At 53.7% G+C, this 141530-nt stretch overlaps 1 protein-coding gene and 1 long non-coding RNA gene across 5 annotated transcripts; one reads left to right on the top strand and one right to left on the bottom strand.

The window, feature by feature from the left end:
* Positions 1–24651: 24651 nt before the first annotated feature.
* Positions 24652–53337, bottom strand: LOC144335114 (uncharacterized). The gene is made up of 3 exons (XR_013405561.1): positions 52721–53337; positions 27379–27513; positions 24652–25238 (listed from the first exon to the last, which is right to left on the bottom strand). It is a non-coding gene; the product is annotated as an uncharacterized LOC144335114 (long non-coding RNA).
* Positions 53338–53401: 64 nt separating this feature from the next.
* On the top strand, positions 53402–140365 carry LMX1B (LIM homeobox transcription factor 1 beta). Of its 4 annotated transcripts, XR_003723137.2 has the most exons (9): positions 53402–53866; positions 54642–54828; positions 130805–131037; positions 132927–133108; positions 133309–133386; positions 133533–133599; positions 135574–135738; positions 136030–137721; positions 137823–140365. XR_003723137.2 is itself a non-coding variant. In XM_028834832.2 (8 exons), exons 1-8 carry the CDS (start codon positions 53728–53730, stop codon positions 136185–136187), a joined length of 1209 nt encoding a protein of 402 aa, XP_028690665.1. In that variant the 5' UTR covers positions 53402–53727; the 3' UTR covers positions 136188–140365. The 4 variants fall into 4 exon arrangements, 3 of the variants coding, with proteins under 3 accessions (XP_028690665.1, XP_077824093.1, XP_001097412.2); XM_028834832.2 differs by having other exon boundaries at positions 136030–140365; XM_077967967.1 differs by having other exon boundaries at positions 133533–133632; positions 135574–135717; positions 136030–140365.
* The last annotated feature ends 1165 nt before the right edge of the window (positions 140366–141530 follow it).

Below are 141530 nucleotides of genomic sequence, written 5' to 3'. Positions count from 1 at the left end.
AACTGTGGAGATAGGCAAAAGCTCAATGGTTGCCAAGGATTGGGGATGGGGGTAGGAAAGGAAAGGATTAATAGATGGAGCACGGGGGCTTTTAGGGAAGTGAAACAATTCTTTTTGATACTATCGTGATGGATACATTACGGGGCTTTTAGGGAAGTGAAACAATTCTTTATGATACTATCGTGATGGATACATGTCATTATATACTTGTCAAAACCCATAGAATTGCAACACAGAGTGAATTCTAATGTGAACTATGGACTTTAGTTAATAATGTATCAACATGGGCTTATCAAGTGTAACAAATATGCAGCACTAATGCAATATGTTAATTAATAAAAGGGAAGCAAAGCATATGGGAACTCTCTGTGTTTTCCATTCAATTTTTCTGTAAACCTAAAATTGCTCTAAAAAATTAAGTCAATTAATTTTTAAAAATACACACTAGCAACAACAACAAAAACTAGCAACAAACACACATCACAAGGCCGGATGCAGTGGCTCACACCTGCAATCCCAGCACTTTGGGAGGCCGAGGCAGGCAGATCACCTGAGGTCGGGAGTTCGAGACAAGCCTGACCAACATGGAGAAACCCCATCTCTACTGGAAATACAAAATTAGCCGGGCATGGTGGCTCACGCCTACAATCCCAGCCACTCTGGAGGCTGAGGCAGGAGAATTGCTTGAATCTGGGAGGCAGAGGTTGCCATGAGCCGAGATCATGCCATTGCACTCTAGCCTGGACAAAAGCAAAACTCTACCTAAAAAAAAAAAAAAAAAAAAAAAAAATCACAGGGCAGAAATGAGATTAGGGGCTTGACACTCAAATACTTCATCAGTGACACACATTGATTTGACTCATAATGACTAGAAAATAAATATTTTAAACACTTAACAGCAAATTTAAAAAAAAAACCTGAAATGACCAATGTTGGTGTGACAACGAACACAAGGTGTACATATTCATTGCTGCTCATCTTTTAGAGTAATATGATGCACCTAATAAGGGATCTGAATGGGTGTGGTTCACATGCATGGTGAATGGAGTTAGCTATAGTAGCAATTGAAGGGGAGTATGTGTTGTGTATATTCCTACAACTTAGTTCAGCTGGATGAAATATTCCTAGTGTTTCTTGCAGACAAAATCATGCATAAGAAAATGGGAAATTTGAGTAATGCTCAAATTTTCCCAAATGAATAAATTAATTAATTGTGCCAGAGCAAATTTGGTTTTCAAAGCAAGCATTATCTCACAACCGACTGTAGTATTAAAAGGCTTATTAAAACAACAGCCTTTGATTTCTTTCATCAATGTCTTAGAGTTTTCAGTGTGCAGGTCTTTCACCTCCTTGGTTAAACTTATTCCTAAGCAGTTTCTTTTTTTGCTCTCTATTATAAATGGAATTGACTCTTGATTTCTTTTCAGATAGTTTGTGGTTAGTATCTAGAAATGCTACTGATTCTTGTGCATTGATTTTGTACCCTGCAACTTTGTTTATTTGTTCTAACAGTTTAAAAAATTGTATGCGTATAGAGAGAAGGGCTGCCCTCATGTCCAGCGGACTGTGGGCTCCCATATCAGAGAAGCATCATCTGCTGAGCACGACTCTCCCAGGCCAAACCACCCTTGGGACGTGAGGTGAGTTCCTGCGTCCTGTCTCCTCCCCTGTGTGACCCAGACATGCTGCCTACTCCATCTTTAAAGCGGGGAGAACAGGCAGGGTGGCCAGAGGCTTGTGAAATAACAGACGGGAAAGGGTTGTGTAAACCGCAAAGTGTGGTGCACACACAGCCCCAGTTGTCACTACCATTGATTGAGCACCTCCGAGTCCCCAGCACTGTGCTAAGCATTTTTCGTGCATTTTCTCCTTCTCACCCTCGCAACCTTGAAAGTGACCAGCTCGTCCCAATTTGCCTGGAACTTTCCAAGTGTTAGCACTGAAAATCCCATACCCTGGGAAATCCCTTAGTTCCGGGCAAACCTGTAAAGTGATAATATTTTCTCCATTTTTCATTTGAGGAACTGAGGCTCAGAGTTTCCCTTGTCCAGGGTCCCACAGCAGAGAAAGGGCCCAGGTGTGTGGGCTCCAGAGCTGCCATCTAGCTAAGGCACCTGGCTGGTTCCTGTGGACAGTGGGAGCCACAGAAGGTTCAGGGCAGTGGCAGGCTCATGTCCAGGAGGTTACTCCCCACCCCGGGCAGCCCTGTATTATCTAGTCATTGAGGTATCAGCCAGCAATGCACTGCAGAGAAAGACAATCTGAATGAACAGAAGAATCTGCCAGGGACCTTCCCTTCTTTGCTTAGGTTTCCACTTTGCAGATGCAAATGCTTCAATTAAGTTCAATGTGGGCTCTGGGCCCAAGAGCTCAGGCCCCATTTGCTTCCAAGTGGCCTGTAGACCTCGTCCCCAGAACCCCTGGTGGGTGTGCTCACAGTTTTAGAGGACTGAGGGTCCCTGGCAGAGCAGGAAGGGACCACATGCATTCTTGGGAATCTGGGCCATGGGGTAGGAATACTCATACTCGGGGCCAGACAGGTTGGGGCAAAGCTCAGTCTGAAGCTTCTGTTGTCAGCCACAGTCCATTGAATGCTCAGTAAGCAAGCCTGTAGAATGCTCTGAATGCTCACTGTGGCTCGGTTAGGAAAGGCCTTCTCATACCCATTTCACAGATAGGTAAGCTAAGGCTGAGTATGACTTGCCCCAGGTCACCCAGTGGGAAGTACCTGAGCTAGATCAGACCAGGGACCCTACAGCCTTGAAGCCCCACTGTTGGCCTCTATACCCTGCTGCCTGCAGACTTGTGGTGTGACCTGGGCTTGTCTGCCCTATGCATCTTGGCAGCTTATCAGGAAGATGGGAATAAGAGTCTATACCTCCCAGCCGGGCGCGGTGGCTCACGCCTGTAATCCCAGCACTTTGGGAGGCCAAGGTGGGTGGATCACGAGGTCAGGAAATTGAGACCATCGTGGTGAACACGGTGAAACCCCGTCTCTACTGAAAATACAAAAAAATTAGCCGGGCGTGGTGGCGGGCGCCTGTAGTCCCAGCTTCTAGGGAGGCTGAGGCTGGAGAATGGCGTTAACCCAGGAGGCGGCGGAGCTTGCAGTGAGCAGACATCGCCCCCACTGCACTCCAGCCTGGGCGACAGAATGAGACTCCGTGTCAAAAAAAAAAAAAAAAAAGTCTATACCTCCCAATGGGTTGAAAGGAGTCCAGAGATACTGTTTATAAAGCATTCAGGAGCGACCAGGCTCATGGCAATGAAAAGGATTGGTAAGTCGTTCTCATTAATACCCTATGAAGGTGATCTTCATATTCAAGTTCATGATCGTCGCTACGTTTTTGCTGCTGCTATGCCTGCAATGTCTGGGAGCAAGAGGAGCTATTGAGTACTTATGATGTGTCAGGTTCTTTACGAGCATTAACTCACTAGTTCTCACTGCGCCTGAGACAGGCACCATTACCAGCCTCAGTATGCAGGTGTGGACACCGAGACCCAGAGAAGGCGCTCGCCATGATCACTTAGCTACTAAATGGTAAGGTTGGGACTTGAAACCACACAGTCTGGGGCTATACGGGGAGACTGATTCCATGAAATGGAGGCCCCCGGGGGCAGCTGGGACCCCTGGGACTCCTGGCTTTGGTGGGAGGCAGGGAGCTGGGGAGCTCTTGGTGTCCTGAGGCACCATGGACGCCCCAATTGACCCACTCTTAGCTCCCCTTGGCATTTCGATCTGTTTTCTCTGTAAAGTAGGACGTGAAGCATCCAAGGAAAGCAGGGTGCAGGGGTGGAGGACGGGTGGGGGCCGGGGTGGGAGACAGCCACGTTAGCCGAGTGGTCAGGACAGCCTTGCTGAAGGCTGACACTGAAACCAAGCCCTGCAGCGTGCAAGGGAGCTAGACTTGTGAGGAGTTGGCTGGGTGTTCCAGGCAGACAGTGTACCTTGCCCCCAAGCCTGTTTCCCTCTCTGTACAGAGGCAAGGAAAGTGGAATTGTCCCTGCCCTCAGGGAGGTCACAGGCTAAAGCGAGGCAGAATCCAGGCAGCTGTGACTCAGGCAAAAGCCAGTGACACACTTGGCTGGGCAAGCTCAGAGGAGGTGGCATTGCCTTTTCTGGGAAGGTCTGGGAGGGTCAGGAAGGCTGCCTGGAGGAGGAGACCTGGGAACCCAGCCTCAGGGAGCAGCAGGGGTTGGCTGGGGACCCTGGGAAGCCTGAGAGCTGGGACAGGGCCCTCCTAGGATGATAGCCTATGTCTCCAGTGCAGGGAAGGAAGGACCAACAGGTCTAGGGTACAGGGTGTGGGGCACGCAACAGGCAGCAGGCAGGGTCCTAACCCATGGCTCTGAACTTTTACCCTGGATGGGTAAGGAAGAACTGGAGCCGGATAACAGGGCAGGATGGAGGCGATGGCCAGCAGGTCGGGGAGAGTAGGGAAGGGCCACAGATGGGAAGCAGGTGAGGGGGTGGGAGGCTGGAGACAGATGAGGCCTGGACAGGGAGGAAACAGAGAACAAGATGAGAGATAAGATTTCAAAGGCATCAGACAGTGGCATGGCAGCCGCAGAGCAGGGAGCAGCAGCCAGGGCGGGGGAAGGGCAGGACTGAGGGACTTGGGGAGGGACCAGGGACAGCTCCAGGTCAGGCCTCCCCAGAGCCCAACTTGCTGTATCCCCAGGCACTGTCCCGCTGTATCTGTAGTGCTATCTTGTCACCAGCCACTGTCCAGCCATGTCCCCAGCCACAACCCCCTGTGCCCTGACCCTGTCTGGTTGAAACTCATGCCCGCTGTTTAGGGGAATGCCTAGTACTGTGCCCTGGGTCCCGGGCCACTGTTTGGCTGATCCCAACCTCTCCCCGTCTGTGTCCCACAGTACTGGTCAGCCTGCCCTTGCCCAGGGACAGTGCTCTTGGTTCCCATGCACAGCATCCCTGTGCAGTGGGAGGGGAAGTCCAGGCGCACCTAGTTGGGCAGGCTGTGGTGTGGGGGCTCGCTCCAGCCCCTACATTTCAGCAGCAAATAAAACTCGAAGGGAGTGGCCCCGGAGAAATCCATGCCCAGTGGAGTCCCAGGGAGTATTTAGAGGCCCCCTCTAGCTGGAGGTCTGGACGTCACTCCCAGCCCACCCAGCCTCCTGTGCATGCCTTATCATAGATGGCCTGCAGGTGGCTCTGGGGACACAGGGACATTCAGAGCCTGCCGAGGCCCCTGACCTGCAGACATCAGCCCAAGCCCCCCCACCCCCACCTGCACTGCAGATGCTGGCCCCAGGCGGCCGGGTGGACCCCCAGCTCCACCGCCTACTGCAGAGCCCTTGACAAGATATTCGGGTCTCAGGGGCTCAAGTGTCAAGTTAATGGTGGTGCCTGCATCCCATGGGTTGATGTTAAGAATGATGATGGCATGGCCCACAGTTGGACCTCATTCGATTGGCATATGCCCACCCCCCAACCCCGCCATCTCCACAGCTCTACTGGGAATAATGGAGTCTGAAGGACCCAACTAGGGGGTAAGACCAGTGGCATCAGGAACCCGGGGAGGTCTCTGCCCTATGGCCTGAGTTGAAAAACAAGGGTCCAAGCAGCTCTCTTTCTCCCCACGAGCCAATTTGCAGCTGACCAGGGCTGAGTCCTTAGGGAAATGGGCACCAACCAGCGCGAGGTCCAGAGCCAGGGCCACTCGGGACTTTGGGTAACCGTGGCGATCATGATGCAGGAAGTGTGCTCAGTGCATGGAATGGGTTGAGACTTAAATCTTCGCCAGGGAATCCAATGTAGCCATGAGTTTTGTTTCTGCAGCAAGTACAACTCATGCCCAAGAGAATGGATGCCAAGCTGCATGTGCAGCCGCATGCAGGCGTTCACTGAGCACTTCCATGCCTTGCCATGCACCCGGCACTGTTCCAGCAACACAGCAGTGAACAACACAGACCAATGTCCCTGCCCTCGCGGAACTCATGTTCCAGTAAAGTGGGGGATGGAGACAGGCAGTGCACAACATTAATAAGCAGTAGGTTAGATGGTGCTAGGTACTCCAGAGAAAAACAGAGCAGGAAAGGAGGGTAGGGAATGCTGGGGTGGGAATCACTAAGAGGTTATAAATAGGGTGGCCAAAGGGAAGTGCCGCCACACAGACATCTGGGGGAGGAGGTTTCCAGGTAGCGGGCACAGCAAGTTTAAAGGCCCTGAGGATAGCACCTGCACAACACATCCAGGAAAGGAGACACTAGAGCAGAGCAAGCTCAGAGACCAGGGCAGGTCAGGTCACACGGGGCTTTGCAAATGGTCATGAGGCTGGAACTTCTACTCTCAGTGCACTGGTTGAGCAGAAGTAGGATGTGTGTTGACTTGAACTCTAAGAGACAGAAGCAGTGAAGCCAGTCATGAGCCATTGCTGTCTCTTCAGACAGAATGTGATGGCAATTCGGACCAGGGTAGAAGGGAAGTGGTCAGGGTGCAGGGCATGCTCTGCAGCTGGAGGTCCTTTAAGAGTCTTGGGGCCCATCAGGCCAGTATGGGTGGTCTGCCTGCGGCCTCCGACATCAGGGCCAATGGATCAGCATCCAGAATCTGGAGGCAGCTGGGCCAGGACGTGAATCTAGTCCCTCTACTTCCCAGCGGGCAACCGGGACAACCCATCTCTGAAACATCTCTAGGATAAAAATCTATGTTCCGTGATATGGGACTGGGAGGGCTTAATCCTCCTTTCTGTGCATTAGAGCACTTTATTTTGGTTAATGTCTATTGGGTATATATTATCTGCCAGTCGTTCTGCCAAACACTTTACATACATTATCTTATGTCATTCTTACCCTAACTTTAACCTTACCCTTGGTCATTTAAATATTAATCTGCATAAAACAGACCCCTGGCCGTGAGGTGCACACTGAGGATGTGTGTGTGGCCCCTCCCTCCATGAGGGTACCAGGACCCACTGAAAGTCATGGGGTGTGGAATATCACTCAACAGGAAAGCCAATCCCAAAAGATCACATGCTATATGATTGCACTTATATGACACACTTTTGAAATGACAGCATTTTATTTTATTTTATTTTATTTATTTTATTTATTTTGAGAGAGGGTCTCCCTCTGTCACTCAGGTTGGAGCACAGTGGCGTGATCTTGGCTCACTGCAACCTCTGCCTCCCAGTTTCAAGCAATTCTCCCACCTCAGCCTCCTGAGGTTGGGACTACAGCCATGCACCACCCCACCCAGCTAATTTATTTGTATTTTTTGGTAGAGACGGGGACGGGGTTTCACCATGTTGGCCAGGCTGGTCTTAAACTCCTGACCTCAAGTGATCCACCTGCCTCAGCCTCCCAAAGTGCTGGGATTACAGGCGTGAGCCACTGCACCTGGCCAGAAATGACAACATTTTAGAAAATAATAGGTTGGTGGTTTCCAGACGTCAGAAGTGGCAGGGTGGGCATACAGGAGGAAGGTGGGTGTAGCTACAAAAAAGACATGAGGGATCCTTGTGGTGATGGAACTGTTCTGAATCTTAACTGTGGTGGATACATGAACCTACACATGAGACACACAGAACTCTCAGTCTCTGTCTCTCTCTCTCTCTCTCTCTCTCACACACACACCCACACACACACGAATGAGTACAAGTAAAATAGGGTAATCTGAATAAACCCTGTGGCTTGTATCAAGTCAGTTGCCTGGTGGTGATACTGTACCATAGTTTGCAGGATGTTACCATTGGAGTGAAGCTGGGTAAAGGGCTGTATTAGTCAGTGTTTCCAGAGAAACAAAACCAATAGGATCTCCATATATAAATATACAGAAAGATTCATTATGAGGGATTGGCACACACAGTTTGGAGGCTGAGAAGTCCCACGTCTATCATCTGCAAGCTGGAGGACCAGGAAAGCTGGTGGTGTGGTTCCAGTCCAAGCTGGAAGACTCGAGAACCAAGGGACTAATGGTGTAAGCCCCAACCCAAGTCCAAAGGCTCAGGCATGAGGAGCATCCTTGTCCAAAGGCAAGAGGAGATGAATGTCCCTGCTCCAGAAGAGAGAGCAAATCCTGTCTTCCTCTGCTGTTTTGTTCTATTCAATCCCTCAGCAGACTGCGTGGTCCCCTCCCACATGGGTGAGAGTGACGTCCTTTCAAATGCTATTCCTTCTCAGAAACTCCCTCACAGAAACACCCAGAAATAATGTTTTGCCAGCTACCTGGGCATCCCTTAGCCCAGTCAAGCTGACGCACAAAATTAACCATCTTAAGTCCACCCCTTGTCAACAAGGCATCCATAGACATCTTCCGAAGCCATACTTAATCTCTAAATAAAGACAATAATAAGGTCATGGTTCCACTGAACATGACATAGCTGTCCTGTGCACAACGAAAATGCTCTAATCCCTTCCTTCCCCAGAAAAGGAGATAAAGTCCTTGAGTGGTGTTTGCTCCTCTCCTGATATCCTGTAACTTCCATAGTATGATGTGAAATTAACAACACTTGAATAGTGATACAAAGCCAATAAATCTTATGTTACATGATAAGGGAATAAGAGAGGAAAGAAAACAAGGACTTTTGCTTAATATATGCATAAAAACACAAATGTATTCATAACCAAAGAAGGAGGAAATCCTCATGACAATTACAGTTCTCAATTCTCTAACTGGTCACGTGGTTAAACTGGCATTAATAACTACCATCTTCTGCTGGGCACGGTGGCTCATGTCTGTAATCCCAGCACTTTAGGAGGCCGAGGCGGGCGGATCACCTGAGGTCAGGAGTTCAAGACTAGCCTGACCAAAGTGGTAAAACCCCATCTCTACTAAAAATACAAAAATTACCCAAGCATGGTGGCACATGCCTGTAATCCCAGCTACTCGGGAGGCTGAGGCAGGAGAATTGCTTGAACCCAGGAGGTGCAGGTTGCGGTGAACCAAGATCATGCCATTGCACTCCAGCCTGGGCAACAAGAGTGAAATTTCGTCTCAGAAAACTACCATCTTCTACTACCTGTTCCGTACAACCTTTGCCTTCAGAAAGCATCTCAGCTGGTCATGGTTTTTTAGCTGGTGGGGTGACCCAAACCTTCATTTCTGAAGGGTCTGGGCCATTCATAGTCCAATAGATTGGGCTATTGTCATTTTCCATTGACCTTAATCACAGGACATGGTAATACTAAGAGATGTCCTAAGGGGTCTCCTGCATTCCAGACATACTCTTCTCTACCTCCATTGTGGAGCATCAGCCCAATGTCCCCTTGGTGATCTGGATCAATCACCCCAGCCAACACCATAGCTAGCTCCCTTCTTTCTCTGTTGACCCAGAGGCATAAGGAGCCCAAAGCAGTTGGGTGGCATCTTAACTTCCAGTTCAATGGGACAGTTGTGTTTCCCAGTGGAAGTGCTCCTCCCTCTGGAATTAAGACCTTTAGGCCAACAGAGCATAAAGCCCTGGGAAAAGGAAACAAAGTTTTGCTGATGAGTCACTTGTAATGGTGCCACTCCCACTTCCACTCCTTGATTCTTGGAACTAGAAATGCTAGCTATGGGAGAATAGGACCATATATTAGGCACGGGTTCAGAACATATCCAGCCTTCTGGAGAATCTTGCCCCAGCCCTGCAAGCTATCGCCATCTAGCTGGTGCTGTAACTGAGTCTTCAAAAGGCCATTCCACTGTCCATCAAACCAGCTGCTTCAGGACAGTGGGGATCATAGTAAGACCAGTGAATTCCATGAGCAGGGGCCCATTGCACTTCTACCAGTTCCTTGGTAGAGGCAATGCTGTGTGGAAGACCATGACAGTGGATAAGGCACTCTGTTAAGTCCATGGATGGTAGTTTTGGCAGAAGCATTGCCTGCAGGAAAGGCAAATCTATATCCAGAGTAAATGTCTGCCTCAGTAAAGACAGAACACTGTCCCTTCCACAATAGAAGCTGTCCAATGTAATCAACCTGCCACCAAGTAGCTGGCTGTTCACCCTGGGGAATGGTGTCATCTCAGGGGCTCAGTGTTAGTCTCTGCTGCTGACAGATTGAGCACTTAGAGGTGGCCATACCAGATCAGTCTTGGTGAGCGGAAATCCATGTTTCTGAGCCCATGCATAACTTCCATCACTGCCACCATGGCCACTTTGTTCATGAGCCCATTGGATGATGACAGGGATGGCTGGGGACAGACGCTGACTGGTATCCACAGAACAGGTCATCCTATCCACTTGACCTCCTCTGCTGAGGTCACCCTGTGGTGAGCGTTCACATGGGACACAAATACCGTCACACTTTTTTCCCATTTAGAGGTCTATCCACATATCTCTTCCCCAAATTTGTCACCAATGTCCCAATTGTGTTTCTTCCGAGTCCCTGATGATCCAATCAAACCACTGGCTACAGCCCACGAATTGGTTTACGATCGCACATCTGTCCATTTCTCTGTCCAAGCAAAGTGCACTACTGGTGCACTGCCTGAAGTTCTGCCCACTGAGAAGATTTTCCTTGACCACTGTCCTTTAGGGATGTCCCAGAGAGGGGCTGTAGTGTTGCAGCTGCCTACTTTCCCGTGATACCTGCATGTTGTGCAGAACCAGCTATGAACTAGGCCAGGGTCTCCTGCTTCTCTATCAACTGATCACAAGAAGTCCCCATGAGCCACAGGTGCAGGTTGGTAGAGAGAAGACAGAATGGCAGGAGCGGGAACCAAGGGCATTTGGGCCACTTCTTCATGTAACTTATTTGTGCCTTGAGGGCCTGCCTGGGTCTGACTGTGTATATACCACTTTCATTTGATGATGAGGCACTGCTGTGCATACCCAACTTTATGACTTGGTGCCCTAGTTCATGAAGGGCAGCTCAGGGGTCGCATAACTTGGTGGACCCTGGTCAAATGTCTAGGGACCACCCAAAGCTTAGTTTCTACTAAGGCCCAGTACCAGGCCAAGAGCTATCTCTCAAAAAAAGAGCCATTGTCTGCACATAATGGCAAGGCCTTACTCTAAAATCCTAAAGGCCTGTGGAGCAAATCACCCATGGGGCCCTGCCGAAGGCTCCAAACAGCATCCCTGCCATTCATTGACACCTGGAGCACCATTGGATCTGCCGAGTTGTATGGGCCAAGTGGCAGAGCAGCTTGCACAGCAGCCTGGACCTGTTGCAGAGCCTTCTCCTGTTCTGGTCCCCACTCAAACTAGCAGCTTTTGGGACACTCAGTAAACGGGCTGGAGCAAAACATCCAAATGAGGAATATGTTGCCTTCAAAATCTCAAAAGGCCCACTAGGCATTATGCCTCTTTCTTGGTTGTAGGAGGGGCCAGTTCCAACAACTTTTTGCCTGAGAAGAAATATCTCAACAGGTCCCACACCACTGGACCCCTAGAAATTGCACTGAGGTAGAAGGCCCCCAAATTTTAGTAATATTTATTTCCCAGCCTTGACACTCTAACAATAAGTCTAGAGTAGTTACTACTTCTTGCTCGCTAGGTCCAATCAGCCTAATGTCATCAACGTATGGACCAGTGTGTCTTGTGGAACGGAAAAGTGATGGAGATCCCTGTGAGCTCATTATAACCTAGAGCCGGACAGTTGGTAGACCCCTGAGACAGGATAGTGAAGGTATATTGCTGGCCTCACCAGCTGAAGACAAACTGCTTCTGGTGGGCCTTGTGGACAGGGATGGAGAAAAAAACATTTTCCAGATCAATAGCTACATACCAGGTGCCAAGGGATGTGTTAATTTGCTCAAGAAATGAAACGACATCTGGTACAGCAGCTGCAATCGGAGTTGCCACTTAGTTAAGCTTACAATAATCCACTGTCATTCTCCAGGATCCATCTGTCTTCTGCACATGCCAAATAAAAGAGTTGAAAGGGGATGAGTGGGAATTGCCACCCTTGCATCTTTTAAGTCCTTGATGGTGGCACTAACATCTGCAATCCCTTCAGAAATACAGTATTGCTTTTCATTTACCATTTTTGTAGGTACAGCAGTTCCAATGGCTTCCACTTGACCTTTCCCACCACAATGGCCCTCAACTTCACAGGTCAGGAAACCACTGTAGGCATTCTGCCAGCTGCTAGTATGTCTATTTCAATTATGCATCTGGAACTGGGAAAATAGTCACAGGGTGGATTTGGGGACCCACTTGTAAGACAGAACTGAACTAAAGCTCTATTGCTTGCCTGACCTCCATAAGCCTCTGCTCTAACTGGAGGGCCACAGTGACATGTGAGGTCTCCTGGTGCCAGTGTCAGTTCAGAGCCAGAATCCAGCAGTCCCTGAAAATCTGATTATTTCCTTTGTTCCAATGCACAGTTACTCTGGTAAAAAGGCTGTAGGTCCCTTTGGGAAAGGCTAGGAGAGAGGTTAACAGTATAAATTTGGGGTAGAGTACCAGGGTCCTTCCCCAAAGGGACTCAGCCTCCCTTATTCAGGTTGTTCTGAGTATATAAACTGGCTGAGTGTATAAATTTGGGAATTGATCAAGGAGTCGTGACCCACTGTATTTATGATGTAAGACTTTTGTTCACTTGACCCAGAACTTTTCTTCTTATACGAATCTAGTAAGAATTTAGTGGGTTTCCTATCCATTTCATTTATAGGACACCATGATGAACAAGCCAATGTCATAGGACTGTGCAGTCAGACTATTCTGATAGTTGCTTTGACTCTGCTGCCCATCACAGTAGCCACGCCCACCTCGCCTTTGGCAGTTGAGTGCTGCCACTCAGCCCCTGCCACCCCAGGATCCAGTTGCTCCCACTGCATTAGGTTTTCCAGTTGAGTGGCTGTAGTTCCCACTGTAAGGTGTGGCCTGCAAAGAAGAGTGATTGCAGAATCCTTCAAAGACACTGGGGCTCCCCTCACAAATATATTTCTCCAATGGCTGGTGAAAGTTATTGTCTTTGTCTGTTTCCGCTGCTATAACAAAATACTAGAGAGTAGCGTAGTTTGTAAAGAATAGAAACTTATTTCACATGGCTCTAGAGGCTGGGAAGTCCAAGAGCAAGGTGCTGGAAAGATTGGTGTCTGGTGAGGGCTGCTTTCTGCTTTCAAGATGGTGCCCCTTGTTGGAGAGGAGGAATGCTGGTCCTGACGTGGTGGAAGTGAGAAGGGCAAGACGAACCTAAGCTAGTTCCCCCAGCCCTTTGATAAGGCACTAATCCATTCATGACGACAGAGCCTTCATGGCTTAATCACTTCCCAAGAGACCCCAATTCTTAATACCACCATAATGGATATTAAGTTTCAATATAAATTTTGGAGAGGACATAAACATTCAAACCATAACAGGTATATCCTAGATTCTCCCAGTGTAGATAAGCAGGTCTTAAATGACAAATACACTCCAGCATTCCCATCTCCCTACAACTCTGAATTTCTTTTTTTGTTGTTTTGTTTCGTTTCTGAGACACAGACTTGCTCCATTGCCCAGGCTGGAGTGCAGTGGCACAGTCTCAGCTCACTGAAACCTCTGCCTCTCGGGTTCAAGTGATTCTCCTGCCTCAGCCTCCCGAGTAGCTGGGATTACAAGCACATGCCACCACGCCCAGCTAATTTTTGGTTTTTTTTTAGTAGAGATGGGGTTTCACCATGTTGGCCAAGCTGGTCTCAACCTCCTGGCCTCAGGTGATCTTCCTGCCTTGGCCTTCCAAAGTGCTGGGATTACAGGCGTGAGTCACCGTACCCGGCCTAGACTCTGGATTTCATCCTCTACATTAAGCCAAAGAAGGTCAAGCATTTCCAGTTCACTCACAGTGGGTCATCTTTTGGTCCACGTTTCAGTTAACTAACCAAACAAACTGTAAGAGCCCTTTCTGACTCCCTAAGCTGCCACATTAAATGCAGAATCTCTGCTTTAGTGAGCCCATGTCAACAAATGCTGCCTGATCCAACTTTATGTTCCTTTCATCATTATCCCATACCCTTGATATCCATCCTCATACATGTTCTCCAGATTTCGACTTTTTAAAATTAGAAAACTCAAGTAGTTCTTCTGGAATGCAGCATACTTCATACTTGAATCTAGTTACAGGTCTAGAAGCAAAGAGGGGTAGTGGGGATGGCACTGTCTTGCATAGCAACTGCCTGAGGAGGCCATTATCATTTCCTCCAGCAATGCAGGGTGAATCCCCTCAGACAGAGATGGAGCAGCCAACACCAATGTGGCTGGAGAGGTTGATACTACTGGGGATGAGGATGCCACTGTCCCTAGAGGTGGGGAGGCCACTATTGCTAGGAGTGGGAAGCCAACTTCACTGGGGGTAGAGAGGTCAATTTGGAGATAGGGAGAATTCTTCCACTGGCAAAGAAGATTTGAGAATTTTAGAGGCTCAATGTCCCCAGGTTCACCAGAGTCTTCCCACATGTCCCCATCCCAACACAAGATCCCATTCTTTCCCAACCAATGCCCTTGCTTTAACAGTAAACTCCCTTCAAGGCTGGGAGTTCTATTGTGCTGTAATTCAATTACAGGATAAGGTTCTGCATTTGATTTTCAGCAACTTCACCAGGAGGATGGGCCAGTTGTTCTGACCTCCCAAAGTGCTGGCATTACAAGTGTGAGCCACTGCAGTTGGCCAATTTATACATATATATATACAAGGATTTTTTTTTTTTTTGAGACAGAGTTTCTCTCTTGTTGCCCAGGCTGGAGTGCAGTGGCACGATCTTGGCTCACTGCAACCTCCACCTCCCGGGTTCAAGCGATTCTTCTGCTTCAGCCTCCTGAATAGCTGGGATTATAGGCACCTACCACCATGTCCAGCTACTTTTTTGTGTTTTTAGTAGAGGCAGGGTTTCATCATGTTGGCGAGGCTGGTCTCAAACTCCTGACCTCAGGTGATCCACCTACCTCAGCCTCCCAAAGTGCTGGGATTACAGGCGTGATCTACCACACCCAGCCAATAATATATTTTATTAAAATGAATCTCACCTGTTTATTTCTGAATGTGGCTCCAAGAAATTCAAAATTACATGTACTTTCTATATTTCTGTTGGACAGCACTGCTCTAGAGTAACCACAATCATCTATAATCATCAACAAATCATTACGATCCCAACCGGAATGCACCCCTGGTCTTTGATTTCCTAAGGGCCACCTCCTGTTGGCTCTGACTCTGCAGAATCCAGAGTTGGTTCTCTGTGGGCATCTGAAACCTGCTAAGCTCACATGGCTTGGTCCCAGGTCACCCCAAAGGTTGAGAAATGACCAGTTGATCAGACATGGTGGCCTGTAATCCTAGCACTTTGAGAGGCTGAGGGAAGAGAATTACTTGGGCCCAGGAGTTTGAGACCAGCCTGAGCAACATGGTAAAACCCCACATTCACTAAAAATTAAAAATGAGCTGGGTGTGGTAGCATGCACCTGTAGTCCCAGCTACTCAGAAGGCTGAGGCAGGAGGATTGCTTGAGCCCAGAGGGTCGAGGCTGCAGTGAGCCATGATCATGCCACTGTATTCCAGCCTGGGCAATAGAGCAAGACTCCGTCTCAAAAGAAGAAAAAGAAAGAAAGAAAAGAAAAAAGAAAAGACCAATAGCTGGGTGTGGCAGCTCGTGCCTGTAATCCCAGCTACTCAGAAGGCTGAGGAAGGAGAACTGCTTGAGACCAGGAATTTGAGACTACCCGGGGCAATATAGCAAGACCCTATCTCTAAAAAAAGAAAAAAAAACTAAATAAATGTTTTAAAAGAAATGATGGATAAAAGCCATAACCACAATGTTCTTTCTGGAAGATTTCCTCATAGGTGGCTCAGAGGGTCAGGCACAAGGCTCCTTCACTCTCATCTTGGGTCCCAGCCCAAATGGCGCCTTGTCAGTGAGCTGTTTTGGACACTCTTGAGCACTCTGGATGCCAACAAGATCTTCCACCTGTTCCGGTCTTTGTCTCTGTTGTGGCATGTGGTTCTGCATAGGATCCAGCCAGCTCCATGCAGAGGACACAGGACAGTGCCTCCGTCGAGTGGGGCCCACGCTCCGCTCACCTCCTGCCTTGGAGCTAACCATGGGACACTGCACAGTGGAACCCACTCCGAGGTCACAAGTATGCAACCTCGACATTCTAGAAGAGTTAACTTTTTCTTGTTTTGTTTGTTTTGTTTTGTTTGAGACAGTCTCACTCTGTCGCCGAGGCTGCAGTGCCGTGGCACGATCTCAGCTCACTGCAGCTTCCCCCTCCCAGGCAATTCTCCTGCCTCAGGATCCCAAGTAGCTGGGACTCCAGGCGCCTGCCACCACACCCAGCTAATTTTTTGTATTTTTAGTAGAGATAGATTTTTGCCATGTTGCCCAGGCTGGTCTCAAACTCTTGAGCTCAGGCAATCCGCCCACCTTGGCCTCCCAAAGTGTGAGGATTACAGGCATGAGCCACTGCGCCCGGCCAAGAAGAGTTAACTTTTGATCATGAGGGGCTGGTGCCAGTGTTTCCCCCAGATTGGATGGTCCTGAGATGTCCTTCACACGACACCGCAGCTTGTCCTGTGGGACTGAGCAGCCAGTTGTCCCTAGATGCAGTGGCCAGCTTGATGCCACATCACCTTCACATAGAGATGGGGTTTCACCATGTTGGCTAGGCTGGTCTCAAACTCCTGACCTCAGGCAATCTGCCCGCCTCCTTTCTCAATACACTCTCCCTGGAATCACACACCCCATGAAGTGCCTGCACTCACACCTTTGCCTCAGGCCCTGCTTTCTGGGGAGCACAGGCTAAGCAGAGGCCCTCCTGGGCCGCCTGCTTCCAGACCTAGCCCCCATTTCCCCATCTCAGTGCCTGGCTCACTTTTTTGGCTGTGTCTTCTATGCGCCTAAGGATCTTGTTCATTTGTTCATCGGCTTCTGTTTTCCTCTCTGCCCAGCTAGACTGCAGGCTCCTTGAGAGCTCCATCCCCAATGCCTAAAACCTGGCCTGGTGTGAACTTGGTGTGCAGTAAGTATTTGTTAAAGCCCTGACCAAACTGCCCGGTCCGCTCAGAACATTAGACTGAGCAACCCAGCTTCTCTATTTGTCAGCTGGGATCAGACATATTTAGAAGAGATGACCTTATAAGGTGACAGGTCTGTATTCTGGGTAGAGAAGCTGCTCTTTCTAAAACTAGGATATGGTCTGGCACAGTGGTTCATGCCTACAATCCCAGCATTTTGGGAAGCCAAGACAGGAGGATTGCTTGAGCCCAGAAGTTCGAGACCAGCCTGGGCAACATAAAACAAAAAATTAAAAAATTACCTACAGGTGGTGGCAAATACCTGTAGTCTCAGCTTCTTGGGAGACTGAGGTGGGAGGATCACTTGAGCCCAGGTAGTTGAGGCTGTAGTGAGCCAAGATAGTGCCACTGCACTACAGCCTGGGCGATAGAGCAAGACCTCATCTCAAAAAAAAAAAAAAATGCATATATATATATGTATAAATTGGCCAAGTGCAGTGGCTCACACTTGTAATGCCAGCACTTTGGGAGGTCAAGGCAGGTGGATCACCTGAGGTCAGAAGTTCAAGCTCAGCCTAGCCAACATGGTGAAACCACGTATCTACTAAAAATACAAAAAATGGCCAGGTGCAGTGGCTCACACCTGTAATCCCAGCATTTTGGGAGGCCGAGGCAGGTGGATTGCCTGAGGTCAGGAGTTCGAGACCAGCCTAGCCAACATGGCGAAACCCTGTCTCTACGAAAAATACAAAAATTAGCCCGGTGTGGTGGCATGTGTCTGTAGTCCCAGCTACTCAGGAGGCTGAGGCAGAAGAATCACTTGAACCCAGGAGGTGGAGGTTGCAGTGAGCCGAGATCACACCACTGCACTGCAGTCTGGGTGACAGAGCAAGACTCTATCTCAAAAACATAAAAAATAAAAAATAAATAAAAATAAAAATACAAAAAAAAATTAGCCAGGCATGGTGGTACGTACCTGTAGTCTCAGCTACTTGGGAGGCTGAAGTAGGAGGATCACTTGAGCCCAGGCAGTTGAGGCTGCAGTGAGCCAAGAGAGTGCCACTGCACTCCAGCCTGGGCAACAGAGCAAGACCCCATCTCAAAATAAATAAATAAATAAATAAATAAATAAATAAAATATTTTAAAATTGGCCAAGCGCAGTGGCTCACACTTGTAATCCCAGCACTTTGGGAGGCCGAAGTGGGTAGATCACCTGAGATCAGGAGTTCAAGACAGCCTGGCCAACATGGTGAAGCCACATCTCTACTAAAAATACAAAAAAAAAAAAAAAATTATCCAGGCATGGTGGCATGTGCCTATAATCCCAGCTACTCGGAAGGCTGAGGCAGGAGAATCGCTTGAACCCGAGAGATAGAGGTTGCAGTGAGCCGAGATCGTGCCACTGCACTACAACCTGGGCTACAGAGCAAGACTCCATCTAAAAAGAAAAATAATAAATAATACAACTAGGATGTTACCGTTTGGGATCCACCCAGGTGGAAGCTTGCCCTTAAAGGTGGTGAAGGCGAACAGAGAAGCACGTATTGAAGTCCACCAGTCACCGAGCAGTATGAGCAATCCAGAAGCAGATCTTCCTCCCCAGGAACTTGGATTGCCTTGAACGTTTTAATCAACGGGGCAATCCCAGGAAGGATTCCCAGGCCCCAGGAGCAGGTTGGGGGTGTTGAGGACATGGGCTTTCCTTTGCAAAATGGAAAACGCTTTCCTTTGCAAAGTGCCTCTCAGGCACTAAGCAGGTGCTGAGCTTCCATGATCTCATTCACCAGCCCCACACTGTGGGTCCCTCTGGGGTTGGGGCAGGGATTAAATAAGATACTGCAAGTAGAGTGCCCGGCACGTACATTATCATCACCATCATCTTCATTATTGTTGCCGTCTGCGACCCTGAACCTTCATTGTCAGACCAAAGAGGCAAGCCCTGGTCCTCCTACACAGACCACATCTGCTCCAGGAAGAGTGGGCCTAGAATAGCAGCTACCAACCCAGGGCAGCGTTAGCCCCCAAGGTACATCTGGCAATGTCTGGAGGCACTTTGGGTTGTCACAACTGGAGGGAGGGTGCCACTGGCATGTAATGGGTAGAGGCCAGGGACACTTAATCATAAATGCACAGGATAGCCCTTCACAAGAAAGAATTAATCAGTCCCAAATGCCAACAGAAACCCTGGTTTAGAGGGTGCAGAATATGTAAGAAATGTGCCCTCAGTCCCCAAGGGTGTTGTCAGGGCAGTGTGGTGAGGGACCCCAGTAGGCTTAAGCATGAATCCTAGACCCCCTTACTGTGGCTGTATATCCCAGACAAGTGAAATTTCACCTCTGAGCCTCAACTGCTTGACTATAAAATGGGGCCGATGACACCCGCCTCTTCAGGGTGTGAGAGGATTAAATGAAGTCATATGTATAAGGGATTTAACTTGGTTCTTTGCAGTCAGAGCTCAAGCAATGGGAAATGTACTGGGTTGAACAGCATCTCCCCAAAACACATCCACCTGGAATCTCAGAATGTGACTTGATTTGGAAATAGGGTCTTTGGCAGATGTAATTAGTTAAGCTAAAAGGAGGTCATACTGGATTAGGGTGGGCCCCAAATTCAAAAACTCATGTCTTTATAAGAGAAAGGAGGAGATTCAGACATAGAGACACACACACAGGGAGCGCAGCACGTGACCACAGAGGCGGAGATTGGAGTGAGAAGGCCACAAGCCGAGAAACACCAAAGGCTGCCAGCAACTCCCAGCAACTGGGAGAAAGGCATGGAACTGATTCTGTCTTGGAGCCTTAGAAGCAACCAACCCTGCTGTCCCTTTTATTTTGGACTTCTGGCCACCAGGAACGGAGAGTAATTTCTATTGTCTTAAGCCACCCAGTTTGTGGTACTTTCCATGGCTGTCCTAACAAACTATGATGAGGGCTGTAGCCATAAGGTGACTGTCATTACAGTGATCTGTGGCATACCCAGTGGGCATCTCTAGGGCACACAGAGGTCTCCGTACCCTGAGAGTACTGGCCGGTGTTTGCCCTCCCACATGCTGCACAGAACCCTAACACCCATGGTGTACCTGGACCTCAAGACTTTCTCCACGGATATTGGAGAATGGCTACATCTCCAGGCACCTGGTTGATGTTTACTGACATTCTCTGGAGCTCACGGGGTACCCCTAGTGCCTATGAGATTTGCCTGTGATAAGCCACCCGTACTACCTGTATCTGCCACCCTTCGACGTGTCCAGGGTGCCAGCAGCACAGACAGCGTACCCACACACTGCCAGTGTACCAACAACAGCTCCCCAAGTATGTCTAAGGAAAGAAGGACTCACACAGCACACAGCAAGCCTGCACACCCTGTAGATATCAAGAGAACACTGGGGGTGACCCCATGGAAGCTACCAGTGTCCCACAAACCTCATCCTTGGGAAGCAGATGGTGTTTAGAGCACGGGGTGAACCTGTGGAGGGCAGGTCGTGTCTACAGCACACGGTGGCTGTCTGCAGCCCCAGATCGCACCCGTGGCCTAGGGAGGATGTCCGCCCCACAGAAATGGCTCTCCGGAACTCCAAGTAGCTATGGCACATGGAAAGCAGAGAAGGAGGAAAATCCATTTGGGGCCAAGAGCTCTGTCTGAACTTTGTCCTTTTCTCAAGCAAAAGAAAATATTATTTCACCCTCTAAAGAGCCACACATAATAACAGGCGAAATGTCAAGACCAATGTTGATATAAACCCCCAAGGAAAACAAACATCTCCGTACCTTCTCCGCTGCCTCCCCACCTCACCCTGCTCGGCTAGTTTAAACAGATCCAGCGGTGGGCAGAGGGGAGGCGGGGAAGCGGGGAAGCCTGCCTGGCTCCCAGAGCTGTGAGAGAGGCCGCTCCGAGTTCAGGACACTCCGAGTTCACCTAAACCGGGAATGCGTAGGTGAGCCTGGCCTGGGAAGGACACACAGAGTAGACCTATGGTTAAGAGATTGGCTCAATTCAAATCCCAGCATCACTCACTGGCTGTGTGACCTTGGGTAAAAAGCCTGATCTCTCTGAACCCGAGTGTCCTCATCAGCAATTACCTCTGGCCAGCCAGATCTCCCTGGGGGTGGTGAAAGGCCAGGGGGTGGGCCGTGCAGGGAGGCACTGAGGCTGTGGGACCGTATGAATGAGCAATTCCTGAGCACCCACGAGGTGCCCCCTGTGGGTCAGCTACTCCACGGAACCTACCTCATTGAATCCACACAGCTCTGCAGGCGTAAATTATCATTCTTAAGTTGCAAGAGGAAAAACAGGTTCAGAGAAGTGAAGAAACTTATTCAAGGCCACACAGCTGGGAAGAAGAGCTGATTTTTTTTTTTTTTTTTTTTTTTCCTGAGGCAGGATCTCGCAGTATAGCCGAGGCTGGAGTGCAGTGGTGCAATCATAGCTCACTGCAGACTTGAACTCCTGGGCTCAAGTGATCCTCCTGCCTCAGCCTCCTGAGTAGAGATTTAAAGCCAGTCCTGTCTGGCTCCAAAAGCCTCAGGCAAGGTTGACCTCAATTCATCCAGGACACTGGAAGCTGGGTTCTAGTTCCAGAGTTCGCAGAACTCTGCACCCCAGGATGTGTGTTGGAGAGGAGGATGTTGAGTGATACTGCCCAGGAGATCCCAAGTTTGTCTCTGGTTTGAAGCCTCAACTGACCAGCCCTTGGCTATTCGTCCTTCCAGCCCACTCAGGGGGCCCTTCAAACTTTCAGTTCAGTTCTCGGTCACCTCAACCTCTGCTCCCGGGTTCAAGCGATTCTTCTGCCTCAGCCTCCCAAGTAGCTGGGACTACAGGTGTGTGCCACCATGCCTGGCTAATTTTTTAATTTTTAGTAGAGACGGGGTTTTGCCATGTTGGCAAGACTGGTCTCAAACTTCTGACCTCAGGTGATCCACCTGCCTCCAGCTCCCAAAGTGCTGGAACTACAGGCATGAGCCACCGCACCCGGCTCCCCCACCTTTTTTTTTTTTTTTTTTTTTTTCTGAATTGAAGGCAATTCTACAAATATTTTTTGAGCCTTTCCTCCATGCCAACCCCTGAGCTGAGCACAAAAAGACCCAGAAGGAAATCCTCCCTGAGTCCTACCTTCCAGAAACTTCCAGTTCAGTGGGGGGAAGGGGCAGCAGACAGATATGACAAGACTGTTACAATATCATAAATACTCACTTTAATGGGTGCCTGTATAAGCTCTGAAAGGACTGCAGGAGAAGGGGCCCTAAGTCTTCCAGGGGGAATCAAGGGCAGGTGGCATTTGCATGAAGACTTGAGGAGGGACAGCAGTCAGCCTGGAAGGCCAGAGAGGAAGGGTATTGGAGACAGAAGGAGAGGCTCACATAAAAGCACTAAGCATGAAGGCCAGGTGCGGTGGCTTACGCCTGTAATCCCAGCACTTTGGGAAGCCGAGGTGTGGATCACTTAAGGTCAGGAGTTCGAGATCAGCCTGGCCAATATGGTTAAAACCCATCTCTACTAAAAATGCAAAAATCAGCGGGCATGGTGGTGCATGCCTGTAAACCTGGCTACTCAGGAGGCTGAGGCAGGAGAATCACTTGAACCCAAGAGGTGGAGGCTGCACTGAGCTGAGACTGCACCACTGTACTCCAGCCAGAGCAACAGAGCAAGACTCTGTCAAAAAATTAAAAAAAAAAAAAAGCAGCAGGCATGAAAGCCTGGAGTGCCAGTAGCTCATTCTGCTCTAGAGCATCAGAGACCGGCAAGAGAGGTTAATGAACCAATCCAAGATGCCACAGTGAGACAGTAGGACTGAGAAGTGGCAGGGACCAGATTACAGTGGGCTTTATTGAGGTGGGTTTTTTCATGAGAGTGACAAGGAGCCACAGAAGGGACGTGCCAAGATCACACTTGCTTTTGAGAAAGGTCACTCTGTGCCCAGCAGGGAGCAGAACTTGGAAGGGGGGTGGTTAGAGATGGGAGACCAGAGAGGAGTAAGAGAATATGGCAGCCAGAATGGGGGTGCCGACGAGGGGGGTCCCGAGATACACAGGTAGAATGGACAGGACTTGGCACCGGACTTGCAGGAGGAGGAGCGGAGAATGAGAAGAAGAGGAAGTCTGCAGCACGACTGGGCGTCACACCTGGCTGGTGGCTGACGGTGATGCCTCCCAGGGAGATGGGGCCCATGAGGAGACCTGATGGGGAGAAGGCCGCTGGGGTCTGGGGAGTGTCCCAGTGAGGACACCAGGAGGCAGCTGACCATGGAGGTTGGGTTGGAATGCTGGGGTACACCAGTATGGGGACACAGAAAAGAAGAAATGCCAAAATGTAGCTGGAGAAGGAGGAGCCAGGGGGTAGGTGGTGAGCCAGGGAAGAGGAACGTTAAGGGTATAGGATGAAGCCAAAAAGCCTGGCAAAGGGACCAGATAACCCACAGGGTGGGGGCAGCCGAGCCAGCCGCCGTTTCAGGTGAGAGATGGTAGCAAGCTGCTGAGAGGTGGGGGTGGTGAGGAAGTGGACAAGTGCAGGGGCCACACACCCGTCTTTTAAAGGCTTGCCAGGAAATGGAAAGAGAGATGGAAGACGGTAACTAGCAGGAGGCTTGGGGTCCAGGGAGGGTTTTCATTTCAAAATGGGAGACGTGAAGAGCTGCTGTGATTCAGAAGTTCAAGTCTGAGTCAGATTACCGGAGGCAGGGAGGACATCGGGTTGAGGTCTGAAGGCCACTGGGGATGCTGGAGCTTCCACATTGAGACTGAAGGGCAGAAGTGATGAGCGAGAGGGTCAACCCAGACAAGGCAGAGGGAGGCATGATGTGAAGTGAGGCTGGGGGACATCAGTCCCAGGTCGTGGGGGATCCCCAAGGGCAGGCTGAGGCATCTGGCCAGGCAGCAGATAGGTGGAAGGCGGATGAGCTTCAGATGCAGACCAACCTGGATTTGCATCCCACTCGCCAGCTGTGTGACCCTGAACGGTGTCCCCACCTCGCCATTCCCTCATCCCTGACACCGGGAGGGCAGTGGTCCCTGCCCCACGGGAACAAACACACGAAAGGCATTCAGCGAAGGATCCAGCGAGCAGAGGACCTCGATAAATGTTAGTGAATAAGAATAATAAATACTGAGGGGCTATTGAAGGGTTTTTGAAGCCGGGAAGTGACAAGGTCAAATCTGTATTTTAGAAAGACCCCGCTGGAGGAGGAGGTAGCCTTGGGGAGAAACTAAAAGGTCGTGCCCTTCTTGAGGTATTTCTCTGAAGTCTGTGGGAAGTTTGTAGTGTCAGGTTAAGGATTTTATTGGTTCCATGTTTGGGTTTTGATTCGGCCGTTTCCTTGGGTCCTCCTGCATAGACACTGGTCTCACTGGCGTGTTCATCATTGACCTGGCAAGTCCAGCTTAGTGAGTTGGATGCAGTGGGGCTTCGAGGTATATTTCAGACATGAAATAAACTGATGGGAAAAGCAAATCCAGAAAAATCAATAAAAAACATGGAGGGTGGATTTTGGGGGAGGACTGGGACCAGGGCTGGCAGGGCTCAGAGTGAGGGGCAGTAGGCCTCCAAGGAGGGCTGGGGTGATTCTTTGCCCCGGGGATGTTCCTCAGGGGCAGCCAGCAGCAGTGATTCAGACACGACCGGCCCTCCTCTCCCATCCCTCACGGATTCAGCAGAAAAAGCTTCCACTCAGAAAGGCACTGATGGATCTTATTGGAGACTCCTGGGGCCCACGATGAGCCCAAGGGCTTGGGACTGGGTGAAATAGAAGAATGGCAGTAATAACAATAACATCAGCAACAGTAATAATAATATTAGCAACAGTAATAATAATAACATTAGCACTGGTTATCGTTCAGTTCTTACTGTATGCCAGCCCTGTGATGAAACAAATACTATTAATAGCCCCGTTTCACAGAGGAGTCTGTGGCTCAGAGAATTACACTGTTTGCCCAAGGCCTCAGCTTAGGTTAGAGCCTCTGTCTTGGAAGAGCCGCCTATGCTCTGGTCCATCCTGCTCCAGGAACCCTGGCCCATTTGGAGCTCTGGGCAGCACTTTCTCCATGAAGCCTCAGGGAGAGTGCATTACTCTGCTTGTAACTCAGGCACAAAGTAGGAAGACCCCCAGGAGCAGGTAGCCTCCCCTTCCAGCTCTCTGCTAACCTGCTGTGTGACCCTGGGCAAGTGGCTTCCCTTCTCTGAACCTTGGCTGCCTCTTTTTCAGGCAAGTATGGCACAGCATCTAGTCCCCAGGACTGTCTTGTAGATTCCACTGGCTTCTGTCTGTCTTCGGCCTAGCACGTAGTAGGCACTCCACGGAGGCCAAAGCCCGCTTCCCAGGGCTTCCCTGTCCGGGCCGATTATCTCCATGGAATCCACACTGTGAAAATAAACATGAACTCAAGTGGCCCCGGTCTCCGTGGCAGCCAAGGGGAAGCTCGGTCCCCAGCCCATGTCTGTTCTAGGCAAGAACAAAAGTTTCCCTGTGAAGTTGCCCCCACCCCTGCTTCCCTTCTGGAACCAGCTGGGATGGGGGTGGGGGACGGAGGGGGCTGGGCCTGGAGCGTGGTGAGCTCAGCTGCCTGTCAAAACCCAGCCCCAGACCAACACCGCCCTGCTGAGGCAGGTGGAGGGCTCCAGGCTCAGGAGCCTTGGGGGCAGGAAGCTGGGCCTGGGGGCAGCATTTTCAGGCTCTCGGGTGGCACTAGGGATGGAGGATGCATGGATTAAAGGCCAGGGATGCGGAGAGGGGTTATCCTTGCACAAAGTACCACAGGGCGCATTCATCCATCTCACACCCCTTTGCCCACCAGCCTCCCCGTGCAAAGTCTGACAGATCCCAGATTTGGGGAGCTGGCGGGAAGTGAGCTGGCCCTGGAGGACATGGCAGAACCAGCACGAAACTTGGCATATCAGGGAGGAATGGGTTCAAACTCCAGCTCCGTCATTATTTGCTGGGGCCTTGGACAGGTCGGGGCCCCCTGAGTCTCCATTTCTGCATCTGTCAGGGAATGGACGATCTGGTCAAGGACTGGGCAGCCTACTGGGGTCAAACGTGAGGCACAACAACAGGGGGCTCAGATACGTGCCAGCCTAGGAGGACAAGAGAGCTGGGTGACAAGGCAGGGTTCTGAGGAGGAGCAGAAAGCCCCTGAGAAAGGATCTACCCCAGGAGAACAGAGCCAGCAACAGCGAGTTGGGCTCAGCCCAGGCTGGGGAGCTGAGGGCAGTGTGGACACAAGGTGGTGCTCTGGGGGACAGATGGCAGTCTTGACAGCAGTGTGGACACAGGTCTCCTGACAGTGTGGAGAGAAGAGGGGCTGTGCAGAAGGAAGCCCCGTTTCTCTAAACTCTAGCCCTTCGTGTGCCCAAGCCATCTTGCTGTGGGGCCCCTAACCAAGTGTGAGCCAGTGGCCTTGCCGTTTCCTCCAAGGTCATCAGAGCACAGGAAGTCCACAGGGAGGAGCAGCTCCACGTGGACAGCAGGCCAAGTGGAGCCATGTGGATTAGTGGCAGCCATCATGACAGAAGCAGCATCGCTTGTCCCTAAGAGGCCAAGGAGGCTCAGAGGCAGTCAGAAGCTGCGAGTTCTGGCATGACCAGTGGTCGTGGTGGTGAACTTTGTCTGGCAGTGCAATGGCAGCATGGATGAGGGAGGAAAGAGGGGGTGTAACCAGAACTTATATGAAAACCTCAATCACACTGTTTAAAAAAACTGAATTAATGATGGTTCATTACCAGAGATAGAAATACGGTTGATTTTTGTATATTGATCCTGTATCTGGCAACCTCACTAAACCTGCCTATTAGTTCTAGTTGCTTTTCTGTAGGTTACGATGGATTTTCTACCTAGATAAGCATGTCATTTGGAAATAAATGCAATTTTACTTTTTCCTTTCAAAATCAAGGGGCAACCAGGACTCATCTATGGGTGCATGTTGTCTTACCACTGGGATCGCCCTGAAACACCTAGAAGAATGAGGCTCTGCAAGGAGCTAGGTCTCCTGAGAGGAGAGGCAGATGTTCAGAGCGAGCCACATCCAGCTTGGTGTCCTCACAGGCTGTTGATGTCAGCGTTCTGGCAATCACAGCCCCTCCTGTGCTGGGTGGTCACACACAATATTCATGACGTCAGAACTGTGAAAGTGTCTGAAGTGGAACAAGATTTAAAGCCCACAGGGCGGGGCTCCCCACTTTCTGGGAAAGACATTTAAATCCTTAATAATGTACTTTATTCAAATATTAAACATTTCAATAAAAATTACAATGTAGGTTTTTCCATCTTTAAAACTTCCAGATTCGGCCCTCCTACCCTTAGAAACTTATCATTAGACAATTATAAAATCTGGCAAGCAGTGGTTCACATCTGTAATCCCAGCACTCTGGGAGACTGAGATTGGAGGATCACTTGAGCTCAGGAGTTCGAGACCAGCCTGGACAACACAGTGAGACCTCATCTCCACAAAAAAAATTTAAAAAATTAAAAATTTTAAAATTACAGAAAAAAATTTAAAAATTACCTGAGCGTAGTGGCATGCACCGGTAGTCCTAGTTACTCAGGAGGCTGAGGCAGGAGGATTGCTTGAGACCAGGAGTTCAAGTTGCAGTCGGCCGCGATCACACCACTGTACTCCAGCCTGGGCAACAGAGTGAGACTGTCTCCAAAAAAAAAAAAAGTATATATATATATATATATATATATATATATTCCACAAAGATATAGATTGATGATGAGAATGCCATCACAAAGTTATTTGTACAAAAATAATTTAGAGATCATCTGAAGAGCCAACAAAAACATGGAATGCTATGCAACCATTATGAATGGCTGTGCTGTGCAGATATATCTTTATAATGTGCTTGATTTATATCCAAGTGAAACAGGCTACAGAACAGTATTACAGAGCAATCCTATTTTGGCACTTATATAAATACACATATATAGGAAAATGTCCGGAATAAAAATATTTCAAAATATTTACCTACCTCTAAAAGGTGAGATTAGGAATAGCCTGGGCCAGGCATGGTGGCTCACACCTGTAATCCCACAACTTTGGGAGACCAAGACATGAAGATTGTTTGAGACCAGCCTGGGCAATATAGTGAGGCCTTGTCTCTACAAAAAATAATAATTAAAAAAAGTCAGACATGATGGTGCGTGCCTGTGGTCTCAGCCACTTGGGAGGCTGAGATGGGAAGATCACTTGAGCCTGGGAGTTCAAGGCTGCAGTGAGCCTCACGCCACTGCACTCTAGCCTGGGTGACAGAGCAAGACCCTGTCTCAAAAAAAAAAAAAAAGCAATGTTTTTCCTGAGTGTCTTTTTGTTTTACCTGTACTTTCTTGTTTTTCTACAGTTAAATTTATAATAACGAATATAAACAACTCCCATTTATTAAGCACTTACTTTGTGCCAAGGGCATTGTGTATCGAGGGCTTTAGATTTATATGTTTCCTTGTCTACTCCTTTTAACTCTAGGAAATACATACTATTGTTTTATTAGCCAGGACTGTTTCAGCTGAAAGTGACAGAATACCCAATTCAAATTGGCTTAAGCAAAGAAAGAAAATTAATCAGCTTGTATCAATAGAAAATCATGATCAGTTTCATGCAGGAGCTCAAAAGTTATGCACATACTGTGGGCTCTCTTGGTTCTACCTCCTCTATTGCAGCTCCATTCTCAGACAACCAGTCCCACTTGGGAGCAAGATGGCTTTCTAGCAGCAGCTCTAACACCCTCAGACCAGCAAGGCCATAGAAAAGAAGTGTTTCAAGCAAAAGCCTGGAGATTCCTCCTATTGGACTAGCTTGAGTCACATGACCACCCACAGACGAATCTCTGCGGTCAGATGCTCGAGTGTTCTGATTGGCTTAAGCCTGGGTCACATGCCCCACTCAGAGCCCAGGATTGAATCACGGTTCAGGGTGGGAGAGAATTGGTTGTCCCAAAGGAAAAGCAAAATCATGGTAATGGATGCTAGATGGGGGAAAATAAAGCCATTCACAATTATGATCTCCAACTTACTGATGAGGAAACTGATAAGCTCAGAGATGGGAAATTGTTCAAAGTCAAATAAATAGCTTGGTGCAGTGGCTCACGTCTGTAATACCAGCACTTTGGGAGGCTGAGGCTGGTGGATCACTTCAGCTCTGGAGTTCGAGACCAGCCTGGGCATTATGACGAGACACTGTCTCTACCAGAAATACAAAAAAACTAGCCGAGCGTGGTGGCACATGCCATCTGTGGTCCCAGCTACTTGGGAGGCTGAGATGGGAGGATGGCTTAAGCCTGGGAAGTCAAGGCTGCAGTGAGCCGTGATCCACTACACTCCAACCTGGGCAACACAGTGAGACTCTGTGTTGCAAAAAAAAAAATTAAGTAAGAGGGCTGGGATTTGAACCCATATTGTCTAACTCCAAAGACCATAAACTTATTTATGACATGATCTTGCCTCCCCTGATTATATATATAGTAATCATCATAATGAATGTAATCATGTCATAAATGAACTTGTTAACAAATAAAATAAAATCATAAGCCTCTGTCTGTGGAATTGTGGTGCGTGGCTGCTTAAGGTGCAGGTGGGGTCAGAGCATGCTTGAGATGCCCATGCCCAGTGCCTCCAGGCAAGATGATGGCAGTCATCCAGGTACTTCATAAGGCCTGGATTATCTTCCCATCAAGACAAGCTGCCAAGAGCAGCCCTGACACCAGCGAATGGCAAGCGCAGCTCAGAAAATAAGAGCAGAAGCTCCAAACACACAAATTGTCATAACAATAGCTGATATTTATGGGTGGCTTATGTGTTAGGCACTGTGCTATTGATTCCTCATGACTCCCTGAAGAGGTGGGTACAGTAGCTGCCCTGAGTTACAGATGAGGAATCTGGAGTCCACAGAGTGAAGTCCCTTGCCAAGGTCACACAACCATCTCAGGTGGAGCAGGACTTAGGTGGAGGTCCCACTCCAGAGCCAGCCCTTAATCACATGCTCTAATGACTGTATGATAGTTCCTCTCTGCAGCCAAGAGGAAATTTTAGTGGTACCTGCAAAGTTCGGAACTGCAGAAAGCAGTTGTGCTGATAATACAACTCATAATATTAAAGGGGCCAAGGAAGACTGATCCCCCCGGCGGATGTCTTCGTCGAATTTCCCTGGCGTTTGCTGGGGAAGGACTGTGTAATTGAGACTGAAGCACAGCGTGCAGCCTCAAAGCCTGCTATTCTTTCCATTGTGATTTCAGCCTTAATCTTGAGTTCATAAGTATTTTATGTGGGGAAGGATGTCATCACTGGCAAAAAATAAATCCAATCTCTAAGTAGACGCTTAGCTTTAATGGGATATTTGCTTAGGAAAATGGTCATGATGCATTGTTACAGATTTTTCTCATTGCAAACAACAGAGCTATGTAGATGGTATGATCCAAATTTTTTTCTTAAAGGATGTTTCTACAGAAAAAAGACCAAAATAAGTCCAGGCACAGTGGCTCACACCTGTAATCTCAGCACTTTGGGAGGCAGAAGTGGGTTGATCACTTAAGGTCAGGAGTTCGAGAACAGCCTGGCTAACATAGTGAAGCCCCATCTCTATTAAAAATACAAAAAATTTGCCAGGCATGGTGGTGTTTCCCTGTAATCCCAGCTACTCAGGAGGCTGAGGCAGGAGAATCGCTTGAACCCGGGAGACAGAGGTTGCAGTGAGCTGAGATTGCACCATTGCACTCCAGCCTGGGTGACAGAGTAAGACTCTGTCTCAAAATAAATAAATAAATATTAAAAAAATAAAAGCCCGGCATGGTGGCTCAAGCCTGTAATCCCAGCACTTTGGGAGGCCAAGGCAGGCGGATCACGAGGTCAGGAGTTTGAGACCAGCCTGTCCAATATGGTGAAACCCTGTCTCTACTAAAAACACAAAAATAGCTGGACGTGGTGGTGGGCGCCTGTAATCCCAGGTACTTGGGAGGCTGAGGCAGGAGAACTGCTTGAACCCGGGAGGCGGAGGTTGTATTGAGCCAGAGATGGCGCCATTACACTCCAACCTGGGTGACAGAGTGAGACTCCAACTCAAAAAAAAAAAAAAAAAAAAGCTAATTCTGAGGGCTGGTATTATGGATTATTTTTATTTTCTCATTTGTGCTTTTCTATGCTTTCCAATTTTTCTATAATAAAGTATATTATATTCATAATTTAAATGTTATTAAAACTTTTTACAAAAGTTTGCTAGTTTCAGAGGCAGCACACTTCAATTAACAACTTCAAGCTTTGTGGGTTTTTTTTTAACTTTATTTATTTACTTATTCATTCAACAAACATCTGCTGATTTTAGCTGTGCTGGGCTCTCGCCCAGAGTGGATCAGATGCAGATTCCTTTGAGGAGCTGCCTCGCAGGAGGTGGGCAGATGGACAGTCCCATACCACAGCTGTCTGCTCAGACATGATGACCCCACTAGATGTGAGCTCCAGGAGGACAGGACCCTCTGTGGGTCATTTCTGTATCCTAGTACCTAGGATGGGGTCTGAAACAGGTGCTGCAGAAATATTTATGAACAAGTAAGTGAAATCAGGGAGACACTTGTTCAAATCTCAGCTCATTGAGCCCCAGTTTCCTCTTCTACAAAAACCAGAGATAATACCTATCCCATTGGGGTTGTTTGAAAGCTCAATTAACAATGCCTTGGCCAGGCACGGTGGCTCACGCCTGAAATCCCAGCACTTTAGGAGGCCGAGGCAGGCAGATCACTTGAGGTCAGCAGTGTGATACCAGCCTGACCAACAGGGTAGAATCCTGTCTCTACCAAAAAATACAAAAATTAGCTGGGTGTGGTGGCACACTCCTGTAATCCCAGCTACTTGGGAGGCTGAGGCACAAGAATCGCTTGAGCCCAGGAGGGGGAGGTGGCAGTGAGCTGAGACTGTGCCACTGCGCTGCAGCCTGGGCAACAGAGAGAAACTCTTTTCTCCAAACAGAACAGAACAGAACAAAACAAAACAAAAGCAATGCCTAGAAATAGTAATAGACCCTTGACAAAAAGCAGAAATAACTTGTTTCAAATTGGGTAGATGATGATGATGTGCAACGTCTGAGGTCAGGCCTTCCTCTGCAAGCATCGGGAGCTTGACTTGAAAAAATGTGGTTTAGGCCGGGCGCGGTGGCTCAAGCCTGTAATCCCAGCATTTTGGGAGGCCGAGACGGGCGGATCATGAGGTCAGGAGATCGAGACCATCCTGGCTAACACGGTGAAACCCCGTCTCTACTAAAAAAATACAAAAAAACTAGCCAGGCGAGGTGGCGGGCGCCTGTAGTCCCAACTACTTGGGAGGCTGAGGCAGGAGAATGGCGTGAACCCGGGTGGCGGAGCTTGCAGTGAGCTGAGATCCGGCCACTGCACTCCAGCCTGGGCGGCAGAGAGAGACTCCGTCTCAAAAAAAAAAAAAAAAAGAAAAAAAGAAAAAATGTGGTTTATAATTTGGGAGAAGACTATGTAGCTTATACTCCCATTTATCTAAGAAAAGTAGAGGCATTAAATTTGAAAATGGAAAGACAAAACAAAAACTTGAAGCAGCAACATTTCTCTAAAGGGAGAGAAGGAAGGAAACAGGGTGGAGGGGGAGACAGACCTTTCATAATATTTCTTGCTTTGTAGACCTGACTTGGAAACCAGGCAAATATTTAATATAATCATTAAATAATGTGAAATGCTTGGAAAAGAAACTTCAAATATCAAAAGCAAAACAAACCCAAAAAGCTAACTTATGGCAAGTTGGTGACATCACCACACAGAGAATTACCCCAGGTCACTAAAACGCAGTCATTTTGACTGTCCCTCCCTAATAAGACATTCCCTAAAGAAAAAGCAAAAATAAAGACATAAACTACAAAAGAAAAAAAATAATAATCATAGTGTTGGGGTGCTGTGGTCTGAATGTGTCACCCCAAAATTTCTATGTTGAAACCTATTAAGAGGTGGGGCCTTTAGGAGGTGATGAGGTCATAAGGACTCTGCCCTCATGAATCAGATTAGTGCCCTTCTGGGGGGAGCTTGTTCGTCCCTTTGCCCTTACACCATGTGAGGACAAAGCTAGAAGGCGCCATCTTTGTTTTTCGCTTTTGTTTTTGTTTTTTTTGAGACAAGACCTCACTCTGTTGCCCAGGCTGGAGTGCAGTGGCGCAATGTCAGTTCACTAGAACCTCCACCTCCCAGGCTCAAGCAATTCTCGTGCCTCAGACTCCTGAGTAGCTGGGATTGCAGGTGCGCACCACCATACTGGGCTAATTTTTGTGTGTGTGTGTGTGTGTGTTTTTTTTTTTTAAACTAGAGATGGGGTTTCACCATGTTGCCCAGGCTGGTCTCAAATTCCTGACCTCAAGTGATCCACCTGCTTCAGCCTCCCAAAGTGCTGGGATTACAGGCATGAGCCAAGGTGCCCAGCTGAAGGTGCCATCTTTGAAGCAGAGAGCAAACTCTCACCAGATACCAAATCTGCTGGGCCTTGATCTTGAACTTCCAGCATCCACAACTGTGAGCAATAAGTTTTTGTTGTTTATAAATTATCCAGTCTAAGGTATTTCGTTACAGCAACCCAGATGGACTAAGACATGATGGTACTGGCATTCTTATCTGAGTGGGTGAAGTTCAAATGAGACTCAACAGATGAGTTTATCTTTCACTGGGAACTGAAAAGAAAGGGCGTTTCTCATGGGAGAAAGAACAGACGAGGCTAAGTAAAAACATGGTAAACCTGAATTTCAATTAGAAATGTCAATATGAACTCATGATTTTTTAAGTACATTAGTAGACTTTATTTTTTTAGCAGTTTTAGGTTTACAGAAAATTTCAGCAGAAAATAGAGAGTTCCCTTCATCTCCCCCACCCCCTCCCAGTTTCCCCTATTGTGAACATCTGTCAGTAATGGCGTGCTCTTTTTTAAAAATCAGACCAGTGACATTGCATAATGGCATACATTTGTTACAACTGATACATCAATAATGAGATGTTGACTAAAGTCCATAGTTTACATTCAAGTTCACTCTTAATTTACATTCTATGGGTTTGAACAAATGTATAATGACATATATCTACTATTATAATATCATACAGAGCAGTTTCACTACTCTAAAGAAATCCCTTGTGTTCCCCCTCTCCAGCCCTCCCTCCCCCAAACACGGGGAATCCATGGATTTTTTTTTTTTTTTTTTTTTTTGAGACGGAGTCTTGCTTTGTTGCCCAGGCTGGAGTGCAGTGGTGTGATCTTGGCTCACTGCAAGTTCCGCCTCCCAGGCTCACGCCATTCTTCTGCCTCAGCCTCCTGAGTAGCTGGAACTACAGGCACCAGCCACCACGCCCGGCTAAATTTTTTGTATTTTTTTAGGAGAGATGGGGTTTCACCATGTTAGCCAGGATGGTCTTAATCTACTGACCTCGTGATCTGCCCTCTTTGGCCTCCCACGGTGCTGGGATTACAGGCGTGAGCCACCGTGCCTGGCCCCATGGATCTTTTACTGTCTTGATAGTGTTGGTTTTTCGTATAGTTGGAATCATCTTTGTAGCCTTTACAGACTGGCTTCTTCCACCTAACATTTAAGGTTCTCCTGTGTCTTTTCATGCCTTGGTAACTCTTCCTTTTTAGTGCTGCATAATATTCCATGGTCTGGCTGTACCACAGTTTGTTTACCCAGTCACCTGTTGAAGGACATCTTGGCTGCTTCCAAGTTTGGGTAAGCATAATTTATGACGCATTTTACCTTTTAAAAAATGTATTTCTGAGGTCTATTCACTCAAAATGCCCAGAAACAATGACCAACCCAATAGTAATAGGCATTGCATAAAACAAGATTGTGCTTTCTAAATAATGTTCCTCACTGAAAGGAACCAGGACTCCTTAGAGAGACGGCTCATTCCAGGTTTGGGGTAGAAAATGTACAAGATGAGTCTGGGGGAACTTGCTGTTCCAGAAAACAAGGAAGCCATCAAAGCCAGCTGGGGTCAAAGACATCAAGAACCAATCCAAAGAGGTTCTCTCTGGCTGAATAGGATCATTTGAGCACCAATAAGAATAAGAATCACAGGGGGCTGAAACACATCAAATAACATTAAGTCCCTATATTCATAATGACACTCTTTTTTTGAGAGAGTTGGCGTGGGTCTTATTCTGTTGCCCAGGCTCAACCTCTGTGCTCAAGTAATCCTCCTACCTCAGCTCCCAAAGTAGCTGGGACTGCAGGCATGCACTCCATGGCTAATTTTTGTATTTTCTGTAGAGACAGGGTCTTGCCATGTTGTCCAGGCTGGTCCCGAACTTCTGGGCTTAAGTGATCCTCCCGACTCAACCTCCCAAAGTGCTGGGATTACAAGTGTAAATCACCAAGCTCGGCCCCATAATGATATTTTTAAAAAAATCAATTTAAAAAAGCCTCTTAGGATGCTAGGAAACAAACTCATTATTTGAAAACCATTAAAGAACTAAGTCTTTCATTGTTTATAGTGTATATACTGGAAGAGAGCATACTGTGCCTTGGGGTAACTAAAGAGCTAACGAGGAGACGCCCTTTTTCAAGTATTCCAGCTAATAAATGAAGAAGGAAGATAGGATTAGAACATCAAATTAGCTGGGTGTGGTGGCACATGCCTGTAGTCCCAGCTACTTGGGAGGCTGAGGTGAGAGGATCACTTGAGCCCAGGAGATTAAGGTTGCAGTGAGCCAAGATCGCACCACTGCATTCCAGCCAAGGCAACAGAACAAAACCCCGTCTCAAAAAAAAAAAAAAAAGCATCATCATTTTGCAATCCTTAATGAAATAATGAATCTAGGCAGTGAATATCCACAACTACAAACTTCACCCAAAAACAGAGATCACAAGACATTAAGGGTCTCCTGACAAAAGGACACAGCACAATACCTCCTATGAAGTATTGCTGCCAAAAATTGAACCTGAATCTGATCAAGCCTCTAGATCTAATTACAGGAAATTCCGAAGACAGAGAAACATGTTAAAGGACCCCACAGGAATACAAGCAGCAGAATCCAGATTGGGAGAAACGCTGCTGGACAAACAATGGGTTTCTTCCACAAATATTAATAAATGGCAAGGGTGGAGAGGTGGAGAGAGAGACAGAGATGTGGGGAGAGAGAAACTATAGATTAGAGACTTAAACTAATCTAGAATTAGTTTCTGGGTATCTAGAAACTATAGATTAGAGACTTAAAACACACAACATGTATGAGACAATCAGGGAAATTGTAGATGCTGACTAGATCAATTCGATGACAATTTCTCTAGGAGTGATAATGGTATTATGGCTATTATTACCTCTTAAAGACTCCCTTATCTTTTAGAAATATATACCAAAATAGTCATGGTTGAAACGTTATGGTGCCTAGGATTTGCTTTTTTTTTTTTTTTTTTGAGACAGAGTCTCGCTCTGTCGCCCAGGCTGGAGTGCAGTGGCCGGATCTCAGCTCACTGCAAGCTCCGCCTCCCGGGTTTGCGCCATTCTCCTGCCTCAGCCTCCCGAGTAGCTGGGACTACAGGCGCCCGCCACCTCGCCCGGCTAGTTTTTTGTATTTTTTTTTTAGTAGAGACGGGGTTTCACCGCATTAGCCAGGATGGTCTCGATCTCCTGACCTAGTGATCCGCCCGTCTCGGCCTCCCAAAGTGCTGGGATTACAGGCTTGAGCCACCGCGCCCGGCCAGGATTTGCTTTAAAATAACCCAATGAGATAAGGGTATCAGGGTGGGAAGTAGAGGAAACAAGACTGGGCTTGAGTTGTCACTCTGAGGCTGAGTAACCAGTGCATTATTCTACTGTTATATATGTTTGAAATATTCCATGATTTAAAAAAAAAAAAAAAAAAAAAAGCTTACCAGAAGTAAACATTTTGGAAAGCTCCTTTTCCAAAACAAAGCCAGAGGCAACCAGGATCTCTTGTGCCTCGGATGTTTTTATGTTGTCATCACTGTGTGTAACATGTGGCCAGAGTGAGTGGCAGCTTTCTTCCCAGTATTCTTTCCTTCCTTCCAAGTGTGTTGGTGAGTTAGTTCCAAGCTGCCTGAGAAAGGGTGAGGAGGAGCCACATGGGATGTGCCTTCATTGGATCAGCCTGCATCCCAGGAAGGACCAGCAACCATGGGGCAGAGGGAACAAGGCTGGGTCTGGGCCCCAGCACTGCAGCTGACTTGGCAGGTTCAAGGTAGGAGCACTGCAAACCCAGCTACCTGGGCAGGCTTCTCTCTGGGGCATGTGTGGTGCTAGGGCACTCACGGCAGGCATAAATCTTATAGATAAAGGCAGAGTCATGTGATGATTAAGAGCTTGCTACTTGGGAGGCTTAGGCGAGAAGATCACTTGAGCCCAGGAATTCAAGGCCAGCCTGGGCAACATAGCAAGACTCCATGTCTATAAACATAAATAAATAAATAGGCTGGGCATAGTGGCTCATGCCTGTAATCCTAGCACTTTGGGAGGCTGAGGCGGACGGATCACCTGAGGTCAGGAGTTCAAGATCAGCCTGGCCAACAAGGTAAAACCCCATCTCTACTAAAAATACAAAATTATCCAGGCATGGTGGTGGGCACCTGTAATCCCAGCTACACGGGAGGCTGAGGCAGGAGAATCGCTTGAACCTGGGAGGCAGAGGTTGTAGTGAGCCAAGATCACACTACTGTACTCCAGCCTAGGTGACAGAGCAAGACTCTGTCTCAAAAATAAACAAACAAACAAACAAACAAGAGCCTGGTCTCTGAGAAACATGGGTTCAAATTCCAGATCTACCCATCAGTACTTGCGTGGCTGGTGGGCACATGCCTTTTACCTGCCTGAGCCTCAATTTCCCCATTTGTAGGTTGGGAACAATATGAGTGTATTAGTCTGTTTTCACACTGCTATAAAGAAATACCTGAGACTTGATCATTTATAAACAAAAGAAGTTTAACTGACTCACAGTTTCTTATGACTGAGAAGGCCTCAGGAAACACAATCATGGTGGAAGGCGAAGGGGAGGCAGGCACCTTCACCACAAGGCGGCAGGAGTGAGAAGAGTGAGGGAGGAACTTCCAAACACTATAAAACCATCAGATCTCCTGAGAACTCACTCACTGTCAGAAGAACAGCATGAGGGAAACTTCCCCCATGATCCAATCACCTCCCTCCCTCGACATATAGGGATTACAGGCCCCTCACTCGACCCATGGGGATTACAACTGGAGATGAGATTTGGGAGAGGACAGAGAGCCAAACCATATCAATGAGAATCTTCCTCATCAGGCTGTTTTGTGGATTCAGTGTAAGAGTATGTGTGAAGCGGTGAGCTCAGTGCCAGGCTGCAGTGATATCCAACATATGGTGGTTATTTCTATTGCTGTTATTGTTACGGTTATTAGAGCCTAGACAGAATATAAAGTAGGGCTTTTCTCCAAAAATTATTCCTTAGATTTGACTGCTTAGAGAGTATGCTGTATTATGGGACACATTCCCAATTACTTCATTTTGACCAATAGAATGCTATTTGGGAAAGATGCATTAGTCTGAAATGGCCTCACTAGATGCTCAATTTGGATGTTAATGGCAGTAACCTGACAAATGGGCTAAAAGAAAGATAAAGTAATTTTGTTGTAGCTTTAGAATTTCTCCAGGGAGTGTGGTCTCGTGCACACAGGGGATGGATATTGTTGCAAACAAGCCTTTTACTGCCCATTGTATAACACAATAAAAAAGGTGTGCAGATTATGAATTTATAACTACCAGAAGAATAAAAGTAACCTAGTAGCCTAATGTTCAGCAAACAGTTATTTTTGGCTTGGGATAATTTTAGCACCCTGTAAGAAGTTGTAACAAACAACTTAGAGAACTGGAGATAGGTGCGCTAGAAAATGATGGACATCTCAAAAAGTGGCCTGGTAATGACAAAGGACACAGATTCAAAAATGCAGATAGAGGCCAGGCAAGGTGAGTCACACCTGTAATCCCAGCGCTTTGGGAGGATGAAGCCATTAGATTGCTTGAGCCCAGAAGTTCAAGACCAGCCTGGGCAACATGACAAAACTCTGTCTCGACTAAAAATACAAAAATTAGCCAGTGTGGTGGCACTCACCTGTAGTCCCAGCTACTCTGGAGACTGAGATGGGATGATTGCTTGAGCCCAGGAGTTCAAGGCTGCAGTGAGGCAAGATCATACCCCTGTACTCAAGCCTGGGAGACAGAGTAAGACCCTGTCCCTCTCTCTCTCTCTCTCTCTCTCTCTCTCTCACACACACACACACACACACACACACACACACAAACACACACACAGAGCAGGTAGAGCACAAGCAACAAATGAAAAAATAAATTGAACTTTGTCAAAATGTAAAATTTCTGTGCATCAAAAGATACAATCAACAAAGTGAAATGGTAACCCATGAAATGGGAGAAAATATTGGCAAACCATATACCTGATAAGGAGTTAATATCCAGAATATATAAAGAACTCCTACAACTCAACCACAAAAAAACCAAACAACCCAATTAAAGAATGGAGAAAGGGGGCTGGGCATGGTGGTTCATGCCTGTAATCGCAGCGCTTTGGGAGGCTGAGGTGGGCAGATCACCTGAGGTCAGGAGTTTGAGACCAGCCTGGCCAACATGGTGAAACCCCATCTCTACTAAAAATACAAAAATTAGCTGGACGTGGTGGTGCACAGTTATAATTCCAGCTACTCCGGAGGCTGAGGCAGGAGAATTCGCCTGAACCTGGGAGGCAGAGGTTGCAGTGAGCTGAGATCATGCCACTGCCCTCCAGTCTGGGTAACAGAGCAGGGCTCCATCTCAAAATAAATAAAGAGTAAAGAATAGGGAAAGGGCTTGGATAGATATCCTTCCAAAGAAGATATACAAATGGCCAATAAGAACATAAAAAAGATGTTCAACTTCACTAATCATTAGGGAAATGCAAATCAAAACCACAATGCAATACCACCTCACACCTACTAGGATGGCTACTATTAAAAAAAACAAAAACAAAAAACAAAAACAAAAACAAAAACAGAATGTGGAGAAATTGGAACCCTGTGCACTATTGAAAGGAATATAAAATGGTGCAACCACTATGGAAAATAGTACAGCAGTTACTTAAAAAACTTAAAAATAGAATTACTATAGGTCTAGCAAACCACTGCTGGGTATATACACAAGATAACTGAAGGCAGGGACTCAAAGAGATATTTGCACACCCATGTTCACTGCAGCATTATTCACAATAATGAAGCAACAGAAGCAACTCAAGGGTCCACTGGCAGATGAATAAACAAAATCTGAGATATATACACATAATAAACTATTCAGCCTTAAAAAGGAGGGAAATTCTGATACATGCTACAACATGGATGACCCTTGAAGACATTATGTTAGGTGGAATAAGCCAGTCACACATGCACAAATATGTACAATTCCACCTCCATGAGGTACCTAAGAGTAGTCAAATGCAGAGACAGAAAAAGCAGAATGGTAGCTGCCAGGGACTAGGGTCAGGGCAGCTGGGAAGTTATTCTTTAATGCATACAGTTTGTTTTACAAAATGAAAAGAGTACTGGAGATAAATGGTGGTGATGGTTGTATAACAACGGGAATGCACTTACTGTCATTGAACAGTACACATACAAATGGTGATGATGGTAAATTTCATGTTATGTATACTTCACCAAAATTAACAAAAAAAATGCAGGTGAAGGGTTTGAAATTAAATTGTTTCAGAAACTACAGGAAAAGGCAATATTCAAGGCCGGGCGCGGTGGCTCACACCTGTAATTCCAGCATTTTGGGAGGTTGAGGCGGGCGGATCACTTGAGACCAGGAGTTTGAGATCAGCCTGGACAACATGGTGAAACCCTGTCTCTACTAAAAATACAAAATATTAGCCAGGCATGGTGGTGGGTGCCTGTAATCCCTGCTACTCTGGAGGCTGAGGCAGAAGAACTGCTTGAACCCAGGAGGCAGAGGTTGCAGTGAGCCGAGATCATGCCGCTGCACTCCTGCCTGGGCGACAGAGTAAGACTGTCTCAAAAAAAAAAAAAGAAAAAAAAAGAAAAGAAAAGAAAAACCAATGTTTATTTATATGATCTTATTTTAAGCCTATTTTTCAGGTTATTGCTATAAACATCCAAAATTACAATAAAAATTGTAATTTTGCAGGTAGTACCAAACTCGTAAATGTAGTTTTTAAGTAGGTATGTGACAGTTTCATTGTCTTGAGTTTGTGAGGGTTTTTAATATACTTAAATTGGCCAAAAAATACTTGGGTTTTTTTGTTTTGTTTTGTTTCCAGAGACAAGGTCTGGCTCTGTTGCCCAGCCTGGAGTGCAGTGGTAACCTCAAACTCCTGGCCTCAAGCGATCCTCCCACTTCAGCCTCTTGAGTAGCTAGGACTATACATACATGCCCCCATGCCTGGCTAACTTTTAAATTTTTGTAGAGATGAGGTCTTTCTATGTTTCCCAGGCTGGTCTCAAACTCCTGGCCTCAAGCTATCCTCCTAGCTCCGTCTTTCAAAGTGCTGGATTACAGACCTGAGCCACTGTGCCCAGTCCTGGGGCGGGTATCTTTTAATTAGGAAAATATAAAGGTATCTCCCATTGCTCTTGGCATGTTTCAGGCATGTATGGAATCATCTCCCATCACCACCAGGCTCTCCCCCAGACACCCCTGGCTCTCTCAGAAAGTCCTGGACTGTTCTGGGCTCCACATAGACACGAGTATCCAGAGCTCAGGGCTCCAAGATTCTCACAAAGCCTTCTTTCCTCTCCAACAGGGCACTTCCTAAACGCAGAGAGTATTTACTGTTTAAAAAGCTTGTATTTTGTTGCCCCCCCACCACACACACACACTTTTGTTTTTTCAGAGACAGGGTCTCTCCATGTTGCCCAGGCTGGCCTCGAACTGCATTCAAAAGATCCTCCCACCTCAGCCTCCTGAGTAGCTGGGACGACAGGCCCAAGTCATCATGCCAGGCTCTGTTGCACCTGTTAATATTCTTTTATTTAAAACTTAAGAGATGGCGGGGTGCAATGACTCAAGCCTGTAATCCCAGACTTTGGGAGGCCGAGGCAGACAGATTACTTGAGGTCAGGAGTTCGAGACCAGCCTGGCCACGATGACAAAACCCCATGTCTACTACGTGGTGGCACATGCCTGCAATCCCAGCTACTCGGGAGGCCCAGGTACAAAAATCACTTGAGCCCAGGAGGCGGAGGTTGCAGTGAGCTGAGATGGCGCCCCTGCACTCCAGCCTGGGCGACAGATGGAGGCTGTCTCTAAATAAATAAATAAATGGGAAGAGCTGCTCAAACAAATGGTAGAAAACATATTTTTTAAAAAGCTCTTGTACCCCCATATCCTGAAAATGCAGGTTTCCTTTTGCAGAGTCCCCTCGGGACTGTCACCTCACAATTGCCCCCACAATGGGTCCCAGTGGGAAGCTGGCCTGTTGCTTTTTGCCTTGAGTCTTTGGCTGATCTACATGGGAAAGGTATATCCCCAACTACAGAACCAGCACAACGTGGACTATGTAATATACAAGGGTACATGTCCCTTCTCTGTCTCATAGATCCCCTTCCACTGCTTTGACACGGAAGGGCAACCTCCCCATCACTCCTTTCTCATCGTTCCTGGGTTTTTCTCTGAGACTGCGAGGGCATAGAATGAGGAATGAAAAAGACATGCAGGCCGGGCGCGGTAGCTCACGCCTGTAATCCCAGCACTTTGGGAGGCCGAGGCGGGCGGATCACGAGGTCAGGAGATCAAGACCATCCTGGCTAACATAGTGAAACCCCGTCTCTACTAAAAAACACAAAAAATTAGCCAGGCATGGTGGCGGGTGCCTGTAGTCCCAGCTACTCTAGAGGCTGAGGCAGAAGAATGGCATGAACCCAGGAGGCGGAGCTTGCAGTGAGCCAAGATTGTGCCACAGCACTCCAGCCTGAGAAACAGAGTGAGACTCCATCTCAAAAAAAAAAAAGAAAGAAAGAAAGAAAAGAAAGAATATGACATGCAACCCCATCTCACCATGGAAAATCACAGTCACAGGTTGCTGAGAAAATGCAAGAGGTAGCTTTAAGCTAGCCTGGGAGGTAAAGGAAGGCTTCCAGGAGGAGGTGACCTTTACATTGAGACAGAAAGGATGAATAGGAGTAAGCTAGGAAGAGGGAGTGAAGAGGGCTTTCCAGGTGAAGGGAATGACCCATTGAAAGGCTGGAGGCAGGACAGAGTATGAGCAGCTTGAGAAACAGAATCAGGCCGATGCGCTCGGCACTCAGTGTAGCGTGGAGAGCCAAGGGGAGGGAGGAAGAGACAAGGCCAGGGAGAGGCCACAGGGAGGATTCTAGACTTGGAGGCTCTTGCTGGGTTTGGAAAAGCCCAAATTGCCGAGCTCTTCCAGGGAGAATAACTCAACTGGGCAGATTGTGTGAGCTGGAGCGGAGGTGGAGGTCAGGACGCCAAGATGGAATTTTCTGGCTTTTCTGCACACTGGGGACAGTTGCAGGGCTGTCTAGATCCCACAGAGCTCAACAATATGCCTGACTCACCACCCCTCTGAGGCTGCCCAGCCCACAGGTGACAGTGTCAGGGCTGCGGCCACCCGCCTTGTTCTGCCACTCAGCAACCTTGGACAAGGCACTCCTTCCCACAAGTCTCTTTATCCATACAATGGTAATGACAGCTGTGTTCCAGGCTTACTCTAGGATTCCATGAGATCATTCTAGGTCAGAGGCTTTATCAATAAAGATTACTATTATTACTATTACTGTTGTTGTTGATGTTTGCAGCCTGGCCCAACTCCTGGGCACTGCTTTGTCCACTGGTTGCTGGTCTGTTTCAGGGACAGACACTAGCAAGGCGCAGGGCCGGCATGTTCGCTTTTTTGCATACATGCGAATCTTGCACTCAGAAGAGCCCCTCCTTCCACAGAGGGTCCAGCGGGGTTGCTTGGGGGACACATTCCAGAAAGAATAACTCTGTGTAACATGAAACCCTGAATCTGGAAACGCAGCTTCTATGGGAAATTGGAGGATAAGGTCTGGTCTGTGGACCGCCCAACCTCATTCCATACAAAAGGGATATTGAAACCCAAAGGCCTCATCCCTTGGCCTCCAGGACCTCTCACCGCTCACCTCTCAGCCTCTCACCGCTCACCGCGGCCTGAGAGATCTTCCTAAAAACCAAACTTGACCGGGACACTGCCTTGTTTCAACTCTTCCATGGCTCCTACTCAGGTTCCCCTGAAGTTTAGGTCCACACCCCTCATTGTGACCTACAGTGCTCTGTGGTCAGGCCACTGTCCACACCTACAGCCACACCAGAGCCTGCTCTGACCCAGCCACATGGGCCTCCAGCGGATCAAGTTCTTTCCTGCTCCAGGACCTCTGCACATCCGTGAGCCCTCTTCCCACTCTAACAGACCACTGCTAATTCTTCCAGATTCAAAAGTCCACAGACTTTGTTAAACCTCCAAATAATAATAGAAAGTAGGCCGGGCATGGTGGCTCACGTCTATAATCCCAGCACTTTGGGAGGCTGAGCCAGATGGATCACCTGAGGTCAGGAGTTCAAGACCATCCTGGCCAATATGGCGAAACCCCGTCTCTACTAAAAATACAAAAATTAGCCAGGTGTGATGGCAGGCACCTGTAATCTCAGTTAATGAAGAGGCTGAGGCAGGAGAATGGCTTGAATCTGGGAGGTGGAGGTTGCAGTGAGCCGAGATCATGCCACTGCACTCCAGCCTAGATAACAGAGTGAGACTCTGTCTCAAAAACCTAAATAAATAGATAAATAAATAAATAATAGAAAGCAGTAATATTATCCCCACTTTCCAGATGAGCAGACTGAGGCCATCCACCTCAGGCCTGGAGTCTGGCTGGCCTGGCTTGAGGTTTAGTTGCAGGAGCCACTTGGTGATTTTGCAAGTGGCTCCTGCAATTAAACCTCAAGCCAGGCCAGTCAGACTCTGGAATCTTTAAGCACCCAAGGTGAAGCACCTGGTCACAGCTTCACGACCACAGGAGAGTGGAGGTCGCTCGAGAAGAGAGGCAGGCCAAGGAGAAGAACAGGGCCAGGGTAGCACAGTGTCAGGGTAGCACAGTGTCATGACATGGAAGCCATTCTCAATGCATTCAAACCCAGTTCAGCCACTCAGACGCTGTGGTCTAAGTCAGGACATTCAACCTCTCTGAACCTCAGTTTTCTCATCTGTAAAATGGGGCTAAATAATAATACAAACCTCACAGGTACATTGTGAGTATTGGGGAATGACACATGAAGTGCCTGGCCCATGGTGGACACTCAGGGCATGGCATGATGCCACCTTCCCTTGACGCATCTGGGGAGGCTGCACCAGTCCAGACCAGCCTAGCCCAGACTAGACTTGCATCACCCAAGGTTAGGCAGCCAGGGCCTGGGAACCATCCCTGCCCTGTTTTCTGTTTGGGGCTTTGTGTTTCCCAGCGTTTCCTTTGGAAAAAGTCCAGCTTCCTCCCCACTGGAAGGAGGCAGGAGGGGACTGTTCACGCCTGGGTCTGGATGCCGGAGGGAGCCTTGTGGGGAGATGACAAGAGCCTGGGGTTTGGAGTCAGGCCAGTCGGGTTTGAATCCAGGATCTGACCTTTACAACACTGTGTGGCCCTGGGCAAGTGACTTCACCTCTCTGAGGTGCCAATTTCCTCGCCTGATCTCTGCCTCAGAGGGTACTGGATGCAGATGGAGGGGTGGGGTGAGAGAAGGTTCTGGATGCAGTTCCCCAGTGTACATCCAGTGATCCCTTTTGGGGATGGGCTGAAGACCAGGGGAGAAGCCGAAGAACATTGACAGAGTGACCAAGACAAATGCTCCCTGGCAAACGGAATCCAGTGGGTGTCCTGCCTGGGATGGAGGTGGGAGGGACAAATTTAGGTCCAGCTTGTCAGCATGCTGCTGGAATGAGGGTCCAAAGCGATCAGACCTCCTCTGATTATTCAGGAGAAAAATCCATGCAAAACTGTCATGTAAAATCTCATGATTAAAGTATGGTAAGAAGTATATAGGATGATTCCATTTATATAAAACTCAAAACTGGCAAAACCAAGATAGTGGTTTCCTTGGAGGGAGGTGGGTGGTGCCTGGGAGGGGACATGAAGGATTTCAGGAAGCCAGCAACATTCTCTCTCTTAATCTGGGTGTTGGTAGCATGGGAATGTCCTCTTTGTAATCCTATGCTTTGTGCACTTTTCTACAATAAAAATGCTAGAATAAAGGCCGGGCGCGGTGGCTCAAGCCTGTAATCCCAGCACTTTGGGAGGCCAAGACAGGCAGATCGCGAGGTCAGGAGATGGAGATCATCCTGGCTAACACGGTGAAACCCCGTCTCTACTAAAAATACAAAAAACTAGCCGGGCGAGGTGGCGGGCGCCTGTAGTCCCAGCTACTCGGGAGGCTGAGGCAGGAGAATGGCATAAACCCGGGAGGCGGAGCTTGCAGTGAGCTGAGATCTGGCCACTGTACTCCAGCCTGCGTGGCAGAGCGAGACTGTCTCAAAAAAAAAAAAAAAATGCTAGAATAATTTTAAAACAAATCAAGGCTGCAGTGCTGGGAAGAAAGACTACCTACGGGGGCCAAGCTCAACACACCTGCAGGCTGCCTTCTGACTCTGGAGTGGAGACATGAGGCAGGCACAGGTGCTCTTGGCCCCTGACCCCCTTAGCGGGCAGGTACTTCCTCAGCCACACAGGAGGAACGCCCATCCTGCCCCACCCTGCTGCCTTGTCCAGAGCGGGCTGGACAGCCACAGTTCCTCTTGGCCAGATCTGCTGAGCTCACATTCTAGAGAAACAGACAAGCTCTGTCACTTAAATGATAAAGTCCCCCTAAAACTCACCCTTATTATACATTTTACTTTACCAAGAATGCCCAGAGGACAGTAATCAAAAGGCAGACTCAGGCTGGGTGTGGTGGCTCACGCCTGTAATCCCAGCACTTTGGGAGGCCGAGGCAAGTGGATCACCTAAGGTTGGGAGTTCGAGACCAGCCTGGCCAATATGGTGAGGCTGAGGCAAGTGGATCACCTGAGGTTGGGAGTTTGAGACCAGCCTGGCCAATATGGTGAAACCCCGTCTCTACTAAAAATACAAAAAAAATTATCCAGGCATGGTGGCGTGTGCCTGTAATCCCAGCTACTTGGGAGACTGAGGTGGGAGAATCGCTTGAACTTGGGAGGAGGAAGTTGCAGTGAGCCAAGATCACACCACTGCACTCCAGCCTGGTTGACTGAGCAAGACTCTGTCTTTAACGAAAAAAAAAAAGCAACAGGCAGACCCAGTTATATTTCCAAAAAAGGCTTCCTAGAATCTGGGTTTCACCAAGCCCACCTGCCAGCCCTGATCACCCCCACGAGGCTACAAACTCAACTGGTAGTGTCACTGGTGCCCAAGAGCCCCTGACATCACAGGGGTTGTGGTTGGCAGTGGAATTGCCCCAGCTCCATCCCTCTGCCTGGTCCAAAGCCTTGGTTTTATTTTTCTTTTCTTTTCTGAGGGCCAACAGGAGATGAACACACCTCCTAACATAAAGTGGTACTAACCAAAACAAATGCTCATCCAATGCATGCATTTGCACACTCATAAAAACATTACTAGACACCAAATCATTACAGGAAGGGGCGAACCTTCAATCCGCCGAGCCACAGCATTTTGAAGTGGATTTAAGATAAAGATAAAATAGGATGGGCACTGGCCCCAGCCCCACATTGGGTCCCCGTCCCCAGCCACGAGTGTATGAGAGAGAGACCAAGGAACTTTCTGGGTTTTGTGACTCTGTGTCCAATTTATAGAAAATGCCTTTCTGCGAGTTATTCTTAGTGTCTTATGTGGCTTTTATGGTTTCAAATAATACAATCCTGGGCCTTCTCTGCTCTCACTCCGGTCCTCAGCTGGGGAAGCCCCCGGTTCCAGACAGGCTGCAGAAATAATCCAGCCCATCCATTTGGCAAGAAAGCCAAATATTCTTGAAGAAAATACATTTTAAAAATAAGTGACACCTTGAGAATCCCACATGGTTGCTTTTGATGTAATGGTCTAACGCCCCTAATTCTGTGTGCCTGCAAGGGTCCAGCTCTGAGCAGCTACTTGCAGGCCCAGGCTTTAGAGCAGGGCCAGTGGTGAAGGCTGTGCCAGGCCTCTGGGCACTGCCTGGAGGTCTCCCATGCCCAGCACACAGTTGCCTGGAGCTGAGCATCACCTGCCCTGAGCCCAAGGGGTCTGTTTGCCCTCAAGCCCTGGTTGGAGGAGGAGGAGGGAGCTGTGATTTCCCCAAGTCTTGGTAGCAAGGCCCCTCTTCCATCCAATTATTATTATTACTTAAGACAGAGTCTTGCTCTGTCACCCAGGCTGGAGTGCAGTGGTGCAATTTCAGCTCACTGCAACCTCTGCCTCCCAGATTCAAGCAATTCTCCTGCCTCAGCTTCCCAAGTAGCTGGAATTACAGACACGTGCCACCATGCCCAGCTAATTTTTGTATTTTCACCAGAGATGGGGTTTCACCATGTTGTCCAGGCTGATCTTGAACTCCTGACCTCATGATCCACCCACCTCAGCCTCCCAAAGTGTCCATCCAATTATTTACCAAATATGTATAGAGGCCTGGTAGGTGCTGGGTGCTGTGGTGACCACTTACATTTCAGCCTCTCCACAACCCTGTAGGACAGATGAGGAAGCTGAAGTGTGGAGAGTAGGACAGGACCTTCCTGAAGTCCCACGGCCAGATCCTGAACCAGATCTGGGTGGCTCCCCAAGACCTGCTCTTGACCACTCCTAGCCACTGCCAGACCTCAGCCCTGGGCCACCCAGCCAGGGCACCGTCTCCCTCAGAGCTCCAATCCTGAGAGCTGATAGCAGCCTGGGCTCTAAGGGAGCCCAGTCTCCTGACCCACGGTGGAGGAATCCCATGACTAACGACCCAGATCTTGTGCTGGAAAGTCATGGGTCTGTGGCCAGAACCCCTACCCACTGAAGGGGAAGCTGCAGGAAGGACTTAGGAGCTTTGCTGGGGCTGGCTGTCTCCCGGCTGCGCGCGCGCACACACACACACTTGTGCGCAGCCTCAGAGCCCGAGCTCTGCCTCACCAGCAAATTCTGCCACAAATCTTGTCTCCCTGCAGCCCCTCTCCCATCAGGCTGGAAAACCCCAATGGGAGGGAGAACCAGTTCCCAGTCCTGACTCAAAGGACCCCAGCTGAGCCCCATCCCCTCACTCCTCTGTGTGGGCCTCCACCTGGGTTCAAGGTCGCTGTGAGGTCTCCCACCGGCACAGCAAGACCACAGACACTTGCACCGCGCTGCGGCAAGGTGGCCGTGTTACTCTGTGACGATCACACATGGCCATCTCTAGCTGAGAAGGGGCCTGACCCTTTGGCCCAAGTGCTCTGGGGGTCCAGCCACGCTGGGGTCCAAAAAGCATAACATGGTCACTGCTGGCTGGAAAGTTTCCAACGCTGTTTCTGGGTGTTCTCGCTCCACTTCCGGAGTCAGTGTGGTTCTCCCTGGACCCTAGACCCGGGGCCACCTCCCAGGAATATCAGCCCCCAACCCGGCCCACTGCTTGGGACGGCTCTGGTCCACCCAGTCTGATCGCCTCTCGAGGATCTGAGGCTCGACAGGGCTGATGGCGCCGGAGCAGCGTGGGACGGCCCAGGCTTTCTGCAGCCCTGCCTCTCCGGGCAGAGTGGAGAGACACTCGCAGCTCCTGGTCCTTGTCTTCCCACTCCTCTGAACCTGGCCAGGACTGCACCCTGCGCTGCCCCAGATCCGTGCCTCCAGCTGGGATGGTAAACTGGGAGGGGGCAGTGTGGCTTTGGCTCTGGTCAGAAGCACAAAACAGTCCAGACAGCCCGGGGCGGGATGGACAGGGCTGGGTGGGGTGGGGGAGGGCAAATCCTAGAGCCGTGCCCGAGGGAAGAGGGTAGCGCAGAGGAGAGGGGCTAGGGCACGGCTCAGTGGAGCCGGGGCGTCCGCAGACTGGAAGGAGCCGGGACCCCCGGCCCAGAGCCTCCTTTTCCATTCTGGCTTCTTCCAGTGATTCGGAGCCTCCGACTCAGTCTTTCCGCAGGTGGAGAGAATCCGAGGCTCTTTCTGCCGCTGAAATCCGAGCGGGAGAGCATCCCGGAGCCGCCGGCGCGGAGCCAGCGGCCCCCGCGTCGTAGGCCGGAGGCGCCCGGGAGAATCTGCGGGTCCCAGGTCGCACCCGCGGTAGCCTGGCGGAGCAAGGTGCCGTTCGCCGCCTGCGGGCAGGAGCCGGCTCTGGGCCTCGGCCCCTGCTGTGCCGTCCAGTCGGCCGCTTCTTCGGCAACGAAAGCCGTGAAGAGGCGCAGGAGCCCCGATTGTGCTGGAGAGACCTGGGGCCTCTGCGCGTCTGCGTGCGAAGGACCCGAGACTGGCCAACTCAGCAGGGAGAACGGGACACGAGGAGTGACAAAGGGCAAGGAACGGGGCCTATAGGGAGGGTGTGTGTGTGTGTGTGTGTGTGTGTGTGTGTGTGTGTGTGTGTAGGGGGAATGAATGGACAGCGGGGAACGCATGGAGAGGGGCCCAAGGGGTGTGGACTCAGCAGCCCCACCCGGGATCAGAGAAGGCAGCCAGGCTCTGGCGTCCATCCAGCCAGCACCCCTACCTGGGCGCGGGCCGCATCGCGGCAGACCGCCCTATATCCGCCTTGGTGGCGTGGGATATGACTGGCAGGAGCGCGGGAGAGGCGCTGAGAATCCATGCGCCCCAGGACAGACCAGACGCGGCACGGAGTGGGACTGCCCACAAGTCCTCCTGCCGTGAGATCAGGACTTCGAGTTGCCGGGGGAATGCGCCTCTAGGCACAGTCAGCGGCCCCGGATCGGCACTGGACGCCAACCCAAGGGTTAGAGAAGCCTGGGAGGCCAGGTCGCAGGGGCCCTCATTCAGCCAAGGAGGGGGAAAGGAGAGCTGTAGGGTAGGAGAGGCCAGGCACACGGAAGGTGAGGAAGGGATGGAACCCTGCGCCAGGAGTTGGGGATGCAGGGCCTGTGACTGGAGAGGATTCCCATGTGCACCCTAAAGCAGAGGGAGAGGGTCTGGGCCTGGAACGAGGACTGTCGCCTGGAGGTGGTCGCCCAGCCCCGGTTGCAGGGACTGACCGCGGCCAGCAGAGGGCAGAAAGTGCCTGGTCCGCCAGCCGGCCCCGAGCCGGGCTCGGCGCTTCGGGGCTCTGGCTCTGAGCGCCGAAGCCTTGCCAGCCCGGCTTCTCCCTGCAGCAGCCGCGCCCGCGCCCCAGATGCCCGGAGAAGACGGCCCAGGCCCAGGCCCAACTTCGCGGGTCCAGGCCTGGGGTTTCCAGGTTAAGCAAAGAGGAGACCAAGATGTGGGAGAGAAACTCCACATTTACTCGTCCACTCTCCCCGACCTAGACACACAAAGGCGCCCAGAAACACAAGAAGGCACAAAGCCCCCCACCCCGCACCCCCCCCACACGCTGGGAGACACGCTAGCACACAGAAGCATTCAGAACCCCAGAGATACGCACAGATACGCAAAGGTGACAGAGACACCCCTACAGAAAAGGATCGCAGACACAATACAGAGGTTGAGACACGCACAAAGACTTAGGCCCCTGCACGGACTGATGCAGACACACACACCAGACACAGGCACGAAGGACCCACACATTCACACACACACACGGGTGCAGGGAACTCAGACAAAGATCCACAGATTCACCCCCTGGGAGTCTGGAAGGTTGCGGGGACACACATACCGTGTGTGCAGAGCCAAGGTGCACACGGAGGCAAGAGCCGCAGGAGCGGGGGCCCGACACGCACAGACACACACAGATACCCACCGACACACACGCAGGTAGGGTGGGGCGGGAGCCTCTAATCCTCCACAAAGCCGGGCCCCTCCGCGGGGCCCCGCGGCGCAGGGAGCCACTTCTGACCCAAGCCTCCCGCAGGTTCCAAATCCGATCCGCCCTTTCGCCTCCAGCGAGGTCAGGGGACCCGCCCCCCCATGCCCTCCGCCCCCGCCCGGCTCCGCGCCGCTGCCTTGCTCCGGGAGGGGCCGGGGCCGCCCCGCAGCGAATCGCGGGGGTCAGTTCGCTGCTACCCCGGGCCGCACTCGCCCCCCTGCTCCCCGGTGAGACGCGCGTCGGTGGGGACCACGGGCCGCAGACAGCCGGTCCGACGCAGTGGCCTCTCGCACCGGACGCGGGTGCCAGGCCCGGCTGGCGCGGGAGTCGGCAGCTCCATCTCGCCGGCCTTTAGCGTCCAGTTGCCGAGGCCCACTTTGCCCAGGCTGGTCAGGGCACTGTCCTTGATCCGCGCGTCCCAGCGACCCCTGGCCGGGCACCCGGGCCACCAAAGGACGCCGATCTTGGCAGCCAACCTAATCTCTTTAGAGCCGCTACCCTGGGGCCACCACTCCCTCCCAGCGCCCCTCACTGCAAACCCTAGGAAGCCCGGGTCTTGCCCATGTCTCCCGCCCCTGCCCGGGGACCCCTTTTCCAGCCTTAGTTGTCCTCTAAACTCTCGGTCGCCTGAACCCAGGCCTGACCTTCCTTGTCGGCCCAGTGTCCCCCATTCTCGATCCCGGGGCCCCAACCTCCCATCGGCTCAGTCCTCCGCCCAATCTCTACCAGGCCCGGAGCTTTTCCAGACCCCTCACCCACACTCTGGGCCCACTCCCCGTTCCTGGGCCTGAGCCCCCCTTGGACGAGTTCAGGACCAGCCGTCCTCACCTTCTGCCAGCCCCCATCCTTCGTTCCCGGGAGCCGGCCCGCTCCGCGGATCAAGCCGCCCCGAGCAGGCGCCGCCGCCCGGGGGACGCCGACTCAGCCCCCGCGACTTACCTCGGCCGACAGTCGGGGGTCCCCGAGTGTCCACTCCGGGCCGGCGCCGTCCCCTGGCGGAGCCGCCGCGCTCCCCGCCGTCCGTGCAGTCTGGCCTCGCTCGGGGCCACTTCTCGTAGCGCTGGAGCTTTACAAAATATTAATAATAAAGAAGGCAGGGGAGAAAAAAGAAAGCCTTCGCTCCCAAACTCCCAAATCAATTTTTCAAGGGGGTGGAGCAGAGGGATTTGTTTCGAAGGCGATCAAAACTTCTGCGAGGGGCCCACGGGGCAGCCGGCCGGGCCAGGGCGCCGGGGCCTGCGCTTGGGGCCGGGCGCTGCGCGGGGCGCGGGCCGGGGGCGCGGAGCCCCAGGGCGCGCGGGGGGGGCGGGACGGCACTATTTGACGTGGAGCCGGCGGCGCATCCCGGCGCAGGGATACGGGCCGCCGGGTTCAAATGTCAGGAAGTTTCGGGAGGTGAGGCGGCCCGTATCCCTCCGCCGCCAGCCCCAGCTCTAAACCCGGCGGCTCCGCGGGCGCACCATGGCACTGGAGTAGCGCGGGGAGCGCGCCCGGAGCCCCGCGGCCCGCTGCGCCCCGCCCGGGACCCCGCTGCGCCGCGCGCGCCCCCTCCCCGCCCGCGGGGCCGCCCCTGCACCCCCACCCCCTCCCCCGCCCGCCGCCGCCGCCACCGCCACCGCCGCCGCCGCCTCCTCCCCGCGGCTGGGTCTGCAGCCGCCGCCGCCGCCGGGCTCCGGGACTGACAAGCAGGTGACAGAGAAGCCGGCGCGCGTGGCTGCAAGTGTCCCGGAGAGTGCGGCGCGGGCTGCAGCCGCCCCGGCCCGCCCGCACGACGCCGGGGCCCGGGGCCAGCGCGTCGCCGCTCCACGATCGCCGGGAGCCGGCGCAACCCCTGCCCTGCGGGGGCCGCGCCTCCCCGGCTCCAGGGCCGCGGCGGCGGAGAGCGGGTGGACGGGCCGGCGGGCGAGCAGCCCGGCCGGCGGGGTCCGCAGCGCGCCCCGCGTCCCATGGATATAGCAACAGGTCCCGAGTCGCTGGAGAGGTGCTTCCCTCGCGGGCAGACGGACTGCGCCAAGATGTTGGACGGCATCAAGATGGAGGAGCACGCCTTGCGCCCCGGGCCCGCCACTCTGGGGGTGCTGCTGGGTGAGTGCGGGGTCGGAACGCCCGAATGGTCTCAGGCGTGGGACAGGGGCGTCCGGGCCAACAGATAAAGGAAATGGGTTTACAGGACATGGGGAGGGGGCAGAAAGACAGGACTACTGGAGTGATCACCAGAGGGCCGCAAGCACGCCTCCGGCAGGGGTCCTGAGGGGACAGGACAGCTGCAGTCGCCACCCACCATCCTTTACAGGCTTAGGTTCTAGAGCTGCCACTCCGGTGTGGTAGGTGGCGGGTGGCAGGGGTGATGGAGGACCTAGCAATCACCTTGGTGAGCTTGGGAGAGGCGCCAGGTCACCTGGGGTGGGGGAGATTCTAAGAGGAAAAACGTCTCCCTGGTCACTGGAACCACAGATTTGGGGGAGATCGGGGACAGAAGACCACGAACGCCACCGTGGGGCGTGTCAGCCAGCGAGCGTCCCAGCCTCACCTCGCCTGTCTTGGTCCCAGCCGGCCACCCTGCGCCGTGCCGTGCTCCTCATTTGTCTTAACACGGAGCGCGGATTCTCCGGAGAAGGGGAGAGCGCAGCGCCGAGCCAAGGCTCGAGGCCCGCGGCCTCCACGCCGGAGCCCGCGGACCGGTGCGGACTAGCCGGGGCCTCCCGGCCCCTGGCGCGGCAGTCCGGGGAGCGCAGGCGGCAGGAGGTGATCCCGGGCGGCCCGAGCCCTCGGGGCCGGGGGCTGTGGGCCCCGTGCGACCGGGACGCCGGGGCTGGGCCGGGCGGCGCTGACGGCCGGGCTTTCGCCCTGTGCGCTGCAGGCTCCGACTGCCCGCATCCCGCCGTCTGCGAGGGCTGCCAGCGGCCCATCTCCGACCGCTTCCTGATGCGAGTCAACGAGTCGTCCTGGCACGAGGAGTGTTTGCAGTGCGCGGCGTGTCAGCAAGCCCTCACCACCAGCTGCTACTTCCGGGATCGGAAACTGTACTGCAAACAAGACTACCAACAGTAAGCGCTTCTCGTCCTCCTTCCCCGCCACCGCCCGGCACTCGAGCCTGGTCAGCCCCCTGCCGGGCCCGGCCCTGGCCCGCTCTGCCGCCGGCTCTGTGCGCGACTGGGCCAGGCAGTTCCAAGGGTTCCGAGAGCTGCGCGTCTTGGGGCTGGTGCGGACCAACCCAGCCCAGCCGGCACTGATGGGGTCCTGGGAGCCTCCGGACGGCCCGCAGTTGCCATCGGTTGTCCCGGAATCCTGCGCTGGGCCGGCTGAGGGATTTGGTGCCTGGGTCCTGGGATGTAGGGTCTGGCCCTACGGAGGCCTGAATTGGGAACCCAAAATTTATTTCCAGAGGAAAACAGTGCTTTAGGGAGCCAGGCCTGGCGGACTGCTTCAAGGGCCTGGTGTGTGGGGGTTTGGGATTCCTGGAGCCTGGAGCCAGGAACCAGGAGCCAGGAGGTGGAGCGCTGGGCACTGAACGGCCTGAGCCGCAAGGGAGGCCCCCTTTCTGTCAGGCTCCCTGCTGCACTTTTAGTCCCTGATGGAGAGAAAAGAATGTCCATATTCCCCAAACCGTTCCATGCGGGAATTTTGCACTTGGCAATTTTCGTTGGTTGGAGAAGCATTCTAGGAAGAGGACCTCAAAAGGTGGCAAGTTACAATCTGGGGCTCCCAATGGGAGTGAGGAGCGGACCCAGTCAGCCCTCCCTAGAAGGCCTCCTTTCTGGTAGTGTGTATTAGGAGGGGGTTGGCCCGCTCTGCCCTGGTACAACCCAAACCTCAGGGCTGAGGCCAGAGATGTGGGTTGAGCCTTTCTTGCTAACTAGTTCTTAGCTGAGACTGGATTTGTATGGCCGGGGTTGGGGACAGATAACAGTACATGCAGGCTTTTTCTTTTGACCTGCTGGGTTTTCTGCCTGGCAATGCAATTGGGACGGAGGCAGTGAGAAGGCACAACTGAAAGAGGGGTGTGGGGATCCCCAAAGCCCTGTTGCAGACACAGTGGGTGCCTGCAAAAGTTTTTAATGATGGCAGAAAACCGTCCTGGATGAGGCTGCAGAGCCGGTAGGCTGCTTAGGTGGTTTGGTGCTCAGAGAGGGCTCTGTATGCCCAAGCCTCCAGGGAAAGAAAAGCTGGGCTGCCGGCGCCTCCTGGTGAGTGCAACCTACGTGCTCTGCCCACGGATTGTCCCCAAATCCAGGGCCTAGTGGAAAGCAGCTCAGCCCAACTGTTAAACTGAGGCCTGGAAATAGTGCAGGCCAGAGCCCTCGAGAGTGCGTCGGATTTTACCCCAAAAGGTTCTGGCTGTGCCTGGTGGTCTGGGGGCTGAGCCTGAGCTGCTTTTTGCACCTAGCTCTTTCTTCCAGCTGAGGGATCTTTGGGTAGAGATTGGAGTCCATTCAGAGGGTCCGCTGTTTTGCTGGTCCCAGAGTGCAGCTGAGGCCTTCCTCTCAGTAGGAAGCACCCCAGATTTAGGCACACTGCCGTCAGTCGGCTTTGTGCTGTGCTCTGGACTAATATGATTCTAGTTCCCGGAGAGGGAGAGGCGGCCAGTAGGTTCAGCCACAGCCCAAGCATAGAGCAGCACAAATTGAATGGGGAAAATAGTTTGGGGTAGATGTGGCTGTGGGCTCTGGGCCGGCTAGAGGAGCCCCTCTGCCGGGTGCACCAGCCTCCAACCCCCTCCCCACCACGTCCTGCACCCCTGGCCACACTCTGCTTGCCTGACCCCGAGCTCTGGCAGTGCCACTTACACCCAGCTCAGCCACCAGCCTGGACGACAACACGGGGGAAAGGGGGCCCAGGAAACTAGAAACAGGCCTCCGAATCATTTGCACGGCTTAAGAGAAAAAAAAAAAAAAAATATGTTGAAAAGACTTTCCAATCGCTTGTACGTAGTCTGCCCTCCCCCCACTCGCCATAATTATTTATGGAGCTTCTATTTTTAAAAAAGAAAGGATACCCCCTGGTTCTTCAGGCACAGAATGGTAAAGTCATGAAATTTCAGCTGGATGTTACCTTAGAGATGAGCGGCTCACCACCTCATCTTACAAAACAATTAAACGTTAAACATTTGTGACTGCTTTGTCCAAAGTATATTTGTTTTAAAAAGAAAAAGAAAGTCACCTAAGAGCCGGCTTCTTCAGTGCAGTCCGGTGTGTTGGGAATGGTTTTTGGCACAGGGCAAATCTCAGGTCGGCAGACCTCACTCAGTCTGGATCCTGTGGGGCTGAAGCCTGGGGTGGGGAGTGCATTATTCTAGCTGTGGACAGTTCACTCCTCCTCCCTCATTCCGTTTTTTCCAATAATGCCAATTAGGTATCTGTGTTAGGCCGGCGGGCAGGATGTGCTGGGGGTGGGGTTGTGGGGTGGTTGTTATCAAGACAATCTTGGGGACAAATACCCAGTGAGTCGTTTCACAGGGAGATGGAGCACCGCTCCAGGCAGGCAGCAGCTCACTGGAAAGGGATGTTCTTTGCACAATAAAAATTTTTTTATTTACATTTCTTTTTTTCTTTGAGAATTGCAGATGCATATTTATTTCATTTGTGTGTAAATGCTTTTCAGACAAGAATCCAGGCAAGCGGGCACAGAAACGTGCCTTCTTGATTTTGTCGAGTCTGTGCGTCAGCGGTATTGGGAAATTAACAACCCCCCAACCAAACACAACTTCTGAAAAATGTGTCCTCAACCCTGGTTGAGTTGCAGGGTTCCATCCTTAAAAAGAGGTTGCCGTTTTTAGTAAGTGTCTCTTCCTCCTTTCGATTTGTTCTCAAAGATCCCAGACTCCCAGAAGTGCCAAGTTCTTTTACGCACCACGGGGGTAATTAATTGACACTGGGGCACATTGAGCTGAATTTGATAAAAATCCTTTTGTACATCCTTGGCGGGCAGAAGAGAGCGCCGGCCGTGGAGTTTGGGCATTTTCACTCTTAACTCCAAAAGCCTGCTTTTTCCCCATGAGTGATTTTTGGGGGATCCTTCAACAACAACAACAACAAAAAAGCAGTCTTTTCGGACAGAAAACCGGTTAGGAAACGGAGAGGAAACGCAGCCTCCCCCAAATCAGGAACACCTCTCACCGTCCTCCACCGGAGAACAAATGAAAAATAAGGCACGTTCTCCCCTCCCATGTTTTTTTTCTTGGCGGCTTGGCCAAATAGAATTATGTAACTCTCTTTTCTTGCCGTCTGTCGCTCGTCTGGAAAGGGTTTTTATCCTGAAGAGGTGGAGAATTCCTGGAGGAGGCTCCGGAAGGGGGGAGGGTCGGTGGGAGAGTCCAAAAATCTGTCACAAAATGGAGTCTAATCGCTTGTAAGACAGCTCCCAGGTTTGGCGACCCGAGACCCGCTGGGGTGCAAGCGGGCGCCTTTGTGCACGGCGAGACGCGGGGCTGCGGCCCGGGCCGCGCTCCTACCTCGGCGGCGGGGCCGCGGCGCCCTTCCGCCCGCAGGGCCTGCCCGGGCGGCCGAGCCTCTCGGCGGCACAGACTTCCAGGGCTCCGCCGGGCCCGCCGGGGGCCCTTTGGGCTCGCCTGCCCAGGTAGGATGTTCCCAGCTTGTCAGAAGGGGAGCATCCAGGCTTTGATTGAGTTTCACAAAAAGCCCTCTTGAGTCCTGGGGTGAGTTTTTTAAAAATTTCCCCCAGCTGGCTGTGGCTCCAGTGGCCCAACCGCTCTGCCCTGCACATTCCTTTCCTTGGAAGTGTTTAGCCCGGGAAAGACCTTCCTGGGAGGCTCACCTCTCCCCCCACACTCCCCATCCAACTCCCGCGTTCGGGTGTGGCCCAGGGGGAGAGCAGTCAGCCTCTGGTCTTCTCTGGCTACTTCTCCCAGCCTGGAAGGCCTCCCATAGGCTCCCCTGCAGGGTGCCACTTCAAGCAGCACCCCTTCCTCCGTGTGTACCCCAACCAGCGAGCCCCCCTGCCCCAACCATCAAACTCACTCAGGGCTGCAGAGCGCCTGTCCTGGAAACTGTCTGCTTGGGAGGAGGAGCCAGGACTTTGCCTTACAAAAAGGCTTCTATGGTGCTGTCTCTGGGGGCCGAGGCCCAAAGGGCCCACCCTGGCAGCCCAAGTCTGGGGACTCTCTGGCCCTTTGGAGGGTACCTCTCCATTTAACCCCAGCACCTTGGCTGTGTGCAATGGGGTAAGCACAGGCCTTCCTGGGGCTGCAGTCCCCTGCTGCTGAACGGAGACATTATTCACAGTGACTCCTGGCTCACCCTCAACTCCCCGGGCGCTGGGCTGGTGTGGCCTCATTTGTTTGCCCTATTTTTCTTGAGTGGGGTAAGTAGGCTGGGAGGATCTCCTCTGGGGTATGTGATTGGTTACTGTCAGCTCTCTCCTGCCCTGTCCATTGGAGCCAGACTTAAGAGACCACATGGCCCTGGCACCTACCTGATCCTCCTCTGAAATGGGGACTTAATCTGCTGGGGGCACGTATTCTTATAAGGACTTGAGATAAGGTACCCCAAAGGACTTGGCATCTTGCCTGGCTTGTTATTAATACTCTAGAAGTTATTGCTGTTACTGTTCTCACCATGAGCATGGCAGGGAATACCTTGTCTCCGAGGACACACACCACACTGCCAACAGGTTCTAAACCCAGGTTCCATGGTACACAAGGTTTACCCTGAGCCTCTCCATTCAGGGAGGATGAGGAGCACCCTGGGGAAGCCATTGCCTTTCCTTTCATAGGACACTGTGAAAGTCTTGTCTTCCTCAGCCATGAAAAGAACTTTAGACTCCGAGTCAGACCTGAGTTCACCTCCCAGCCCCAAATCTTAGCAGCTGTGTGATCTTCGCTAAGTGGTTGCCCATCTCTGAGCCAGGGCTTCATCAACAAACTGGGGATGATGATGTGACTTTGCGGGGTGGTTATGAGGATTACACAGGCACCTGGTGGAACTCCAATAAATATTCCATTCTGTGGGGGATCCGTTATCCTCTCCTGCACCTCATTCTCTGGGGAATCCATTATCCTCTCCTGCACCTCAAGAAAGGTAGAAAACCTGATTGCGTGGGTGTGCACAGATGCCAACTGCATTATCAGAAAGGGCTGCAACAGGGTGGCCGGGTGTGCTGGGCTCTTTCTCCTTGGGGGACAGACAGGGTGGTCCAGAGCAACAGTATTTCCACCAGGAAACAATTGGCATCTCCAGGGCCTGCATATAGCTTGGAAAAGCTTAATAATTCATATTTGAAGAACTGTTCGTACTTATTGTTTTGTGATTGAAGCCACAGAAAATAAAGCTCAGCCAATGGAGAAGGGGGTAGGTGGGGGAGAGATCCGGGGATTTGTGTATTTCTCAGAAGGAAGATGAGGTTTAAAATGTGGAGAAACACCATTCCAGGAGCTCAGAAGTCCCCTCAGCTCAGGCTCTGTGGCCTTGTGAGGTTTCCACCCATGGGTGGCTGGCGATGCTTCTCCAAGGAGCCGCCTTTGTCCTGCGGCTCTGAAGTTTCTAAAAAATAAAGAAAAGGAAGGGGAAAAAAACCAGTCCTACTTTGGCATCAGTTAGGCTGAAGGATGGAGGATACTCTCACCAACATGAGTTATAACTTCCAATTTGTTGGACACCACAATCAAGCCTCAGCCAGGGGAGGAAGGAAGGGAGGGATAGTCCACTCATACAAGGAGCCACATGTGAGCTGTCAGTCACTTGGGGGTGCCCGAGGACCCTGGCTCTCTGGCTGACCCAGCCGGAAGTTCCTCTGGCCCTCTCCAACCAGATTCTGTGCTGATGGCAGCAAAGAGCAAAACCAAAATTATATATATTTATTGCCACTGCAGTCAGAAGTGGAGAGACGGTGGTAGTGAGAGAGGGCTAAGGCTGAAAACCATATTTGAAAAAGTTGATTCACGAAGGTAGAGGAAGCAAAGTGGCAGACGTTTGCCATTTCATCAATCGGCTGGTGTTCTCCATTCATGTCATAAATGTCTCCTGTCATTTGATGCCAAAAGCAACATGATTTGGTTCCCCGGTGGCCTATAGGGTTTTTCTCTCTCGCTCTCTCTCTTTTTTTTTTTTTTTTTTTTTGCAGTAAATGTTTATTTGTTAATAATATACTTTAAACAGCCTAGCCTTGACCTCAAGTCTCCTGAAGCATCCATCTTCTCTCAGAAAAATGTTTCAAAGTTTGTGTAATTTTGGGGGGAAGGTGTAACTGACGGAGCAGTGAAGGGCCTGTGTTTGCTTTAACTACTGCTGCGGTGGGGAGTGGTGGGGCATAAGGGGCCACTGTGCTCGCAATGGCAACTTTCTTGGGTTTCAGGCCGGCTGACAGCACTTCCTCTCTGCCCTTTACCTTTGCTTCGCCTGATCAGTACAAATAAATTTCCGCGTGGGCCCTTCCTTTGTTATTCCCTGGATAATACTGTATCCATTTCTGCTCAGCATCTTGACTGGCAGCCGCTGGACCTGCCCTGCTGACCTTAGGGCCCCAAAGGGAGGATGAGGGGCTGGGGATCTGGGGATGTGTGGGTACATTTGTAGGGAGGCTTTGTCTCAATTGGGAGCCTGGCTCAGACCAACCCTGGACAAATGTCCTGGCTGATGGCAGAGCACCTGGCTGGCCTTGGCACTTGGTGAACTGGGGGGAAGTGTTGCTGAAGGAAAAACCCGGTTCCTGGAGCCCGGTTCCAGAAGAAACAAAGATGTTTGCTTCCTGGCCAGGCCAGTGCGGTGAGAGAGGCTTTCCTGGGAACTGTGGGGAGGTGGCTAGCTGGGGAAGGTTGTAACGGCCACCCAGAGCAACAGCGATGCCCACTGGATCTGGCAGGAATGAGGAGGCCACCGAGCTGCTGGGTAGCTGAAGATGAGCTGAGCATGCTTGGACACAGGGCCACCAGGGGTCCCTCCCCCAAGCACCTCCTGAGGAGCTTCAGCAGCAGTGACAGGAGGGGAGGAGCAGCACTGGGTTGGGACGGGACAAGTTGGGTGTGACTGCTGTTCCCCCTTCTCCCGCCTCCTGCCTTCCGAGGGGACTCTCTGACTCTTGTCATGTGACTCCTGGATTGCTATAGTTACTGGGCTGTTGGGTGTGGGCACCGGACCAGGACTGAGCTGCCCAGGCCTTTGGGGTTCCAGAGGATCAAGGTGCTCTGGGGTGACCTCCTCCAAATGGAGGGGTCCTGCAGTGGGGCACACTTTCTCAAAGGAAGAGCAAGCTTGTTGGCAGTTACAGAATGGGGATCCAGAATGTCTCCATCTTCTAGTGACAAAGGCCAAGGGCCTTTAGGGAAGGACTGACAGCTCTTCCTCAGCCTCAGTTCCCTTCTCTGTGAAAAGGGGATGGTAATTCCAATCTTACAGGGTTGCTCTGAGAATAAAGTGGAACAAACCCAGATGCCAGCCGGTGTTGGGCATGCAGTCAATGTATGTTTTCTTCCTTCCTGCTGGGAAATGAGCCCAAGGCAGCCCCGTCTGGCAGGAATGCATTGTCTGTCCTGTGTGGGAGGCCCAGAAAGTGCAGCCTCCTGAACAGGCCTCCCAGAGGGGTCTTGCCCACCCTTCTGCTCCTCACCCAGGTTGGGGGCCTGTGTTTTTATTTATTTATTTTTTTTACCTTGTAAAGGGAATGGGGCCCGTCTGGATGCCAGGGGCTGCTCCTCGGAGCCAAGGCCAGCCTGTGGATGGGCCCTCATTACTACTGAGACACGTAGGTCCCATTTTTTCCAAGAGGCTCCTGAGCATGGTCAGTGTAGATGTGAATTTGCAGGAGCACAGCCTTACTGAACAGGGAGGCAGGACGCAGTCCTGTATCTAGAAGGGCAAGGCATTGGCGTTTGTTGAGCCCCTGTGAAGTTCACTGACTGTACCGTCCCAGCTCTGTGCGGGGAGGAAACTGAGGCTGAGCAGCTTGAACAACTTCCCCCAGGCCCAGAGTTACTCTGTAGCAGATTTTTCCCGGCCCAGAGTTACCCTGTAGCAGATTTCCCCCCAGGCGGGTCCAACTCCCAAAGCCGGATGGGTTCTCTAAGTCCTCCTATGCCGACCTTCCGGAAGGTGCAGGCTCTACACTGTTGCCAATCTCCCCCAGAACGCCCAGCCTGGCAAGGGTGGGGAGGAGGAGTCGCTACCCCGAGGGCTGGGAGGCAGAGTGTCACTGACCTTCTCCGTGCGGATTGCCCCCTGTAGGGCCAGCCCTGGTCAGAGGAAGAAAAAGGTTAGAATAATTGCCTTCCCCTGGGCGGGAGAGCTTCCTTCGACGTCCGGACACGCGGATGGGGCGGCTTTCAGCGGCCTCCACCCGCCCATCCCTCCAGGCCCAACTCTCGGCGGTTCGTGCACCACGTTCTCCTTTCCTGGGAGTGGGATGACACCAAGCATAGGCTCCTGGGCTCCGCAGCCGAGTCGCGGGCGCCAGCGGCGGTTGATGAATTTCGGTGTCACCAAGGGTTTAGCCCGGATTTGGGAACCGCGCGCTCTAATACGCGCACACGGTCCTGCCCTTTCTAAAGCGTAGCCCTTTCACCCGGCCGCTGATTTATGGAGGAATCCGATCCTGAGACTGGCTGGGCTGGAGCCTGGAGTCCGGGGCCCTACAGCAGCCTTCGGGCTCCTCAGCGTTTCGGGGACCCTTGGTGGCTTGGGGACTCACCTGGGCTGGGCTCGGGGTGCCCTACCGGGTGGGGCCTTCCGCGGTCCAGAAGGAGCCAGTGATTCTCCTAGGAGCCACTGCAGGCTCCCGCTGGAGGGAATAAGGCTGGCGGGGAGAGTTGGCATTTTCATTTCTTGTTGAGCACAGCCCTCGCCCCTCCCCAAGCCCTCCCGCCGACCCCCTCGGGCTGGTCGAAAGCAGCAAGTTAGGGAGGTTTGTTTATTGAGAGAACAGAAAATTAGGGGTTGCGGGGGAGAATCTAAGACCCTTTTCCCGCCTGAGAAATGTGCAAAGTCCCTCAGCTCCTGGAGGCAACCAGGCGGCCCGAAAGCTGAGTTCCTGAGTTCCCGGCGTGGACGCTAGGGCAGACCCCAGCCCCCTCCCTCCTGCGCCCCAGCCCGAGGGCGGCGAGCGGCGGGTTTTTTTTTTTTTTTTTGGATTTGGTTTGCAGGGGGGAAATGTGGTTGTATCAATCCACAAATATTTACTCTTAACAGACTTGTATCTGTGGAGATTTCGAACAAAGACAGTTTAGGGGGATTACAAAAACCCTAAACCCCGTTTTTCTCCCGGACTTGGTGCTTTAAATGCCAATTATAGGCGAGCCATATCCAACAGCAACGGGGAAAGGCGAGCAGGCTCCGGGGAGGGAGGTGGGGGGCGAGTCCGGCCATTAAATGTAACTTTTCATTATGAAAAGGATTTCGCCGGTTTTATCTTCTAATAAGATTATGTCACGAACACAAGTACCTAGGATGGTGCTGAGTGACAGGGCTCTGTCGTTTAATCAGAGGCTGTGCCGCTCAAACCGCGGGGCCCTTTGTCCCACGGAGTGAACGACGGAAACTTGCAGTCCTAATCCCCTTATTCATGTCAAGCACAGAAAAGAAGCCGAGCACCTTACAACCGTGTCCCCTCCACCCCTTCCGAGGGCCGCGGGAAGAGGGGGCTCCGGCCCTGTGGCCCACTGACGCTTTCCGTTTCCGAGCGCGCTTGGGCCTCAGGAGCCGGAGCGTTGCTGCGGGGGCGGGGGAAGGGGTGGTTTTGCGGGTGCCTTAATTGGCAGTGTCTGGAAAATGGGGACAATGACCCCACGACTAGATGATGAATGGGGGGAGGGTTAGTGGGATGTTTTTGCCTTCTCTGACCGAGAGCACGGGTCCTGCTCTGTCCCCTTTTCCCAGGAAAGGTGGCACTCTGGGTGCACACCCACCACACCCCCATTAAAGCGGGATTGACCAGAAGAGAGGCCGAATGGAGATGCCAGGCTGGGGCCCTCAGCGGGGCAGATTTCGTTGGATCCCTGGGACTAATGTCGCAGCGCTCGCACTCCTGCAGGTCTCCAGGGTTGGCCATTCCCGGCTGCATGCTCGGCCCCTTTCTTCCGAGGGCGAATTCCTTTGTTCGACCCCCGCGGAAACCCGCTTCTCCGCCAGGCCCGTGGCGCCTTTCTCGCCACCTCCGCCGCCGCCGCCACCACCTTCGTCCCACCGTTTGCAGGGCTTTCCTGCGGCGCCCTGGCCGCGGAGACCCAGCCCCGTCTGCCGACTGGCCCTTCGACGTCGCCGCCGTGCCTGAGCCCCGCTGCCTGCTCGGACAAGCAGAACTCCGGCAGGCGCAGCGGGCGCCGAGGCTCGGGCTTTAGCCGCGGCGCTCGCCTCTGGGCGCAGTGGGGAGCCGCGGGCGTCGGAGAAGCGGCCGCGCTGTTCCGGGTCGCTGCACCGGCTGAAAAAACCAAAAGCAAAACCAACACCCAGCAAACGAAGCCTGCGTGCCCCCGGGGGCTCCGTTTTGCTCCCCTCATGGACACAGGGGTGGGGAGCTCCTGGGGTTTCAGCCCAAAGGCTCCAGTCAGCGGAACCAGAGGGGGAACTTCGGAGGAATTTGTCTCTGATGTCCCCGCTCCTTGGCCTCCTATTAGAGCTCGTAGAGGATCCGCTCTTGAGTCCCCGTGCGCCCTGGCAGCGGTCGGGGACGCCAGAGTGCACGCAGTCTCCTGCGCGCCCAGCCCAGGCTCCGGGCGCAGGGAGGATCGGGCTGAGAGCAGGGTGACACCTCATAAAAGCGACAGGCAAGGGCTGTCCTCCTGCTATAGGGAGGGAGAAGGAGCAGGAAGTGATGCTTCCATCTCTGACAGCGTAGGGACGGGGAGCTCCGATGGAGGAAACCCTTTCTGGGCAGGACGACTAGAGGGATAGGGCAGGGCCGGAGACCATGAGATTCGCTGCCATTAAGTATGGGACGGGCAGGCGACAGCAGGGAAGGGGACCGACGGAGCCAGAAGCCCCGAGCTCACCTCCCGCCTGTCCTCTCCTGGAGACCCCTCTGCAATCCCGGCTCATTCGGCAACCAGCCCTTCCTTCCAGGTCAGGGGTGGGGGAGAGACTTTCTCCCTCAAAACACTTGATACCAACTTTGTTTTTTTGGCAAGAAAAATAAGCCTTGTTTGGAAAGGGGGGGTTGGGGGGCGTCGAGCGAGAGAGGGAAGGAGCGAGGAGGCGGCGGCGGAGCAAACTCTGCGGATTAGGTTTCAGCGCCTCCGCCCCACCCCCAGCCCCGCGGCGGTGATTTGTGTGCGGGGGTCTGTGACCCTGCGAGCATCAAACGGCCCGCGGGAACCGGCCGAGTTCAGAGGGACAGTGGGCCGAAGGGCGGCCTAAGACAACGCAGATGGTTCCTATCAGCCCGACCGGGACCGCAGCGTCCGCCCGTCCGTCCGGGCTCCTCCGCAGGGAAGAGGCCTTGGTCTTGGGGGAGGCCCCCGCCTGAGCGTTGATTAGGGTCTGGACGCAACAGTCCACGCCCAGTCGGCCCCAGTGGAAAGGAGGCCTCGGAGACTAGTGTCAGAGGGTTCCTCGGCCAGGTCGTCCTGATCTTACTGGGCTCAGGAGGAGCCTGATGTGCCTGGTCTCCAGAGTGACCTCTGAGCAGGGACCAGCAGGAGAGAGACCCTCTAGCCTCCTCCCAGTGGCCAGGTTACCCTGTCCCTGCCCTGCAGGCAGCTGAGGCTCATCCACGATATAGTGCCCCTCCCCTAGGTACCGTTCTTCCCTTTTTTACTCAGAGAGGTGCCCTGCCCTGCCCTCAGCCTGCTTACTTCTGACTTCATTGATTCTAGATAGAATGAATGCCCTGCTTCTTCCTGGCAGCTGGAGCCCTTCTGCTTGGCTTGAGCTAACTTTGAGGGACTCTTCTATTTTCTCCCTCCTGTCCCCAAGGGAAAGCAGAGAAGGAGGCTCACTCATGCCTTGGCCCAGAGCCTTGCCTTGGTGCTGAGAGCCCTGCTTGGTCAGGGTGGGAGGGGCTCTTCCCTGACCAGCCCTGGCCTCTGAGCCTGCTCCCCTTCTTTCCCCAGAGCTGGAGCAGGGCTGTCAACCTCAGCAGGCCCAGGCCTCCCTGGCCTGATTTCCAGGGCCTGGCCTCCTGCGTGACCTCCAGTGACCTCAGTTGAGTACAGCAGGGCCACACTCACAGGGACCTTGGGCTGCTTTAGGATATCCCAGCTGAAGGGCTCTTCAAGATCCCAGTAGAAAGGGGAAGACCAAGGTCCAAGTGCAGCCACGACTTGTCCTGTGGTAGCAGAGCAGAGGCGGAAATCCCAAACTGCATGCTACCAGGCTTGGGGGCTGTGTGGCAACTCCACAGTCCTTTCGAGAACCCTCTCCCAGACTCTGGCTTTAACACTGGCCTACTCTGTCTTCCCTGGGCCCAGGTCTCAGGGACGGGAAGGTTCTTCAATCCCAGCTCTTTAAGAGGGGGTGACAAGTGGACCTGGACAATGAAAGTATTTTGAGAGTTTTCTGGATAACATGGGGTCACGTGACTTGGGAATTCTGTCTACTAAACTGGGACCTTGGGGGACAAAAACCAGGTGAGGACAGTGCCACATCCCACCATCTTTCTTGTCTCTGACTCCCAGACACCCTGGGCTTGGCCCTTTCTCTCTATAGTGGGTCATGGGAAGGCCAGAGGCCTGGCTGGGTACTCAGAGGGCCAGTGGACTGCTGGGACCTCTTGAGACTCCGTCTCCCAGGGTCCCTGCCTCGGGGGAGCAGCCGGCTGGGTCATCTGTGCACGGAAGACACATCTGCCCTCCACATGTTGCAGGCCAAGCAGAGGACATGTGGTTTGGGTCGTGTTATCTTAATCATATTTATTAGCCAATCCTGGGGGAAAAAAGAGTTTGATATTGTTATGATTCGGAAAAGGTCCCCAAATCTACAAGGCGACAGATCAGGAGAGGCCACCAGCAACAGCCAGGTCTCAGCTGGGTTCAGGACATGGCTTTGGAAGTTCTTTGGGTTGTTCTAGTGCGATGGAATCCCTATGCTGCGAAACAACACTTACCGCTTTCATTTTCCCAAACAGAGATCTGAAGCGAAATTAATTACCCCGCCTTGACTGATAGTTGTTCTGTTGGAGTATGGTTCTAATCCTTATTAACATTCTCTAAAGTCAGGCATGAAATATGACTTTTACACCACACTCTTTGGCATATGTTTTTCTTTTCCAGGATATTTTTCAGGCTATCTCTAAGCCTCACTGCTGTTCATTATTTTTGCCATAGGTCTAAAGTTGCCATCCCCAAAGCCAGTCCCGCACAGAGCACAGCCAAGCAGGGAGGGGGGTGTGGGAGGAATGACACATCTCTGCTAGCGACGCAAATTGCTTCTGATTATTGAGCTTTGAATATTTTTCTCCATCGTGTTTTTATTAAAAACTCCAGCGTATTTACACTTGATAGTGTCTTCAATTAGGTTAAAGAAAAAAAAAAAAAGCAGGGGTTCCCCTTTCTATAGCAGTATGTAAGGAAAATAGTTGTTATGACCACAAAATTACCATCCAAACCTGGTTCTAGTAAAGCCAGCCCTGCTTTGACAAGCCCAGCAGGCTGGGTGCTTTTTTTCCAAGCGTTCCAGCTGCTAGGGAAACAGACCAGAGAGGAAGCCCACAGAAGCCTCCATTCTGCAGGGTACTTGGGGCACCTCTCAGGAGCTAACACTTCCCAAGTTTGTGAGCCGCAGAAGGAAGCCCAGCTGCACGATGCTTTCTGAAGGGCAGGGAAGACCTGGAGCGTGCACAACAGCAGCAGCAATAATAACCCCAGCTGATGCTTGTTTAGCACTTGTGATCCATCAGGCAGTGCTCTCAGCACTTTGCATTCTTTAATGACACTACGACATGGCTTCCGTTATTATTTTCATTTACAGGTAAGACAACCAAGGCACAGAGAAGTTAAGTAACTTGCCCGAGGCCACACAGCTGATAAATGGAACCCAGGCACTGTGTCATGAGAAAACTTTCAGCAGCCTTTTGGGAGGGTGGAGTCTGGCCTCTGACTGGGATTGGTGCCCCGGTGGTGGCCTGGTATTGCAACTCAATGTTGTTTGTTGAAGAAATGGCTCCTAATGAATGGCCGGTGTTCATTTCATGCTGCTTGTGGTAAGGCTTTGATGGGGATTCGCTCACTGAATCTTCTTACTGCTCTAGGGGCAGGTTTTATTAATATTATTTCCCATTTTGCCAACATCGAAGCTTGACTTGGGTGCAGTCATTTCCCCAATGGCAAGCTGATCATTGCCAGCTTCAGATGGCACCCTAGATCTTGATGAGACTTCCTAAAAGCACTATTGTTGGCCAGGCGCAGTGGCTCACGCCTGTAATCCCAGCACTTTGGGAGACCGAGGCGGCCGGATCACGAGGTCAGGAGATCAAGATCATCCTGGTTAACACGATGAAACCCCGTCTCCACTAAAAATACAAAAAAAAATTAGCAGGCATGGTGGCAGGCGCCTGTAGTCCCAGCTACTCGGGGGGCTGAGGCAGGAGAATGGCGTGAACCCGGGAGGCGGAGCTTGCAGTGAGCCGAGATTGCGCCACTGCACTCCAACCTGGGCGACAGAGCGAGACTCCGTCTCAACAACAACAACAACAAAAAAAAGCATTCTTGTTTGCCTGGGTTTCCAGGTGACAGAATTGGGGCTCAGAGGGGTGAAGCCACACACCTAGGGCCACACAGCCAGTGGGGGTCTATGCAGCACAGAGTTAGCATCTGCGGGTGCCACAACCTGCCCTTGGAACCACTTCTCAGCTCCCGGGAACCCAGGCTTGAGGGAGCACCTGCACTGAGCCTTCTCAGTGGGTCTGACTTGGCCTGACCAACTCTCCTGGCAGTAGGCAGGGCACATTTCAGCCCTGGGGAAAGGGTTGTTATCTGTGACCTGTCTGGTGCCAAACAGGCATGGCATCATCCCTTCCGAGCCCCGTTTTACAGAAGAGGAAACTAAAGCACAGAGAACCTAAGTGTCTCGCCCTAGGTCACACAGCTAGTGAGCAGCTGATGGGAACCACAGTCAGGTGGCCTGTCTTTGGGGCGGTGCCTCTCAGAGAGAGGCTGTGAATCATCATCTTCGTCATCAGTGTTGTCAGCTTTATGCATGACCACCCCTGAGTGCCTTCTCAGTACTTTGCCAATACATAGTGAAAGCAGCGAGATTCAGAGAGGGAAGGTGATTTTCCAAGGATTACACCACAGGATGGGGCCGGTCAGGGTCTGCCCTCCTGCCCAGGATAGTGGAAGTCCATCCCATGGATGGGAGCGTGGCCAGCCCTCACAGGGCCACCTTTACCCCTGCAGTGCTTTCCTGGCTCCGGGCTGCCGGTGCAGCAATTCAGGGCAGGCGCTGTCTGGCCTTTGAAGGGACGGCCGCCTGAATGTGTCACTTTGAACTGCAAAGGGGCCTGTGGTGAGGGCTCAGCCCCCTCCCACGTGCCCCCGCCTGCCCACCCCTCCAGCTCTGGTTCCAGTCGGCAGGCGTGGAGCGGAGGGGGCAGGCAGGGCAGTGGCCCCCCTGTGGGATGTCAGCCTGATAAGTGAGCAGCGACAGACCCCTGGAGGAGGATGGAGCTGGCCGCCCACTGGTTGGGCTGTCCCACGTGGCAAGAGTTCAGGCCAGTCCCCGAGGTGCCATCCTCCCACAGACATGCCCTTACGGCTGCAGAGAAACATCTGCCTGAACGTCAAAAGATTTAAATTAAAATAACAGTAATGATAGTACTAATAATGATTTGTAAAAGGAAACATCTTGCCTTGGGGCACATGGAGTATCAGGGACCCAACCCTGTGCTCTGCTTGGGGAGTGCTCGAGGCTGGAGGTCAGGAAGAAGAGGTATTAGGTAAGAGACCTAATGCCTATTAGGTCTGGGTTGCTGATTCCCAGGAGTCCAGCTGGGAGGCCTTTTGAGTTGCTCAGTTTCCTAGCCAGGTGCTCGCTCAGCTAGGCCAGGATGGGGCAGGCCTACCCTGCCCTCAGAGAGCTCCCAGGCTACCTGGGTGGGTGGGGTGAGTTGGGGGTGGGGGCGAGGGCAGAGTTGAGCAGAAATCAGGCCAGCACACTCTTGTGTGCCTGCAGATATTGGCTCTTGGATTTTGTGACCCCAGAACTGATTTCCTTGGGAGGCCGAGAACTTAACCAGATTTTTCACCAGTGTGTTGGAACCTCAGGTTTTACCACTTGCCGCTGTGTGACCTTAGGTTAGAGGCTTTAACTTCTCTGTGCCTCCGTTTCTTCAAAGTTTACTGAGGATCAGACCCCTGCCTCCGGGTAAGGATGATTCACAGAGGGAGCAGTTGCCAGTCCTCGTTAGGTGAGTGGTTCCTGCTGATTTTGTTACTGATGTTCCCACAGTCCTTTGTGCCGGGCCTCAAAGGGGGCCGCCTTTGACCATATGTATCGAGTCTCAGCTAGAACAGGGAACGGTAGGTGCTCAGTTCATACTGAAAGAAAGTATAAGGGTCAGGAGCTGGGCTGGACTCTGGGCTTGGCCTCTTTCTAGCTGTGTGACCTTTGACGAATTCCTTAGCTTCTCAGAGTCTCCACTCCCTCGCAAGCAAAATGCACAAAAAGAACCTACCTTCCAGGTTGTGGGAAGAGTGAGATGAGATGCTGTGTTCAAAGAGCCATACCAGTCCATTGGAGCCGTTTTTCTTAGAGGGAAGGGTTGTGGGCAGGGGCCTCATTAGTCACACAAGAAGGCAGCAAGAGTGTGTGCCAGCTTACCACGGGCAGGTGCCCGTAAGATGGGAGGCTGCAGCTTGGGAGGATTTGGGGAGGGCATTCCAGGAGGGGGCCCTGGCAGCGGGAATATTGGGGGTTAAATGGGTGGGCTGGGACAGTGAGTCTGGTGGAGGGGCTTCTGGGACTGGAGGCTGCAGAGCAGGGCAGGAGCCCGCAGCTATGCTCTGGCATTTGGATTTTATCCTGTGGGCAGGAGGGAGCCATTGAAGGTTATTGGACAGGGCAGTGACAGGAACTGGAGAGGCACTTTATGGAGCTGATGCTGACAACATGCGCCTGGGATTAGATCGGTAGGAGGAGGCTGTTGCCACCTTGGAGGTGAGGGTAGTTGCGGGAACTGGAGAGGGAACAGGGCACAGGGAGGGTCACAGAGGCCTGGGGCTTGGAGCTGGGGTGGCTGGAACCCAGGTACTCGGCTGCCTGGTTAAGGCCTTGGGGTCCTAAGCACTCTGGGCTGGTCCCAGCAGGGGTGACCCACTTAGCTGGGTCCCTGGAAGAGCCGGCTTGACCTGTGCAGCCCCATTGGGCCCCACACCCAGAAGGGCCCTTAGCTTGGTTTAACGCTCTGCTCTCACACTCTTGAAGTTTTTAATTTTTGAACAAGTGGCCCTGCCCCTGCCTTTTCATTCTGTGCTGAGCCCTGCAGGCAAGCCCCCAGCTCACCTGCCGTTCCTGCATGTCTCAGACACTTGCCCACATCAAGGTCTTGCTCAGGCTGTGGTGGTTGCCCAGGAGGCATCCCCCGGCCCATCATCCTTTCTTCTGGAAAACTCTCCCTACTCCCAAGGCCTGGCACAAGAGTCACCGGTTTCATGGAGTCTCTCTGGCTGTGAGCCCCACCCCTGTCCTCCAGGCTTGGGTCTGTCCTGCAGCACGTGTTAAACATGCAGAATCCTAGGTCTGTGAAAGAACTCCAACCCTCGAGGTGAAGCCCATGAATCTGCATTCCCAGATGGCCCCTGGGGGAAGGCTTGCATGCTGAGGTCTGAGAACCTCTGCCCAGGGCACCTCCGAGCCTGGCACAGGGCCTGGTACTTGGTAGGTGTGTCCGTGTGTCATGTCATTGTGCATGAATGAATGAACTGTGGTTACCTGTCCGTCTTGATGAATGAAGCTCCCTGGGCCTGGCTTATTGCCTGGCATGGGTGGGTGGGTTGCAGCATTCTGGCTCCACAAGACAACTGGGAGGACACCTGGCCGATCCTGGGGACTAGCTGGGGCAGCGTTCTTCTCCTTCCTGAAACCTTGGGACATGGGGGCCAGGCTAGGGGATAGAGGGGCAAAATTAGTACCCTCTGGGAGACGGGGAGTGGGCAGAGGCCACGGAGCCCACCAGCACATCCTCCCTGTAGCTCTCCCCTCCTCCGAAAGGACTGCCCACTCCTGACATGGTTATACAGCAGGCACATAATTATACAGCATGATGGAAGAAGAGGGTTTGATTGTTATTTCCAGAGCCTTTACCCTGTGCAGACTGATTTAAGGATCACATTATTTCAGTCAACCGTAAGCCTTATAGCCTGTGAGGCAGAGTCTGTTTTTATCCCCATTTCAGCGATATGGAGACTGAGGCACAGCAAGGGTAGTTGGCAGTCCAAGTTCACACAGCTTTGTGTGACCCCTCTGCCAGCTGACCTCTGAGATGCCTCGTTCCCCCTGTGGTTCCCGCTTTTGATACCTTAGGGATGCACCTGGCACAATAGGTACTCAGTGAATGTTTGGGGAAGGCAGGAGGGAGAGAAGAAGGAAGCCCAGCTCGCTCATCCAACCGGAAGGACCCCTGCTCCAGGCAGGACTGGAATGACGCCAGGACCCCAAACGAGCAACAGAGTCCCAGCCTGGCCTACCTGGGATGAGGAGCGGGCAGGGAAACCCAGAGGAGAAGCACCAACTTTGGCAGGATGGGGCACAAGAGGGCACCTGGAAGTCACGGTGGTGAAGCCTGAGACTGGAAAGCCTCCTTGCCCAGCAGTGACTGGGGGACCATGGAGAGGCCTCAGTGGGCAGGTCTCTGAAGACAGCGTCAGTTTCATACAAGCATTCCAGAACCACATGTGGAACTTCCTCCCTCCACACCCTGTGTGGGTATCAGGAAGGCATGGGGAAGAAAACACTCGTGTCGTGCCCTCAGCTGCCACCATGGTGCTGAACAGGGCGAGTCTAGCCAAGGGACGGCAGATGCCAGGAGCAGACCTGGTGCACAGTAGGTGTTCAGGGACTGTCCCCGTGGAGATTTTCAGTTGCGCACCTCCTGCATTAGCCCCTGGTGCCAGGTTCTGGGGCCCCCCATCCCCGGCCAATGCCACATCCATGAGCCACTATCTTGAGTCCTTTGACTTCTCTGAGCCTGAAGTTAGTCATCTATAAAATGGGTACAGCTGTTCCTACTGTCCAGGTTGTTGTAGGGATTAATTTTGTAGCGATTAATCCATGGGAGGGTCCTGCTGCAGGTGTACCTGGAAGAAGGGGTGCTGCCTGGGGAGGTGGGAGAGCTTTTACCAGGCAGGTGACATTTGGACAGTCAGGAAAGGCGAGGAGGAGAGATTTGCAGGTATGGGGTACAGTGTGAGCCAAAGCCCAGAGACATGGAAGCCTGTGGCCTGTTAGAAGCACAGGGCTCACCATTCCCTCTCCTCTCCTCTCTGCCCCTGGCTGGCCTCTCACCCTCAAGCTGGTGCCAGTGTGGCTCTGCAGATTGGCTTCTAAGTAAGCCCTAGCACCAGCTGCATGCCAGCCAGGCACGAGCACCATATGAAGCCTCCTGACATGCCTGGGAGACAGGTGTTACTGTAATTTCCATTTCACAGATGAGGGGACTGACACCCAGAACCCAGTGGCTACTTACCCAGGGCCACACGGTTGGGGAGCTTCACCACCAGGTCTGACTCCAGCTCCTGTCCACACTTCCCCCAGCCCTCGCACTCCTCTTCTAGTCAGCTGCTTGACCCCACTCGCTCATGGCCAACACAGGGAGCAGGCAAGATGTCCCGGGACTTACACAAAGGCAGGGGAGGTAGACCGCTGGGACTTGGAAGACTGAGAACAGCTACATAGAGGAGGTGAGCACGAGAAGCTTCTGCAAAACCAGTTGCAATCGGAGGAGATGCTATGGTGAGGGAACTCCAGGCTGAGGGCACTGCCTGGGCAAAGGTGTGGAGGCTGACAAGCCCAGCCACGCTGATGATTGATGTCACAGCACAGTCACACACATGACCTTTGAGATTTAGGGGAATAACTGTTTCGGAGGAGGCTGGTGGTCTCAACCTTGGTTCCATCACTTTCTGCCATTTAGCTTGTTTTTTTTCACCTGTAAAATTGTTATGCTAAAAACCCAAATCAGGGGTTCTGGCGAGTGAGGAAATGATAGCTGCTAGACGATTATTATCCAAGTCTCACAAAATTGCAGCTCAGGAAACTGGAGTTCTGAGAGGTTAAGTAACTGCTCCGAGGCCACCTAGCTGTTTGGATTTGGGCCTTGACTAAAGAGCACCAAGGGCTGCGCATCTTAGGTGTCATGGGCTGTGGCCTCTCAAAGGAAAGGAGGGGAGGGCCTGAGGCTTAACTGAACACTTGCAGGCTGAGCCAGAACCTCCCCTGTGGGCTGCCAGCCCTTCAGGGGTGTGCAGGGAGAGGCGTCCCACTCCCATGGCCCAGGGACCAGCACTGGGGACGAATGATGGGAGTGACAGCCACTTCCTGCTAGAAGACAGCCCGATGAGTTCCCTGGGTATCCTTCATACTGGAGCCCTCCCCTTTATGACCCTTTTGGACCCAAGCCTTCTGCAGGCCCCACTCTCACTCAGGAGCTACGACCCCACAAGCAGCTTCCTCCCTTCCTCCTTTCTGATATTTGCTGAGAAGCTGCTGCGTGCCTTGTCCTGGGTACTAAAGACACAAGGCAGACACAGCCCTGCCCAGTGGAAGTAGCTTGTAAAGGCCCTGATAGAGGGAATACAGGACATTGTGGTCCCAGAGGACAGGGCTCCTCACCCAGTCTTAGGGGATGGAAAAGGGCTTCGTGGAGGAAGAGCTGTTGAAGCTGAAAGCAGAGGAATTATCCAGGGAAAGAGGGTAGGAGAGCAGGTTTCAGGCAAAGATCAGCATGCACGAGGGCCTGGAGAGGTCAGGTCACAAAAGGTCTTGAAGTCTGTGCTAGAGAGTCTGGCCTTTACTCCAGGGCCCCTGGAAGCCATGAAAGGGTTCTAAGCAGGGGGGTGTCATGTCAAATTTGAGGTGAGAACATGCACTCTGGCTGCTGTGTGGATTGCAAGGGGATGTGGGGGGCAAGGGGATGTGGGGGGCCAGAGAAGAGAGTGAATGGAGGCTGTGGACACGGGGAGAGGGGCGCTACATGGTAGTGTTCAAGTTTGTGCACCCTAGTTCACATGACTGTGAGTACACCTGTGCATAGGTGTGTGTAGGGGGTGTCAGGGATTTGCGCTGAATGAGAGCCCGACCTTGTCCTCTAGGTCAGGGCTGTCACCCAGCATCCGGCACAGGGAATGGCCCATGGTAGAGACTCAGTGAATATGTGCAGTTCAGATCTCTGTGGGCACCAGGCGTCCATGTCTTTGTGTGCATGCATGCAGGCACACGTATGTGCGAGTGTGTCTCTAGAGATGTGTGTGCACATGACAAGTGGTGAGATGGCACCTCTCTGGCCATACTCCCTGGGTGGGACCCAGGAAGCCTTGGGCAAGAGGGTAGGCAGCTGTCGGCCTGGTCTGGACTGGCCCAACCTGGCAGACCTAGCCAGAGGTCACCAGCATAAGCTCTGCTTAGCTTTTGTGCCCGTGCTATCAGTCAGGGAGTTGTCGCTGCTTCAAGCATACCTGCCTTACCCGCTGCAGCTGAGCTGATCACAGGCAGTGGTAGGTGGTGGCACTGTGCTCTGGAACCGGCAGCATCTGGAGAGGCAGGCTCAGCTCCTCCTTGGGGACTCTGGCTTATTCTTCTGAATTCAGATGCCAGAGCATACGGCAGGGGCGGCGCCTGTGTCAGTGTGTGTGTCCCTGTGTGTGCTGTGGGTGTGTCCCTGAGCCTGCACGTCACCCTCTGTGCCTGTGGCTCAGGGTGCCTGCCTGTCACTTTGTGAGCACAGCTCAGGGTACCCTGTATCTGTGTGCACTGGTGCAGTCAGGCGTGTGCGTGTGCATTTGTGTGTGTGTGGTTGTGGGTGATTCTGTGGTGTGTGGCATACGGGCTCATCCTGAGGATGCTGTGTGAGTCTGGGTGTCCGTGTGGTGTTGGCCATCGTGGGCTAATGTATCAGGGCGTGGGGAGGGTGTGCACCTGTGTCACTGTGGGCCCTGCGGGTGTGATGTATGGACGTGGGCTGAGTGTGACAGGCAGAGCAGCAGATGGCCCTTCCTGGACTGTGACGTCCCTGCGTCCCTGGCCAAGACTCTGAGAGCCAGCCCAGGTTTCGGCGGGAATTTCCTCTTACCTCTCTCACGTGCACGGGAGGGCAGGGTGATGATGGGTGACTGGATTCAGGGACTGTGGTACTTGTCCCGTCTCCGCCCCCCCCCCAACCCTGTACTGGGAACAGCGGCAGTTCCTCCCCTCCCCTCCTCTCTGTCTTCTCAGGAACTTGACCCTGCTGTAGCCTCAGGGCCAAAGGGATGGACACCCAGGGCCCCCTCCCACCACGGGCCCTAAACCCTCCAGAGGAGGCACAAACCCCACACCTCCCCCTCTGCAGCCCTGCCGGGACCTGCTTTGGCCCATGGCAGGGAACCTTGTCCAGGCTGGGATCTCAGGGTCTGGAAGCGCCCAGGCTGCGTGGGGAAGCATGGGGAGAGGGAGCAGCAGTTCCAGGGCAGGGGGCAGGTTCCCGAAGTCTGAGGAGCTCCTGGCCCAGGTGAGCCCCTCTCTGCTGGTGTCCCTGGCAGGTGGGTCTCGACAGGTATGCTCCTGTGGGGGCGCCCCACTGCTGTGCCCTCCCAGGTGCGCCTGCCCATCTCTCCCAACAGGTGTGCCCTGACAGGTGTGCCCGGATGGAGCTTCCCTGGGAGGAGCAAGGTGAACAGCGAGACCTCCGGGGCTCCCCAGGACTCCCCGCAGCCTCTGCACCAGCCTGCAGCCCAGGGGGCCAGCGCCCTCCCCGCTGCCACTGGCTGCCCTGCCCGCGGCCCTGCCACCCTGGGGAGCTGACCCCGACCCCACCCGGTCCCCCATGTCCCAGCTCGGGGGCTCACAAAGGGAGAGGAGGGAAGAGCAAAATCGCAGAGATTTGTCTTGTCTGGGGCTGACAGCGGAGCGAGTGATTGCCAGGCCCGCTTGGCAGTTTTTAATCATTTTATCTCTGTTCTCGGCTCTCCGGGGAGACAGCCAGTGCTTAGCAGTCTGCTCAGAAAGACCTCGGGGCGCGTGGCGCAGCGGCGGCTCGGAGCTCCCATTATTAGCTGTGCTCTTCGGAGCGCGCTCCGATCTCTCCCGGGGGAGCCGGTGAAAAATTAACACGGGCCGGCGGCGCGGGCGCCCGATGTAACTGTAATTACTCCATTGATATTCCTCACACAATAGCGCTGTCATCAGTCATTTACATAAACTTTCTCTCCCCAGGACGGGCGGAGGTGCCTAATCCTATTGGGCGCTTCCACTGCATGCATTATACATGGCAGCTCCTAGGTGCGGACGGAGGGAGGGGCGGATCGCCGGGCTCTAGGTGAGGAGGGAGGGAAGGAGGGAGGGAATAATTGGGAAGGAGAATTGGAGAGGAGAGAGAAGGAGGAGGAGAGGAGGAAAGGGGAGGGGAAAGGAGAGTTGGAAAGGAGAATTGGAGAGGAGAAAAGAGGCTGGTAGGAGAGGAGGGGAAGGAAGGGAATAATTGGACAGGAGAAAAGGAGAGGAAAGAGAGGAGGGGAAGGAGAGACAGTGAGGCAGGAGCAGAGCCATAAGCTATCCCCAGAGGATGGGGCCCCCAGATGGGCTGGAGCCCCGCTTTGCTGGGTGAGGGTCCCTCTGCATCCTGGGGCCAGTCCCGGAGGGCTTGGTAATGGGGCTCCCAGCCAACCTGCCCCTCCATCATCTGTCTGGCCTGGAGCAGGTGAATCTGATTCTCCAGGGGCCTCGAACAAAGCCTGGCCCATGCCCCACCCCTCTACCGGCCTAGAGGGTCTCGCCCTAAGCTCCACTGGGCTTGGGCTGGAGGCTTTTCAGCTGCTAAGGAGTTAAAACCTCCCTGGAAATTACCCTGTAATGACCTAATTAAAGACTTCGGGCCACCTACTCTGGGGTGAAAGCTAATAACACGCGCCCAGCAATAATAATCCCGGCGGAGTCCCCCTGTTATTGCGCAGCCTGGCCCCTTCCCACCAACTGCCTCCGACACTCTCCCCTGGCCCTGCCTGTGCAAGCTGTTAGTGACTGAGGAGGGGCAGAGGAGGGCTCAGGATGGGACCAAGGGGAGAGGCCCAGGATAGTCAAATTTCCGTTGCTGAATATTTAATGAGGCCCGCGCGGTTTATTTGGTTGGCCTGTCGATTTTTATTCTTCTGTCAATAGCTTCTCATATGCGGGGCTGTGATGATCTTTAGCAGGGCCTCTCCAGGGACGGCTGCCACTAAATGCAATTATGGATTTTATACCTCAATGTGTTTGATATTTCCACTGATCTAATTTGCAGCCTGGTAGTTTATTGTTTGGCATTTTAATGGCGCTCAAATGCTATGGGAAATTTGATTTCTTTTTATAATTCCTCCTTAACGCAGTTAATGCGGGTGGCAGGATGGCCCAGATTTTAGAGCCCAATGTATAGAAAGAAGGGAGGAGGAAAAAAAGAGAACACCCCGTTGTATATATTTAAAGATGTGTCCATTGAAGAGGGAGCCCTTTAGGCCCTGGGGCCCGGATGTTTGCTGCCTCTGGAGCAGGGACCTCTGAGGGCTGGCCTGGGGAGCTGGGGCTGAGGTGTGGGGGTGCTGGTGGTGGTACCAAGGTTCAGGCAGAGGGGCCAGCAGGCAGCCCTGTGCCTCAGGTATCCTGAGCTCTGTGTCCTGTAGACCTTGTTATGGGACCCCTCCAAGTGGCTTCAGGTGACTGTCCTACCCAGTCTGGGCAGCTGCAGAGCCGATAAGACCAGTCCTTCCACTGGCACCAGTTTTAGTGTCCTGTATCTGAGGGCAGGGGCTGCACCAGTCCTGGGCCTTTGAGGATGGGGGTGATTCTGTGACATGCCTGTCATGTATGTGACAAGTCCTTGTGGGGTCTCACCATGTTCACCACATGTGTTCTCTTCCCAAGTTCCCATGTCTCTGCCTCTGTCCCTAGCTGCATCTCTCCTTCTTGTCCTGGCCTCCTTGGGAAGGGTAGGTGTGGGAGCGTGGCCAGGATAGACCAGGGCTGGTTACAATCCCAGAGCTCAGTTCCTGGAGGCTGTGCTGGTCCTTTTTTCAGGCTGGACTGAGGGCAGAGAGGATGCTGGTGTCCCAGAGCAAGCTGGAGGCTGCCATCTCTTTGGGCAGTTCCCCCAAGCTAAGCTTCCTGCTTTCCTGACAGAGAGTCTGCAGCCTGGGTGGCCAGCCAGGGGTGGCCTTCTGCCCTCAGATAGCAGGGTGGGGTCAGAGGGGACACTCGGAGAGCCATATAGCAGGACAGCTTGGGCTGGACTACCAGCAATTGTTCTGGACTTTCTAAAACAGCCTCTGGAGAAAAGAAGTTGAGAGAGACTCCGGAAGCGCTTCCAAGTGACCTGCCTGGAAGTGACCAGCGGAAATGGTCCAAGACAAGTACATTGAGTTTCTCCATGGGGCACAGAGCTGGGCAGGCAGCCTGGCATGGGGGCATGTGGAGGGAGCTGTGGGAAACAGCCGTGGGCCTTCTGGGGAGGTCTGTGCAGGCTCCTCTGGTCTGTGGGCCCCAAGTTCTGGTCTGGAAAGCCCCCTTTCCTGGAGCGCAGAGGAGTCTGAAGTCCAGGCCTCTGAGATTGTAGTCATAATTCAAGCTGCCGTTGACTGAACACTTACTGTGTGCTGAGCACTGTGCTAAGTGCTGGCAAGCATCACCTCTCTGCATCCTCAGGAAGCATAGGTACCATCAGTATCCTCGTCTTACGGAGGCACAGACTGAGGCTCTGAGAATTTTATGTCACCTGCCTGAGGTCATAGCTAATAGCAGGAACAGGACATGAACCCATGTATGCGTATCTTCATGGGCCCTGCACTCAGCCGTGGTGCCTGATAGTATGGTCTTCTCGGGCCTGAGCTGGGCTGGGCTGGGCTAGGCGTGCCTGCTCAGGGGGAGACCACCCCCACCCAGCTGGGTTCCTCCCCATCTTGCCTCTTCCCACTCCTGTTCAGCAGCTCAAGTTTCTGTCCTTGAGCCAGTCCCACCCCCAGAACCCACCAGGCTGCTTGCTGAGCTGCACTGGGGAGGTCCTGTCTTCAAGGGAATCCTGTGCCCACGGGGGCTGTCTTCTCCCTCCTCCTGGAGGATTCCAGTCTCACCATCTCTCCCACGTTTCTGCTGGATCCAATCCACCTTCCACACGGCTGCTGTCCACAGCACCAGCCCCTCCCCAGCCTCTTGCCACTCACTCATGAGCGGTTGTGGTCACAGCTGATGTGCCCCTACCCCGGTGAGGCCCTGGGCAGAGCACTTCACCCACATTCTCTCAGAACTCTGAGATAGGGACCAGCTTATCCCCATTTTACAGATGACGCAACAGCCTCAGAGCAGACCCATTCCTGCTGGGGTCCTAGCTAGAACTCACAGCTTCCCCCAACAACCACTTCCCGCCACCTGGAACAGTTCTTCCACCCCACAGCTCTGTGGTGTGTCTCCTGGCACCTAATGCCAAGGCAATTTGTGCTCATATGTTGTCCCTGGTCAGTCTAGGAGGCTGGAGCAGGGTCTGTCCTGCTCACAGTCTGCCTGCTGCTGCTACAACAGGGCCTGGCACACCCGAGCCTGGGAAAGATTCCTGAGCACGCAGCTGGCTGAGCGGACCAGTGAGTGCATGTGTGCGTGAGTGAGCGAGGTCCCCAGAGCCTGTGTCCCAAACCTCTCCTCACAGCCATTCCAAGATCTCCTGGCCCCTTCCAGAGAGATTGCAGCCCCGATGCCAGGGCTTCAGGTGGTTCACCGTCTCTCTTCCACCCGCCCTCAGTGCTATCACCAGAGCTTCAGCGCCACCGAACTCCCACTTTCCCTGTCTACACTGTTCCCTCCACCAAGAACGCTTTTTCCCTTCTCTTCACTGGGCAAACTCTGCTTCTCCCAGGTCATCCGCTGAAGAGCCGCCTCAGTTGCCTGGAGGGGCTGGCCCTGACTCCTCTGGGCACCCCCAGCTGCCCCAGCCCTTGTCATGTGGTTTTGCCACCGTCTCCCTCACTGTGCGGGCATTCCTCGAGGGTGGGTCTCTACTGCCATAACATAGACACTGGGGAGGGTCTGCTGAGTGAACGGAGTGAAACAAGGGGGAAGAAACGCTTCTGTTGATCATCTCAGATCGTTCTCCTTGTCTTGGAGGCATGAGACAGACTGGCTTTCTGCTCTTTCAGAAATTGCCACCCTGGGGTGGAAGGGAAAACAGATTGAAACCCCATCATTCCTGGGTGTGGACTGGGACCCCGTCCAGGGATGACGGATTGGCAGCCTGGGAAATCGGGAATCAGCCTCACCCTGAGTCTAGGTGTTAAGTGGACTGCGCCCTCTTCCCACCCCCAGTCAGTGAAATCAGACCTGAGTAATCTGATGTTCCACTTAGGAAAGAAAACAGGATTCCCCAGCCTGGGAGGAGCTGAGGCTGCCGTGGGCAGGGGGACAGCTTGCTGGTGTCAGTATGAGCCATCAGGGACCTGATAAGATCTTCACAGCTTGTTATCCCGGGTCAGGTTGACTTGTGTGCACAGCTGGGGGCTAGGGGTGGAGGCCGGGGGGCAGTTCTCCAGGTAGCTGGATCAGCTCTCAGTAACCTGCCTGTGGTGGGGTGAGGAGCTGGGTACATTCCAGACAGCTGCAGGAGGAACTGGGGGTCTCAGGGCCTCTATCTGCCCCTGGGAGTGCCAACTCTCTGACTTTGAGGCTCAATGCACCTTTGATAGAGCCAGCAGAACAGATGAATGGGGACGGCGTGGTGCAGTGGGTCATGCAGACTCAGCAGTGTGACCCTCGCTCAGTCACTTCCTGCTGTGTGTCCTTGGGCAAGTCACAAAACCTCTCTGAACCTCCGTTGCCTCCTCTGTAACTGTGGAGCACAATCTCTACTCCCCTGGATTGTTGACAAGATTTAGTGATATCCTGTTTGTCCCTGACATAACTGAGCAGCTCAGCAAATTAGGTGTACGTATCAATCATTCATTATCCCAGCTGGGACACTTTTGAAGCAAAAGGGGATGTCATTAGTAATTATGCTGGGACCACAGTTATAAGCCAGGACTGTCCTGAGCATCCTGGGATCTCTGGCCACCTGTCAGTACAGGGCCACAGGGTGTGTCCATGGACTCCCCTATCTTTCCTTAGTACTTGTTGGTGGGTGAGGGGCTCCTGGGGTCTTAAAAAGGGACGAACTTGAATCAATACAGTATAACCTTTATGGAGCACTTCTTGCATGCCAGGCACTGTGTTTTCTCATTGAATTGTCACAGTAGCCCTACCAGGTAGACGCCACTTTTATGCCCACTTTGCACATGAGGAAACTGAAGCTCGGGGTCAAATGACTTGCCAAGGTCTCACAGCCAGAAAGGGGCAGAACCAGAAGCAGGTCTGGCCGGCTCCGCCATGGGAGTCTCAGCCACTGGCCCGCACTGCCCAGCAGCAGAGAGGAGCAGAGGCCCGGCTGATAAAGGCCATCTGGAGGCCAGGTGGGAGTCATCTCACCCTGCCAGGTAACGGGGCTGGTGGGCCCGTGCGGATCTCTCCGGGTCCTGGGTGTCCTGCGCCCCCACCGGCGGGGCATCTGCAGAAGTCGTTTCCCAGGCTGGAGAGTCTCCCCCATCAGCTCAGCAGCTGTCAGGATTAAAGAATGAGATGAGGAGAGAAATCCATAAAGTGCGAGTTTGGAAAAACCTGTTTGTTGGGTGAGCTATTGATCAACCGACTGGCCCCTCCCAAGTCAGCATTTAAGCTTAATGGCCAACAGAGGATGGTGGGGTCAGGCTCAGAAGAGGGAGGGGGGAAGTTCACTCTCTCCCACGCTATTCTTCTCCCCATCACTGGCTCCCTTCTCCAGGACGGGGGTAGGGAGTGCCCGCCCTTCCCATGGCCTTAGGACAGTTATCTTTGGGGATCAATTGTTCCCTAGTCTGAGGCTCCTTGTTTCATTCTGCGAAGCCCCGTGGCCCCCTGCATTGTGGGATTATAGAGTGAAATGCTCAGAATGGCCCCTCCATGAAACTGCACGGGGAAGAGAATAGCTTTGCCCTCCGGCTCAGCTGAGTAAGAACTCTACTTTGCCACTTCCTGGCCGTGTCACTGCCCCTCCCTGAGCCTCGGCTTCCTCGTCTGTAAAATGGGACCACAACCCTCGCAGGCTATGTAGTCGGGGGTTGAAGCTGAGGGAAGTTCCTGGCTGCAGCTTCCTTAGGCGGGAGCTGGTGGAGACAGGCGTGTTTCACCTGCGATTCTCTCAACCAAGACAGGCCCTTTCAGCAATTCTGTTGAGTTCCTTAGAATTCCTGCCAAGCGCTGACAAGGACGGAGGGCCTGGGGGCTTCTCCTGCCGTCCCAGCCCACCTGCTGTCAGTCTGCCTTGATAGAGCCCCCACCCTATGGAGGCACTCGGCTCCTCTGTCCCACCTGGCCCAGCGGCATAGGCGTCCTGCTGCGCTGCGTTGTTCCAGCTCGCTTTGAATCGTGTCCATCTAGCTGGGTTGCCCCTGCTGCTTCCCTGCCCCGCTGGAGGTCCCTGTGGAAGAGCATCGCTCAGACCAGGGATCCCACCTCCCAGAGACCACCTCTCCCACACCAGGTGCGCACCTTTCTCCAGAACTCTACGCTTGATCCCTGGCAGACCTCTTCCCTGGCACCTCCCCTGGCCCCGTCAGCCCTGCAGAGGGACATGGGGAGTACTCAGACCCGGAGCCTGTCCTTGAGGAGCACCCAGTCTTGTCAGTCTTGTGAGGGAGACATACGTGGATCCCAAATCCCTGCTGCGCTTGAGGTCTGCCCTGGGGCCAGGCAGGGAGCAGGGCCATCTCTAACCCACCCCTTCCTGCAAGGGACATCGTTCCCAAGCTGAGCACAGACTGAATTTCAACCCACTCACCCCTCTGAGGAGCATCTTGCTTAGTGAACAACCTACACAACCACACAGGGCAGCCTGCTGGGGGAACAAGATCCTTGGAGGAGAAGTCAACAGTGTAGATCCCTTAAGTCAGAGATGGTGCTGGCAAGCAGCACACAAGGAGGGAGGGCAGGGGATGATGTCTCCGGAGAACCATTCCAGGAGGAGCTAGTGAGGAAGTGGGCTCTGTCCTCGGAATTCATGAGTTGCGTGTGTAAGAGTTGGAGTTGACTCTCGAGTCCAAAGGGAACCACAGGGGATTTCCAGCAAGAGGGCTCTGGAACCCAAACTGCTTTGCGGAGGATGGGGTGGGGGAGAAGCCACTGAGGGAGGGGGGTCAGGGAAACAGCCCCACCGTGCCCCTGAGATAGAAGTCCAGTGCGGGTAGGGCCTGCTCTGGCTCACAGAGCGTGCTTGGTACCGTATCTGCCACCTATTAGGCACTTGAGAAATACTTCCTGAGCCGATTATTAAACCAGGAAACCTTTCCCCCAGGGGAAAGGGTTAGAATCCTGGCTCACTTCTCATTTGAGGTCTGAGATCCCTGCCTTCTTGGCAGTGTGATCAGGGCAGAACGTTGGGCCAAACTCTGTTCCTCCTCTCAGAAAACCTTTTTGCTCTATGGTGATATGAAGTGACATGTCAGGGTAAAACACGGATGACAAGAGGGAAGTCTGCATGTCTTAAAAAAGCAGGAAGGTGTGTGCTGACCCCTCCCACTCTCATTTCTCCATCCACCCACCTACTCATCCAGCCACCTACGTATCCATCCATCTACCTACACATCCACTCATCTATCCACTCATCTGCCTACCTGTCCATCAGTCTTCCTGTTCGTCCGTCCATCCAGCCATCCAGCCATCCATCCATCCATCCATCCATCCATCCATCCATCCCTTCCTCCCTCCCCCCATCTGTCTTTCCATCCATGCAGTAGTCACTGAGGATCCACTTCATACAGACCCCATGTTAGGCAAATAAAGACACAACAGTGAAACCTACAGGCATCACCTGCCCTCGGGGGCCCATAGTCCAAGGGACAGATCGATTGGCCAGGTGGCCAGGTGCAGCCTGCCCCTCTCCCATGGGGCCAGAGCCAGGTTGCACACCTGTAAGATGAGCCCCTCAGCCCCTGGGTTCTACTTCTGGCGGATGAGCAGAGTCTGCCAGAGACCATGTTCCCAGAAACAGATTCTTGGTCCGGTCAGCAAATTTTTGTCAAGCTCCTGCCCTGTGCAGACCCTGCCCTTTCACTGAGACACAGCAGACAAGGTTCCTGTTCACGCTCACCCTCTGCTCCTTGTGCTGGCTCTGGAATCGCTAAGGTACATTGAACAACCGGCTCCTAACACTGAGGTCTCAGTCTAACAAGGGGGTAGGGGAGTGGAACACACAGACAGTGTGATAGGTGCTCTAGCGTTAAGGTTCAAGGGGTTGCTAAAAGGAAAGACTGACACATTTTGCTTTGGTGGATCAGGGAAGGTCTTATGTAAGAGGACACAAATGAGATGACTCTTTTGATCAAATAGCCTCTTAAAAATTATGACAAAAGCAGTATGGTGCACACCTGTTCCCAGCTACTCAGGAGACTGAGGCTGGCGGATCACTTGAGCCCAGGAGTTCAAGTCTGCAGTGTGCTATGAGGGCCCCTGTGAGTAGCCGCTGCACTCCAGCCTGAGCAACAGAGTGAGACTCCATCTCAAGAAGAAAAAAAAAAAAAATGCTAGGAAAAATTCAAATAATACAGACTATATAAGCAAAGAAATAAAAGATCCTTCCCCCTACTCCAGCCAAGCCCAGTCCCTGAAGATAAGCTCCCTTAGAAGGTGGAATAAATTCCTCTGGACATTGTTCTACACATTTACATTCTATTCTACATGCATAACTTTGAGACACACCGGGATCGTGCCGCACACACTGTTTGGCAGCTTGCATTTTTCACTTCCCCGTTCCTTTCACCTTGGCGCCTTCAGCTCCTCCTCACGGTGCACTGGCACAGCATTCATTTAACTAGTCTCCTGATGATGGACAGTGGGGTTTGCATCCTGGCCTTTTGACCCCTTGACTTTCACTCAAACCTGCCTGGTTTAAGAATGGTCAGTGGCTCAGGTTGCCGAAGTGTTGTGTGCTTCCAGGGGAAATCCATGACCCAGCAGTTCCTTCCAGGAAGCCACGCAGGGAGGACCCTTGGAACTGATGGCTCCTGCACAGGGCAGTGTGGAGCCCTGGCCCAAGCATGAGGTTGCTAGCTTCTTGGGGAAGCCCAGGGATGTTAGCATAACCCCAGGTCCAACTCCGCAAGCCCACACTGTGTCCTTCGGGAAATCCGAAGCCTCAAGAGCAGCCAGCCTGTGGCAGTTCCAGGCATGGTCTGGGTGAGTTCACAGGGACACAGACCTCTCTCCCCAGAGATCTGACATCTGCCCCCAACCCTCCATCCTCCTGTCCCCAGGGAGCTGCCATCTGTGCCCTCCCCCTCTGCTCTGCTGACCCTGGCAGCTCCCTGGGTGATGGGAAAGGCCCTGACTCTATGCACTATACATTTTTATTTTTTCAGCACATTGTGAAATTCATAACACCCAGTAATGACTTCCTCACTGAACTGGGAAAAGGGAAGGGAGAAAAAAGGGCCTGGAAGAAAAATGAACCAAGGCACGTGTGGACTCCATTTGTAACAATATGGAAATTGATTGTTGAGTCGGAGGAATATTTTGTAGTTTGCTTAGCTGTGCTCAGCACTAATAGCCAGGGACATTAGTGAACCCAGGGAATGAGTTATGGGTGCATTAAGGAGGCTTCGAGGCTCCCTGGCCTCCCTCAAAGGCAGGTCCCAGGCCTGCAGGTCTGCCCACCCTGGCACTGGCTCCTTCCTGCCCTGGGAGAACCAGGCCAGGCTCTGTGCTAGAGCAAAATGCAAGCACCGTCTTGATGGAGTGTTGGGGGCAGGATCTGGCTTCAAATCTCAACTCCTCCCTCCTGTGAGCTGTGCTACCCAGGGCAGGTGACTTGGCTTCTCCCAGTCTTGATTTTCTCATCTGTAAAGTGGTGTTAATTATCCCTCTCAGGGGGCATGAGAGGACTGAGGACGATCATTAGTATAAAGCAAGGAGCACAGAGATTGGGCATGTTGGTGGCACAGCAAGCTGGATGGATAGATCGATGGACAGGTGCGTGGGTGATGACTCTCCAGGTGAAGGTGAGGGCTGGAATCTGGGGGATGCTGGGCTGCCCGTTGGAGGCACCAGGGGTGACAAGGCTGCCTAGGACCATAGAGGTTACCAGGACTGAGGAGGCTGTGACAGTAGGGACTGGAAGTTGGGTTCAGATAATTGGGTGGAGGGAGGCAATGGCTTGCAGCCTCCTCTGCACATGGGCAACTCCCAGAGGCAGAGGTCCACCCAGATCGAGCCATGCCACATGGGAGGCTCTGGTGGTCCTTTAGAGGCAGCATGATCTGAAGTCAGGGTCCTCACACCTGCCCATCTAGAACCTGGCCTGCTTGCCTGCTCCCTGTCTTGGTGAGAGGCACCTACCATCTTCCCAGGTTCTTACATCTAAGCTACCTGTGTCTTCCTTAGTCCTCCCTCTCCCTCACCCACAGGCTGAACATTTGATCCCCTGACCATCACTCAAATCTGTCCCTTTCTCTCCGTCCCCTTCGCCTCCCCTATCCCAGGCCTCCCCATCCCTCTCTGAACAACTGCATCAGCCTCTTCCTAGCCTCACTGCCTGCTGTCTGCCTCCCTGGCCCTGAAGTCAGAGTGAACTTTTTAAGGTCTGATCCTGTTACTCGCTTGCTTAAAAGCCTTCCATGCTCTTACCACCCTTGCAGGGACTCAAGACCTCTAGGAATCTTCCAGAGGCATCTCTTCTGCTTTTTCTCCCTGTGTCCTCCCAGCCCCGTCCCTTGTGTGCTCTAGAACCAGAGTTCTCCAACTCGAGCAGGCCTCAGAATCCCCTGGCAAGCTGTTCAACTATGGATTGCCACCCCTACTTCACCAGTTTCTGATTTAGTGAGTCTGGGCTGGGGCCCAAGAATTTGCATATCTAACAAAATCCCAGGTGATGCTGAGGCCACTGATGGGGGAACCTTATCTTGAGAACCTCCGTTGTTTTATTCTTTTTTTTTTTTTTTTTGAGACAGAGTCTCGCTCTGTCGCCCAGGCTGGATTGCAGTGGCGCAGTCTCGGCTCACTGCAAGCTCCGCCTCCCGGGTTCACGCCATTCTCCCGCCTCAGCCTCCCAAGTAGCTGGGACTACAGGCGCCCGCCACCACACCCGGCTAATTTTTTGTATTTTTAGTAGAGACAGGGTTTCACCATGTTAGCCAGGATGGTCTCGATCTCCTGACCTCGTGATCCGCCCGCCTCGGCCTCCCAAAGTGCTGGGATTACGGGCGTGAGCCACCACGCCCAGCCTTATTCTTATTTTTTTGAGACAGGGTCTTGCTTTGTCCCCCAGGCTGGAGTGCAGTGGCATAGTCTTGGCTTACTGCCATCTCTGCCTCTCGGGCTCAAGTGATCCTCCCCATCTCAGCCTCCTGAGTAGCTGGGACTATAGGCATATGCCACCATGCCTGGCTAATTTTTATATTTTTTTGTAGAGACCAGGTTTCGCCATGTTTCCCAGGCTAGTCTCAAACGCCTGAGCTCAAGCGATCCACCCGCCTCTGCCTCCCAAAGTGCTAGGATTACAGGTGTGAGCCACCGAGCCTGGCAGAGAGCCACTGTTGCAAGCACACCAAATTTTGTACTGTTCTCAAACATCAGTTTCATCCCTGCTTGCAAAGCTTGGCACCGCTGTGCCTGCTGTTGAGAATGTTCCTTCTTCCCCTTCTCAGCTTGGTGAGCCCCTGTTCATCCTCTCCTACAACCCCCAGCAGAGGCAGCGGCCAGGAGCCCCTCTGTTCAGCAGTCTTTTGTCTCTGTTGGTCCTACACGCTGGGGACTCCTGAGCCCACTGAGGAGGGCTGGGCATAGGAGACTTCAGATAAGGAGCTTCCTGCCCTGCCCCGAAGTTGGCAGCGTGTCCTGGCACGTCAAGCAAGGGACTTGGCTGCCAGGGATGTGGGCCATTTGTAGGGTCACAGACCTCGGTCATCTTTTCCAGGGGCCAGAGGGAGCGGAGGCCTCTGGGAAGCTGAGACCAGAGCCGCAGCTCTGGCCGGTCAGCTGAGAGGCAGGCAGGAGCTCTGAGGGGGTGGCCTTGTTTTGTTTTAATCATGGGTGAAATGCTGATGTGGCCCTCCCTGGGGACGATAAAGGGGAGGCCAGCCCCACGGGCGGTGGAGGCGCTTCTGCAAACAGCGAGGGAAACCCGAGTCAGCAGTGGTCAGGGAGAAGAGCCAGTCGTCCTGGAAAGAGGATGTTAATGATGCCGGGAGGGCAGCGGGAAAGCCCCAGGCAGGCCCGGTGGCCCCCTCGCTCCTGGCCCGTCGGCACTGCCCACCGCTCAGGCCAGTCCCTCACCCTTCCTGAGGCCAGTGTGACCGGGGCAGGCAGGAGCTCACTGGGAGCCTCCAAACAGCTGGAAGTTGTTGGCCGCAGCAAAACTTGCCGGGCATCCTTTCTGTGGGTGCCCTGGGCGGCCCTCCTCGGGCAGGGAAACTGCTCGGCATACCTATTTTAAACACCAGTGTAATGGTTTATGGCCCATAGAGGGATAATTACGGAGTGCAGAACCCAGCTTTTATGGCCCCTCCTCCCCGGGGCGCACTTAGCGAACAGTATGTGTCATGTAGCCAATTTAGATAATGATTCTGATAAAGATAAACGGAATTGTTTATTATAAGTAATTGGGTCTGCTAAGGCCCAGATGAGGCGATGATGGGGAAGGACTCCGTAGGATGTGGGGACATGGGGACAGGGCCTGGATGGGGCTCCAGGGTGGAGGAGAAGGGCCTGCCCCCCTCTCCCTCCCCATCTCTCTCTCCCCATCTCTCTCCCCATCTCTCTCCCTCCTTCTCTCCTCGCTGGGGCTGACTGATCCTCCTCCATCCTGGGCAGAGGCTGCTCCTGGGCATAAATAAATCATGGGGTTTTCTGTTGAGTCAGCTGAGTGGGGGAGGCACCTGGAAGGAGGGACTGGGGGTGGCTCTAAGCTGCCCCAGGCAGAGCAGCCTGGCCTATCCATCCCCAGACCCCGAGGGCTGCCATCCTCCTCAGCAGGCAACTGGCAGGTGCAGGGGGTGGGGCACAGGGGGCGGGGGTCAGCCTAGAGCTGAGACTGCAGGGTTGTCTCAAGGGGACAGTGGCCTCCTGTTGGGGGTCTTTGTGAAGGATAAACAAAACGAAGGCCCTTGGAGCCCACCCCCCACAACACACACACCTGAGACCTCTAATTACGCCTTAGCCCCAGGCAGGGCCGTGGGAACACTGCCCTGTAACCCACTGCCTGACCCCTCTCCCCTGGGCCCCCGCTCCTCTCCTGAGGCTGACTCAGTTCTCGCTGCAGGGAGGAGAGGGGTCCCACAGACCCAGATTCAGGAACATGAACAGAGATTAGAGCCTCTGAGAACAGGGTCCCTGTCCCCAGCATCTCTGAGATGAGGATCCCACAGACCAGGGTCTGAGCTGCGAGTTCAACAGGCCGAGTCTGCTCTGAGGAATCCCACAAACTAGTGAGTCCCCTGTGAGTAGGACCTTACAAGCCAGGGTCCTAGGTGGAGGATCCCATAATCTAGTTTCAATGGGGACCCTGCAAGCCGGGGCTATCGAGACAAAAAGAAACCCAAACCAAACCACAGGTCTCAGATAGTGGCCTGAGATGGGGTGGGCCTGCCTGCAGTGGGATACTCCAAGGCTTGGGGGTCCCAACAGCCAGGACCCTTGAGGCAGGGTCCTTACAACAGAGGCCCAGTGGCCCCTCAGACCCAGGTGGAGGGGCCCAGCTTGGCTGCCTGAGGCTGCAGCTCCCCCGATTGAAACCCAAACCGGAGGAGCTGCCTGTCACGGTGCCTGTGATCCTGTGATCCGAGGCATGATTGAGAGGGGGCGTGGCAGGAGGGGGGCTGCAGGCCCCCAGGCAGCCCCTGTGTGGAGCAGCAGGAGTCTGAGGAGGAGAAAGGGGGGGATTTTCTCTTTCTTCCTGGCCTGCTTATCTGATCACAGAGGAGGGAAGGGCTCCCGTTCAAAGGCAGTCTCCTTATCAGCTGGGGGTTTGTTTGGAGCGATAACTGCACCTGGCAGGGAAGCCTTCCTGCAGGTGGGGGCGCGGCTGCCTGGGCGGAGCTGGCTCCAGGGTGTCCACGCGGGAACATGGCTACCGCTAATGCTACATGAGTGTGCACCCCATGGTCTTTGCAGTTCTATCCGTGTGTGCATGTCTCCAGGCCAGTTTGTGCTCCCACCTGTGCGTGACAGTGTGTGTGTGGGTGGGCACAGAGTACATCTGCCCTTGGCACAAGAAAAAGAAGGGACTCAGATCTGGGCTTGTACTGGATGGGCACTGCTTGGCGTCCGTCATGATGGAGGTCCCTGCCAGTCCCACCTGCGTCCTGTCTCCAGAGTGAAATACCTGGACCCTGTGGGAACAAGGGGATGGGTCAGGAGCAGAGGTTGTGGCATCACAGTTCACTTGTGGGCACAGCAGGGACAATGGGAAAGAGGCTCCATGGATGCTGAGGTGTGGCCCCAGAAAATGTTGATGGAGAAGAAAGAGCCTGTGGAGAGGCCAAGGCACGGACTAGATCAGGGCAGCAGGATGGGCCAGCTGAGGGCTGGGCAAGACTGAAAACAAACCCAGCAAAGGCGCCCAGGGTTGCCCGAAGATAGAAACAGAGTGGGGCCTGGGTCTTTTTGTGCTAGGAGCTGACGTAGCTTAAAACCCATCCCCCATCCCAAATCCAAACCCATTCCCCTTTCAGTGCTTTGTTTCAAGTAGATGCTTTTTTTTTTTTTTTTTTTTTTTTTTTTTTTTTTTTTTTTTTTGAGACAAGGTCTCACTTGATCACCTGGGCTGGAGTGCAGTGGCACAATCACAGCGCTCTTCAGCCTTGACCTGCCAGGCTGAAGCAATTCTCCTACCTCAGCTCACCCCGATGAGCTGGGACTACAGGTGAGCGCCACCACACCTGCTAATTTTTGTATTTTTTTTGTAGAGATGGGGTTTTGCCATGTTGCTCAACCTGTTCTCGAACTTCTGGGCTCAATTGATCTGCCTGCCTTGACCTCCCAAAGTGTTGGGATTACAGGCTTGACCCACCATGCCTGGCCCTAAGTAGATGCATTTTAATTCAGCTTTTTATTTTGAGATAACTGTAGATTCATAGGCAATTGCAAGAAATAATACAGAGGTCCCTGTACCCTTTGCCCAGTCTTGCACAGCTATGGGACAACATCACAGCTAGGACGTCCACATCCACACAGTGCCAGTTGTACTTAGACTTCTCCAGTGTTGCGTGTGTTTGTGCATGGAGTACTGTGCAAATTCATCACATGTGAACGTTTCTGGATCTGCCCCCACAGGATCCCTCCTGTTGCCGTTTCGTGACCACACTCCCATCCTCCATCCCCAGCTTCCTGGGTTGTGTTGTGTTGTATTGTTATTTAATCTTATTAAATGGCACCTCCACCTCCCAGGCCCCCAAGCTGAACATTAGGACATTGTCTTGGTATCTCTCATCTCTACTCCCCACCCCCTGCATCAGGCCAATGGTTGGCCATCCAGGCTTAGATATTCACCCTACTAATCATTTCTGGAACTCTCCCCTTCTCTCCATTGGACCTGGGCTCCCAGCCCCTAGGCTTGGTCTTGCCAACCCACCCAGTACTCACTGCCATACCCCGATCCCCTATAGCTTCACCATTCTTAGGAGAAGAATGTGGAATATACCGCTCTTGGGGCCCTACTCATCCCACCAGTCTCTACTCTCTGTGTTTGTTCTAGCCCTTCTGAGCCACTCCCGAGATGCCACACTGTCCTGGCAGCTTCCTCCTCTTGGGCAGCTCCTGCCCTTGGCGCAGGTTTCAGCTGAGCATCCTATCCCGGGAGCCTTCCCTGACACTCTGCTCGGGGTTGCTGCCCCCTGGCTGGGCTCCCACAGACCCCTGTGCCTCCCCCACTCCAGCCCTGGTTTCACGTATTGTCATGGTCTGTTTACTCAGCAGCCTTCCCCAGAGACAGCAAATAACTTGGAGGCAGAGACTGTGTCTGGTTTAGTGTGGTGAGCCTGTCTATGAGGTGGGGAACGGGCACCTGAATCTAGTTTGTGTGAATGATGAACAGGTAGGTTGGTGGTAGTTACCAGGTCTGCCCCACTCAGGGTAGAGGCAGTCAGCCAGGGGCTGGAGCAGGTAGAAGGAGGGACTCTTTGCCTCTCTCTTGCCCAAACTGTAGCCACACATCCCAGAATGGAGCCTTTCCCATGTGCCCTCTGTCTTTTCCCAGTGACTCTACTGCCGAGGTCTGAGTACTTGGCTCTAGAGAAGGAAATGAGGAGCAACTGCTGAGTGCCTGCTGGATGCCAGACTCTGAGCATGCCACGGAGAGCCGGGTGGGCCCATGAGAAGAGGAGTGGGCAGCCTCGGTATCTCTCATCTCTACTCCCCACCCCCTGCATCAAGACAATGGTTGGCCATCCAGGCCTAGACATTCACCCTACTAATCATTTCTGGACCTCTCCCCTTCTCTCCACTGGACCTGGGCTCCCAGCCCCCAGGCTTGGTCCTGCCAACCCACCCAGCACTCACTGCCATACCCCCATCCCCCACAGTTGTGACACCCAGTCCCGGGTCTGTTGCTTCCTGTTGTGACCTGGGGCAAGTCCCTTTACCCTGTGAAATGGTGGTGTTAGGATCTTCCTCATGCACTCCTGGGAGAAGCAGAGGAAGAGGTGGTGGGAGTGAATGTGACGAAGACTTGTGCTTTGCCACGGGATAATCAACTTTTTGGAGGTACCCAAAGATTCACTGGCCTCGGGCCACTGTCAGGAGGTTGTCCACAGCTCAGCCCTCACCACTGCTCGGCCCTGGAGGCCTTGTGAGCCTTGTCCCTCACCCGATGTGGTGGTCCCCTTCGATGGGGGGATCTAAGGGTCCCGGCTGCCCTAGACCACCCCTCCAGCATTGGAGGCAGTGGCAGGTGCTGGAGGAGGATGCCGGTGGGGCTGAGGGAGCTGGCCAGGGACACCTGCCCAGCACAGAGGAATTCTGTCTCAAGAGGGAAGACAAACAGATGGGAAGGGGAGCTTTAAGGTGACCGTGTCATGGAGTGGAATCCCGGCTTTGTCCCCTACTAGCTGAGAGGCCCTCCACCACGTAAGCAGCAAGGAGGGAGAGGTTTCTCCTGTTTTGTTCACAGATGTATTCTTAGCACCCAGAGCAATACCTGGCACATAGTAGGGGCTAAAAAAAATGCTTGTTGAATGAATGAATCAACCTTGGGTGGATCACTTTGCTAAGCTTTCCTTGGAAATGGAGATATAATTGTGCTGTTTGTTTTGTTTTAGGTATTGTTTACATAACATAAAATTTCACATAACATAAAATTCACCATTTCAAAGTGTACAATTCAGCAGTTTTTAGTGTGCTCACAAAGTTGAGTGCTACTGTTTTGATCATTGAAAGTAGTACCTGGCGCAGCTACACTGTGGATGTTGGACTGTCTTTTCGTTTATGATGCACACCTGCTACTTCCCAAACGGGTATAGACAGCTTCCGAGAGGAGGCGAAGAGTCAGTCAGGTTCTCAAAAATAAAAGCAGAGGATCAAATCCCTAGAGTGTGCTGGGGAAGTATGTCAAATGCCCAGGCCAATCTCCACTAAAGTCGAGGATTAAATTGAACTCTGAGCATCCTGGCAGCCCAGATGGAAGGAAAAATGGGATGAGAGAGAGAATTCACATTGACCACAGGAGGCTGATGAGTTCATTGGGAGAATCTTTTTTTTTCTTTTACCAAATTTATTTTTTGCAGTTTCCTTAGATGAGGAATGGAAAATAGACAGGTGTTAATGAGCACCTCTGTTGAAGTGAAATATTAAACAAGATCTTCAGGCCGGGCGCAGTGGCTCACACCTGTAATCCCAGCACTTTGAGAGGCCAAAGCAGGCAGATCACTTGAGCTCAGGAGTTCAAGACCAGCCTGGGCAACATAGTGAGATCTGGTCTCAGACAGACAGACAGGTAGGTAGGTAGGTAGGTAGGTAGGTAGATAGATAGATAGATAGATAGATAGAATAGATAGGATAGATAGATCTTCAGAGGCTATCTCTCCAGGCTCATGGTTTCAGACAGACAAGGACAAAGGCTCAGAAGCCACTTGGAGGAGACATTTCTGAAGGTCACTATGCTGAGGAAGGAAGGGATGTGATGCCTCAGGGAACTCTTGGGACATGGGGAGAGGTGGGAGCCTAGCTGGAGGGCCGTGGCGTGTTCCTCCTGCCCATCCCTCAAGCCTTCATGCTCTTGGCAGGTGAGAGCTGAGTTCTCTGACAGGAGTCTAAAACAGGTAGACTGCAAGGTTTCTCAGGCTCAGCACGTTGATGTGGTGGGTCAACTCATGCTTTTGTTGCAGGAGGCTATCCTATGCATGTAGGGTGTCCAGCAGCATCTCAGCTGCCACTAACAGGATGCCACTGGCACTGCATCCCCTAGTGCATGGCCATCCAAAATGTCTCCAGACATGGCTGAATGTCCCCTGAGGCAAAATCACCTCTAACTGAGAAGCACTGAGTAGGGAAAGACACCAGGCCCTCTGACCTTCTGTGTGCCAGACCCCCAAACCTCCCTCTACCCCAGATCTGGCTTTTGCTTATCACCTGATGGGAGGATTCACGCTCTTAGGGATGGCCCTGATCACCTAACACTTGCCTGGCCTACTGCCACCTTTTAAACAGCACTTGTGCAGTTTTCTTCAATATTTTATTGCATTTTGTTCTGAGATTTGGAGAAAGTAAAACAAGTGAGAACTGGGCAAAATAAAAGCACTACTACCAGTAAGAAGAAACGTTCTTCCCACAAAGGTAGACGTCACCAGCTTGCCAAAGTGAACATAAGACTGTCAGATGGTGAAGGGGAATAATGACATTTAAACACATGAATATGATAGAGCATAAAATGCTGGCAAATATCTTTCTTGGTCAGGTATCTGATATGACGCACAACATGCATGAAATAGGCAAAGCATATTTGAGAATCTGACCATACTTTCAGTTCTCTGCAAGAAGAACTCTGCTTACGTGCAAGCCTGCTCCCCAGTGGTGACGTGTTTCCAGGATCACCTGATCCTTGGGAGCAGGGGTTGCCTGCCTGCTTCTGGGGTCAGGACTGGGGTTGAGGGAGGAGATCCAGAGACTTTGGATCCCAGAAGCCTCCTCAGGAAGGCTGGCTGGGCGTCCTCACCACAGAGTCCTTGCCATTTCCACAGGGGCATGCATGCCCTGGCTCTGCAGCTCCCGGGCCAGAGTTTTGGAAGTGGGAGGATCTTGATGCATCCGTTCATTCATTCAGGCAAGCATTCGGCCACCAGTGAGGACTTGCTTATGCGCCAGCCAGCGTATGAGATGAAGAACGTACCAAGATAAGTCAGGGAACCGCAGGGAGCTCCCGGTTTTGTGAGATGACCTAGGGCTGTCCATTTCTGTGATGCAGGATGTTCCCTGCATCAAGGCACCCAGCCTAGGGGTGAGTGGGGGACTGGACTCCACCTGGTACTTTTCTCACCTGGCACAGGGCTGTGTCTGGCCAGAAGAAGGGGTGCCTGCCTCACTTAGCAGCACAGTCCAGTGTGGGCTAGCTGTCCAGTGATTAGAGTTTCCAGAGGAGGATGGGCAAGGGGCTCTACTTAGGTCCTTGCTTGGGGCAATAAGCAGCGGGATGGGGAGGTCTCAGAAGAGGGACCAAGGGACCTGAGTGGGAACAACCAAGCCGGAGACTCCTGGGTATGAAGAGCAGAGAGGGAATCCCCAGCCAAGTGCAGAGGTCAGGGGGCTGTGTCTGGGGAATGTGGGGGCTGGGTTGTAGGAGTGCAACAGGGCAGGAGCAGGTGAGTCTGCACAGGGTACCAAATGCCAAGCTCGGGGTTTGGAGAAAGGGAGTCAAGAAGGTTCTAAAATGAGGGAGGGACTTATCAGCTCTAGATCCCTTTGACCAGGGTGTGGGGAATGGGTAGCAGCAAGCCAGCCTCAAACTGGGCTGGCCCTCCCCGAGGCTGCCAGGCCCGGGGCACCCCTCTTGCTGACCCCCTGCCCTCCCTGCCGCCTGCCAGCCCCCTCCCTCTGGTCCACATTCCCAGCTCCTGATTAGATTTGGGAAGGACTAATTAGATATAATTCATTATCCTCAAAAATGAGATCAGAAATCAGGAGCTCTCCTCAGAAGAAGGTGGCCTCGCCCCTCATCCATCATGCCTCTAAGTAACCAATTTAAAGGCAGGCGGCCGCACGCGGCAGCGTTATTACCTTGTCATAAATAGTTAGGGGAAGGCCCCCGAACGAGGCAGCTTTATAAATGGCTTTTATCACATTAGTTTGCAGTTATTTGTCATCCACTTTGCTTAAGATAAATGCCGAACAAATAATCAAATTATCAAGCCCAAACCTGGGAAAGTCATTTGCATTAATTGCAGCAGGAGAGACCGGGGGTTCAAATTCGGAAAGCCCCCTGTCCCTATCAGGCCTAGTTTGCTGTGGAGGGAAGGAGGACTTCCTGGGGACATGAGAAGTCCGTACGGGAGGCGAGAGGCACCCAGAGGCCCCCCATAGGATGAGGCAGGCCTGATCCAAGTCTGGGATACAGGGTGGGAGGGGCCCTTCAGAGGGCTGAGAGGCGGGCGTTCTAGGGCTGGGGTCTGCCGGGGCATCCTCTCCCTCATGCACGCACAGAGAGGCATGCAGACACATGCAGACGCTCAGACGCACTCACAGGCACACTTCTTACTGTCTGTTGCTGGGAGCCGGGGCCTTTTGTCTAGCCCCAGAAGGGCCCTGTCATAGGCCTGAATGGGCCCCCTACCCCCAGAGAGAGTGACAGCTTCAGGCAACTCGTGCCCCAAGCCTGTCTGGTTCTTGTCCTGGCCACCAGTGCTGGGCAGGTGGTGAGGAGCGTCCCAGGCCTGGGCAGAACATGTCCAGGGGCGCTGCTGACCCTCTCCCAGCTGGGCTGGGAAGGCTCCCTCCAGCAGCGGCCCCTTAGTGGAGAATGGCAATTTCACGCTGTCCCCAGGAGGCCGTCCTGTGCTCCAGCTGGGCCAGGGCTAGGTCGGCCTTGCAGGCCCCCATCCCTCCTCATTCTATCAGGGCGGGCATGGCCCATCCAGCCTCTCCACACACTCTCAGGCCAGGGGCTCTGCTGGCTCTGATGATGCTGGCTTAGCTTCAGAGGTAGTCATGTGTGGGGGCGCCTACACTGGCCTTAGAGATTGTCCTGTGTGGGAGTGTCTACACTGGCTTCAGAGGTTATCTTGTGTGTGTGTCTACACTGGCCTTAGAGATTGTCCTGTGTGGGAGTGTCTACACTGGCTTCAGAGGTTACCTTGTGTGTGTGTCTACACTGGCCTTAGAGATTGTCCTGTGTGGGGGTGTCTACACTGACTTCAAAGGTTGTCCTGTGTGTGTGTGTCTACACTGGCCTTAGAAATTGTCCTGTGTGGGGTGTCTACACTGGCCTTAGAGATTGTCCTGTGTGGGGGGTATCTACGCTGGCCTTAGAGATTGTCCCATGTCGGGGTGTCTACACTGGCGTCAGAGGTTGTCCTGTGTGGGGGTGTCTACACTGGCTTCAGAGGTTGTCTTATGTGTGTGTCTACATCAACCTTATAGTTTGTCCTGGTGTGGCCAAGGCCATATTAGCTTTCTGTGGTCCATGTACAACTGCTGGGAGCTGCCCAAGAAGTGACTTCTAAGGCCAGTGTAAATAGTATGGCAATGAATGTGGATGCTGCAGCCAGGTGGCCTGGGGTCGAACCCCAGCTCGACTACTGTGAGACTTTGGACAAGTCACTTACACTCTTTGTGCCCCAGTTTTCTCATCTGTAAACCGGAGTTAGTAGCAGTAGCCACCTCCACTGGTCACTGTGAGAGTTAACTTAGTTAACATTGTAAAAGGCTTGTATCAAAGCCTAGAACATGGTAAACCCATAGAAGAGTTTGAAATCCATGTCAGGGGGATTGCAAAGGCTGATGTGAACCCCTGGGGTGATCTCCACTCAACTGTTCTATTTATCTGCCCCTTCTTTCACCTAACAACAGTATTTCCCGAGCCCTTAGTGTGGCTGTGGAGGCAGCTCCAACCAAGCCAGCCGAAGTCAATGCCTGCTGTGGTTCTTGGGTTGGACTCAACACACATGATGAAACAGGCAGTGACGAGGCATTTCTGGAGATGCCATGATAGGGGACCCACAGGCGGCTGCTGGAGAGTCAGAGCAGGAGCGCTCAACCAGTCAAGGGACCTCAAAGAGGATGTCCCTACAAAAGCAACGCCTAAACTAAGAGCTGGGATCTGGGATGGGTAAAGGGTAGCCAGGGGAAGAAGAATGGAAATTTGGAAAATATCCCACATGGGACAGCCTCACACAGGGCAGCCTCTAACCGTAGTAGTCATGCCCACACACAGGACAACTGCTGAGGCCGGTGTGGACACCCTGACACAGGGCGACCCCTCAAGCCAGCATGGACACCCCATGCAGGGTGACCCCTCTGGCCAGTGTGGATGCCCCGTGCAGAGTGACCTCTCGACCTCTCAGGCCAGCGTGGACGCCCTGTGCAGGGCGACCTCTCAGGCCAGCGTGGATGCCCCGTGCAGGGCGACCTCTCAGGCCAGTGCGGACACCTCATGTGTGACCCCCTTCAAGGCCCTGTTGGCTTCTCTCCAGGAACTCTGTCTGTTGGGGCCAGAGTAGGTTTCTGAGCAGTAGGACAGACTAGGCAGCCAGGATGGAGCAGCTGCTCTGGGTATGGTGGGCGGAGAGCCACTGGGGGCACGGAGGCTGAGCCCAAGCACATGGTTGCTGTCTGTTTATGGGGCAGCAGGAGCAGGTTTAATGGGCCAGCCCCGGAGGCCATGGAGAGGCAGCTTTCAGAGGAACCCTGGACAAGGGAGGCCCCTCCCTCCTGCCCCAACTGCCCCAGCTCAGCTGGGCCACCAGGAGCCTGGGGCTCTGTGGAGCCCAGTGGGGCCCCGCCCTCCCCACCCGCCAGCCTGCAGTGTGGCTGTGGCCCGAGTTGAGCAGGCACCTGAGAATGCCAGGCCCCAATGGGAGGTGCTGGGCCTGCCCCTCTCTATCCTTGGAGACCTGAGGGTTCCCTGCAAGGTGTGGCTGCTGCAGAGGGGAGGGGGGACACCTGGCCAGGCCTGCAGCGCCCCCTGACCCAGTCGCCCCTGCAGCCCTCAGCCGCCTCAATCAGTCATCTCCCTACCCTCCGAACAGCTGGTGCTTCCAGGGAAATTACCTAATGAATCAACAATGCAGGGATTGTGGAGGCGGAACTGCAGCAGGAAAGGGCCTTTCTCCTGCGCTAGGCCCACTGGGCATGGGACACCTGCGGGGCAGCCAGCCCCCTTCAGCCCTCCCCCACCTAGCACCCTGCAGGATAAAGAAAACTGGAGTCAGACAGACACAGGGCTGCTGCTACCAGTCCCTGCTTTGCTGTTTGCCCGCTGTGTGTCCTTATGCAAGTGTCTTTACCTCTCTGGGCTTCAGGTTTCTCGTCTGTACAAATGGGGTTAATATGGTGCCTTGTACTGGGAGCCTGTGCTGATTAAGAGTAGTGGCCCCTGTGTGGTGCTTAGCATAGGCCCGGGACAAGTGACTGCTCAGTACACGGTGGCCTGATAATAATAATGATTATCATCACTATACCTTCTCAGGAGACATTCGTTTGTGTGTAGTTCCCAGTGATCCTTGTCAGGGAATTCCCTCTGAGCCTCAGTTTCCTCGGCTATAAAGTGGGGCCAGGATCTCTTTGCTTGAGGGTAGTGGCAGGGACTGGTTCCTGCCCCTGGAGACCTCCTGGCTCCCAGCCCAGTCTGGGAGAGCAGCCCTGAGAATTCTGCAGAACCAGTTCCCTGGTCTAGCCGTGGGAGGCTCCCACGCCCTGCCCTCGGGAAGAAGGAGGCCTGCTCCCAGGGTGGGCACAGGGGCCCAGAGAGGTATGGAAGTATGGATGGAAGTGTGGGCTGGGCTGGGAGCCGGTGGGCGGCCTGTTGGAGCAGGCCCCGAGCTGGGCACAGAGGGCCCATTGTTGCTGGGCTCAGCCAGGCCAGGCCCACGAGAGCGGCCACCGCTGCCGGGTTTCAAGAAGTGTCTAGACAGGGCAGCTTAGGCCCTGCCTAAGCTTCCTCCAGGTGGGGCTGTGCCACTGGGGGCAGATAGGGAGCCTGGTGCCCTCAGCTCAAATGGGACCCGACAGACAGAGGAGGCTGGAGCAGAGGCAGGACTACCCGTCAGGAAGACAGACAGACACAATCCAAACACACTGCTGGCAAGGAGGGTGGTGTTGGCAATGGTGACTCACTTGGGATCTGGAGAGGAGCTTGGACCTGGGAGTCAGAAAACCCTGGGTTCCAGTCCTGGCTCTATTGCTGTGCAACCCAGGGCAAGCGAATGTCCCTCTCTGAGCCTTATTGGCCTCAGCTGAACAACCTAAGGCTTAAGAATGTTGAGGCTGGTGCAGTGGCTCACACCTGTAATCCCAACACTTTGGGAGGTTGAGGCAGGTGGATCACTTGAGGTCAGGAGTTCGAGACCAACCTGCCCAACATGGTGAAACCCCATCTCTACTAAAAATACAAAGAAATAGCCAGGCATGGTACATGCCTGTAGTCCCAGCTACTTGGGAGGATGAGGCAGGAGAATCACTTAACCCGGGAGGCAGAGGTTGCAGTGAGCCGAGATTGCACCACTGCACTCCAACCTGGGCAACAAGACAAGACTCTTTCTCAAAAAAAAGGAAAAAAAAGAAGAAGAAGAAAAAAAAAAAGAATTTTGAGAGCAGAGGAACTTGGGTTCAAATCCCAGCTCTGCCACTTCTACAGTTGTGTGACCTTGGCAAGGGATTTGACCTCTTTGAGCCTCAGTTTTCTCATTTATAAAATGTGGATAATAGTAATCCTTGTCTCTAAAATGAGATAAACACATACGATGTTTGGAGGAGTAGTGCCTGGCTCCTAATGAGTACGAAGTAAACATTAACGCCTGCCTCCATTGTTATCACCATTTCAATTTGTTTTGGTTGACACCAGGCTTGTGGATCGCTTGCCAGGCAGTGTCTGGCACATAGTCAACACACGGTACTTGAGAATGCTTTTCCCAAGATGATGTGCTTGGCCCTTGCCCTCTCCTTGGCTTTGGTTGCCCTGCTTGGGAAATGGGCTCATCCCAGACCAGGCCACCCATGGGGCAGGGGCAGCAGGCCAGCTGTCTTTGGGGAATCCCGGGGGCCTCTCTGCCTCCCAGTATGGGGCTATTTTTAGCCAAGTGGGTAGGAGTTGCTGCTCTTATCTCTGCCTGGTATTTTTGGCACATCTTGACTGCCAGGGCTCCTCTGCCTCCCATGCCAGCTGCACCCACGGAGCCCAAGTCTGAGTCCTGTGCCAGGCTCTTGTCTCCCAACCCCAGCCCAGGGGATACCAGGTGGAGGATGCCTGTCCAGCCAGCCCTCGTCTGCCTCCAGCCGCCTCCAGGCCACCCACAGCTGGCCCCAGGTCTGAGGCTGTGGGGGGTGTCTCACATCTGTAAAGGGGAGCCGCGCCACACTCCCCTCCCCCCACGTTCTGTGTAGTTTCCATGGCGGTGAGCACAAATCCCCCAGCCCTGCACAGAGGAGCCTTGTTTGTTTCGCCCACATAACTTGGAGACCAAATCACAGGACCAGGCCCCCGAAGTTCCCCCAGGCAGCCCAACCCAATCCCCCACCCAAACAGACGGTCAGGCCCAGGGATTGGGGGGGCAGTATACCCCTTCCCCTTGAACCAGGCCAAGGGACCATGTGGGCAAGGAGCCAAGAGGTGTCACCTCCAAGTTCCTTCCCTGCTGGGAGTCTCACTTCCCTTGTCTGTAGAATGGGAACATGTCACGGAGATAGCACAAGGCCCATACTAGGTACTTAATAAATGCACAAGTTGGTGGGCGCGGTGGCTCACGCCTGTAATCCCAGCACTTTGGGAGGCTGAGGTGGGCAGATCATGAGGTCAGGAGTGCAAGACCAGCCTGACCATGTGGTGAAACCCCGTGTCTACTAAAAAATACAAAAATTAGCTGGGCGTGGTGGTGCACGCCTGTAATCCCACCTACTCAGGAGGCTGAGGCAGGAGAATCGCTTGAACCTGGGAGGCGGAGGTTGCAGTGAGCTGAGATCATGCCATTGCAGTCCAGCCTGGGTGACAGAAAGACTCCGTCTCGAAAAATATAAATAAATGCACACGTTGTGCAAGTATTTCCTGACCTTGACCAAAGTAATTCAGCTTCCTGAGCCTCAGTGTCTCTACCTACGAGGTTGGGATGAAAGTATCTCTCTCACTGGAGGGGCTGAAGGAGTAAACACAGGGATGCCTGTACCGTCCTTAGCGCTGTGCTTGTGCTGGGCAAGTGTCCATTCAGTCCGTTCAGGAATTGCTTGTCTTCTTCCTGCCTGTGCTGCTGTTCTTGTTAGTTTTATTATTATTATCCCCAGGTGGAGGTGGGGTGTTCCTCCATGCCTTCGCGCCTCTCTGGCTTCCTCCAGCTCCCTGGAGCTGCTGGCTGAGCCGGTCCCCCTCCTCCACGGTCCATCGTAACCTGATTTGGGGGGAGGGGCGGTGCAGCCTGGCACGGCCCATTGTTGGGCCTCCCCCTGGAGCCGGGGCTGGGGTGGCGGGGGCGGGGCTGCCAGCTGTGCAGTGACATTCCGCAGCCCTGCTAACCGCTGCTCCTGACTCTGGTGGCTAAATTGAGTCTCGGTTTCCTTAAAATGACTATTTATTGCTTTAATGCAGTATTGAGTATTTACTGAGTGTTGGAGAAAAGGCTCACCCAGTTTGGAGCTCGGCAGCGGCGACCAGCGGGGCTGCTCTGGGAGGGTGAGTCTGGAGGAGGCGGGAGGCTCCTCTTACCAGAGAAACAAAAGCGCCTCCGGTGTTCCTTGTGCTGGGCTGCAGGGGTGGGGTTGCCCTGTCTCTGATCTGGACCACTCCTTCCCCTGGGTGATGTCTCTTTGGGAGGAGGGGCTCACAGGACATCCTCCCACCCGCTTCACCAGCCGTGGAGAATCGCTGGCCTTTGAACAGAGTAGGCACCAGCTGCCCCCTACCAACCCTCCGGGTAGCCCTCTTCTTCGGTGGGGCCAACCCATGCCAGCCCGGGGCAGCTCAGCTGTGTCCCCCTGCATGGAGACCTCCTCACAGCCCCAACAAGGCCAATGTGGGCCCTCCCCAAGGGCTACACCGTTGTCCCCAGGGTGAATGCAGACGCTGACCGGAACCCAGAAGGCAGCATGCGCAAAGAGGCTGAGATGTGCTAGTGAACAAAGATCAGAGGAGGAGGCCTGTCATGGCAGCTCCCACGCAGAGGTTCCCGAGCCAGGCGCTGTGCCGAGGCGCTCTGCCCTGCGCCTCAGTAACCCTCAGAACAACCTACCAGGCAGCTTCTATGTCTGGCCTGTTTTACAGATGGGAAAACTGAGGTTTGAGAGAATTGCTGAGAGGCACAAGATAGGTCTGAACCCAGACCTAGTGCTCTGCTCACCACCTCCTGGGGGCAGCCCACTGGAAGATGCTGGGAGCGGGCAGGCTCCCTGAAGGAAGCGCCCATCGAATCCAGCCTGGAAGGATGAAAAGCATTCAGCTGACAGCCCTGGAGGGGCAGGGGCAGGCCCAGTAGAGGGGACAGGGAGAGCCAAGGTGCAGAGTTGAGGGCACAGACCTCAGAGTCCAGAGCAGCTGAGCCAGGTGATGGAGGCTGATGGGATTAGGGAGAGCCTGCCATGGTGTGGCTGGAGCTGCAGATCCATTTCTGGAAAGAGGAAAGGGAGGCAGGAAGAGAGACAGAGGGTGGAAAAGTAAGTGAGGGCAAAGAAAGGAAATTGAGGGCAAAAGGAAGAAGGGAAGTGTGAAAAACAGGTTGTTAAAATAATAGCAATGCTGCCAGGCGTGGTGGCTCACACCTGTAATCCCAGCACTTTGGGAGGCCGAGACGGGCGGATCACGAAGTCAGGAGATCAAGACCGTCCTGGCTAACACGGTGAAACCCCATCTCTACTAAAAATACAAAAAATTAGCCAGGCGTGGTGGCAGGCGCCTGTAGTCTCAGCTATTCGGGAGGCTGAGGCAGGAGAATGGCGTGAACCTGGGAGGCAGAGCTTGCAGTGAGCCGAGATCATGCCACTGCACTCCAGCCTGGGCGACAGAGCAAGACTCTGTCTCAAAAAAAGAAAAAATAATAATAACAGTAGTAGCAATGCTAATAATAACCTTGCTGGCGCCGTTCTATGTGCTTTACGTATGCGTGTTCTATGTGCTGTATGCTGAGAACACACTGGGTAGTCAGGGCTGCTCTGTCCTGTTGCATGTAAGTGGAGAGACTCTGAAGACTTCTGAGCAGGCTGTGATGCACTTTGATTTTCATTCTGAAAGAGACAGGAGACAGCAGAGGTGACAAGGAGGCCTGGGCAGGGCAGGTGTACAGGGATGAGGGCCTGCAGAGGGGCCGCGTGGGAAGAATGGGAGGGGAAGAGGCCTGGGCAAAGGATTCAAGGTTTCTTCTCTCTCAGCCCTGGGAGAACAGTGGTGTCACTTCCAGAAGAGCTGGTCAGAGGGAACTGAGCTTAGGCAGAAATGACAAATTGGTCATTTTTTTTCTTCTCTGTATTTCTTATAGATTTGTCCTTTTTTATGTTACAAAATCATTGTTGCTCGTAAAATAAATTCAGGCAAAGCAGAAGTCAAACAAAATGGGACAGTCTTCATCCATTTCCCCCACCCCTTTCCCAGAGGCAGTCAGTTGACGGATGGGTCATGTTCCAGGCCTTTCCTACAATGTAGGAGCATGTTCTGCGCACATCCACTTGGTTTTCCTTTTGACGGGATCCATATTTTCTTTTTTTTTTTTTTTTTTTGAGACGGAGTCTCGCTCTGTCGCCCAGACTGGAGTGCAGTGGCGCGATCTCGGCTCACTGCAAGCTCCGCCTCCCGGGTTCCCGCCATTCTCCTGCCTCAGCCTCCGGAGTAGCTGGGACTACAGGCGCCCGCCACCACGCCCGGCTAATTTCTTTTGTATTTTTAGTAGAGATGGAGTTTCACCATGTTAGCCAGGATGGTCTCGATCTCCTGACCTCGTGATCCGCCCGCCTCGGCCTCCCAAAGTGCTGGGATTACAGGCTTGAGCCACCGTGCCCGGCCGGGATCCATATTTTCTCTAAACTGCTCTGCTCTGTACTGGCTTGTCCCACTGAGCAACACACCGAGAACGCCTGCGCACATCAGTACACACAGATTTGCTGTATCTTGCAGCCACGACGTAACAGTCGAGGGAATGGGTGAACTTTGATTTATGAACCCATTTCCCTACTCACAGCCCTTTGGGCAGCTGCCAGTGCTTTGCTGTCACACACACCATACATCAGTGAGCATCCTGGTACATATATCTTAATGCACATGTGCCACATGACGGGAGCTGGAGTGTCAACACACTGGGCGGTGCTGCCTTGGAGGCATCTACAGAGCAGCCCAGGAGGCAGGCCAGTAAAGGGGTCCGGATCCCCCGAGAGGGTGGGAACTTGACGGAGGGGTCAGTGCTATAGATCTGGAGGTGGTGGTTTGAGAGCTTTTGGCATTAAATGACACTCAAAGCCATAAGAGAACAAGAACCCTGAGGGTCCTGGCATTTAAGAGCAGATGGAGAACTAGGAACCTGCACGTCTCTGGGGAGAGACCAAGACCGTGTGCCTTCATAGAGTTTCCAGAAGAAAGGGATGGCCAAAGGTGGCCGGTGGCAGAGGGCAGTGTGAGCTTAGTTGTCCAGCCCCTGGCACAGTGCCTGGCCCATAGTAGCTGCTCAGTAAGCGAGGGCCGGTTGAATAAATAAATCAATGAACGAGACACTTGGGTCTGGAAGGTGTTGTTTTTAGCCGAGTGGTGGCTTAGGGAAAGCGGAGGCGGCTGAAAGCAGGTTGATTGAGGAAGGAAGTGCAGGTGATGATGTAGTCGCACTGGGTGTGGCCAGAGCAGGGGCTGGCCAGGGAGGGAGAGAGGAGGGCAGGTTGAGGGGTTGAAAGGAGCTGAGTGTCCTGCAGGTTAGGAAACGGGGGGCGGAAGAAGAGCTGCTGAGGAAGTACTTTGTTGTTTGGGGCTCAGGGACAGAGACTCTTACTGAGACCAGGGGCCTGCAGAGATCTCAGCATTGCAGGGAAGGGTTCATCTGGGTTGGAGAAGGTGGCTGAGTCAAGCTGTCACTTCCTGAGCACCGTCCTGGCCACTCAGCGCTTACTGTCTCATCACACCTTCACCAGAACGCTGCAGAGGCAGATCATAACCTCCCATTTTACAGACAAGGAAATTGAGGCTCTGGAAGGGGAGTCATGGGCCCAGGGTCACAAAGCTAAGACACAAATACAGAAGCAAGATTGATTGATTGATTATTTCGAGATGGAGTCTCCCTCTGTTGCATAGGCTGGAGTGCAGTGGCACCATCTCAGCTCATAGCAACCTCTGTCTCCTGGGTTCAAGCAATTCTCCTGCCTCCGCCTCCTGAGTAGCTGGGATGACAGGCATGCGCCACCACAATCAGCTAATTTTTGTATTTTTAGTAGAGATGGGGTTTCACCATGTTGGCCAGGCTGGTCTCCAACTCCTGACCTCAGGTGATCCACCCACCTCAGCCTCCCAAAGTGCTGGGATTACAGGCATAAGCCACTGTGCCTGGCCCAGAAGCAGGATTTAAATCCACATCTTTCAGACCCCAAAGAGGCCTCACTCACCTCTTGTCCCCCTAACCCCACATCCACCAGGCCCTCCTGGGTGGTGCTTGGCAGGGGATGATAGACAGGCAGGGAGAAGGGCCTTCTGGAACCTGGCTCTTTGTATCCACAGTTGGGAAAAGCATGTTTGCACTTGCCCAAGAATGCTTGACTGGGTGAGGAAACTGAGTCACGGCCAGACTCATTTGCTGTTTAGAAATGGACACGGAAGCGGCAGCAGGCCTGGGGTCCAGCCCTGCCAAGGGGCTCTCTGGCAGCTTGAGCCCTGAGCAGTCCTGGACCCCGAGGGCAGAGGGTGAGGGGATGAGAGGAAGATTGTGGCTGGCATGGGCAGGGAAGGTGGAAGGGCATTCCACGTGGCGAGGGTGCACCTGAGAGGGCATGGGCTGCCTGGGGCCAAGACAGTGAGGCCTGAAACAGGGCCTGGCCGCAAGGGTGGAGACAGGGATGAGGGCTCCTGTGGATATGAGGACTCCCGGCGGATGAGGGCTAGGGAGAGGGAGGGGCCAGCCCGTGAGTCGGGGGCCCTGGCCTCGCCACCCACCAGTCTCAGACTGTGGGTGGGTCACTGCCCTCTCTGCCTGGGCCTCCCTGGACTTCTGAGAAAAGAGTTTCCTTGGGGTCTGCATTGTGTATTTGTATGAGCGTGTGTGCGTTTGTGTGTTCACGTGTGTCTGGCCTGCTTGGGCATCTGTGTGGGCCTGGGGGTCTTCGTTTTGATGTGTCCTTGTTTGTCCAGCATCTCGTGTTCAGGTATGTGAGTGTCTAGCTGGGGCTTTTGTGCTCCTCTGCGTGTGTCTGTGCACACTGTGTGTGACCCCAAGTGCCTGTGTGTGCCTCTGTATATGGCCATGTGTTTATCTGTGTAAGTAAGTGCCATTCTGGTCACCTCATATGTGTGCACATGTGTTAAGGTGTGTGTCCATGGGATGAGGGCTGGGGTCATTTGTCTCCAGGGCAGGGAGAAAAGGAGGTCATCAGAGCCCAAAGTTCCTCTGGATCCGGGCAGTCCTCTCCTCTGCCCTTCCCCCAGGATGGCCCCCAGGTACTCCCCAGGCCACGAGGCAGGACAGGAACCACAGTGGCCATGGTTAGAAGTGGAGGAGGCAGGAGAGAAATGAAGCCTTCCGAGGAGGCTGAAGGCCGGGCTCCTGGGCGGAGGATTGGTGACAACTAGGGGCGAGGTCACCCAGCAGACAGGGAGGAGACCCCCATCCTAGCAACTTTTCCGGAAACCTGGCACTGAGAGGGCCCTAACCCAAATCCCAGTTCCCAAGAGAGTCCCCGGCGTGTGCCTCAGTCTCCCAGGATATACCAGCTGGGCCCCCAGAGCAGTCACCTGACGCTGGGTCTGAGTGACCCCCTCCAAGGGGCAGAGCCCTGAAACAGCCCCCACAGCCGCCTCCCATGGCTAGACATGTGCGTACATGAGTAGAGGCAGCAGACTCCCCACGGGTGGAAACGTGTGCTTGTGCATGTACAAATGCATCAGCAGTTTGTGTGTGTAAATGTGTGAGCACACTCAGAGAGCAGCCTATAGAATTGTGCACATATGCATCCTTGGTGCGTGTGAGCGTGCATGTGAATGTATGTGGCCAGTATGTGTGCATATGGGTGCAGACGAGCTCAGATTTGGTGGCATATTGTGCTGGCGTATGTGGGCACGTGTAAACAGCAGGCTTGGTCAGATGCAGATGGACAGGTAGGTGTGAGTAGCTAGACATGCTTGAGTACAGGTATGCACACATATTGTCATCATACACATATGTATTGGCAGGCATGTGTGAGTGGACACTGGTGAGGGCTTAGACTGTTGGCACAGGCAGTACAGGTGTGCACACATACATGTTACCTGGGTGCTGTGGGTGGCAGTACAGTCAGTCCTCCCTCACCCTCCTGGATAGGTTTTTGGAAACTGTGACATTAAGCGAAACCACAGACAGCAGGTCCTCGCATAACGTTTCCATATAACACAGATGAAAAAAGTTTATTTCATTATATGGCATTTCTTTTAAAGTCGCAGTTTCCAAGAACCCATCCACAAGGGTAAGCAAAGACTTACTGTGCATGTCACAGGTGAATTCTTGTGGGTGTGGGTGTGGGCGTAGCTGTGGGTGGGCATGAGGATTGGGAGCACAGCTCACACAGACCTCCCACACTAGCTGCCACCACTGTGGTTGTCTGGAGGGGAGTGCAGCAGGACAGATACACAGCCAGGGGCCATCCCAGGCGGCAGAGAAGGAGGCAAGAGAACCATTAGCTGGGGAACCTCCCCTATTCTCCAGAGTTTGGCACCCGGGCACAGCCCCATGCCTAGCTCACCAGCCGTCAACAGGAATTCAGTCCCACCCCAGTAAACCCAGCTCTGCTTCGCCACCACCAAGCTCCGAGCTGGGGGGAGGGGACCCCGCTCGGAAATCGGTCATAAATTTCTTGAGATGCTTTAATTTTTTAAAAGCCCCACGTAGATGCTTTGCATTGCGAAAACCCACAAATATCAGCTAAATGAGGTGCGCCGGCAGAAGGCCTGCCAGGCCCACAGCCCTCCCCTCCCGGCAGCTGGGCCCGGGCTCAGCTGGGGCCCCTGGCCTGGCCAGCCAGGGCCGAGGGGCCCATCTTTGTTCCGAGCACAGCTCAGACTGCAGAGTGGCTGGGTAAATAGTCGCCGCAGTAATCGCAGGCTGATTCCAACTAATTAAATCCTGCGCCAAGAGCCCACTCCAGCCAGTATCCCGAGAGGCCGCGAAAACACAGACACCCCAGGCGGGGCACCGCTCCAGGCCGGCTCTGGCTCTCTAATCCTGTATCTTTTGAAAGATAGGCGCGCCCCGGGATGAGGGGTCAGCGGGCCTGCCCTGTGCCGAGCGGTGGAATTTTTCAATAACCAGCAGCTGGGTCACCAGGCACACAAAGGCAGTGTAATATCCTGTGGGCTTACTCGGGGAGAGAGAGTGAGCCAGCTCCCTCCAGGCCGGGGCAGCGGCCCCCCACAGCCCAGGCCCCCAGCGGCCCAGAGGCCACTTGGCCAGGCCTCCACTCCCCTCCCTCCAGAAGGGCAGAGGGAATCAAGGTCGGCAGTCTCCACCGCCCCCTTCTCCTGGACTGGGACTTCCAAGTAAATTCATCTTCCTTATTAAAAACCAGCCTCGATGCTCCCGGGCCCCAGCTGTGGCTGTGGTGGGACCTGCCTGGGGCAGGGCTGCTGGGGCCGGGCTCCTTCCAAGGGATCAGTGGATGCTTCTCACATAGGGAGGCCACACCGCAAGGGGTGAAGGTCTCCAGCTCTGGAGTCGGAAGGACCGGGTTCAAATCCCTTGGGCCTGTCTGCTGGAGGTCATCCCGGCTGGCCCAGTACTGGCTGGTGACTTTGCGCAAGGTGCTCAGTTGTACCCTCTATAGAATGGGATCATGAGTTACAGTGTGAGGTTATTAGAGGGACCAAATGAGAGCCAGTGTCTGGCAGCTCCCCCTGCGTTAGTTTCTCCCACGGAATAATGGAGATCAGGGGCCTCCCTCACAGGCTGTAGGGTGAGGCAGGGTCTGTGCCCATGCGGGGCTCACACACTGTAGAGGGCTGTTCTTGGCGGGACCTGTGCAGCACATGTGAGAGTGATTAGAAGCTGCAGAGACTCAGTTTATTTTATTTTATTTTATTTTTTTTCCCAGAGAAACAATAGTTGCCCCTCTCCCGAGTCTGGAATGCTTTACGCCCCGGGTCTGGGAGCCCTCATTTAAATTGGCTGCGAAGGGACAGGCACTGTGAGCTCGGGAGGGGCTGTTAGGGATGGAAAGCCGGGGCCCAGGAATTTACAATCCGTTACTTGAGGGATGTCCTGCCTCCCTCTCGCCCCATTCAGGCCTTCTCAGACCCAGCATGTGCCGTAAAGATGTCACATGGGGTGCGGGGGGGCTGAGGAACAGTCCAGGGCCTGGCCTTAGGGAGGGGGGCGCACACAGCCCAGGACAGAATCCTGGCTGCACCATGTCCTGGCCAGCTGAGGCTGGCAGGAGCTTCCCTCCCAGAGGCACTGGTAAGCAGGAGCCTTGACTTTTATCACTTGCCGGACCCAGTGATGCCAGAAGTGAGGCCAGTGACGTGCCCAGGCACATGGCACCCGGCACAGGACTTGGTCAGAATGGTGCACCTCTTGCTGCCCGCCTGTGGACTCCTCGCACACACAAAGCAAGAGGCTCTTTTCGGCTTTTGCCCGACCACACGCTGACCTATCTCTTACTGGGCGCTCTGGCACTTTGTAGCTGTGAGGCTTGGCACAAGGCTCAGTTTTCTTATCTGAGAAATGGGAAGACTCATTCTCCTTGCCTTCCAGGGTGGAGAGGAGATGAGAACTCCAGGAGCTCGACCCAGAGCCTGGCTCACAGCAGGCATCCATGCTGGGGTCTGGGGGAGCCCCCGACACCACAGGGAGCCCCTCTCTAGGGAAAGGGCGTAGAGGGGACCTGTCAGAGTGAATGGGGAACCACCCACAGAGGGTAGGGAGGGCTCTGCCTGCTGCTGGCTGGACTTTCTGGATGTCTGACACACCAGGCCCCACAAACAACTCAGCACCAAGGAGTTGGGCAGATCTGAGAGCCGCACAGGAGGCCAATGGGGTCAAGCTCAGGGCCCAGTGTAGAAAGAGGCTAACCTAGGGCTCCCTCAGGCAGGGCAGAAGGTAGCTGTTGGCACCATCAGGGAGATGGAGATGGACAAGGGGACACAGATTTGGGGCCAAACAGACCAGAGGGGTTTTGAGGGGGTCGTTCCCCAGGCACCCAGCTTCACCAGGTCCCCAGGCTCTGAGACACTCCACCCCACTCTGGGCAGAGAGGGAGCATCAGGGGCAAGGCTAGGGGCCAGCACTGTGCTCCCTGGGCACCTCACCTCCTCCCTGACTCCTGGAGATTCCCAGCCCTTGTCTGGGAGATGAGCATTTAGGAATCTGCTTGTGCAGGGGTGGTGGGAGGGGCGGGGGTGGAGGGCACATCCCCACGGGGAGATTGGATGGAAATGGCCTGCCAGTGTGTGTGTGAGTGTGCGCCTGTGGTGGGAGCAGAGTAAACAGCCGCTGCCCTGTCCTCTCTGCGGCCGTGGCCAGGTACACAGGCCTGTTTGGACAGCTGCCTTGTCTGTCCGTCTGTTTGGGAGATGCTGGCTGATAGATGGGGATGGGCAGACTGTTAACCCCTCGTTGCCTGCACTGCTATGTGTGTCTGTGGGGTACAAGACAGCCAGAAGGTGGTCCTGGCTGTGCCCCCAGCTCCTCTCTAGGGGGACACCTCTAGTTCTGAGTCAGGGACAGAGTGAGGAGGGCTCCAGGGCATCAACAGCTTGCTCCTCCCCCCACCAGGGAGCCAAGGACAGAGGAGAAGGGGTTCTCCCCCAGTGGTGACTAGGGCCGGAATATGTCTCTGAGTGTCTGGAGCCCTCCTCTCCCCAACACCGTGCCCTGCGGAAGCTCCTCTTCCTTTATTAAAAAGTCACTGCCAGGCTTTCTCAGGGCTGCTCCTCTTCAGGGACTCCTGCTCCGCCTGGGGTGTGAGGTGGAGGAGGTTGGGGGGGTGTTCAGGGACACCAACAACAGGCCCCTGCTAAGTGTGAACAGGCAGAGATGGGGCCTGGGGCCACCTGTGGGGCAGCTAAGCTCCATCTGTCTCCTCTTCGGCATCAGAGAGCCTGGCGTGGGGGAATCCCCGACCCAGGGATGAACGGATGCTGTGCTGGCAGTCAGTGCAGTGAGCCAGGTGACTGCCTGCCTGGCATCTCCACATGGTCCCCCATCTGCCACCCTGTGCTGCCATCTCAGGCAGGGCTCCCCCATCCACGTCCACCAGCCACCTGACAGGGCCGAGAGGGCCACCCCATTTCTCCCATTCACCCCCAAAACCCCTGTCCACTTCAGGAACTCCCTGCATGGCTATGGTAACCCACCCCTCCCACTTCCGCAACCCCAGCCAGGACCCGCTGTGCCTCTCACCTGCAGGGCACCAGCCTGGAACCTCTTAGTGAGTCTCCCCACAGAGGATCTTTCAAAAATGTAAATCACTCAAGCCACTCCCTACTTAAAACCTTTCAATGACTTCCCATGGCTCTTGAGATTAAGACAAAAATCCTTTAAATGGCCCACAAGGCCATCAACAGGGCATGGGTTAAATAAATTAGGGTTTGCCCTGCAATAGAGGATCAGGCAGCTGTAAAACCAGGTGCTCTTGTCCCGATGTAGAGTCATCTCCAATCATGGGGTGGGAGTGGCGGTTGTAGAGCATATTAGTGTTTGTATGAAAAACAAAGTGGACAAGAATCCCAATCAGTCCTCATTACCAAAACAAAACCCCCAAAATACGCCCCAAACCAGGCCAGGGAGGGGAATGACAGATGCACTCAGCTTGGTGTATGTGGGTTTGTGTATGTGTGACATATCTCTGGAGGAGGGTCAAATGAAAGACCTGGGTTGCCTCTGGAGAGGGGACCGATGGCCAGGCATGGGGTAGAGGAGGATGCAGAGAACACCCTTTTGTATTTGTACATTTCAGTATTAAATTATGGAATGCATTACCTCTTCGAAAACAAATTCAATTATTTTTAAGATAAAAAATGTTAAGTAGAGGCCGGGCGCGGTGGCTCAAGCCTGTAATCCCAGCACTTTGGGAGGCCGAGACGGGCGGATCACGAGTTCAGGAGATCGAGACCATCCTGGCTAACACGGTGAAACCCCGTCTCTACTAAAATACAAAAAAAATTAGCCGGGCGAGGTGGCGGGCGCCTGTACTCCCAGCTACTCGGGAGGCTGAGGCAGGAGAATGGCGTGAACCCGGGAGGCGGAGCTTGCAGTGAGCTGAGATCCGGCCACCGCACTCCAGCCTGGGTGACAGAGCGAGACTCCGTCTCAAAAAAAAAAAAAAAAAAAAATGTTAAGTAGATAGTGTGTAAGACCCTGCACACACAGGCAGGCTCCTGCACTCCCCCAGCTTCCTCTCGCTCCAGGCAGCCTCCCTTCCCTGCAGCCCTCTGCACCTTTTATTTCTCATTGATTCTCATTGTTTCGCAGGACCTTTGCACTCAGTGTTTCTCTCTTGCCTGGCCTCTCCATCACCTCCCATCCTTGCCTGGCTGATTCGCCTTCCTCTTGCCGTCTCAGCCCAAATCTCTGTCTTCCGAAAAGTGGCCTTCTCTGACTCGCTCCCCACCACAGTCCCCAGGATGGGCTGTCTCCCAGCGACTTGTTCGCTGCTGTCCCCAGCACCCAGCACCGCACCTGGCATACAGTAAGCACTGCATCAGTATTTGGGGAAATGGATGAACTGGCAGGAAGAGGGGGATACCCTGGGAACCCCATGCCGTGGGGCTTGGGAAGTGCCCATCTGGCCTTTGAAGGATGAGAAGCATTTTGCCAGACTCACAGTGGGACAGTATTCCAAGCAGAGCGCAGGACAAGGTGCAAAGACCAGGTGGCTGACTTTCTCTAGCAACCTGTCTCCCCCCTCCTCCGCCCGAGTTCTTGCATGCCCAAGCTGGGTGTCTTGAACAAGTTACCTCCCCTCTCTGAGCCTCAGTTTGCTCATCAGCAAAGTGGAGGTGTTGGCAGAGACCACTCAGATCTCTCGGAGTTGCCAGGGGTAGGGTCCGCAGATCCCGTAGGGAGAGCTTGCGCACAGTTGGCGCTGGGTAAATGCTGGGGAACTGCTGCGGGCGAGGGGAAAGGGTTAAAGCTAGGCGCTTTTTAATTGTCAAATGACTACGGGCGATTAGCACTGGCAGCTTCCTCAATAATCGCTCTTCTCTGTACCTGCTGGGAGCTTAATTAAAAAACAAAGAGGCTCAATTTAAAGGCCATTACTATGCTAATGCGGCCGGGCGGGCGGTGATTAAGCGGCTGAGGCAGGCAGCGGGCGGCTGGGGCGGGGCGTGGAGTGATCAGTTACCCACTAAATGGGCGGGCGGCATGCCCTGCCTGTCCCGGAGGCCGGGCCCCGACCTGCCTCACCTGCCCTTTGCCTGTCCCCAGCCAGAGTGCAGGAGACCTAGGGATGTGTTCCTCCAGACTCTCTTCTCCATCCCTGGGAGAGGGTCCCTGTCTCTGGCAGGAAATGAGTGGCACCCACACTTTCATATACCTCCTTTTAATTCCTGCTCCTGCCCCCTCCTCTCCGGGCTCCCCTGGGCTCAGCAGGGAGTCCTGCCCCTCTCTGGCACCCCCGTTTCAGGATATTCTCTCAGGCCTCTGTGGATGACTCAGCCAGGGGACTCATCTTGCCCACCCACTACTGGTATGTCCCCACAAAAAGCCCGGCACAACAGGCCACTGGCTAGAAGCAGGTGTCAGGCTCCCAAACCTCTGGGTCATTTGCTTCCCGGTCTCCAACTACCTTCCCAACCTCCAGGAAGGCAGGAGAGTGTGGTGGTTACCAGCCCTGACCTGGGACCCCAGCTCTGCATTTCACCAGGTGGGCGACCCATGGAAGGAAGAGACTCCTACCTCCGGTAGTGGTCTCGGTGAGACCCCTAAGTGTGAAGCTCTGAGCACAGGGCTGGGCTGGTTCCCGTGGGTGTGAGGTCTACTAGGAGCGTCTGCCAGCTTCTTTCACAGCCTGGGTTCAAACATTCGAGCAGAACACAGGGCATGTACTCAAGGACATTGCGGGGAGGAGGAAGCTTAGTCCAGATCTCAGGAAAGAGACTTGGTAGTAAGACCCTCCATGACTGGGCTAACAAAGTTGGTGCTATCTCTGGCTGCATTCAGAGGAGCATAGGTTGGGAAATAAGGGAGGAGATGGTTGGTCTTTCCCTCTGGAGGACAGAGCTACTGGATTTCATGCCTCAAGGGCTTACGTGTAAGGATAAACTCAGGCTCATTCAGAGGGTGATTAGAATGTGGAGAAACTGCTGGGTGCGGTGGCTCACGCCTGTAATCCCAGCACTTTGGGAGGCCAAGGCAGGTAGATCACTTGAGGTTGGGAGTTTGAGACCAGCCTGGCCAACATGGTGAAACCCCATCTCTACTAAAAATACAAAAAGTTAGCTGGGCGTGATGGCCTGTGCCTGTAATCCCAGCTACTTGGTAGGCTGACACAGGAGAATCGCTTGAATCTGGGAGGTGGAGGTTGCAGTGAGCCAAGATCGTGCCATTGCACCCTAGCCTGGGTGACAGAGCGAGATTTCATCGCAAAAAAAAAAAAAAAAAAAGAAAGCAAGAAAGAAAAAGAAAGGAAGACTGGAGAAGCTACCACAGGAGCCTAACCAAGAAAGGGAGGTGTCACTGTCTTTGAGTCTCTGATGGGCAAGAAGGAGCTCCCTTAGTCTGTGGTGCCCCAGCTGAAGCCGGACATTTGAACCCAACATATGACACCCCCAAATCTGTCTCGACCCCATGGTTTTTACCCTGAGCATGTTTTTATCACCTGCCTGGTAAAATTTGTAGTAATAAACTTTGGTAATTTTGTTAACGTTGAAAACCACCCATCCTGATCCTGGGGAAAATTTAACTTGGTAAAATCATCCATACAAAATGTAAATAACAACAGTGAGATGACCACGGTAAGATGTGTCACCGGCCACAAATTAACCAAAGACTCCATCAGCAGGATCCAATGCGGGCAAGAACCTGATGCTAGAGCAAAGCTTTATGGAAAACTTTTCATGAAAAATAATTTATCTCAATGAAAATAATTTTAGGGAAATAATGGGCAAAGTAGAAAATTATTTGACCGTACTAGAAAGAACATTGATCAAAAAATTGCTTTAATGGCGTTTGTTCCAGAAAACACTTGCTCAAAGAAGGTTTATTAGTGTTGTTATAATCCTAATTAAAATGCTGTGGTCTATGTACAGCAGTCCAAAATCCTTAAAGTCATTTTGGCAGAGTCAAAGTATCAGCTGGGTCAGCCACTTGGACACTCTAGTGGTACCCTGGAGATCTGACACTCCGCTCACATGGAATACTGCTTTCCCATTCTACCAGGAGCCCCCTGAAGACTGTGACCCTGCTGATTCCCCATCACCTAGCACAGAGCTTAGTCATGGTGGACGCTCGCTAGTGCCTACAGAATAGACAAATCGGCCAGGCGCGGTGGCTCAAGCCTGTAATCCCAGCACTTTGGGAGGCCGAGACGGGCGGATCACGAGGTCAGGAGATCGAGACCATCCTGGCTAACACGGTGAAACCCCATCTCTACTAAAAAAAAAAAAAAATACAAAAAACTAGCCGGGCGAAGTGGCGGGCGCCTGTGGTCCCAGCTACTCGGGAGGCTGAGGCAGGAGAATGGCGTAAACCCGGGAGGCGGAGTTTGCAGTGAGCTGAGATCCGGCCACTGCACTCCAGCCTGGGCGACAGAGCCAGACTCAGTCTCAAAAAAAAAAAAAAAAAAAAAATAGACAAATCATATAGCGAAAGTTTCTGCCCTTTCAGGAGGAACTGAGTCACTAGTTGGGGTTTGGCACCGAGCAAGTAGCTAAGTATTTGTTGGACGGATGGAGGCATGGATGTTTGTATGGGTAGCTGGTGGAGAGGGTGGATGGATGGAGGATTGGTAATAGATGGGTGGGGGATGGGCAATAGATAGGTGGGGGATGGATGGGTAAGTGGAAGGATAGATGCATGCACACGTGGATATTTGTATGGGTGGATAGATGGTTGAGGGGGTGGGTGGATGGGGGACAGGTGGATAGATGGGTAGGTGGATGGACGGATGAGTGGATGCATGGGTGGATGGATACATGGATGGATGAGTGGATAAATTGATGATTTGATGAGAACAAGAGAGATACGACCTGTCCTCCTAAGCCCAACATACAAGGTGTCCAGCCTGATCTTTTTTTCTCGCCCACACTCCAACCTGACCCACTGTCTCCCAACCTGATCCACTATCTTCCTAACCCTGAAAATGGCCTCCATTTCCTTCATGCCATTGCTGCTTTTCAACTTCCCCCTCCCAGAATGGGCTCTCTGCTTTTCCACCTCTACACAGAGCCTGACTCTGGCCTCAGACACACACATTCCCATCCCAGCCCCAACACTTCCCCCTCTGGAATCCTCTGAACTCTTTGAAGTCTCCAGAAAGTCCTTCCTGCCACACCACTCCGCCCTCCACAGGCTGAGTTTGCATGTCTTCAGACTGCTGTGGATCTCCCACCCCTTCCTGGGCACCTGGCTCTGGGCCTGGCCTATTCTGGCCATGCAGGGCCCTGGAGAGAAATCTAAAGGCGTCTGCCTCCCATGGCCCAGGGTTTCTCACCTTCCACGTGCATTGTCAGCCCTCTGGACTGTGGGTGCCATCATCACCCTATAACCGTGGTGCCCCCAGCCCAGGCCAGAGGCCCAGCAGCTCCGTGCTGATGAGGCAAGTGTGGAGTTGTTTTGGGAGGTGGCCAGGGCAGATGAGGTTAAAGCAGGAAAGGGCTTCAAGGACAGGGAGGTCCAGGAAACCAAGCACAGAGACTGGGAGGATGAGCAGGAGCTGGGAGACCCAATGTGCCAGGCTCAAACCCCAGCTCAGACACTAAGCAGCTGTGTACCCTCTTCAACACCTTCTTCTCTAGCAAAGAGAGGAATGATGCCTGTCTCGCAGGGGTCTTATAGAGGAGGAGCCCATGGGCAAATAAAGCCCAGAGCCTGCTATGTGGGAAACAGTCAGTACATTATAGTAAGCAATAATAACGATAATAATGAATGTTGGATTTGGTAACCAGGAGCTGGTGACCTCAGTGAGAATGGGGGAAGGTACCTGGGATTAGCTCAAATGGTTTGATGAGCAGGTGGGAAGAGAAGGTTCCTACTGCAGACCAGGAGAGGGCCTGGCTCATAGTAGGTGCTGGGTATATGTTAGATAAGTGGGTGAATCACCAAATCATCAAATGTATTGAATTCACTAGTGAAGGGGCAGAAAGAAGGGGGAAGAGGGTAAACCCAAAGGTCATGAAATAGTACAGGTAAAGCCCTTTGCACAGTGCCTGGCGCATCATAACTCGCAACCTCCCTGATGCCCGGTTGGCCCAGGACTTCCTGTGACTCTTCTAGCCTGGACTAGAGTCCCAAGTTCAGCCAGAAAGGATGCAGGGAAGGATGGTCAGAGGGATGTGGTGCTCCACCTCCTACCTGCACCTGACCTGTCTGTCACCAGGGAAGGTCTGGTCCCCACAGAAGCCTCAATATCCCCATCACCCATCAGAAGTCAGAACCCCAAAGGTGGGAAACCAGTGGTCAGGTGCCAAGCCACATGGACACGGCTGCCCACCCTGTAGCAGTGTGTCTGTGTGATGTGTATCTCTGGATGTGTCTCCATCCTAGCAGCCCCCACACAGCATCTCCAGCCTGCACCTCTCCCCGAACTCCAGCCTCACACAAGTAGCTGCCCCTGGACCTATCCACATGGCTGCCTAGAGGGCAGCTCAGACTTAACACATCCAGGGCTGCTCTCCCTGTTCTTCCCCTGTTTCCCCACAGACACCATGTCCTTTAGTGGCAACTCCGTCATTCCAGGTGCTCAGACCGGGAGATCTTGGACTCATCCCCAATGCCATCCTTTCTCTTGCTTCCTCTCGGGCCCCTGTCTGCCTTTGCAAGGCTTCCCCCGCCCTCCTGGCTCTGAGCCGACACCTTCACTGTACTAACTTCCCAAAGCCACTCCCTGCTCCTCCCTCTAACCCGGTGCCCCCCTACAGGTGCCTAAGGAACCTGGTTAAAATGCCAATCAGGGCCGGGTGCAGTGGCTCACACCTGTAATCCCAACACTTTGGGAGGCTGAGGTGGGTGGAACATTTGAGGTTAGGAGTTCCTAACCAGCCTGGCCAACATAGTGAAATTTCTCGGCTAATACAAAAATTAGCCGAGTGTGGTGGTGCATGCCTGTAATCCCAGCTACTTGGGAGGCTGAGGCAGGAGAATCGCTTGAACCCAGGAGGCAGAGGTTGCAGTGAGCCAAGATCACGCCACTGCACTCTGACCTGGACCACAGAGCGAGACTGTCTCAAAAAATAAATAAATAAAAACTTTAAAAAATAAAACACCAATCAGATCACAGCCCCCCCCCCACAACCTTCCCAGGGTCCCTATCTCATGTGATCTGTCCCCTTTGCCCCCCAGCTCTACCTGCACTTTGTCCCCTGTCACTCATCTGCTCCAGCCACACCCCAGATATTTGGTCCCCAGGGCCCTTCTTTATTTATTTTTCATTTATTTATTTATTTTAATTTTTGATAGAGATGGACTTTGGCCATGTTGCCCAGGCTGGTCTCAAACTCCTGGGCTCAAGCAATCTACAAGCCTCGTCCTGCCAAAGTGCTGGGATTACAGGGGTCAGCCACGGAGCCCGGCCTCCCCAGGGCATTTGCACTGACTGCTCCCTCTGCAAGGAACCACCTCCCCCGATATTGTAGATACCATCCCTCAGGTGCCTGCTGGAATGTGTGTCTCATTCATGACTGTCCCTTCTAAACCTGCAGCCCCATCTCTCTTCCCTGTCTCACTCTTCTTTGCCTTGTAGTCACCATTCGTCATACTCTATATGAAATGGATTTATCTACGTGTTAAAATAGATCAGTGTTACTGTCCTCCCGCCTATGAGAATGTCCTCCACCGATAAGAAGGAACTGGGGGTGGGGGCATTGGGAGGGGCTGCCTCTCTGCTAGCTGCTCTAGCCCCGCCTCCAGACAGCACTGACCCACATATAGCAGGCGCTAAAGAAATATTTGTGGGGCCCGGTGCGGTGGCTCACGCCTGTAATCCCAACGCTTTGAGAGCCCGAGGCGGGTGGGGGGATCACGAGGTCAGGAGATCGAGACCAGCCTGGCCAACATGGTGAAACCCTGTCTCTACTAAAAATACAAATATTAGCCGGGCGCGGTGGCTCGTGCCTGTAGTCCCAGCTACTGGGGAGGGTGAGGTAGGAGAATCGCTTGAACCCAGGAGGCGGAGGTTGCAGTGAGCCGAGATCGCGCCACTGCACTCCAGCCTGGGTGACAGAGCGAGACTCTATCTCAAAAAAGAAAAAAAAAAAAAGAAAAAAGACAAAAAGAAAAAGAAAAGAAAAATATTTGTGGAATCGCCAAATGTGCATGTGGGCCTCCCTGGCCAGGCTGGCCCGGGATGGCTCCCCGGGCTCCCGGCTGTGCCCGTCCCTCCCTGTCCCTGGCCCGTGACCTCCAGCCCCGGCTGGGGGCTCCCGACAGCGCCCCTGGCGCGGATCAAAGGGCCGAGGGGCCGGCGGCCCCGCACAGCTGCGTCTGCGCCCGGGCCGCAGGAAGCGCCGGGGCAGCCCTCGCTGCAGGCCCGGCCCCGACGCGGCGAGGAGGCCTGGGGAGGCCGGGAGGCTGGGAGAGGCCCCGCGAGGCCCGCAGAGCGCGCCCGCCTCGCCTCGCATTCCAGCCGCGTGATTGACGCGCGTACCGGGGCCCCAGCCCGCGGCTCCCGCCGCCGCCCGCCCGGCCCGCGGCCGCCGCATCAAAGCAGATGTTTGCAGCTGGTTTGAGTTGGATCCCCATCAACAGGCCCTTTTTTGTCTCAAAATAAAAAACAGCTACGCCCGGAATGATAAGGACGCGGCAGGCACGTGGGGGAGATGTCAGCGAGTCTGGCAGGGAGGAGGCCAGGCGGCTCCCTCTCCAAGTGACAGGCTGACTCTAGCAGCAGCAGCCGCGACCCCCGGAGTGTCTAGGGTCCTGTCCCCTAGCTCCTGTGAACTGCAGCTCATCCTTCAGCCGGCATCATCAGAGCCCAGTCCCGCCCACAGTCATAACCTCAGCCACCACACTGAGTGCTTACTGTCCGACATGCTCTACAGCCATGCCGTCCTGGGCACCTCGCCACCAGCCTAGGAAGGAGATGTGACACAGGGACGTCAACACATTATGATGATTACCCGTAAGGTGGGAATTGGGATCGCCAGCTTTCAAATGGGAAAAACCAGGTCAGAGAGCAGGGGTGGCTTGTCCAAGTCAGCCAGCAAGGAAGTGGCAGAGCCCGGATTCAAACCCGTTCCTTCTGCTCCAGAACCAGGTTCTTAAGTATGTGTCATGTCACCTCTGCTTGCCCAGCATGCCCCAGGACCCCATCCAAGCATGTGTTCTACGGGATGAGATTCCATCTAACTCCATGCCCCAAGTGTCTTCCACGCGTCCAGCCCAGAGTCAGCCTCCACGGGTGTTTGCTGGGTGAATGTGAGAGGGTGTAGCCGGTGGGAACAGAAGGGCTGCAGTTGCAGGACCAAACCTCGTGGTCCCCATGGAGGGAGGAGGGTGTTCCCAGCAGTGGTTGCTGCAGGGGCCATGGGTCTTGGGCATGGAGCGGCCCTAAAGGAAATCAGCCTGGAATCTGCCTAGTCCCCAGTGCCGCGCATACCCATAAAGGGACAGACAGACAGACAGGGAGAGCACAAACCCAACAGTGCAATTACGGGGCTTCAGACAAAAATGGGAGGTGGGGAAGAGAAAGTTCCAGAGACTTAGATTGGGGAGGAGAAGACAGCACACACCTATTGAGATCCTTCCTGTGCCAGACGCTGGGCCAAGCCTTCCCACGTGGGTTAAAATCACCAGATTCTCAATTACCCAGGGAGGGACAGGTCAAACCCCCATTTGACAGAACAAGAATCTGAGGCTTGGAGAAGGGATGTGAATCACCCAGGGCTGTGCAGCTGGCGATGGAGGTGTGGGAGCCACTGAAGATGGAGTGGGGGCTGACAGAGCTCTTGAGTGAGCAGGGGAAGGAAGGCACACAGGACAGAGGGTCTGATTGGCCCCCCTTGAATCAGATGTCCAGGCCTGATCCAATCACTTCCGGTCATAAGAATCAGTACAAACATGGTACCCCCGGGGTCTTTCCCTTGGTACAGGGGATGAGGGTGCTTTGGGGGTTGGGGACTCCCAGCCTTGCAGGAAGCATGCGTGGAACTCCACTGATACAAATTTAACAAACTGGACCCAAGTTGTGTCCTTGTAAAGGGGCTGGGGGCGGGAGGGCGAGTTCACTTACCTTGTTACACGGTGGCAGTTTCAGACCCTTAGGAGCAGAATGCCTGGCGTTTTCTTGTGCTACCTGGCTGCCCATTTCATTTCACACAAGGTTGTTCCTTCATTTGACAAACACTAACCACCTCCTCCATGCCAGTAAATTAGACCCAGTGTCTGATTTCTAGGTTGGTCGGGACATCAGACGCACAAATAACTAGAGAGAGGCTGGGATTCTGGGTATCAGGGAAGGCTTCACAGAGGAGGTGACACTTGAATTGGGTCTTCAAGGATGAAGAGGAGTTTAGCAAGAAGCAAAGGAAGGGGGCAGAGAAGCCAGGCCTTGGAAGCAGATGGAATTTTAAGCACTAAGGAGGCAAGAAGGGACTTGCTATGTTCAGAGAGCGGTTCAGAAGCCTGGCAGCGAGAGCCGGGTGTCACGGGGTGGGTGGGGCCTCGAGTGCCACAGCGAGGTCTTTGGGCTTATCCTGACATTTTGGGGTGCTCTTGGACATTCAGAAATGAAGAGGGTTTGTAATCTAATTTAACTTGATGAGGAGGCAAGACCAAACCTTGGGTGTGTCTCTCCTAACCTTCTGGTTTATCTCTGAAGTGGGAGGTAGCAGTGTCCTGGACAAAGGCTGGGAGTTGCCCCTAGGCTGTGGCAGAGGGGCTGGACGGGGTTGCCTTGAGGGCTGGAAGAGGCCCGCTGAGAGTACAGAGACCTGAGTGGAGCGTGAAGTGTGAATTGTTCTGAGAACCCAAGGAAGAGCCACATAAACTGTAAAGGGCAGTGATGGGGTATGGGAATGGCACCCTCAGAGGAGGGTAGGAGATCTTGACTCAGCAAGGGTGGCAAGCAGGAAGTCCGGGAAGTCCTGGAGAGTTGATAACAGTGATCATGATTGCCGTTTATTGAGCCCATCTCCTGTGTCCAGCCTTGTAAAGCAGTCTCTGTCATCATCCCCACTGGACAGTTAGGGACAGAGGCTCAAGAGAAGGGACTTGTGCAAGATTCCAGTGCCAGGAAGTGATAGAGCTGGGAGTCCAAGCCCAGTGCATGCTGTCTGGACCCTAAGATCTGGGCATGAAGACCTGCTTGGAGAAGCTGGAGTGCTCCCAGAACATTAGGAAAACCAATGTTATTGGAGGTGAAAGAATCAGCCATACTCTGTGTGTCTCTGCAGTTGTCAGTGATTTAAGTCGAGACCATCCTGGTTAACACGGTGAAACCCCGTCTCTACTAAAAAATACAAAAAATTAGCCGGGCGTGGTGGCGGGTGCCTGTAGTCCCAGCTACTCAGGAGGTTGAGGCAGGAGAATGGCGTGAACCCGGGAGGCGGAGCTTGCAGTGAGCCGAGATTGCACCACTGCACTCCAGCCTGGGCGACAGAGTGAGACTCTGCCTCAAAAAAAAAAAAAAAAAAAAAGAGAAATTAATCAGATTTGTAATCCATGTTCAAATGCTCCTGAAAAAATTGGTTTTCAGAGTTTTGTTTATTAGCCTTATAAGTTTAATAAATTGAGCATTAAACAAATAAACCCATAAAAACTCAGAGGATATGGAGCTATCTTCTCACAGCCTGGACTCTTCAAAGGAGGGACATCCCTGAAAATGGAATTTCTTACTCCATCATATCAGATGACACCACGGAGGGGAAAAATGTGTTTGGAGGTGGGGGAGATGTGTATGGCCAGCCCCACCTTCTGGAGGCTGGGCTTGTGCTAAGTAATAAGAACTTGGGGTGAATCGGGCCCCAAGTCTCAGGAACAGACAGACACGGGCATGGTAGCCAGGGCCCAGGATAAGGGCGGCTTATGAGCAAAGGCACACGGAGATTCACAGATCAGGAAGGGAGTATCTATCCGGAGTATCTGGTGATGCTGCTGTGTGACCTTGAAGGAGTGACCCGGCCTCTGCACCTTGCTGTGCTCATCTGTAAAATGGGAATGGAAACAGCATCTTCCTTTGAGGGTTCTGTGAGGATTGAATGAGGTGATGCAGGTAGCTGATAACTGAGCATTATTAGTCCTCAATAATGTTCTGAGACTGATAATGGAGCCAGGAGTGCTCTGTCCAGATCAGGCCAAACAAGCTAGAAGGACTGGCCAGAACCCGGGGTGGTGAGAAGGAGGCACAGTGGGGCCCTGTAAACCCAGTCAGTGTCAGGGAGGCTGCCTCCAGGAATTATGGAGACCCTAGCAAAGGTGAGCAACAACGGCGTTTTGGGCACACACCGAACAAAAGAAACATGGAGTACCTTCTTCATGCCAGCGTGGTGCCGAGGGCTTTAAATACATCCAGCCCCTGCCAAAACCCCATGGTCGGGATGATCATTCCCATTTTTTTTTTAATTTTTTTAATTTTTTTAATTTTTTGAGACGGAGTCCCTCCTGTCACCCAGGCTGGAGGGCAGTGGCACAATCTCGGCTCACTGCAACCTCCACCTCCCGGGTTCAAGTGATTCTTCTGCCTCAACCTCCTGAGTAGCTGGAATTACAGGTGTGCGCCACCACGCCCGGCTGATTTTTGTATTTTTAGTAGAGACGGGGTTTCACCTGTTGGCCAGGCTGGTCTTTTTTTTTTTTTTTTTTTTTTGAGACGGTGTCTTTCTCGGTCACCCAGGCTGGAGTGCGGTGGCGTGATCTCGGCTCACTGCAAGCTCCGCCTCCCAGGTTCACGCCATTATCCTGCCTCAGCCTCCCGAATAGCTGGGACTACAGGTACCTGCCACTACGCCCAGCTAATTTTTTTGTATTTTTAGTAGAGATGGGGTTTCACCGTGTTAGCCAGGATGGTCTCGATCTCCTGACCTCGTGATCCACCCGTCTCGGCCTCCCAAAGTGCTGGGATTACAGGCGTGAGCCACTGCACCCAGCCCAGGCTGGTCTTGAACTCCTAAACTTAAGTGATCTGCCCACCTCAGCCTCCCAAAGTGCTGGGATTACAGGCGTGAGCCACCGTGCCGGCCTGATCATTCCCATTTTATAGATGAAGAATTTGAGGCTCAGAGAGGTCAAATGCCTTGCCTAAAGCCGCACAGTGAGGAAGTTATGGAGATTGTGCCCGCCATAGCCGCTGCTTTACACCGACAACTCGCTACATGCTGAGATGCAGGCAATGTTGTCCAGCCCATTGTACAGATGAGTGAGCTGAGACTCGAGAAGACAAATTACTTGCCCGGTCACCAGCTAGCAAGTGATGGGACACGGCATGGAACTCAAGTCCCTGTGATTCCAGTGCCACCTGTCTGTGGCTGGGCCTGCTTCTCAGTGGCTGGCTCCATAGTCCTCCGTGGTGGGAGGCACGAAGAGAGGGGGAATGGGGACTCACAGAGAAGAGGGGACCCCGCTGGTATCCCCAACCTCTCCCACACACGCCATTAGTCGCTCTCACCCCAGCACAGTAGACAAAGGCAGCCCCATAATTGGGAGTGAGTATTTCATGCATCCCCCCCGATGTTTTATTGGGTGGAGAGATGCTTGGAGACCAAACGGATGGCGCACGCTGTTTATAAAGTGCGTGCAGTTTGTTTTATTTCCCGAGTTTTTGCAATCTAGATAACAGATGATGCCCTGAGTGGCTGGCGCTGCCTCCGTAATGGCGGCACCGAGCCTTTGGAGAAGTATTAATAATAGATTGTGTTGATGAGTTTGGAGAAAGTAGCAATTGACCCCCTGCTGCCAAGGCATTAGCGGCTGTTCGAAACACAGCCAGCATTGTGGCTTTGACTGCAAATGCAGGTCACCGGCCCTGCTGCCTTCTCCCCAGCCTGAGAAGGTCTCCTCTCCAGGAGTCACCCAAGGTGTGCTGACCCTGGCCTGGGACCCTGAGACCCTGGCCCTGCCATGCTAGCAGCGACATGGCCAGTGTCTGTTCACTCAGAGGCCACAGAGGTCAGGCTGCAGATCTTAGTGTGGCCACTAGGTCAGGTGGAGTGTAGGGAGGGGACAGAGGGGCAGTGGGGGTTGGGGGAGGACCACCCTCCATGTCAGAACACCAGGTTCTACAAACCCAGGCTCCTTCCTCAGCCCCTGGGTAGAGCTGGACAGCCAGCCAGATTCCTAGGGCCTCTGCCTAAAGCTATCACTGACAGTTGGGTAGGTTGTGCCCTGAACAAGGGGATTCAGCCAGAGGGCCAAATTAAAGCCAGAATCCAGCCCACATTCCCCTTGCAGAGCCATGCCCTGCAGGCTGGTGGGGTCCAGCATGCCCAGAGCAGAGCCTGGCCTCAGCCTCAGCTCACCCCAGGCCCTTACTCACCTACTCTAAACACTCATGGAGGCCCCCGCTTGAGGATCAGATGGGACCAGGTCCTGTCTCACGGAACCCCAGTAAAGTTGGTAGAGTTGGGCACCAGCAGGGACATGCATTGTCATTCTGCTATGATACCCGTGCACTGAGTTACATGCTCAGCATCCTCGAATCCTGACAACAGCCTTCAGGAAGGGCTTGACATCTCCATTTTACAGGAGTAAACTGAGGCTGGGGGAAGCTCAGGGGAGCATAGAGAAAGCCACCTCCCCCAGACTGGGGCATCAGAGAAGGTTTCCCAGAGGAGGTGGCATTGGAGTTGGGCATTGCGGGATGAGTAGGAGCCTGCTGGGTAGAATAGAGGTGGGTGGCAGGGGTCACTGGGGGTGCCCCCTGCTGAGTGCTCTGGCCAGTGCCCAGGCAGCATGCAGAGCTCAAAGCGGCCCTACCCACTTCACTCCACCAGCTCGCCGTGGGCGGTTCTGATGGCAGCCCCGGGAAGGGAGGCAGGCGAGTGCCTCCCATTTATGGCCATTTCTGTTCCAGAACCGATTAGTAGAGAATTGCAGCTGTAATCTGTGCCCGTGATGGCGGGCCATAAAGAGAGATGGGATGTGCACAGCGCTCCCAAGGTGGCGCCCGCAGACGTGGCCCGGGGACGCCGGGAATGAAAAATGGTTTTAATTCCCTCCCAGCAGCAATAATTTGATTCTTCATAAATTTTTCCATCAAAGTGTTGTTGAGCTGAGTTCCCACAGAGCAGGACACGTGACAGGGTGGAGGAGTGTCGGGAGGAGCGGTCAGCAGACACAGCAGAGGAGGGGCCGTGCTGCCTAGCCCCTCCCGCTAGTGCTGGCCAGGGCCCAGAGACCCCCTCCGGCCCCCGCCGCCCTCGTTTGTCTGCAGAGATGATGGGAGATGGGACCACATTGTCATACGGGAGCTGGATTAGGCCCAGCCTGGGAGTTGCCTCCAGCATTTACCCATGTGACTCTGAGCAAGTGACTCTGCCTCTTAGCACCTCAATTTCCTCATCTCTAAAATGGGGCTAATGTTCATTCTCTTCTTGTAGGGTTGTTGCAAGGATTAAATGCATCTCTGCACATAAGATGCTTAGGGTAGGGCTGGCACTGTGTACGTGCTCAGTGAATATCTGTTTGTGATGGAGATGCATAAGCTGAGACAGAGGGATGGGAAGGTGTTAGCCAAGCCAAAGGACAGAGAAAGATGTGTTGAAAGGCTGCCATGATGGTGCTCTGGAGAAACTGCAGGCTGTTCTTTGGGGCTGCAGCCTGGGGAAGCAGAGGGTAGAGAGGGAAGAGGCAGGATGATGAAGGGCCTTGAGTGCCAGCCTCAGGAGCTCAGATGGTCTCCTAAGGGCACTAGGGAGCCATGGAAGAGTCTGGAGCAGGGAAGCAGCTTGATCCGATTTGTATTTTAGAAAGATCCCCCGGCTCCTGTGTGTATGACGACCCCTGTGTGGGCTGTGGTTTGAAGGATTGAAGAGGCCAGGAGCCCAGAGAGGGGACCAGGCAATTGCTCAGGCAGGAGAGGAGGGGCCCAGGCTGGGCAGTGGGTTGGGCAGGGAATTGCTTGGATGTGTTGGTGAGGGAGGATCAGAGGAGAGGGAGACCAGGGAGCTGAGGAAGAGAGGATCCTTTCCAGACAGGGGCTGACCTGGCCCCCAGGGAAAGTTTGGGTGGAGCCTGCACACTGCCCTCTAGTGGCCACCATGTCTCTGAGCTGGAAGGGCCCTGAGCTGCCATGCCCGGGACAGGTGACTCTAGGCAGGATGCCAACGCCCACCCCAGGGCCTCTGGGGGCCTGTGGGCAGAATAGGGCTGCAGGGCCCTTCTGCTGTCTGGCCCGGTGCCCAAGGAAGGCCTCTCCCTCCCACCTGGGCCTGAGGGTCAGGGCGGCAAGAGGGAGAGGCCCTCGAGGGGAGTGGCCTCTGGGAGGGACTTGTGAGCGCAGCCAACACACCCGCTTTGTGCATCCGCAGGCTCTTCGCGGCCAAGTGCAGCGGCTGCATGGAGAAGATCGCCCCTACCGAGTTTGTGATGCGAGCGCTGGAGTGCGTGTACCACCTGGGCTGCTTCTGCTGCTGCGTGTGTGAGCGGCAGCTACGCAAGGGCGACGAGTTCGTGCTCAAGGAGGGCCAGCTACTGTGCAAGGGTGACTACGAGAAGGAGAAGGACCTGCTCAGCTCTGTGAGCCCCGACGAGTCCGACTCCGGTGAGGCCTGGCCTGAGCTGGGGGCAGGCCTCGGGGACGGGGCTCACAGGGGTGTCCTGGAGGGGAGCCCCGGCTGGAGAAGCTACCTCCTCCTTCCAGGACTTGAGCTGCATACAGACGGCGCATGCATATCCAGATGCACATGCGCACCGATGTGTCCACCTGCGTGCACATGACATGAACGTGCATGCCCCCAGGTTCACTGCCCCGAGACCTACACATCCATACACATAAACACATGTGTGATCACGTGTACACATCACACATAAAATGCACGCCCGAATACCCCTACCCTGAGCCTGGATACATGTACATATATGTGGAGATATGTGTTCACCTATCTGGGAATGCAAAAGCCACACCCAGGTACACACACACAAGTATACACACTTAAGCATACACACACATACACACATGACACAGCACACTTGTGCACTGAACACCGATCCACGTGGCTGCACATACATGTTTGTCCACATGCTCACATGTACTGTGGATTGTGCTTGTGTGCACACACACCTCTTGTTCTCTGGCCCACTCCCCTTGCCGTCTCTGCTTTGATGCCCCCCCTCCAACCCGCAGCCCAGCTCCACAGGGATCTTCACCAGCACCCGGTCCACAAGCTGGGGATGCCTGAGAGGCAGGGATCTGATGTGCTCTCCCTTGTGCCCTCCCCTTCTCAGCCCCCTGGAGCCTTCAGTGGGAAGCAAACAGCCCCGAGCCAGCCTCTGTTTCCCAGCCGAGAGGAGGGGACTGGGTCCTCTCTGCTAGAGGAGAAGACCCCATTTCCCAGGGTGAAGGACCCTCCCTACTGTGCTCTAGCCCCCAAAAGGACAAGGCCAGTTTGAAGCCCTCCTGGCAGACAGGGCGAGCCCAACCAGGAGTGAGCCTTAAGGAGGGAAAGGCCAGGAGGTGGCTTCGGCCCTTGTTCCTGGGAGCAGTGGGGAAGGACTGGAACAGGAGGCATGGAGAGGAGGTGTCCCGGTCTGCCAGGCCCCATGGGTAACCTGGAGCCCTCTGGCAACAGGATCTGCCACATGGGAAGGGATTTCCATGGCCAGGGCCTGCGTGGAGGCAGTGAGCCCAGCACCATCTGTCCCTACCCATCCCTGGGCAGGGCACCGCTGCAGCCAGCCCCATGGCTCCTGAGGAAGAGCAGAGGCTGGCCAGGCCCAGCAGAGGGGGTCTCAGTGGGAGCAGATCACCCTCCTCACGCTCCAAGGAGAACAGGACTAAAGAAAGGAGACCAGCCTGGGTGGGGGCAGTGGGAGGCCCAGTGGTGGCTGGGGAGGCTTGGCCATCCATCTGGGGCTGCTGGCATTTCTGAGACCCAAACCTGGGGCAGGGAAGTGCCCTGTGTGTGTGGTGGGTGTGGCTGTAGCGCTGGTCCAAGTGCATATGCTTCCGCACGCTGTGTGTGTCTGTCCAGATGCGTGCAGGCCTGTACGTTCCTGCCTGTGAGCCTGGGCCCGTATGTGTGAATACGCCTGTGAGTTGCATGCGCGAGGCCTTTGTGCTCCCATGTGCATGTGCCAGCGGGTGAGTGTGCATCGTGAGTGTGTGCGTGCATACGCTGTGGTCACTAGCACTCTTGTGTGAATATCTGCGGCGCATGTCTTTGCTTGCACACTTTCGTGTGTATCCACACAGCCATGTGCATAACCATGTGTACTCGCAGGGTAGAGCAGGCAGGAGACGAGGGCCCAGGTGAGGCAGGGCCTGTGGGCCGGGGGAGGGAAGGAGACCTTATCCTGGGGGCACTGGGGAGCCATGGCAGGTATCAACAGAGGAGACAGGCTCCTGTTGAGCAGCAGGTTGCCTAAGGGGACAAGGCTGAGGCCCAGGCTGCCCCCGCCCCTTCCTCACAGGCCGGGTTGTGTCCCCCACAGTGAAGAGCGAGGATGAAGATGGGGACATGAAGCCGGCCAAGGGGCAGGGCAGCCAGAGCAAGGGCAGCGGGGATGACGGGAAGGACCCGCGGAGGCCCAAGCGACCCCGGACCATCCTCACCACGCAGCAGCGAAGAGCCTTCAAGGCCTCCTTCGAGGTCTCGTCCAAGCCTTGCCGAAAGGTGAGGGGCGGCCGGGGGGCAGGGCTGAGGCTGGTGCCCGCACACCCACTGCCTTTCTGGAGACCACCCCCTGCTCCTGCTGGGGGCAGGGACATCCCTCCATCCTCCATCCCCTGCACATCCCATCATCCCCCTAAACCCGCCATCTCCCAGCTGCTGCCCCTGGATGGCCTGACCTGATCCCCCTCTCTCTGGGCCAGGTCCGAGAGACGCTGGCAGCTGAGACGGGCCTCAGTGTGCGTGTGGTCCAGGTCTGGTTTCAGAACCAAAGAGCAAAGGTAAGAGGCCACGCCCTCCACCCGCCCTGGCCCCGGGTAGGGTGGGAGTAGAGGGGGCAGCCAGAAGACTGTGGTCCAGGGGGCATAGGGCTGGCTGTGCCTGGAGGCGAGGGGCAGCACCGGCCTGAACCGCGCTATCCCTGCAGATGAAGAAGCTGGCGCGACGGCACCAGCAGCAGCAGGAGCAGCAGAACTCCCAGCGGCTGGGCCAGGGTGAGCCAGGGCCGGGACTGGGGCTGGGCCTGGGCCCGGGTGAGCTGGGGCAGGGGCTGGGGCTGGGTGCGCCTGGGCCAGGGCTAGGGACAAAGGGGCCTGGCATGTTTCTTTTAACAAAACTTCTGAAAAGCCTTCCACCAAGGCCATCAGATCGCAGGAGACTTCTGCGAGATACAGAGAAATAGAGAAGCCATGGGGACTAGGGGACCCAGGGAGGAGAGATGGCAGAGTGGCGGCCTGGAGGGTTGGCAGAATTTCTGCAGTCAAAACAGCAACGGTCTCCTCACACTCACTGCGCGCAGACACGGGTCTCGGCCTTCAGCACACCCCATCTCGCCCTGTCCTTGCAGATCACTGCAAGGAAGGGTATCGCCATGTCCCATTTCACAGATGAGGAAACTGAGGGACTGCCTGGGATCCCTCAGCCAGTAAGGCACAAAGTTGGACCTCAGCCCCAAGCCTGGAGCTCAAAGCCTGTACCTTTAACAGGATGGCACTACCCCCCTGCTGGAATTCTGCAGACAAAGCTTGTCAGGGTGTGAAGGGCCTGCTGAGTTGGGAGGGACCAGTTTCAGGGGCATGAGTCAGGCCCCCTCATCACTGGGCTTTACCAAAAACCGTGTTTCCATATCAGACTCTTGAGCCAGGGTTGGTCTCCTGGGCCTTCAAGGCCATGAGGGAGGAGCAGGGAGCTCCCTGGGGCTGCTGAAGTGGCCGGGAGACAGCTGCCTGCGCCCTGGTGAGAGGGAGGCTTCTGGGCAGGTGCCAGGGCACCAATGGGCAGATACTCGGGCACCGGGGGCCAGGCTGGACTGGGCTTCTAAGGACACAGCCTTAGCGCCTGCGTCTTCCTCGCTTCCCCCTCTGCCCGTCCTGGGGCTGCAGTCACTGCCTCTGGTCTCCCAGCCAGGTCCTGGACTGTGTCTCACCCCTCAGTGTTCCCAGCTACTTCCTGGACACAGCCTCCCTGAGAAGGTCCCACAGTCCCCCCAGCTCATCCCAGCCCATGCCGTACCCTCCATCCTGCCTCCCTCCATCCTGCCCACATGCATATGACATGCCCGGCTCCTCCCCACCCTTCTCTGCAAATGGCACCACCATCCGCCCTGTCGAGCCAGGAACCAGGAGTCACCTCTGACCTTTCTCATCCCATGCTGCTGAACCGCTGAGGTGCCCAGTTGGGGAGTGAAGTCTTCTCATGTCTCTCGCACCCTCCTAGGAGCTGTCTCTTCTACAGCCACCTTGACAGAGATCCCACCCTTCCTCTGACTTCCTCCCCCACTGGCCCCAGCCTGGATCTCCTCCTCCAGCCTTTCTCACCCTTGTCTACCAAACCCTCTCGCGGCTCCCAGTGGTCTCGGGGACCCCCACCCAGCTCGGCGCCCCAGGGCTCCCCATGACCTGTGGTCCCTCTCGGCCGGTCTCCCCCCACACCGACCTCTCTCCCTGGCTCTTGGCCCCGCGTGCTGTACCCTCACTTACCCAGCAGTCTGTCTCGTCCATGCGTTTGCCGCCCCTCAGCCTGGCTTGCCTCCCCTGCTCCGGCCTGTCGAGCCCCTGCGAGTTCTTAAAGTCACATCGGCGTGAGGGCCCTTTCCTCCAGGAAGTCTTCCCAGGGCCTCTTTGGCCTGGGTCTGGGACCTTGGTGCTCCCAGATGCAGGGCAGAATCACTATTGCCTGTGTGCGGTCTGCCTCCTCCCTGGATCCCCTGGAGGGGCGAAGTGGTGGGAGGAAGGAAGAGGGGGGAGGGGAGGCCTCTGGCTTTTGGTAAACTGTGTCTGGAGGAGGAGCTGGAATGTGCACCTGGGGAAGGGGATGGGGAGTCAGTGTCCGGACAGCTTCAGCCAGAGTGGGGTGCCTGGGCAGTCAGAAGGGGGTCAGACTGGGGAGGCTGCGGTGAAGCCGGGCCATGGGGTGTAGCTGGGAGGGCGTGGGCCAGGCCAGTGGGTGAAGGCTCACTGTGCCCCCAGAGGTCCTGTCCAGCCGCATGGAGGGCATGATGGCCTCCTACACGCCGCTGGCCCCACCGCAGCAGCAGATCGTGGCCATGGAGCAGAGCCCCTACGGTAGCAGCGACCCTTTCCAGCAGGGCCTCACGCCGCCCCAAATGCCAGGTGACCACATGAACCCCTATGGTAAGCCGCCCTACCTCCGCCCGCCCACCCCAGCACAGCCCCTGCCCTCTGCCAGGCCAGGCAGACCTGGGGACATAACAGCCACCTGCTGCCCCAGGGCTCAGGCAGCATGGCCAGCACAGTCCTCCTGTCTCCTGCTGACAGGAAGGGCCCCGGCCCCTCTTGGCCTGCACTAGCCAGCAGGCCATCCTATCTCTCCCTGGCCTCCAGTCACACAGTCTACAGGGCAAACAGGGCCCCCAGGAGCCCCAGCCTGCACCCCGGTCCTGACACCCCTTCTGCCCCCCGCAGGGAACGACTCCATCTTCCACGACATCGACAGCGATACCTCCTTAACCAGCCTCAGCGACTGCTTCCTCGGCTCCTCAGACGTGGGCTCCCTGCAGGCCCGCGTGGGGAACCCCATCGACCGGCTCTACTCCATGCAGAGTTCCTACTTCGCCTCCTGAGGGCCAGCTGGGCGCACGGACGCTTGGGCAGGGGCCTGGGGGGGACCGCCAGCCTGGCCACCCCCGCCCTGCTCTCCGCACAGACTACAGACAGCCATACGGTGCCCTCCCCTCGGCCGGCAGGGCCTGACCACTGCCCGTTGGGTACAGCCAGATCGGTAGATGGGCACAGCCTGGGCAGGGGCTGTGTCCTGCCCCCAGAGACCTTGTCATCCCCAGGGACCCAGAGCTCTCGACGGCCACTCGCCTCCCAGCCCCACCTTGGCCTCCATCACCTCCTCCCCATCTCTTTTTTGGGAAGCTTAAATTCTCTCTATTTTTTTAAATGTCCTCTCTGTGTCCATGGCCCTCCATGCAAGCCCCAGGACAATGGCGTCATGAGGCAGTGACCTGAGAAGCGTGTGTACCTGTGCCCCAGCAAGGGCAGGGGTGGCCTCTGCGGGCAGGCCCACTGCCTGGTACCGCACCCCCCCAGCCTGAATCTGGAGCAGCAGTGGGGAGGGGCCTGAGGGGGAGGCACTGTCCGGGGCGGGCTCGGGGCCTGAGCCTAGGCAGGCACAAAGGGAGAGAGCCACGTGCAGACACATGCAGACTCACAGACAAACCCGGGAAAACACACACACAGCTGTGTGGGGACACCAGAAGGGACAGGGATGCTCAGCGGGTCTGCCTTGCCTTGTCAGAAAGGGATAAGGAGGCCAGATAGGGGCAGGGGACCCCCCCACTTCGTAAGAGCGATTGGAGAGGGAGGAAGGGGAGAGGAAGAGGTGAGCTTGAAGCACTGGACCCAGTTGTATCCCAGCCTGGGTCCAGATGGGGGGCAGGGAGGGCAGCCCCAGGCCCCGCCAACTCTAGAGGCAGATGGACCCCCCAGAACCAGGTAGCATCAGGCCAGACAGCAGAGCCTCCATGTGGTCAGGGACTTCAAAAGCACTTGCTGGGCACCCCATCTGCAATGTGGTCCTCTCCCCAGCCACCGCTGCCTCCCCTTACATACCTCCAGGGACAAGGAGCTCACTAGGTCAACAAGCCCAAGGCAGCTGTGCCATCCTGCATCCCAGAGCCAGGCTTCCCTGGCTCTCCCTCTTAATACTGTCCCCCTGCAGGCCTCTAGCTGTCCCTCTAAAGATGTGGAGCAGGTATCACTTCACCTTCTCACTGATGTCAGCCGGCCAGAACTGAGCAGGCACATCACCTCTCCTGCTGTGGCACCCTGCCTCTGTTAATGTGACCCAAAACACAATGATTTGGCCACATGACCTTAAGAGATTCCCACTGCCCTGCTGTAACTAAATCCCCGGGCCCCACACACAAGGGACAGCTAAGCCACATCTCTTCTCTGTGTATATGCAGGATGGGGGCACTTACTGTTTAGAATGAGGGAGGCACTGTGACCTCCTTCCTCTTCCATTCCCTCTTACTCGATTGATTCCAGCCTGTGGAATTGCTCTGCACCCTGATTCTGTGACCACTGCTCTGCTCTCTCCCAGCACATCTGCCCAGTGAGGAGTTGGCACTGGGTGTCTCGCCTGAGGTGTGTGGACCACGGTGGCCTCTGCCTATTTGACATTGGCCCATTCGTCCACCCTCTTTGGGGGACACATTCCAATTGCATTTCCTGCCCCCTTCCTCCAGGGCGACTGCAGAAGATGGTGTCAGACGCCCTGCTGGAAGCCAGGTGCACTAGGTCCAACCCCAGCCCGCTCAACTCTAACCCTGTCCGAGCAAGGAGGCTGGGCTGCTGGGACCTGACTGGTGAGCCCACCCTGTCCCCTGGTGACCACTGTGTCCCCTTGTTCAGGTGCTCACAACCCTGCCTTTAACTCTGAAGTCAAGCCCTAGGCCACCACCCTAAAGTCTGCCTGGTCCAACCTTTGAGCAAGTAAGGATGATGAATGTCCCTTTCCACTTTTGGGGCCCTCTGCCTGGATCTCTGGAATCCTCCAAGCTCAATCTGTTCTGTGGTTTTGCTCCCCCGTTTGCTGGGGAACTCAGTCCCCCCAGAGTGTCCTGGGCCAACCTCCTCGCCTGACATGAGGCCTCGTGCCACCCATCGGGCCCCAGTAGCCAGCTGGCCCTTCTATAGCTCTTACAAACAGAGCTTCTCCAAGGACCCCAGATGATGTCCTGGACTTCTGCTGCCTCAGCCCCCCAGGGTCCGTGCCACCATGGGTCCCTGGACAGCAGCTGCGCTGGCTTCTGGAGAGACACCCCTCTTTCTCCCTTTGCACATGCACCATCTGAATCGTGCCAGGGACATTCTGGGCAGATGCAGGGGCAGACACCCTACCCCTACAGAGGACCCGGCCCTTCTCTCTCAGACCCGATAAGTTGGAAGGGAAATCAGAAGCGGTCATCTCATCCGCCCCTTATTTTATAGCTGGAAACCCTGAGGCAAGAGAGGGAAAGAGGCCTGTCCAAGGTCCAGGTTATTGACAGAGCTGAGCTGAGAACAGGGACGTTGTGCCCCATTGTCCCCTGTGGTTTGTGAATGACCCAGGTCAGGGGGTCACAAATTGTTCTTAGTAAACTTGCCAGCCGCTGGGGTCACATCTTCCCATTCCGGGGCCTCACAAGCCCCCAAATCCAGTCGGGACCCCATGCCAGGAGCTGGTCTAGGGACAGCACACTTGTGACCCACAGACAAAGCCAGAAGGGACCTCAGAGAGCTCCTCGTGCTGCAGGCACCCTGTCAGCGGTGGCTCGGGGCCCTTTGTGCTGTGCCTTGCTGCCCACAGGCTCCCAGACACCAGCGCCCACCCCGCCCAGCCCCAGACTGTGTGTGGCACACAGATGAGCAAGTTGCATGGCCTGCCCTTGGGGGGTCTCTCCTAGAAGGAAAGCCAGACTGTCCGGCCCAGCCAGAGTCCAGACATGGCAGGGACCCATTTCTCAGAGAAGGGAGGCAATGTGTTCAGGGCCACCCAGCAGAAGCCTGCAGGGCCGGGCAGCCTTCTCCCACTTCATGGGAGCAGCTGCAGCCTCGGCTGGGAGCTGGGCAGGGAGTAGCCAGGACCACCCCTCGCCCCTGCCATGACATGGAACCTTCATCACTAAGGGGGCTGGGGTGGGAAGAGGGAGATAACTGTGCGGTCTCCAGAGCGAAAAAGGATGAGAGGTGGGCAGGGGTGGGGGGGGGGGGTCTTGGCAAAAGGCCAAGTTCCACTTCCCTGCTGGGGAAGTCAAGCCGCAGAAAGGAAAGAATCACCCTAGGTGACACAGGGCAGAGGAGGGACAACAAGCCGGGCTCATGGCCCCAGCCAGAGCCTCATCCGCCTCCTCTATGAAGCCTCCCAGGTACTCTGCTATCTTGGGAAACGCACAGGGAGGTCACCCAGAGACACTGCTCACAAGGGTCAGACCAAGGTACCAGCACAGCCTGGAAAGAGCCTGGAGAGGGGGTTGGTGCATGTGGCTGGGCATCTTTGGAGGCTTCCTGAGGGTGGGTGAATGTGGGAAGGCCCTGGCACTGCATCAGATGAGCAGGGCACGACAGAGACAAGCCTCTTCTCCTTTGGGAAACCCTGCAGCCTCCTAGCAAGAGGCTGCCTCCCCACCGCCCCCATCTGAATGCCCTTTTCATGTCGCATGCAGGGAGCCTCGGGAAGGAGGATTGCCTGATGCCTGCCTGGCTCCATCCTTGAGCTCTGGGCACCACCTAGGGTGAGGGAGAGCCTGCAGCTCCAGGGCTAAGTCTGCCCTGTGGGGAAAGGGCTCCACGCTCGTACGCACGCGCTCGCACACACACACTCACACCTGGATGAACGCGGAGGCTCACAGACCCACACGCAGGCACATGTGGCCTGGGGACTGGGGGAGCAGGAAAGACCACTCCGACATTTGGCCCTTGGAAGGCGCCATTGCCAATGAGCCTCTTTGCTAGATCCCCCGACCCCACCTGGGGGTCTCATGGGAGCCCAGCCCAGCCAGGTGTGGGGATGGGCCACCGGCATTCCTGTTTTCCTTGTACAGACAGACTCTCACTGCCCACCCGCCATCCCCAAACACATTTTATTTAATAACTTGTCATTGTTAAATTATTTATTAGCGTTTACCACACCGCCACCCCCACCCTGCCCTCCACTCTCACCTTCCACCTCTTCCCACAACAGCAGAAATGGAAACAACAAAAAGATGAGACATCAGTATATTTGTAAATAAACCAACCTGTACACGCCTGTGGTGCTTCTCCTTGGTGGGCAGGGCCTGGGTGGAAGAAGGGGCTGTCCTGGGCCTGGGCCGGTCCTGCATGCGACATTAGCAGATTTGTTGACGGCCACCAGGGACAGCAGGTCAGGAGGTGGGAAGCCTTGAGGTCCCTGTTCTTGCCCAACCCTCCCGTGATTCTCTTCTCTTCCACTCTTGTCTCATCCCAACCATGAGTCATCTCCAACCTTAAAAGAAATGCATTCGCCCCATCTCCATTTCACTCTACCCCATTCTCCAACACTTCATTCATTCAATCAACCAGTGTTTATGAAGGCCCCTTAAGTGCCAGCCACCAAGCTGAGAACTGGGGATTGGCTATCCCTGCTTCAAGGAGATCAACAGTGTGATGTGAGTTCACTTGAGGTACAAAGAAACCCTGTTACTCAGGTACCCAACCTCGTCTGGCGGGTGGAGAATCATGGAAAGCTTCCTGGAAGAAGCTACATATTAAGCTGAGATCTGAAGTTACCTGGCACTGGGGGGACTGGGAGTGAGAAGGGGTGTCTGAGAACATTCCAGGCTTGTCCAAAACCTCAGAGGCAGGCAAAATCTTGTGAATCTCCTAAACTGCAAGAACAACAAAGTTTGAGGGCAGGGCCAGACCATTCAGGGCCTTGCTGCTAAGTAGAGAACAGATCCGATTAGATCAGGGTGACTGGATAGAAGCTGGGAGGTCAGTTGGGTCACCAGGTGAGAGGTGATGATGGCTTTGACTAGCGTGGCAACAGTGGGGAGAAAAGAGAGGGCAGATTCCAGAGATATTGGTGAGGGAGGAGTCCAGGCGACATCTAGGTCCCTGGATCACAGAGATGGGGGCACAGGAGGCACAGGGAGTGGGGAGATGTGTGGTCTGGGCATGTGAGCTGGGGGTCCCCCAGGCATCCAAGTGGAGACATCCTGGGCCAGGGCTGGGCCTCAAAGTGACCGGACAGGATGCTGAGCACCCAGGTCTTCAACCAGGTGGCTGGCCACTGAGGCATGAGATGGATGAGCTCCCCAGAGGAGTAAGGCATGGGAGAAGGAAGAAGCTGAAGCCAAACCCTGAGGAATCGTGAGGACTTGGGATGGGATGTGGCTGTGGGGTCTCCAGAGATGGTGGCAGGGATGGGGAGTGTGGGGGTGATGGCAGAGACT

Source organism: Macaca mulatta, chromosome 15 (genome assembly GCF_049350105.2).
Source record: "Macaca mulatta isolate MMU2019108-1 chromosome 15, T2T-MMU8v2.0, whole genome shotgun sequence".
In the NCBI taxonomy this organism is placed as follows: domain Eukaryota; kingdom Metazoa; phylum Chordata; class Mammalia; order Primates; family Cercopithecidae; genus Macaca; species Macaca mulatta.
Note: the sequence above shows the minus strand (reverse complement) of the source record. Positions and strands in the feature narration are given on the sequence as shown.

Coding starts and splice junctions, on each gene's coding strand:
- LMX1B (XM_077967967.1), top strand. CDS start 53,728: ATGGATATAGCAACAGGTCCCGAGTCGCTGGAGAGGTGCTTCCCTCGC. Junction 54,829..130,804: donor TGCAAACAAGACTACCAACA/GTAAGCGCTTCT, acceptor GTGCATCCGCAG/GCTCTTCGCGGCCAAGTGCA. Junction 133,633..135,573: donor GGGACTGGGGCTGGGCCTGG/GCCCGGGTGAGC, acceptor CTGTGCCCCCAG/AGGTCCTGTCCAGCCGCATG.